The 144,179-nt window shown below is 40.1% G+C and overlaps 1 protein-coding gene across 1 annotated transcript; it reads right to left on the bottom strand.

Moving 5' to 3' along the window:
- Nucleotides 1–79,398: 79,398 nt before the first annotated feature.
- Nucleotides 79,399–79,788, bottom strand: LOC110942486. The gene has a single exon (XM_022184263.1). The coding sequence runs from the start codon at nt 79,786–79,788 to the stop codon at nt 79,399–79,401; it is 390 nt and encodes a 129-aa protein (XP_022039955.1).
- Nucleotides 79,789–144,179: the final 64,391 nt, after the last annotated feature.

Here is a 144,179-nt window from a genome sequence, read left to right as displayed (position 1 = left end):
CCAAAAATGGCTACAATTTAAGGAATGTGTTTAGTGACGGTATCGGATTCCTAATTGATGGAGAAAGGTCTGGTGGTAAGAAAAGCTGCTTCCAGGAGGTTGTCAAGTGTTTTCGCTCGGCGATTCCTTTCTTGGGTGGTTGGTTTGGCCCTTGTTCCTGTAACCTAGCCCGGTATATCCCATTTTAGTTTTACACCGTTGTGAACCTTACGCCTTTTTTACTCTCTAATCGAGGTTCTTGGCATTGAAAAATCTTCATAAACTAAATCACACCTGTATATGTTGACATTTAAGAGATATACAGTCAACAAAATCAAGAGCAATGGTGATATATACGCGGATTAGACACCAAAAAATAAACACTCAAAAAATGGCTACAGTTTAAGGAATGTGTTTAGTGACGACATCAGATTCCTAATTGATGGAGAAAGGTCTGGTGGCAAGAAAAGCTGCTTCCAGGAGGTTATCAAGTGGTTTCGCTCGACGATTCCACTCTTGGGTGGTTGGTTTGGCCCTTGTTCCTGAAACCTAGCCCGGTATATCCCATTTTAGTTTTACACCATTGTGAACCTTACGCCTTTTTTACTCTCTGATCGAGGTTCTTGGCATTGAAAAATCTTCGTAAACTAAATCACATGTGTATATGTTGACATTTAAGAGATATACAGTCAAGAAAATCAAGAGCAGTGGTGATATATATGCGGATTAGACACCAAAAAATAAACACTAAAAAAATGGCTACAATTTAAGGAATGTGTTTAGTGACGGCATCGGATTCCTAATTGATGGAGAAAGGTCTGGTGGCAAGAAAAGCTGCTTCCACGAGGTTGTCAAGTGGTTTCGCTCGACGATTCCACTCTTGGGTGGTTGGTTTGGCCCTTGTTCCTGTAACCTAGCCCGGTATATCCTATTTTAGTTTTACACCATTGTGAACCTTACGCCTTTTTTACTCTTTGATCGAGGTTCTTGGTATTGAAAAATCTTCATAAACTAAATCACACGTGTATATGTTTACATTTAAGAGATATACAGTCAAGAAAATCAAGAGCAATGGTGATATATATACAGATTAGACACCAAAAAATAAACACTCAAAAAATGGCTACAATTTAAGTAATGTGTTTAGTGACGACATCAGATTCCTTATTGATGGAGAAATGTCTTGTGGGAAAAAAAGCTGTTTCCAGGAGGTTGTCAAGTGTTTTCGCTCGACGATTTCATTCTTGGGTGGTTGGTTTGGCCCTTGTTCATGTAACTCGAATCCTAGCCCGGTATATCCCATTTTAGTTTTACACCGTTGTGAACTTTACGCCTCTTTTACTCTATGATCGAGGTTCTCGGCATTGAAAAATCTTGATAAACTAAATCACACGTGTATATGTTGACATTTAAGAGATATACAGTCAAGAAAATCAAGTGCAATGGTGATATATATGCGGATTAGACACCAAAAAATAAACACTAAAAAATTGGCTACAATTTAAGGAAAGTGTTTAGTGACGGCATCAGATTCCTAATTGATGGAGAAAGGTCTGGTGGCAAGAAAAACTGCTTCCAGGAGGTTGTCAAGGGTTTTCGCTCGACGATTCCATTCTTGGGTGGTTGGTTTGGCCCTTGTTCCTGTAACTCGAATCCTAGCCCGGTATATCCCATTTTACTTTTACACCATTGTGAACCTTACGCCTTTTTTACTCTCTGATCGAGGTTCCCGGCATTGAAAAATCTTCATAAACTAAATCACACGTGTATATGTTGACATTTAAGAGATATACAGTCAAGAAAATCAAGAGCAATGGTGATATATATCTTCGGATCAGACACCAAAAAATAAACACTAAAAAAATGGCTACAATTTAAGGAATGTGTTTATTGATGGCATCAGATTCCTAATTGATGGAGAAAGGTCTGGTGGCAAGAAAAGCTACTTCTAGGAGGTTGTCAAGTGTCTTCTCTCGACGATTCCATTCTTGGGTGGTTGCTTTGGCCCTTGTTCCTGTGACTCGAATCCTAGCCCAGTGTATCCCATTTTTGTTTTACACCATTGTGAACCTTACACCTTCTTTACTCCCAGATCGAGTTTCTCGACAATGAGTAAACTAAATGGCACGTGCATATGTTAACATTTAAGAGATATACAGTCAAGAAAATCAAGAGCAATGGTGATATATATGCGGATTCGACACCAAAAAATAAACACTCAAAAAATGGCTACAATTTAAGGAATGTGTTTAGTGACGGCATCAGATTCCTAATTGATGGAGAAAGGTCTGGTGGCAAGAAAAGCTGCTTCCAGGAGGTTGTCAAGTGTTTTCGCTTGACGATTCCATTCTTGGGTGGTTGGTTTGGCCCTTGTTCATGTAAACTAGCCCGTTATATCCCATTTTAGTTTTCCACCATTGTGAACCTTACTCCTTTTTTACTCTCTGATCGAGGTTCTTGGCATTGAAAAATCTTCGTAAACTAAATCACATGTGTATATGTTGACATTTAAGAGATTTACAGTCAAGAAAATCAAGAGCAATGGTGATATATATATATATATATATATATATATATATATATATATATATATATATAAGTAGGAGTTGGGTGGAAAGTGTGTTTTTCCTAGAAAGTCTAGGAAGCAATAAGAACGCGACATGTGGTATTGAAGGATTTTATCTAAAAGGGCATTTATGTAGTTTCACAATCTATTTTTATTTTAGGAAATTATCTTCAATAACTAACTATACATAAATTTCAGAATTTTTTGTTTTCGATTTCTGATCTCACGTAATATCAATTATTCCTTCGTTTTCTTGCTGGAATCTATCAGCATGTTCTTGGTACTGTGTTTTAACAGTTTGTTCTTGGTGATGTGTTTTTATAGCAAGCAGATTCATACAGCTGTGTTTTATTATTCAGATTGATACAGTTGTGTTTTAACAGCAAGCAGATTCATACAGTTGTGTTTTAGCATTCAGATTCATACAGCTGTGTTTTAACAGCAAGCAGATTCATATAGTTGTGTTTTAGCATTCAGATTCAAAGAGTTGTGTTTTAACAGCAAGCAGATGCATACAGTTGTGTTTTAGCATTCTGATTCATACAGTTGTGTTTTAACAGCAAGCAGATTATTACAGTTGTGTTTTAGCATTCAGATTCATACAGATGTGTTTTAACAGCAAGCATATTCATACAGTTGTGTTTTAACAGCAAGCAGATTCATACAGTTGTGTTTTAGCATTCAGATTCATACAACTGTGTTTTAACAGTAAGCAGATTCATACAAATGTGTTTTATCATTCAGATTCATACAGCTGTGTTTTAACAGCAAGCAGATTCATACAAATATGTTTTATCATTCAGATTCATACAGCTGTGTTTTAACAGCAATTCAGATTCATACAACTGTGTTTTAACAGCAAGCAGATTCATACAAATGTGTTTCACATCAGCAGATTTCGCCCCAGCTTTCGATCAGCATCCGGTAACTGTTCCACTGCTATCTATCCTTTCCAAAGTTTCCTGCTTTTTGAATCTCTTCCCTGCAACCAGCAAAATACCGTCAATTACAAACAAGAATCACCCGTAATCGCTTTGTAAAACAAGTAGTACAATGAAAGCTTGATCTTACGTATATGGAACAAAGAAAATCTCTTATCTTCATCCATGATTTTAGGTATTTTTGGTATGATTTTGGGGGTTTCCGAATATGGGTTTAGAGAGAGAAAGAGAGAGAGAGAGAGGGAAATTGGCGTGTATTAAGGAGATGTGATATCTCTGACGGTTATTTTTTATTGGTTTAAAACACACATAAGGACGAAATTGCCCATACTCATTTAAAACAATCTATTAAATATAGTTAATTATTACAAGATTGCCATTGATTTAATCTCAACCCTTAAACACACCAATCGGATGGACAAGATCGCTTCCTAGACTTTCTAGGAAAAACACACTTTCCGTAGGAACCCTACTCTATATATATATATATATATATATATATATATATATATATATATACAGATTAGACACCAAAAAATAAACACTCAAAAATGGCTACAATTTAAGGAATGTGTTTAGTGACGGCATCAGATTCCTAATTGATGGAGAAAGGTCTGGTGGCAAGAAAAGCTTCTTCCAGGAGGTTGTCAAGTGTTTTCGCTCGACGATTCCATTCTTGGGTGGATGGTTAGGCCCTTGTTCATGTAACTCGAATCCTAGCCCGGTATATTCCATTTTAGTTTTACACCATTGTGAACCTTACGCCTCTTTTACTCTATGATAGAGGTTCTCGGCATTGAAAAAATCTTGGTAAACTAAATCACACGTGTATATGTTGACATTTAAGAGATATACAGTCAAGAAAATCAAGAGCAATGGTGATATATATGCGGATTAGACACCAAAAAGTAAACACTCAAAAATTGGCTACAATTTAAGGAATGTGTTTAGTGACGGCATCAGATTCCTAATTGATGGAGAAAGGTCTGGTGGCAAGAAAAACTGCTTCCAGGAGGTTGTCAAGGGTTTTCGCTCGACGATTCCATTCTTGGGTGGTTGGTTTGGCCCTTGTTCCTGTAACTCGATTCCTAGCCCGGTATATCCCATTTTAGTTTTACACCATTGTGAACCTTACGCCTTTTTTACTCTCTGATCGAGGTTCCCGGCATTGAAAAATCTTCATAAACTAAATCACATGTGTATATGTTGACATTTAAGTGATATACAGTCAAGAAAATCTAGAGCAATGGTGATATATATATATATATATATATATATATATATATATATATATACATATACGGACCAGACACCAAAAAATAAACACTAAAAAAATGGCTACAATTTAAGGAATGTGTTTATTGATGGCATCAGATTCCTAATTGATGGAGAAAGGTCTGGTGGCTAGAAAAGCTCTTCTAGGAGGTTGTCAAGTGTCTTCTCTCGACGATTCCATTCTTGGGTGGTTGCTTTGGCCATTGTTCCTGTAACTCGAATCCTAGCCCAGTGTATCCCATTTTTGTTATACACCATTGTGAACCTTACACCCTCTTTACTCCCAGATCGGGGTTCTCGACAATGAAAAATCTTTGTAAACTAAATGGCACGTGCATATGTTAACATTTAAGAGATATACAGTCAAGAAAATCAAGAGCAATGGTGATATATATATATATGGAACAGACCCCAAAAAATAAACACTAAAAAAATGGCTACAAGTTAAGGAACGTGTTTATTGATGGTACCAGATTCCTAATAGATGGAGAAAGGTCTGGTGGTAAGAAAAGCTGCTTCCAGGAGGTTGTCAAGTGTTATCGCTCGGTGATTCCTTTCTTGGGTGGTTGGTTTGGCCTTTGTTCCTGTAACCTAGCCCAGTATATCCCATTTTAGTTTTACACCATTGTGAACCTTACGCCTTTTTTACTCTATGATCGAGGTTCTTGGCATTGAAAAATCTTCATAAACTAAATCACACGTGTATATGTTGACATTTAAGAGATATACAGTCAAGAAAATCAAGAGCAATGGTGATATATATGCGGATTAGACACCAAAAAATAAACACTAAAAAAATGGCTGCAATTTAAGGAATGTGTTTAGTGACGGCATCAGATTCCTAATTGATGGAGAAAGGTCTGGTGGCAAGAAAAGCTGCTTCCACGAGGTTGTCAAGTGGTTTCGGTCGACGATTCCACTCTTGGGTGGTTGGTTTGGCCCTTGTTCCTGTAACCTAGCCCGGTATATCCTATTTTAGTTTTACACCATTGTGAACCTTACGCCTTTTTTACTCTCTGATCGAGGTTCTTGGTATTGAAAAATCTTCATAAACTAAATCACACGTGTATATGTTTACATTTAAGAGATATACAGTCAAGAAAATCAAGAGCAATGGTGATATATATACAGATTAGACACCAAAAAATAAACACTCAAAAAATGGCTACAATTTAAGTAATGTGTTTAGTGACGGCATCAGATTCCTTATTGATGGAGAAATGTCTTGTGGCAAAAAAAGCTGTTTCCAGGAGGTTGTCAAGTGTTTTCGCTCGACGATTCCATTCTTGGGTGGTTGGTTTGGCCCTTGTTCATGTAACTCGAATGCTAGCCCGGTATATCCCATTTTAGTTTTACACCGTTGTGAACTTTACGCCTCTTTTACTCTATGATCAAGGTTCTCGGCATTGAAAAATCTTGATAAACTAAATCACACGTGTATATGTTGACATTTAAGAGATATACAGTCAAGAAAATCAAGTGCAATGGTCATATATATGCGGATTAGACACCAAAAAATAAACTCTCAAAAATTGGCTACAATTTAAGGAATGTGTTTAGTGACGGCATTAGATTCCTAATTGATGGAGAAAGGTCTGGTGGCAAGAAAAACTGCTTCCAGGAGGTTGTCAAGGGTTTTCGCTCGACGATTCCATTCTTGGGTGGTTGGTTTGGCCCTTGTTCCTGTAACTCGAATCCTAGCCCGGTATATCCCATTTTAGTTTTACACCATTGTGAACCTTACGCCTTTTTTACTCTCTGATCGAGGTTCCCGGCATTGAAAAATCTTCATAAACTAAATCACACGTGTATATGTTGACATTTAAGAGATATACAGTCAAGAAAATCAAGAGCAATGGAGATATATATCTACGGATCAGACACCAAAAAACAAACACTAAAAAAATGGCTACAATTTAAGGAATGTGTTTATTGATGGCATCAGATTCCTAATTGATGGAGAAATGTCTGGTGGCAAGAAAAGCTACTTCTAGGAGGTTGTCAAGTGTCTTCTCTCGACGATTCCATTCTTGGGTGGTTGCTTTGGCCCTTGTTCCTGTAACTCGAATCCTAGCCCAATGTATCCCATTTTTGTTCTACACCATTGTGAACCTTACACCTTCTTTACTCCCAGATCGAGTTTCTTGACAATGAAAAATCTTTGTAAACTAAATGGCACGTGCATATGTTAACATCTAAGAGATATACAGTCAAGAAAATCAAGAGCAATGGTGATATATATGCGGATTCGACACCAAAAAATAAACACTCAAAAATGGCTACAATTTAAGGAATGTGTTTAGTGACGGCATCAGATTCCTAATTGATGGAGAAAGGTCTGGTGGCAAGAAAAGCTGCTTCCAGGAGGTTGTCAAGTGTTTTCGCTTGACGATTCCATTCTTGGGTGGTTGGTTTGGCCCTTGTTCATGTAACCTAGCCCGTTATATCCCATTTTAGTTTTCCACCATTGTGAACCTTACTCCTTTTTTACTCTCTGATCGAGTTTCTTGGCATTGAAAAATCTTTGTAAAAATCACATGTGTATATGTTTACATTTAAGAGATATACAGTCAAGAAAATCAAGAGCAATGGTGATATATATGCGGATTAGACACCAAAAAATAAACACTCAAAAAATGGCTACAATTTAAGGAAGGTGTTTAGTGACAGCATTAGATTCCTAATTGATGGATAAATATCTGGTGGCAAGAAAAGCTGCTTCCATGAGATTGTCAAGTGTTTTCGCTCGACGATTCCATTCTTGGGTGGTTGGTTTGGCCATTGTTCATGTAACTCGAATCCTAGCCCGGTATATCCCATTTTAGTTTTTTATCCATTGTAGACCTTACGCCTCCTTTACTCTCTGATCGAGGTTCTCGGCATTGAAAAATCTTCGTAAATTAAATCAGACGTGTACATGTTGACAATTAAGAGATATATAGTATAGAAAATCAAGAGCAATGGTGATACATATGCGGATTAGACACCTAAAAAATAAACACTCAAAAAATGGCTACAATTTAAGGAATGTGTTTAGTGACGGCATCAGATTCCTAATTGATGGAGAAAGGTCCGGTGGCAAGAAAAGCTGCTTTCTGGAGGTTGTCATGCGTTTTCGCTCGACGTTTCCATTCTTGGGTGGTTGGTTTGTGTCACAACCCCCGATCCCTGATTCCCGGGAACGGGCGGCCGCGAGCCAGCTTCGGTGGTATCACGTTATTACTTATTTGGTAGCGGAAATTTCCATCAGGACCGTAGTTAGGAAATATTAAATCAGAGTAAACCACCATATTTTATAATATTAAACACATGGGGAAAACCCAAGTTTTTATTACAAACTGATTTACAGGGATAAATCCCACTTTATTAAAATAAACGCTTTCTTTTATTTAGGTAACTTTTATAGCCACTTTTCCAAGCCTTCAGTGCTGTCCAGCTGGCTTCTAATTGGCTTTCACATTGTGTTACCTGAAACGCGTTTTAAAAACATTTTGTCAGTGGAAAATACTGGTGAGTGAATCCCGGTTTGATCAAGAAAATATTAAATTAACTTAAACAGTATTGAGGGCGATTACAATGTTTATATCTACCAAATTACTCATTCAGTACTGTCAATCCTGACTTGTGGGTCATATTACACATTGGCTAACTCTTCGTCCAATGGTAACGTTACTCACATTTTGTATACAAAACCCCAACATACCGGCAGTAATTGTAGAATTACAAAGACTCAATCACTGCTAAATTGCATTGTAAAAAGGTTAAGGTTTTGTAAAAACTGTTTACAAAAAGGAGATTACTCACATTGCTGTTTTAGGTTATTCTTTAGGCTTTCCTGGTGAATATCTATAATTTACACAAATGCACGTGTGTTAGTATAATAACCCAGTTTAACATTAGTAATACCCTCCCCGAGACGGCATTCCAACGACTACGTCGGGCAGAACCACGACAGCCGTTACGGAACCCTAGATCAATCGGGCAGAGTATCTAATACGTCTCCAGGGGTTATAATACTTACATCGTAGCAGAACCTCGCTAATTAGGGGGTATAATGCCCGGGTATAATAACACCACTACAGAAAATTGAGATTGAAAGAAAGAAATGAACGATCGGACTAAAGGCCCGTTGCCTTCTATTTATAGGGCTGTAATCGCGTCTTCACGCGGCCCGCGTGAGGAATAGGCGAAGCTTACGTGGCCCGCGTCAACGCTGGGTCAACGCGTAGCTTGGCTGGGTCAGCGTATAGGTCCGCCACGATGATGACACATGTCATCACCGGGCTGCGCCACCAATTGGGACACTTGCGGCCCGCATTAACTTATACGAAATCATACGCGGCCCGCATGAACTAAAGATTTCAGCGGAGTCCGGTTACACCTTAATGCGGCCCGCGTCAAGTTGAGGTGAGGTCCTAAGCGGCCCGCCTCAGCTTAATTTTTAGGGTTTTTAATTTATTTTATATGTTATAATCTACTTTGGGCTCGGTTTTCACATACGGGGTGCATATAAAGACATATTGAGACATTTTAAGATATATTAGGGTGTCGAGAAAAAAAAAATTTATGAGGGTGTCGGTTTACATTTGGGTTGTTATATCCTTCCTACCTTGTTTTAGAGCTCGTCCTCGAGATCTAGTGGAACAAGTGTGGATATTTCCTTTGCATTTCTGATTCGAGCTCCCATGTGTATTCAGGTCCTCTTTTGGAGTCCCACTTCACTTTGACCAGAACTAATCTCTTATGCTTGAGATTTTTAATTTTCCTATCTTCAATTTGTAGAGGTCTCTCTACAAATTTGAGTTGTTCATTTACCTCTATATCTTTAAGAGGTACTATGAGTGATTCATTAGCTAGGCACTTTTTGAGATTAGATACATGAAATACATCATGTATTCCTGCCATTTCCTCTGGCAGCTGTAGCTGATAGGCTACAGGTCCTATTCTTTTAATAATCTTAAAAGGTCCAATATACCTGGGACTTAGCTTTCCTCTTTTGATGAATCTTACTACTCCTTTCCAAGGAGAGACTTTTAATAATACTTGATCTCCTACTTGAAATTTCAATGGTTTGCGTCTGTTGTCAGCGTAGCTCTTTTGCCGACCACGTGCTGCTTTTAGTCGTTCCTTGACTTGGATGATTTTGTCAATTGTTTCTTGTACTATCTCAGGTCCAGATAATTGTTTTTCCCTAATTTCTGCCCAACAGACTGGGGTTCTGCACTTTCGTCCATAAAGTGCTTCGAATGGTGCAGCATTGATACTTGTGTGATAGCTGTTATTATAAGAAAATTCTATTAAAGGTAAGTGTTCGTCCCAGTTACCTCCGAAATCAATTACACAAGCTCTAAGCATGTCTTCCATTGTCTGGATTGTCCTTTCACTTTGCTCGTCAGTTTGAGGATGATAAGCCGTGCTTAAATTCAACTTAGTTCCCATTGCCTTTTGGAAGCTTGACCAAAAATGAGAAGTAAAACGGCTATCCCTATCAGAAACAATTGATAGAGGAATTCCATGTAATGAAACAATTTCATTTACATATAATTTGGCTAATTGTTCCATACTAAAGGTTTCCTTCATTGGTAAGAAATGAGCTGACTTGGTTAGCCTATCTACAATCACCCAGATTGTATCATTACCTTTTCTTGTTTTGGGTAATTTGGTAACAAAATCCATTGTTATCAATTCCCATTTCCAAACTGGCATTTCTAATTGTTGTAACAAACCTGAGGGTTTCTGATGTTCAGCTTTAACTTGTGAGCAAGTTAAGCATTTAGAAACATAGGCTGCTATGTCCTTTTTCATTCCTATCCACCAGAAATTTTTCCTTAAATCCTGGTACATTTTATCACTTCCTGGATGCATCGTATATTTAGACTTATGAGCTTCTTCTAATATACGGTAACGTAAATTTTCTAATTTAGGTACCCACATTCTCTTTTTATGGAACTTCCAAATTCCATCTGTTCCTTGTTCTAGTTCCTTAATCATTCCTTTTAATTTTTTAGTATCCTTCTTGATTACTGATTCTTGTGCTTTTCTAATTTGATCATTTAAATCTACTTGTAGATTTAATTTAAGAGAACATACCCTTTTTGGCTTTTCGTGACACTTTCGGCTTAAAGCATCAGCCACTACATTTGCTTTTCCTGCGTGATACTGGATATCACAATCATAATCACTAAGTAATTCCATCCAGCGTCTTTGTCTCATATTCAACTCTTTTTGCCCGAAGACATACCTTAAACTTTTATGATCTGTAAAAACGGTAAACTTATTACCATAAAGATAATGTCTCCAAATCTTAAGGGCAAAAATTATAGCTCCTAATTCCAAATCATGGGTTGAATAATTCTTTTCATGACTTTTAAGCTGTCTAGAGGCGTAAGCTATAACCTTTTGACGTTGCATTAATACACATCCATAACCTAACTTCGAAGCGTCACAAAAGATTACAAAGTCTTCAGTTCCTTCTGGTAACGCTAGTATGGGTGTATGGGTTAATCTTTGCTTAAGGATTCTAAAGGCTTCTTCTTGTTTTGGTCCCCATTCAAACTTAACAGATTTACAGGTTAACTTATTAAAGGAATGGCTATTCTAGAAAAATCTTGGATAAATCTTCTATAACAACCGGCCAATCCTAAGAAACTTCTAACCTCAGTTGGTGACTCAGGGGTTTTCCAATTGGTTATTGCCTCGATCTTTGTTGGATCCACATGAATTCCTTCATGGTTAACTAAATGTCCAAGGAATTGTACCTGTTCTAACCAAAACTCACACTTTGAAAATTTAGCATAAAGCTTTTCCTTTCTCAATAAACTTAAAAGTAAGTGCAAGTGCTTTGCATGTTCCTCTTTACTTTTAGAGTAAATTAGAATATCATCTATGAAGACAATTATGAATTTATCCAAATATGGTTTACATATTCGATTCATCATGTCCATAAATGCGGCTGGGGCATTGGTTAAACCAAATGGCATGACAGTAAATTCATAATGACCATACCTTGTTCTGAATGCGGTTTTAGGAATATCCTCTTCCTGTACCTTTAATTGATGATATCCTGATCTTAAATCGATTTTAGAGAAAAATCGTGCTCCTTGAAGTTGATCAAACAAATTATCGATCCTCGGTAATGGATACCGATTCTTAATCGTGACTTTGTTTAATTTACGGTAGTCAATGCACATACGCATTGATCCGTCCTTTTTAACAAATAAAATCGGCGCTCCCCATGGCGATGAGCTTGGCTGTATGAATCCTTTCTCCAATAATTCGTCTAGTTGTTTCTTCAGTTCTTGCATTTCAGCGGGTCCCAAACGGTAAGGTGCTTTGGCAATCGGTGCTGTCCCTGGTAGCAGGTGAATTCTGAATTCAACTTCCCTGTCTGGCGGTAGTCCTGGCAATTCTTCTGGAAAGACATCTGAAAACTGAGACACTACCAGAATGTCTTTTAATTCTTTTCCTTTAGTGTTAGTGATTATAGAAATCAAATACACTATAGATCCTTTCCTTATATAACTTGCAGTTTTCATCACAGAGATGAATTTAGTGGATTTAGATGGTTTATCTCCTTTAATTGTGATCTTTTCACCTCTTGGTGATTTTATCTGAATTGACTTTTGATCATATAAGATATTGGCTTTATTGGCTATTAACCAATCAATTCCTAATACGACATCAAATCCTACTACATTCATTGGGTAAAGGTTTGCAATAAACTTTTGATTAAAAATTTCTATTCTTGCTCCTTGCAAGATTTCAGAAATCTTAATGGTTTCTCCATTTGCTGTCTCTACTAGACATTTTTGTGGTAGTTTAGTTAATGATTGATTTAAGAGTTTGCAGAATGAAGTATTAATAAAACTTTGGTTTGCACCAGAGTCAAATAATACTTTAGCAAAAATATCATTAACTAAAAACGTACCAGCAATGACGTCTGGAATCATCCTAGCTTCATCTGCAGTTAAAACGAATGCTCTGGCATTTTTAGGATTCTTGTTGTTTGCAGCTGGAGCCAATTTTGGGCAGTTTGGCTTGATGTGACCTTTTTCTCCACAATTGAAGCATATGCGGTTGCTGGCTTTCCTCATGCAGTCTTCTTCCTTGTGACCTGCCGTTTTGCAAAAATTGCAACATATGGAGCATTTTCCAGAATGCTTCCTTTTGCAATATTTGCAATAAGGTGCAGATGTAGAACCTACATTCCTACGGTTCCAGAACGGAATTCTTGAGTAAGCTTTTGGGATAGGTTTCTTCTCTGGTCTTCTTCTCTAGTACGGATTAACTCATCTGTCAAGGTATTAGCTAGTTCTACAGCTTCTTCTATGGTTTGGGGTCTAGCTGCCTTGACTACATGTCTAATTTCTCCAATTAATCCCCAGATATAACGGGAGATTAGCACTGGTTCAGGTGATGCAAGGGTTGGTACTATCCTTGCATATTCAAAGAATGTGGTAGTGTAACCCTTACTGTCTACCCCGGTCATTCTAAGATTCAGAAACTTATTTGCTATCTGTTCCTTTTTATTGGGAGGGCAGAATTTCCTTTCTACCATATTTTTGAACTCCTCCCATTCCATGCTATAAATCCTATCACTTCCTCTTGACTGGAGGATAGTGTTCCACCATTCTAAGGTTGCGTTTTTAAACAGATTTGAAGCAAACATTATCTTATCTTCTTCAGCACACTTGCTTATTTTCAGAACAGCCTCAGTTTTCTCTATCCAGCGTAGGGCTGCAATGGGTCCTTCATTGCCCGAGAATTCTATTGGTTTACATGACCAGAATTCTTTGTAAGAACAACCATATGGCATTGTTCTTCTTCTTTTGGGAACGGGCGCTTGAAGTATGGGTCCATTGTTCACGTTGTGTTCCGGTTCACTTGGTCGTTTACTGCTATGCTTACTTTTATTATTCGCTTCTTGAACCGTTTGAATAATAAATGGCATCGCATCTATAATTCCTTGTGCCACTATGTGTTGAACGACACTATTATCCATTTGGTTTCCATTGTTATTGTTGTCCAGATTCTCATTAACCACGTTATTGTTACTCTGGTTATCGTTATTCAGATTATCTTGATTTTCCTCGTCGGCCATCTGAATTTTAAACATTTACCAAATATTAATATCACAAATAATATTTGAATATAGCAAATCACATGACACGCACTTTTAGCCAAAAGCGTCGAGCACTGCGACTTTTACTCTATTTATATAGTATGCATCATTACACACCAGTACTGAAATTTAAATTACAATACCGACTGAAATGTAAAGCTACAATACTAATAGTAGGCATCCGTAGTGTTTTTTTTTCTAACACATACACACATATATTATTATAGTATATTATATTATATTATTATTATTACTACTACCGTTCCTGCCATCACATTTACTGATATGGATTCATCCAAAAATCCATATTACGCTCATCGTATTTCCATTCGAGGCGTTCTCCCACCTGTCGCATTCTTTCACTGCTTTCTAAAATTTCCTCACCGAAAGTCCTAAGTTCTTGGACATTTTCTGCACTCATTGGGGGTGCAGGTTCTAGGACTGGGTTTGGAATCTGAGGTACGTGTTCCTGGTATGGAGGGATAGGGACCTGGTACGGGTATGGATTCTCTAAAATCTCCCTAACATATGCATTACTAATGTTGTAGGGATCTTGAGGATCTAACCTTGGGTAAGCTCCTAAGTTGGGTATTGGCACATTTTCCTGTATTGGGTTTTGTTGCACGTAGTCCCTAATTTCATCCCACCAGGGGTCATAATTTGGGTCTAGGGGGTTTGGTGCAGGTACCCTAGGTATCTCCTCTAGGTTAAAATCATGCATTTCTACTTGATTTCCAGGGTGTTCTATTTCCATGGGTTGGTCAGGATTTTGTGGTTGTGGTTGGGGTGCTAGCATTTGTTCCAGGTTTGGGTCAGCAGCAGTGGTTGCTAAAATATGGATATTAGCTATACCCCTATTGAGCATATCCTGATTATAGGCATCAGTCTCTCTTTTTGCTGCGGCTAACACTCGCTGTTCCTGCAACTTTTTCATTCGTTTCCTACGCTCGTGCGCTCCCCTACTGAACCATCCCCTCTTTTTCTGAGGAAATGGCTCTTCAGATTGAGCCTTAAACACAAAGATTCCTTCTCCCGTATCAGTAGAATACCCTGAGAGGGCAGGCTGAGAAGAGGAGGTGCCTTCGCTTCTAGGCGAACCAGACAATTGACGATATGCGTCAGAGGGTCCTTGGTCGCTCATACTGTAAACTAACAAATAGTCAGATAACACCTAGCAAGAAAATACAATTATGCACGTATTTCCGTAATTTATTTCCTAACACTATGAATTTTGATGTCAGCGGAATACTTCTGTGGCTGAATCAGTGGCATAGCTCTGATACCACCTTCTATCACAACCCCCGATCACTGATTCCCGGGAATGGGCGACCGCGAGCCAGCTTCGGTGGTATCACGTTATTACTTATTTGGCAGCGGAAATTTCCATCAGGACCATAGTTAGGAAATATTAAATCAGAGTAAACCACCATATTTTATAATATTAAACACATGGGTAAAACCCAAGTTTTTATTACAAACTGATTTACAGGGATAAATCCCATTTTATTAAAATAAACGCTTTCTTTTATTTAGGTAACTTTTATAGACACTTTTCCAAGCCTTCAGTGCTGTCCAGCTGGCTTCTAATTGGCTTTCACATTGTGTTACCTGAAACGCGTTTTAAAAACATTTTGTCAGTGGAAAATACTGGTGAGTGAATCCCAGTTTGATCAAGAAAATATTAAATTAATTTAAACAGTATTGAGGGCGATTACAATGTTTATATCTACCAAATTACTCATTCAGTACTGTCAATCCTGACTTGTGGGTCATATTACACATTGGCTAACTCTTCGTCCAATGGTAACGTTACTCACATTTTGTATACAAAACCCCAACATACCGGCAGTAATTATAGAATTACAAAGACTCAATCACTGCTAAATTGCATTGTAAAAAGGTTAAGGTTTTGTAAAAACTGTTTACAAAAAGGAGATTACTTACATTGCTGTTTTAGGTTATTCTTTAGGGTTTCCTGGTGAATATCTATAATTTAAACAAATGCACGTGTGTTAGTATAATAACCCATTTTAACATTAGTAATACCCTCCCCGAGACGGCATTCCAATGACTACGTCGGGCAGAACCACGACAGCCGTTACGGAACCCTAGATCAATCGGGCAGAGTATCTAATACGTCTCCAGGGGTTATAATACTTACATCGTAGCAGAACCTCGCTAATTAGGGGGTATAATGCCCGGGTATAATAAAGCCACTACAGAAAATTGAGATTGAAAGAAAGAAATGAACGATCGGACTGAAGGCCCGTTGCCTTCTATTTATAGGGCTGTAATCGCGTCTTCACGCGGCCCGCGTGAGGAATACGCCAAGCTCCGCCACGATGATGACACGTGTCATCACCGGGCTGCGCCACCAATTGGGACACTCGCGGCCCGCATTAACTTATACGAAATCATACGCGGCCCGCATGAACTAAAGATTTCAGCGGAGTCCGGTTACACCTTAATGCGGCCCGCGTCAAGTTGAGGTGAGGTCCTAAGCGGCCCGCCTCAGCTTAATTTTTAGGGTTTTTAATTAATTTTATATGTTATAATCTACTTTGGGCTCGGTTTTCACATACGGGGTGCATATAAAGACATATTGAGACATTTTAAGATATATTAGGGTGTCGAGAAAAAAAAAATTATGAGGGTGTCGGTTTACATTTGGGTTGTTATAGTTTGGCCCTTGTTCCTGTAACTCGAATCCTAGCCTAGTATATCCCATTTTAGTTTTACACCATTTTGAACCTTACGCCTTTTTTACACTCTGATCGAGGTTCTCGGCATTGAAAAATCTTCGTAAACTAAATCATACATGTGTATGTTGACATTTAAGAGATATAAAGTCAAGAAAATCAAGAACAATGGTGATACATATGCGGATTAGACACCAAAAAATAAACACTTAAAAAATGGCTACAATTTAAGGAATGTGTTTAGTGACGGCAACAGATTCCTAATTGATGGAGAAAGGTTCGGTGGCATGAAAAGCTACTTCTAGGAGGTTGTCAAGTGTTTTCGCTTGACGGTTCCATTCTTGGGTGGTTGGTTTTGCCCTTGTTCAAGTAACTCGAATCCTAGCCCGGTATATCCCATTTTAGTTTTACACCATTGTGAACCTTACGCCTTTTTTACTCTCTAATCGAGGTTCTCGGCATTGAAAAAACTTCGTAAACTAAATCACACGTGTATATGTTGACATTTAAGAGATATACAATCAAGAAAATCAAGAGCAATGATGATACATATGCGGATTAGACACCAAAAAATAAACACTAAAAAAATGGCTACAATTTAAGGAATGTGTTTAGTGACGGCATCAGATTCCTAATTGATAGAGAAAGGTCTGGTGGCAAGAAAAGCTGCTTCCAGGAGGTTGTCATGTGCTTTCGCTCGATGATTCCATTCTTGGGTGGTTGGTTTGGCCCTTGTTCCTGTTACTCGAATCCGAGCCCGATATATCCCATTTTAGTTTTACACCATTGTGAACCTTACGCATTTGTTACTCTCTGATCGAGGTTCTCGGCATTGAAAAATGTTAGTAAACTAAATCACACGTGTATATGTTGACATTTAAGAGATATACAGTCAAGAAAATCAAGAGCAATGGTGATATATATGCAGATTAGACAACAAAAAATAAACACTCAAAAAATGGCTACAATTTAAGGAATGTGTTTAGTTATGGCATCAGATTTCTAATTGATGGAGAAAGGTCTGGTGGCCAGAAAAGCTGCTTCCAGGAGGTTATCAAGTATTTTCGCTCGACGATTCCATTCTTGGGTGGTTGGTTTGGCCCTTCTTCCTGTAACTCAAATCCTAGCCCGGTATATCCCATTTTAATTTTACACCATTGTGAACCTTACGTCTTTTTAACTCTCTGATCGAGGTTCTCGGCATTGAAAAATCTTCGTAAAAAAATTATACGTGTGTATGTTGACACTTAAGAGATATAAAGTCGAGAAAATCAAGAGCACTGGTGATATATATGTGGATTAGACATAAAAAACTAAACACTCAAAAATGGCAACAATTTAAGGAATGTGTTTTGTGACGGGATCAGATTCCTTATTGATGGAGAAAGGTCTGGTGGCATGAAAAGCTACTTCTAGGAGATTGTCAAGTGTTTTCGCTCGACGATTCCATTCTTGGGTGATTGGTTTGGCCCTTGTTCATGTATCTCGAATCCTATCCCGATATATCCCATTTTAGTTTTACACCATTGTGAACCTTATGCGTTTTTTACTCTCTGATCGAGGTTCTCGGCATTGAAAAATCTTTGTAAACTAAATCATACGTGTATATGTTGACATTTAAGAGATATACAGTCAAGAAAATCATGAGCAATGGCGATATATATGCGCATTAGACACCAAAAAATAAACACTCAAAAAATGGTTACAATTTAAGAAATGTGTTTAATGACGGCATTAGATTCCTAATTGATGGAGAAAGGTCTGGTGGCAAGAAAAGCTGCTTCCAGGGAGTTGTAAAGTGTTTTCGCTCGACGATTCCATTCTTGGGTGGTTGGTTTGGCCCTTGTTCCTGTAACTCGAATCTTAGCCCGCTATATCCCATTTTAGTTTTACACCATTGTGAACCTTACGCCTTTTTTACTCTCTGATCGAGGTTCTCGGTATTGAAAAATCTTTGTAAAAAAAATTATATGTGTATATGTTGACATTTAAGAGATATAAAGTCGTGAAAATCAAGAGCACCGGTGATATATTTGCGGATTAGACACCAAAAACTAAACACTCAAAAATGGCTACAATTTAAGGAATGTGTTTAGTGATGGCATCATATTCCTAATTGTTGGAGAAAGGTCTGGTGGCAAGAAAAGCTGCTTCCAGGGGGTTGTCAAGTGTTTTCGCTCGACGATTCCATTCTTGGGTCGTTGGTTTGGCCCTTTTTCCTGTAACTCGAATCTTAGCCCAGTATATCCCATTTTAGTTTTACACCATTGTGAACCTTACGCCTTTTTTACTCACTGATCGACGTTTTCGGCATTGAAAAATCTTCGTAAACTAAATCACACATGTATATGTTGACATTTAAGAGATATACAGTCAAGAAAATCAAGAGCAATGATGATATATATGTAGATTAGACATCAAAAAATAAACTCTAAAAAAATGGCTACAATTGAAGGTATGTGTTTCGTGATGGCATCAAATTCCTAATTGATGGAGAAAGGTCTGGTGGCCATAAAAGCTGCTTCCAGGAGGTTATCAAGTGTTTTCGCTCGACGATTCCATTCTTGGGTGGTTGGTTTGGCCCTTGTTCCTGTAACTCGAATCCTAGCCCGGTATATCCCATTTTAGTTTTACACCATTGTGAACCTTGCGCCTTTTTTACTCTCTGATCGAAGTTCTGGCATTGAAAAATCTTCGTAAACTAAATCACACGTGTATATGTTGACATTTAAGAGATATAGAGTCAAAAAAATCAAGAGCAATGGTGATATATATGTGGATTAGACACCAAAAAATAAACACTCAAAAAATGGCTACAATTTAAGGAATGTGTTTAGTGACGGCATCAGATTTCTAATTGAGGGAGAAAGGTCTGGTGGCAAGAAAAGCTGCATCCAGGAGGTTGTCAAGTGTTTTTCGCTTGAGGATTCCATTCTTGGGTGGTTGGTCTGGCCCATGTTCCTGTAACCTAGCCCGGTATATCCCATTTTAGTTTTACACCATTGTGAACCTTACGCTTTTTTTACTCTGTGATCGAGGTTCTCGGTATTGAAAAAATCTTCGTAAACTAAATCATACGTGTATATGTTGACATTTAAGAGATATATAGTCAAGAAAATCATGAGCAATGGCGATATATGTGCGTATTAGACACCAAAAAATAAACACTTAAAAAATGGCTACAATTTAAGAAATGTGTTTAATGACGGCATCAGATTCCTAATTGATGGAGAAAGATCTGGTGGCAAGAAAAGCTGCTTCCAGGGGGTTGTCAAGTGTTTTCGCTCGACGATTCCATTCTTGGGTGGTTGGTTTGGCCCTTGTTCCTGTAACTCGAATCTTAGCCCGGTATATCCCATTTTAGTTTTACACCATTGTGAACCTTACGCCACTTTTACTCTCTGATCGAGGTTCTCGGTATTGAAAAATCTTCGTAAAAAAATTATATGTGTATATGTTGACATTTAAGAGATATAAAGTAGCGAAAATCCAGAGCACTGGTGATATATTTGCGGATTAGACACCAAAAACTAAACATTCGAAAAATGGCTACAATTTATGGAATGTGTTTAGTGACGGCATCATATTCCTAATGGTTGGAGAAAGATCTGGTGGCAAGAAAAGGTACTTCCAGGGGGTTGTCAAGTGTTTTCGCTCGACGATTGCATTCTTAGGTGGTTGGTTTGGCCCTTGTTCCTGTAACTCGAATCTTAGCCCGGTATATCCCATTTTAGTTTTACACCATTGCGAACCTTACGCCTTTTTTACTCTCTGATCGAGGTTCTCGGCATTGAAAAATCTTCGTAAAAAAAATTATATGTGTATATGTTGACATTTAAGACATATAAAGTCGCGAAAATCAAGAGCACTGGTGATATATATGCGGATTAGACACCAAAAATTAAATACTCAAAAAATGGCTTCAATTTAAGGAATGTGTTTAGTAACGGCATCAGATTCCTAATTGTTGGAGAAAGGTCTGGTGGCATGAAAACCTACTTCTAGGTGGTTGTCAAGTGTTTTATCTCGACGATTCCATTCTTGGGTGGTTGGTTTGGCCCTTGTTCATGTAACTCGAATCCTATCCCGGTATATCCCATTTTAGTTTTACACCATTGTGAACCTTACGCCTTTTTTACTCTCTGATCGAGGTTCTCGGCTTTGAAAAATCTTTAGTAAACTAAATCACACGTGTATATGTTGACATTTTAGAGATATACAGTCAAGAAAATCAAGAGCAATGTATGCAGATTAGACACCAAAAAATAAACACTCAAAAAATGGCTACAATTTAAAAATCATGTATTTTCGCTCGACGATTCCATTCTTGGGTGGTTGGTTTGGCCCTTGTTCCTGTAACTCGAATCCTAGCCTGATATATCCCATTTTAGCTTTACACCATTGTGAACCTTGCGCCTTTTTTACTCTCTGATCGATGTTCTCGGCATTGAAAAATATTCGTAAACTAAATCACACATGTATATGTTGACATTTAAGAGATATACAGTCAAGAAAATCAAGAGTAATGATGATATATATGCAGATTAGACATCAAAAAATAAACACTCAAAAAATGACTACAATTGAAGGTATGTGTTTAGTGACGGCATCAGATTCCTAATTGATGGAGAATGGTCTGGTGGCCAGAAAAGCTGCTTCCAGGAGGTTATCAAGTATTTTCGCTCGACGATTCTATTCTTGGGTGGTTGGTTTGACCCTTGTTCCTGTAACTCGAATCCTAGCCCAGTATATCCCATTTTAGTTTTACACCATTGTGAACCTTGCGCCTTTTTTACTCTCTGATCGAGGTTTTTGGCATTGAAAAATCTTCGTAAACTAAATCACACATGTATATGTTGACATTTAAGAGATATACAGTCAAGAAAATCAAGAGCAATGATGATATATATGCAGATTAGACATCAAAAAATAAATACTCAAAAAATGGCTACAATTGAAGGTATGTGTTTAGTGACGGCATCAAATTCCAAATTTATGGAGAAAGGTCTGGTGGCCAGAAAAGCTGCTTCAGGAGGTTATCAAGTGTTTTCGCTCGACGATTCCATTCTTGGGTGGTTGCTTTGGCCCTTGTTCCTGTAACTCGAATCCTAGCCCGGTATATCCCATTTTTGTTTTACACCATTGTGAACCTTGCGCCTTTTTTTACTCCGTGATCGAGGTTCTCGTCATTGAAAAATCTTCGTAAACTAAATCACACGTGTATATGTTGATATTTAAGAGATATAGAGTCAAGAAAATCAAGAGCAATGGTGATATATATGTGGATTAGACACCAAAAAATAAACACTCATAAAATGGCTAAATTTAAGGAATGTGTTTAGTGACGGCATCAGATTCCTAATTGAGGGTGAAAGGTCTGGTGGCAAGAAAAGCTGCGTCCAGGAGGTTGTCAAGTGTTTTTCGCTCGACGATTCCATTCTTGGGTGGTTGGTTTGGCCCATGTTCCTGTAACCTAGCCCGGTATATCCCATTTTAGTTTTACACCATTGTGAACCTTACGCCTTTTTTACTCAGTGATCGAGGTTCTCGGTATTGAAAAATCTTCGTAAACTAAATCATACGTGTATATGTTGACATTTAAGAGATAAACAGCCAAGAAAATCAAGAGCAATGGTGTTATATATGCGGATTAGACACCAAAAACTAAACACTAAAAAAATGGCTACAATTTGAAGATTGTGTTTAGTGACGGCATCAGACTCCTAATTGATGGAGAAAGGTCTGGTGGCATGAATAACTGCTTCTAGGAGGTTGTCATGTGTTTTCGCTCGATGATTCCATTCTTGGGTGGTTGGTTTGGCCCTTGTTCATGTAACTCGAATCCTAGCCCGGTATATCCTATTTTAGTTTTTAGCCATTGTGAACCTTACGCCTTTTTTACTCTCTAATCGAGGTTCTCGGCATTGAAAAATCTTCATAAACTAAATCACACGTGTATATGTTGACATTTAAGAGATATACAATAAAGAAAATCAAGCGCAATGGTGATATATATGCGGATCAGACACCAAAATATAAACACTCAAAAAATGGCTACAATATAAGGATTGTGTTTAGTGATGGCATCAGACTACAAATTGATGGAGAAAGGTCTGGTGGCTAGAAACGCAGCTTCGAGTAGATTGTCAAGTGTTTTCGCTCGACGATTCCATTCTTGGGTGGTTAGTTTGGCCCTTGTTCCGGTAACTCGAATCCTAGCTTGATATATCCCATTTTAGCTTTACACCATTGTGAACCTTGCGCCTTTTTTACTCTCTGATCGATGTTCTCGCCATTGAAAAATCTTCGTAAACTAAATCACACATGTATATGTTGACATTTAAGAGATATACAGTCAAGAAAATCAAGAGAAATGATGATATATATGCAGATTAGACACCAAAAAATAAACACTCAAAAAATAACTACAATTGAAGGTGTGTGTTTAGTGACGGCATCAGATTCCTAACTGATCGAGAATGGTCTGGTGGCCAGAAAAGCTGCTTCCAGGAGGCTATCAAGTATTTTCGCTCGATGATTCTATTCTTGGGTGGTTGGTTTGACCCTTGTTCCTGTAACTCGAATCCTAGCCCAATATATCCCATTTAAGTTTTACAACATTGTGAACCTTGCGCCTTTTTTACTCTCTGATCGAGGTTCTCGGCATTGAAAAATCTTCGTAAACTAAATCACACATGTATATGTTGACATTTAAGAGATATACAGTCAAGAAAATCAAGAGCAATGATGTTATATATGCAGATTAGACATCAAAAAATAAACACTCAAAAAATGGCTACAATTGAAGGTATGTGTTTAGTGACGCCATCGGACTCCTAATTGATGGAGAAAGGTCTGGTGGCATGAAAAGCTGCTTCTAGGAGGTTGTCAAGTGTTTTCGCTCGATGATTCCACTCTTGGGTGGTTGGTTTGGCCCTTGTTCATGTAACTCGAATCCTAGCCCGGTATATCCTATTTTAGTTTTAAGCCATTGTGAACCTTACGTCTTTTTTACTCTCTGATCGAGGTTCTCGGCATAGAAAAATCTTCATAAACTAAATCACATGTGTATATGTTGACATTTAAGAGATATACAATCTAGAAAATCAAGAGCAATGGTGATATATATGCGGATCAGACACCAAAAAATAAACACTCAAAAAATGGCTACAATTTAAGGATTGTGTTTTGTGACGACATCAGACTCCTAATTGATGGAGAAAGGTCTGATGGCAAGCATAGTTTATTCCAGGAGGTTGTCAAGTGTTTTCGCTCTACGATTCCAATCTTGGGTGGTTGCTTTGGCCCTTGATCCTGTAACTCGAATCCTAGCCCGGTGTATCCCATTTTTGTTTTACACCATTGTGAACCTTACACCTTTTATTCTCTCTAATCGAGGTTCTCGGCAATGAAAAATCTTTGTAAACTAAATCACACGTGTATATGTTGACATTTAAGAGATATGCAGTCAAGAAAACCAAGAGCAATGGTGATATATATGCGGATTAGTCACCAAAAAATAAACACTAAAAAATTGGCTACAATTTAAGGAATGTGTTTCTTGACGGCATCAGATTCCTAATTGATGAAGAAAGGTCTAGTGACAAGAAAAGCTGCTTCCAGGAGGTTGTCAGGTGTTTTCGCTCGACGATTCCAATCTTGGGTGGTTGCTTTGGCCCATGTTCCTGTAACTCGAATCCTAGCCTGGTGTATCCCATTTTTATTTTACACCATTGTGAACCTTACACCTTTTTTTCTCTCTGATCGAGGTTCTCGGCAATGAAAAATCTTTGTAAACTAAATCACACGTGTATATGTTGACATTTAAGAGATATACAGTCAAGAAAACCAAGAGCAATGGTGATATATATGTGGATTAGACACCAAAAAATAAACACTCAAAAATTAGCTACAATTTAAGGAATGTGTTTAGTGACGGCATCAGATTCCTAATTGATGAAGAAAGGTCTGGTGACAAGAAAAGCTGATTCCAGGAGGTTGTTAAGTGTTTTCGCTCAACGATTCCAATCTTGGGTAGTTGCTTTAGCCCTTGTTCCTGTAACTAGAATCCTAGCCCGGTGTATCCCATTTTTGTTTTACACCATTGTGAACCTTACGCCTTCTTTACTCTCTGATCGAGGTTCTCGGCAATGAAAAATCTTTGTAAACTAAATCACACGTGTATATGTTGACATTTAAGAGATATACAGTCAAGAAAATCAATAGCAATGGTGATATACATGCGGACCAGACACCAAAAAATAAACACTCAAAAAATGGCTACAATTTATGGATTGTGTTTATTGACGGCATCAGACTCCTAATTGATGGAGGGAGAAAGGTCTGGTGGCAAGAAAAGTTGATTCTAGGAGGTTGTCAAGTGTTTTCGCTCGACGATTCCAATCTTGGGTGGTTGCTTTGGCCCTTGATCCTGTAACTCGAATCCTAGCCCGGTGTATCCCATTTTTGTTTTACACCATTGTGAACCTTACACCTTTTTTTCTCTCTGATCGAGGTTCTCGACAATGAAAAATCTTTGTAAACTAAATCACACGTGTATATGTTGACATTTAAGAGATATACAGTCAAGAAAACCAAGTGCAATGGTGATATATATGCGGATCAGACACCAAAAAATAAACACTCAAAAAATGGCTACAATTTAAGGATTGTGTTTAGTGACGGCATCAGACTCCTAATTGATGGAGAATGGTCTGGTGGCAAGAAAAGCTGATTCCAGGAGCTTGTCAAGTGTTTTCGCTCAACGATTCCAATCTTGGGTGGTTGCTTTGGCCCTTGATCCTGTAACTCGAATCCTAGCCCGGTGTATCCCATTTTTGTTTTACACCATTGTGAACCTTACACCTTTTTTTCTCTCTGATCGAGGTTCTCGGCAATGAAAAATATTTGTAAACTAAATCACACGTGTATATGTTGACATTTAAGAGATATACAATCAAGAAAACCAAGAGCAATGGTGATATATGCGGATTAGACACCAAAAAATAAACACTCAAAAATTGGCTACAATTTAAGGAATGTGTTTAGTGACGGCATCAGATTCTTAATTGATGAAGAAAGCTCTGGTGACAAGAAAAGCTGCTGCTTCCTGGAGGTTGTCAAGTGTTTTCACTCGACGATTCCATTCTTGGGTGGTTGGTTTAGCCCTTGTTCCTGTTACCTAGCCCGGTATATCCCATTTTAGTTTTCCACCATTGTGAACCTTACTCCTTTTTACTCTCTGGTCGAGGTTCTTGACATTGGAAAATCTTTGTAAACTAAATCACACGTGTATATGTTTACATTTAAGAGCCATACAGTCAAGAAAATCAATAGCAATGGTGATATATATGCGGATTAGACACCAAAAAATAAACACTCAAAAAATGGCGACAATTTAAGGAAGGTGTTTAGTGACGGCATCAGATTCCTAATTGATGGAGAAATGTCTGGTGGCAAGAAAAGCTACTTCCAGGAGGTTGTCAAGTGTTTTCGCTCGACGATTCCATTTTTGGGTGGTTAATTTGGCCATTGTTCATGTAACTCGAATCCTAGCCCGGTATATCCCATTTTCGTTTTACACCCTTGTGAACCTTACGCCTCTTTTACTCTCTGATCGAGGTTCTCGGCATTGAAAAATCTTCGTAAACTAATTCACACGTGTATATGTTGACATTTAAGAGATATTCAGTCAAGAAAATCAAGAACAATAGTGATACATATGCGGATTAGACACCAAAAAATAAACACTCAAAAAATGGCTACAATTTAAAAAATGTGTTTGGTGACGGCATCAGATTCCTAATTGATGGAGAAAGGTTTGGTGGCAAGAAAAGCTGCTTCCAGGAGGTTGTCAAGCGTTTTCGCTCGACGATTCCATTCTTGGGTGGCTGGTTTGGCCCTTGTTCCTGTAACTCGAATCTTAGCCCGGTATATCCCATTTTAGTTTTACACCTTTATGAACCCTACGCCTTTTTTACTCTCTGATCGAGGTTCCCGGCCTTTAAAAATCTTCGTAAACTAAATCATACATGTATATGTTGACATTTAAGAGATATAAAGTCATGAAAATCAAGAGCAATGGTGATATATATGCGGATTAGACACCAATAACTAAACACTCAAAAAATGGCTACAATTTAAGGAATGTGTTTTGTGACGACATCAAATTCGTAATTGATGGAGAAAGGTCTGGTGGCAAGAAAAGCTGCTACCATGAGGTTGTCAAGTGTTTTCACTCGACTTTGATGCCGTCACTAAACACATTCCTTTAATTGTAGCCATTTTTTGAGTGTTTATTTTTTGGTGTCTAATCCGCATTTATATATATCATGTACTACTCAAAGTATCTCCTTGGAAAGGAGTAATTCTTTTTGGGATAAAGGGAAAACTCGCTCCACGCTTTGTTGGTCCTTTCAAGATACTCGACAGGATTGGTAAAGTGGCATATCGACTCGATTTACCTCAAGAACTTAGCAACATTCATCCAGCGTTTCATGTCTCGAATCTTAAGAAGTGTTTAGCTGAAGAGGGACTTCAAGTTCCTATCAATGACTTGCAAATCAACGAGACTCTTCACTTTGTGGAAAAACCGGTCGAAATCATGGATCGAGGAACCAAACAACTTAGGCGCAATCGAATTCCCATAGTCAAGGTTCGATAGGAAGGAAAATGTGGCGCCGAATTCACTTGGGAACTCAAGAGCGAGTTGAAAACCAAGCATCCACATCTCTTCGTTCAATCTTCCTCTTAGATTTCGAGGATGAAATATCCTATGGTCGGGGAGACTGTAACGCTTCACATATTTGTACTTTCCTGACTTAGCAATTATTGTTGTACATTCTATTTTTAGACACATATACTCTTGTTGTATTCTATCTCGTTTCATTTTGTACTTCGAGATGATTGATCATAATGAAAACGCAAGTATTTTATTTATATTCATGTTATTCATGTTAAACTTGTGTGCATATTTATACTCTCAATCGACATTTTAAACACTATGTTATACATGATTCTTGATTTCACAATACACATTTATACTCGTTTCTTGAAAAAACCGGCTAAAACATGTAAATTAATCAAACTTGAACCTCAAAAGAAATAGGGAAGCCACATTCGTACGGATGTGCACATCTGTCCGAAACGCGCATTCACCTAAAACTGTCGAAAACCCTAATTTCAACCTAAGCCTATAAACAAGCACAATACTTCACACTTTCACTTGCCCATTTCTTCACCAACGCTCTCAACTTCCTCCTTGCGATCAGAAGCACTTTGTAAGGGTTTCCTTCATTTTTCTATTACATTTCATTACATCCCTTACACTTTCTTATGAAACTTTCTTGATTCAACATATCTTAAAGATGGTTTCCACTAGTTCGCTTGGGCAAACTGTTGTGGAGCATCACATATACGAGATTGAATCAAGATTTATAAACCTTAACATTTTACAATTTGTTCACAACAGTCCTCAACTCATCTCATATTTAAGGGTTTGCAGTAGGGTTAATTTCCACCAAGAAATGATCGGTCTTGAATGGATCAAACATACGTTTTTGACAAACTGTCACATTCGCACGAACGGGCATGTCCCATTCATGCGAACGGGGCAGTTTAGGCATATTCTGTCCTTGATTTCATTTCTGTTTTTACATCTGTTTGGCATGCTTTCTGACTGTTGACCATTTACCTTCTGTTTTCAATCTATTTAACAACTACTTTACTATTTACATGCAAATAAGTTTGTAACTAAGCTTTACGTATTTTAAACAGCCCAGTTCGTTCGAAGGGAAATACCCATTCGTACGAACGGAACTGTTATTCGTTTTATCTCGCACATTTCTCGTATTTTGCAATCCGATCCGAACCTCTTCTACAACAGAATGCTTACACTCCAACTTTCCCATTTCAGGGTGACCTCCGTGTTCCAAACTTTCATCACAACAACTCTAGGTTTTCGTGGAACCCTATGCAAATTTGTGAGTATACTCGATCCCTTTTTCATTTTATTCACTTTGGGTGCAACATGTACATTATACTAAAATACGCAACACTATGATACTTGTTTATTCAATTACACTCTATCCACATTTAAACATGAAAACATGTTATACTTGTTAAACTCTCATGCTTTGTATACATTGTGTCTATATGCTCATTAACTTTACAAGCCTACCTTAACAATTATAGCGCTATAGGATTAATGCCCCGCCGGTATTCTTGAGGTATTATTAAGTAAAATACATTACACCCTCTTCGTTTCGACGATGTTGGGTAATCACGATTGCGTTAAACTCTGGTTTGACATATAGCTTACACTCATTCAGTATATTAGTAACTTATGTACATTTATCATGTTGGATATGAGCATAGTTAAAACATTTTCATATTATGCTATGTATTCAAACTTGTATACTCGCCAACATATTTGTTGAACTTTATTTTAATACATGTTGCAGGTTGAAAGATGATGCAATTGAAGAAACAAGTTTAGGGTGGACTTAGAAACACACCTTAGTAATAAAAAATGTTTGAATTTTGTTTCGTGTTTGATACAATTTGATCATGTTGGTTTGGTTTGAACAACGTATGACATTTAGCAATTTATGAAATTTGGATTATTAACTATTGTCACGATTTAGCGTTATGAAGCTTTGAGCGATTTGTTTTCGTCTCCACTCCGATGTTTCCTCCATCGGTTGGGGTGTGACAATTTATACATTATAATATATTTTATAGTATATCATTAACAGTCCAACAATGTTAAAGAATCCATGGAAGTCAAGCATGGAGGTATATGCACCTCGTTGTATGATTCACCAAAGCTCAAAGTTTACTAACATAGTTAATAAACCTGGTTGGTCATGAATAATAAGTATAACAGAAACAAATAAATAAAATTATCCAAGCAGTCAAGTATGAACAACCCGGGCATGTCATATCCAACATGGTAAGTGTTGGAGGCGAGGCGGGGTTAACGTACTTTGATTCTAGGAAACCGCTTGGGTGTTCATTTACAAGGTACAAGTGAGGTAGTGGAACTAGTTTAGAAAGCCAGAGCTCCCACGTTTCACACTTTTACCTGAACACAGGTTCGTCCATATTGAAAATGGCGAACCCCGTGTAAGTCCCAAAACTACACAATCGGATATCAAACACCAAACAAGTAGCGGAATTACAAGCAAGATGTCGAAGATTGAAAAGCAAATGTATTGATTCAAGCAAACTAGAACACACGATCTCAAGGATACGTCTGGTATTCTAGTCGCACAAAAGCATAAATTGTTTAGAGAATCATCAACCACAAAAGACTTAGGAACCTCCTATTTATACTAACATAGGGGGCCCTATTACATTGGGCCAAGCCCATACCCCAAAGACTACAAAACAACCTATCGAGCCCGTATAACATATCAAACCCAACCCATACAAACTAATCTAAGACAGATGCAAACCTATACTAGATTATACCCTTACAATATCCCCCTAGGTTTGTGTTGTCTTGGCGTCTTCATCTTCACTTGCGCTTCTTGGAGGGCTTCTTCTGCTTCCTAACAATCTCCGGCAGAATCGGCAGCCTCCTCCCAACATAAGGACCAAAAAGTTGAGTTCTACTCAAGAACGTTGCCTTGACCATAATTTAAACGCAAGAATCTGAGCCGCACCACCCGTCTAAGTCTTAGCCATCACTTCATGCTGAGGATCACTCTGAATCTGGGTCTTTGCTAACAGATTTATATCCTTTTCACCAAAACACATTAAATCCTTAGTATCCATAAACCTGTACTCCGTATTTTCACAGATGATTACAGCTTGACCTGTTAATGGATCATACCTCCAAAACTTCAAATCCTTCAGGCTATTATCAGGAAGTTCTTTGAGCAGAGGAACAGTGTTGGTTTGTTTTGGAGCAGGCCACCTCAGAGTCTTATAAGGCTTACCAGTGGCAGGATCCAACACCTCTTCATCTTCTTCAATAGTAGACGGAGCTAATTTCATATCCTTAAAATTAACTCATGCTTGCTGTTGTAGTCTGTTAAAGAAATTAACTATAATCTTGCAATTTAGATTCTTGCATTGATCATGATATCCTGCATTGCTCAATTCCCTTAGATCAACTGGAGTCCAAGACTGGAATGCAGTAGAATTGTGTAGAACTCCACATCACCATTGTTTCTCCTTACGATAAACATTCCCTTCACATCATTGTAAGCCCAGTTGTGAATACCTAATCGATTTCCATGCTTAGCCTTCTCAGTAGTGATAACATACCTATCAGGTCTATCGCCAAACTCCAGATCCCTTTCAGCACCCACATTCCTCATAACCACCATTTTCTTTCTTGGTTTTTGATTTGCTGTACGAGGAGGGTTTTCAAAGTAGCAATTCATGGCGTCCTCATGCTCTTTCCGTTCCTTCTCTCTTTCCTTAGCGGTAGTCTCCTTGGGAGGATCAGCAAACTCTTTAGGGAACTTACCTTCAACTTTCTGCTTCATGTCCACAACCACTACACTAAGAGCTCCCAGATTAGTCTCAAGTTCATGAATTTTCTGATTCTTGACTACCAATTCTTCCATAAGACTTGCAATCTGAGCATCCTTAAATATCTTATCCTCTTCAAAAATAGTGATTCTTTGCATCAGAATGGTAGTTTCATTTTCTTCAAACAAATCAACACTGTCAGAACTATCAGCATTTGCATGAGTTTCATCTTGTTTCGACTTAGTTGCTGCCTCAATCTCCCTAGCAGCAGTCTGTAATAGCTCAGCGGCTCTAAGAACTTCAACATCAGAAGGACCACTGCTCGAACCTTCACCAGGCTTCGGAACAGGCATGTACATCACAGCTCTTTCATTTGCCATGAATTCAATGATTTTAGGGTTGAGCTCTGACAGTATGTAATTGAACTTCGGTTGTGTAGCATCAACGGGGGTAGCTATTTCAGTTGTGGTTTGAACTTCAACATTATCCTCACCACTAATCCTAGGATATCTTCTGCTTCGTTTCCTAGGAGGAAGATCAGCGGTAGAATCTTCTTGAATATCATCAGCATTAGCAGTATCTTTCGTAGTAACCGGTTCAACATGAGGAAGGCTCATATTAACTGGTTCCTCAATGTTTTCAGGTTCTGCTATGAGGCTTTCAGCATCTATCTCTGATTCTATTTCACTTTCATCAACATTCTCATTCCTTTCTTCATCATCAACCATTCTATTGTCTGCAACATCTTCTTCACTTTCAATACCAGTTAGATCCACGTTCTCAACTAGTTCTTTTGTTCTAACTAGAGCTTCAATTATCTCTACATCATGATGTTCAGCTACGATAGCATTTATCTGAGCAGGTGCCTCCTCTTGAATTTCAGCAAATGCTCTAAACTTCTCTAATTTCTTTTTGTTCTGATACTTTATCTCAACGTTATCTCTTGACGTCTGATTTAACATTGAAAATACCATATGATTCATGATCTTGACAGCATAAATCTTTACTGTAACTGGCAACTATGGATACTTTTTCTCTAGAATCAGCTAAATAAATCTAGGGAACTTATACCGGTACTTCTCGTTTATGGTTTTCACATTTGCTAGCATATCATCAAAAACGCTCTTGGAGTAATTGTACTTCCACCCTTCGACCAATGAAACCACCCCAGATGTTTGTTTTAGCGTCAGCTTGTCTAGGACATTCTTGTTCCCACTTATGCACACCAAGTATATGTGAGCTAAAAATCTCCAATACGGATGCAGCAACTTCTTAGTCATGGGAGGAGGACACGCTCCCTCATAGCTCATTTTTTCTAAGACTTCCATAACTTTTTCTCTTGAGTATTCGACCGGATCACTAGCCTCGTCTCCGAACAACAACACCTCACGAATATCTTGTTCGCTAACCGATACTTCCTTCCCTTGAACCTTGGATTTAATGACCACATCTCCCTTTTTAGCCGTAGCATTATCCCAAAAGTGCTTGATCCAATCTTCACGTATCACGGGATTCTCCCGAAGCGAGTGTGCTAGTCTGCATGTGTTCAGGCCAACTATCATTGACTTGTACATCTCGAACCCTTTTGGAGGATCCGACAAGTAACAAGCCACGTTCATCGCCTTTTCCTACGTCGGAACATGTGAGGCTGATGCTTTCTTTCTAGTTTCTGCACCAAACGCAACAAGTTAGAGCTGATAAAACATAAGTCGAAACCCAAAATTCCCGAGTTTGACCGTGAACTTGGTTAAACTAAATCAATTGTTTCAAAATAATTTTAGAATTTTCAAAAAACAAAACATATGATCATATTCTGTTAAAAGAAAAATCACAAATTATAATAAAACATATTAACAGATCATGAGTTTCAAAACCAGCCCAAACTAACTGGATCAGGCCCGAACATTTAGGAGTGTGTGATTCAAAAGTGAGTGTGCGATCAAACATTGAGTGTACGATGGCATTTCTGTAATTTTGCCAAGAGTTTTAGAATAAAATAACAATATTCCCAATCGCACACTTTGAGCGGTCAACGAAGGTCAACGAAAGTCAATCGCACACTTCTGGTTTGGTCAACAAAACATCATTGACTCGCACACTGTAATATTCCAGTGTGCGAGGAGCATCACGGTCATTTTACACATGGTCTAAGGGGCAAAATTGTCCAACTACATAGTTAGACACCTCTCACACTCTGCAAGGGTATATCGGTAAATTAGCAGGAGTGTGCGAGGGCATGTCGGTCCAAAAACCATTGTGCGATTGCATCACCGGCGTGTATAGTTCACACGCCTTCTCCGGTCATCTTCTCCGGTGAGTGCCTGCACTTTCCGAAAACAGTCTAGGGTTCCGAATAGAATTTTCCGGCCAATATTTCATGAATCTGGTTGTAACAACCCGCACGTTCGTGCGTTGTTACCACTCGCTATACTCGTTACTCCTAGCACCAGAGATTCGGATCATAATGTAGCGATATTGCATACATCGCTATTTCGCAGTATTTTCGCATATTACGCATACCTTATCGCTATAACCATCGAATCACACACACTAACACTCACGATGATGTTGAGTGAGGACCTATTCTACCCTCCTCAATAGCCGTGATGCGTCGCAGAGAACACATATTCGAAACGAAACCCGGCATTGTATCGCAACTTTGAAATATGGATATGTATACGACCCTATGTAACTAGTTATAGTAAATATATATAAGAAAATGAGGATGGAAAGTGTGTAACCAAACTATTTCAACGCCTAACGATCAAAACGAAACATCGAAACGCAATTCACCGGAGACCACCGATCGAATGACTAGTCGATCGGACAGCCACCTGATCGGTCTATTTCCTCTCGATTTCCCACGATTCTCGTAAGTTTTCACCCTGAATCTTGTACTTCTACGATCAACACGCACTCCTTCATCTTTTTCACCATCAAATCTCACTTTTTCACCGTTAAATCCTCGGATTAGAGCCGTTCCAAGGTGATGTCATCATGGAGTTCTTAGGAACAATGAAGTGTGACCTCATATCATCAAGAACAGTCCAGATCTGATAGATTCTACGGTGTATAAACACAAATCGCACCTAAATCTAAGCCAAATCTAAGTTTTCTAAGTTTTTCTCCAAACTTTCCCAACTTATCACTCGAAACCGGTAGCAACAGAGCTCGTACAGACCTTCTACTTTTCCTATAGTGAAGTGTTGGGTTGAGAACTGGTTCCTATCGATGAGATGATCGGCTTGTCGTGTTAAACACGAATAACCGTCGAGAAACAGTTAACTGATCGGACGGGGTGATTCCCATCTGATCCGGTGACTCGGACCTGGTGGAGTTCAATTGTTTAGCTCGTAGTGGTAACGTTTCGATCTAATCACAAAAACTTAACGAAATAGCCAAGATGTAAAACGATAAGATTGTGGGACGGGTTACCGACCGATCGGACTGCCACCCGATCGACCTGCAATCCGGTCGGGTTGCACTTGGGGTCAAGACTTAAACAAATTTTCAAACATTCAAGGATCTGAACAACGAACGGATTGCCGTCCTATCAGATTGCCATCCGATCGAACGACCATCCGATCGGCTGACTTTTGGATCCTCAACACTTAAACGTTTTACAAATTCTTATCACATATCAGTTCCAACGGATTGTCACCCGATCGGATTTCCACCCGATCGGGCGACCAATCTGCTACAATCTTATCAGCAACCAAAGTGTCTTACCATCAGATCACCGTCCGATCGAACAACCACCCGATCGAGTTGCCACCCGATCGACCGACCTGAAAGGTAGATATACTTCTCTGTTTTCAAAATGATACAACGAAAACTTGAAAAGGCAAACCATCATACCCAAACACATCTTTCCCAACGAGGTAGCAATCCAATCGAATGGTCACCCGATCGGATGACCATCCGAACAGATTATCACCCGCTCGACCGGCCACTCGATCGGATTGCCATCCGATCGGAGTACTGTCTGATCCATTGACACATTGCTCTGTTTCACGCAATATTCCAACGCTTACGCTATCGATCTGTAATCAGGATAATCTCACACGCGCTCCGTTCAATCCAACCAAGTTGTGTTTACTTGCTGAACCCCAATGTGAGTATACTCGAATCCCTTTTTATCGCATTTTGGGTGCAACATACGTTCCTATTAAATCGAATTTATGCAAACGAATTATTCAATCAAACTATTTATCACTTGCGAATAACTGTTATGCATATTTAAACGTGATGCTAGTTACATATGTGTTAGGACTTATACTCGCGAGGTCCCGCCTTAACTAGTATAGTACTATAGCACCCGACGGGGTCTAGTTAGGATGAATAGCAATCGCAGTCGCAGCTCGAGTGACTTAGCTGGTAGTATCTGTCTTTATGCATGTATGTTGAGGTATCCCGATTATGCATTTGGTAATTCGCAGGGCTTTTAACTATTTTACGCTACTCTATCAAAACGTGTATACTCGCTGATGTGCGTGAAGTGTGTTATATTTTAGGTATATATTTTAAGCCCTTTTTACACTTTTTAGCCAAGTTTTAAATTTATAAAACACGATAGTTACTAACACTAAACACACATATGGGCAAGTGCACCCATCGTGGACGTAGTATAGTGTTGGTAAGATACCGAGGTCGTCCAAGGACACAAGAGCTTTTAGTACCGGTTTATCCTCAACGTCTAATCAAATCAAAATGTTAACAAAAAGGCTTTAAACTAAGAAAATAAAACTAACTAAAATGCTAAAAAATAAAATAAAAATAAAAACAGATAGACAAGATGAATCACTTGGATCCGACTCGTGTGTAGTGTAACCTTTGATTATTTTCGCACTTTTGCACTTGTTTAAGAGATTATCTTAGTTATTGTAGTAGGCCCCTCTTTTGAAGGTGACGTTACCCTCAACCCAGTAGTTTGAGTCAGCAAGGATACAATCCTAAAGGGTCGGATTATTGAAAGATAATTAATTAAGTTATTAATGCATAATGTGGTAGGCCCCTCTTTTGAAGGTGACGTTACCCTCAGCTAAGTAGTCTGAGTTAGCAGGGATACAGTCCTAAGTAGCTGGGTTAAAGTTTTAATAGTAGTTTAACTTATGAGGGGATCAAAGAGTTTGGACCCCCGCCATCCAATACCTTTGGGTATTGAAGGAGGTCCTACTAAATTTGACCCAGGTCCTTTGTAGGATCTATAGACTGAACAATGGCAAGACTCTTACCAAACTGTTCCCTTAACCCCCGACCAGGTAGCCAACATACCTCCATATAGACCGTGGAGATATGAATGGTGAAAATCTTTTATTTTATATAGACAGTAAAATAATGCCAAGACACCACGGACAAACGATAAGGAAGAATCACCTTCAACATAAGAAACTAGTAATTAAAGTCATTAATACAAAACCAATTAAAAAGTGCAAAAGATTAAAAATAAAAAGTATTACACTAAACACTTATCTTCACTAAGTGATGTAAGAGACTTAGGCAAACATGTCCTTTGATTGTCAAGAACTCTTACGATCAATCTTGGATCCCGAGACTACTCACACAGTCTATGATGGACAATGGATGATGGTGGTGGATGATGGTGTTATGGTGGTGGTGGTTGGTGGGTGTAGTGTGAGAGAGGTGGTGTGCCAAGGGATGCGTTGCAAGAGCTCCAAACACTCCTATTTATAGGCTGAACAGAAGCTCGGGCACGACCCCGTGTCCATCTGACTCTCTCTTCATTAATTGTAATTCGTAATTACAATAAATGCGCCTGCAGGAAGTTGACCACGCCCCCTTTTCCGCTGGGCACGACCCCGTGGTGGGCAATAGAAGCTTCTATGAGTTTGTCTTTTCTGCTGGCACTTGGGCACGGCCCCGTGCTCACTGAGCATGGGGCATGTTCAGTCTTCTGTCCTCTTTGTTTTGCTTGGGAAGATGCTGTCGGGGGGTCGGGCATATCACTTTTGTTCCCTTTCCTGTATTTATGTTAGATTTTGCTGTCTTTTTTGCTTCTTTTGTTATTTTAAGCTCATTTAATCCTGAAAATACAAAAGGAAGACAAAAGCACACTTTTTCCAACATTAGTACTAAAAAAGGGTTAGTTTTAAGCCACAATTGATGTAATTTATATGTTGCATTTTGTGCACATCAAATACCCCCACACTTGAATCTTTGTTTGTCCTCAAGCAAAACTCTTTTTAATGTTGCTTTATTCACTCCCAAATGGAATGGGTAAAAGAGAAGGTTTTTGGGCTTGTCATAGAGTGTCAGGATTTCCAAGATTATTTAGGTTTTATTTTTATTTATTTACAATCCTATTCGTCATGATTTATTAAAAACATTTCATAAGATAAATTATTTGTTAGGGCATAACATACCTCTTTAAAATTTCATTTATATATAAGTTCACATACCTCACGGGGAATCACTCAACACTCGGCCGAAGGTGTATTTTTAGTGAATCACTTGAGAGCGGCATGAAACTTACTCCTACCATAAGCTTGCCAAGCAATCAATCCTCCTCCTTTTTAACTATATACCTTTGTAAATATCAAGAGGACTTTTTGGGTGAAGGGTTAGGCTTGGGCTAAAGGTGGGTGGTTGGGTTAGTGGTTAGTAAAAGGGCGAAAAGCGTAACAAACGTCGGTTTTTGAAAGACTTTTTAGTTTTAACATTTTTATTTTATTTTGATGAACCACTTGTTTCAAACAAAGTTATTTCTGATGAACTTGTTTGTTTGTTTGGTTTCATCAATATATATATGTATATATATATATATATATATATATATATTTAGGAAGAGTCAATAGAAAACCGAATGTTGTTACTAAAAGAAAGGGTTAAAAATAAAAGAGGTTTAGGTGGGTAAAAATGGTGATTGTTTTGGGTTAAGAAATGAAAAGGTTTAGGCTCAAAGGGGTTAACTAGGGGGATTTTGGGTAGGTGGTAAAAAAATGAAAAATAATGGTGTAGAAAGAAAAAGGGTTAGTCCTAATGCCTTCATCATTATTTACTCGGGTTTAAGTTGGTAAGGACCGGGAATGTATTGTTGTGGCAAGTTCTAGAGTCGTACAAACCAAGCGGCTATTCACACAAGAAACGAAAAATGAGCATTTAGTGTAAAGATATGTATTTGTATGCTCGATAAAGGCTCAAAACTCACTTTTGTGGGAAAGGGTTTTTTTATGTGATCAAGTATATGTAATCAAATCTTAACTATGTTTGTCATGCCTTTTCATAATTTTCTTATGTTGGTTCTTTTTATCACGACGCTATCGGTTGTAAATTTGTAAAAATATAACCTCGTTAGAACTTGAATTCCCAACTTAAACTTAGACAAGTAAAAGAAATGAAATTTTTTTTTGAAAAAAAAATTTGGGGTGATTAGCGGTTCCAATAGAGTTTTGTGTAAGACTTGTTATTAGGACTTGCAAGATTCAAGGTTTTAGCATCCCCCACCCCACACTTAAATTACACATTGTCTTTAATGTGTCCAAAAAATTAAGTTTTTAGGTTGATTGAATGTGTAAAATGGTGTTAAAAGCAAAATTTTATGTTACTGGCATCCTGGACACGGCCCCATGGTGACTAGGCACGGCCCCGTGTTCAGGTGCCAGCGACAAAAATTAAAGAAAAGAAACAGAAGCCTGGACACGGGGGCGTGTTTAGTGAACACGGCCCGTGTCCAGTTACCTGAACTGGGCAATTTTCTGCAGAGTGTGCAGCACGGGGCCGTGTTGGGCGAACACGGCCCGTGCTGAGCTTACTGTAATGAAGAAATTGTTGTCGGATGGCCCTGTTTTCGTGCATGGGGCGATGTTTCTCATTTCCCTTGTTATCCTTTACCATCACGAGTGTTTATTACAACATCATCCAAACCTTAAAACCATCATTTCATTAAAAACCGTCATAGAGAGAATTACATAGTCCTAAAATGCTAGTAAGTTAGATAAGTAAGCACAAGAAGCTTAAACCAAGGAGTTCTAGCCTACAAGTTATTCTAATTAGCAAAATTTCCGAGAAGATAGTAGTCTCGGTTGGATGCGGCTTCATAGAACTCCTTCCTCCGGGTATGGACTCCTCATATGTCGGCGAGCCACTCCTCTATCTCCCTCGGGAGGAGGAAGGAGGGCTCGTTGGCGTCGGTTTGAGGAGGTGCAACTTCCACTGGGACTTCTTGTAGATTTTCAAGAGGAGGCTCCGCTGGAATGTCACCCCATCCGGTAGGGTTGTTGACTCCAAGTGCTAGGTTCCAATCCTCTTGAGGGAGGACGGGTTCCATGGGAGGTGTTACAAGAATATTTAATCTCTGGTGCAAGAGGTTAATCTCTTGAAAACTATTTTCCAGCCCCACCGTAAGATAATTTATACGGTCTATTAGGACCTCTTCTACCGAAGTCATTTCATTGAGAGCTTCCCGTAGCGCCATGACGTAGTGTACAAGGGTAGCTTCAATGGAAGGCCTCCTTCCACTTCTACTGTTTCTTGATTGCACGGACGATGTTCCACTGTTTTCACTTGACATTCTACGAAAATAAACCGAAAACAACTTATTTTAATGAAACAGTACCTTGGACACGGCCCCGTGCTCAATGAGCACGACCCCGTGTTCACCTTTCTGCAGAATTTTGAAACAAAGAATCTTGAAGTTTTAAGTTATTTGTCTAACTTGTGAAGCCTTTTTGAACAATAGTAACTTAAAACAATGTTATACAACTTATTTTTAACAAGATTCTTTGAACAAAACTCAATAATCCTTGCCATAAAGCTTGAAATCTCAAGCTTTAATGGAGGTTTTTGGAGAAAGATGAAGAAGAAGGAAATGGATAAAAGAGGAAAGGACAAGATGGTTGTTGGAACCTTCTTTTAGAACATACCTAGGATGGTAGGAGAGAAGATCCCTTCAAATCTTTGTCCCTAGATGGTCCAAATGTGCAGGATTCTTGGCTGCATTTATAGAAAACGACAACATGCTGGACACGGCCGCGTGTCGGCTGGATACGGCCCCGTGTGCAGGCAGGATCCTGACACAGTTTGTCCGTATTCTGACGTAAGGTCAGAAAGGAATCTTTTGGTGGACAAGGGGGCGTGTTGGCTGGGCACGGCCCCGTGTCGAAAGGCTGATGATGAAGTTGTCTATTTTCAAGGAACTTATCCGGATCGGGTGGTTCCTTACTAGATGGAACAACCCCAAAGTGCCTAAGATACCTTAATTGATCTAGATTAAGACGAGAACACAAGAGGTTTTCGGTGAGGGTGATTCCTATGCTAAATGTTGGTGGACAGGTCCAACCCTTTTCCGGGCTCTTGTTAAAGAAGGTGTATGCCGAATCGCTCAGGTCTATGTATGCATCGAACGATGTCGATGGGGAGTCCTTCACGGCACAATCGGCACAGGGACGACTATCGTCCAAGTCTTCGCTAGAGTTGAAGGTATTATCGGGAGCAACGAGGTTGTTTGAATGTGACCCCAACACTTCTTCTTGGTAATCGTCTTGAGATGAATTAAGGAAATCCATCTTAAGTTCTTTTAACCAATTAAGAACTAGATCTTCTAGTTTAAATAGTTCATCAAGAAGCATTTCTCCTAGAATATCTGGTTGGGCGCCTTCGAGGGAGAGATAAGGATTATTTTTACTTTCGCCCCTCTTAAGGCTACAGGCAAACGATGGGTCTATATAATGGGGCTTATAATTTAGAAAATAACATTCTAATTCTTTATGATCGCCTCCACATAACTGACACCACGTACCATAAGAGTGTCAAAAGTAAAAAAGATCATTATCACTCATTTTTGTGTCAGAAATTACCAACCGTCGGGATCTTACGGTTCTGTTTTCAGTAACTGAATCTTGGGCACGGGGGCGTGTTGAGTGGGCATGGCCCCGTGTTCAGCTTACTGTCTGACTTAAAACAAGATTGCCAGTTCCAATGATTGGGCATGGGGGCGTGTTCAGCGGGCACGGCCCATGCTGAGTTCTGCAGAAGCTGAAAAACTAAGAAAATCCTAAAAAAATAAAAAGAAAATAAAAAAATGATTAGGCCGTTGATTCCTAACTTTCTTAAAATCCTTGTGTCTCCGGCAACGGCGCCAAAAACTTGATGTGCGTGAACTGTGTTATATTTTAGGTATATATTTTAAGCCCTTTTTACACTTTTTAGCCAAGTTTTAAATTTATAAAACACGATATTTACTAACACTAAACACACATATGGGCAAGTGCACCCATCATGGACGTAGTATAGTGTTGGTAAGATACCGAGGTCGTCCAAGGACACAAGAGCTTTTAGTACCGGTTTATCCTCAACGTCTAATCAAATCAAAATGTTAGAAAAAAGGTTTTAAACTAAGAAAATAAAACTAACTAAAATGCTGAAAAATAAAATAAAAACAATGTGACACTCTAGGTTTTCCCAAACAACTATCTTGTATTGAAATTATGTGTGCATATATTATTAAATGAAAGGTGTGAATTATCTTGATGAGCTATGTGTTGATGATGTGTACGTATAAAATATAGTTATGAATATGCTTGTAATGGTGAACCGAGACCAAAAGGGCCCGACTCAAGACCACTCGGTCTTGAGTGACCCACATCAGTTGGGCCGCACCCCATGTGAGTCCACTTGAAAGCCCATTAGGGTGTATCACCATGGTATGGGTATAAAACTCATACATCAGCCGACTTACCTCATTTGGACAACAATCATCACCCCAAATCCCCAAACATTCTCTCACACTCACTCCCACACTCTCCCACTTCCTCTCACTAAAACCCTAGTCACACCATCCTATTCTCTTGTCTCGAAGCAACGGCAGTAGCTCAAGCTCTTATTTCTAGCTCACATTCTTAGCTAGGAGGTTCCTTCGGTTGATTTCACACCACTCCCACACCCAAGCGCCATTCGGTTAGTATTCATGACTACTTGATGACAATGTGCAATAGCGATACTTAGATAACTACGTGCCTTGTTTAGATGTCTCCTTGCATGATCTTGTGTGATTTAGTGAGAAAATGGTTAAATGATGTAGATGCTTGTTTAAGGGTAAGAAGAACCGATAAGTTGTGTGTTGAATACAAATCTGTTTTGGTGCTAGTTATGGGTTGATTTCATGATAATGGGTTATGCTTTGGAAATATGGATGTAAATATGACATGATTTCTCAATGGAATAATTTAAATGATGATGTGATACTATGAATATAGGCTGAGATTGTTTGTATGAATGATGTCAAATGATTTTTAGGACAAAATAATGTTGACCATGTTCATACTAATTTAGAGGAATAAAACAGTAATACATGTTAGAGTTGTTATGTTAGGATGATGAAAACCCTGATGAAGAACAATTTGGATATATGATGAACTGTATGAATATGCTTAGAATATTTGAAATTTGATGATTTGATCCGTTTTGGTGTGTATGCGGAATCGGGAACATGTTTGTGCAATATGATTAGATAGTACAAAGTTAGGACAGGTTCTAGAAGGATTTCCTCGGTGGTCTCGGCTCAACAGCTGTTTCATTTTGGTTGCAACTCGAGACTACTATAGGGGACGACTCGAGATCAAGCAGCGGACTTCAAGGACTCGAAACCATCAAGATCTCGACTCGAGATTGATCTCGACTCGAGATTGGACTCGAGATCTCCAAGGTTGCGACGCAATATTCACTACTCGAGACCCTTCGGATGTTACTCGAGACCTCGAGTCAAGACCACCTGGTCTTGACTAGGCTGCTTGACTCCGTTATTGGGCCACAATGCATGACAACATGTTTTGGGCTGTGCGTGTTTGCCTGCTACTGTTTAACTGGATTCCGTGCTGCCATGATGTAACTGTTTAACTGTTAGAACAGGCCCAATAACGTGTAGGGTACTGGTATGATAAATATGCTATGTGTTAGTTAGGTGTAGAATCTACGTGACTTAACTATATCCGAGCCTGACCCATACTGGTAACCATAATAGGACGTGGTGACCAGCATACCTAACCAAGTAAACTAAACTGCCGAGCAACCCAAGGTGAGTTCACAACTATTAAAGCATACGTTCCCGGTGGTTTGGGAAAACGGAACTTAAAACAACGCTATCCCTTGTAAGGGATACAAACCTATTTTCTCCCCTTGTGTGGGACTCTTAGTTAATTACTGTTTATACGGAATGCAACGAGCAACACTAAACGAAACTCTATCACTCAAGTCCCTACTACTTAATACCGATTAGTCGCCGGGGCCAGGCGAACGGGTTATTAGTTGATAGCGCTATTTAGGTCTAACCAGCCTCACACCGACCCTTCTTACTGGGAACGGGAGTGAACTAATGTACTCAAGCAAACCGTCAATGATGATAAAACATTGACAAACGGGACACTACGGAAACGTACGGTTAAGTAAGTATTCGGTATTTGAAAAACAGTTTAGTCGCTTACTTATGGGGTAGCTCCCCATCGCATGTATAAACCGGTAAATTAACTGGTGAAACAAGTTTTTGGTAATTAAAAACTGGACAACTCGTGAACTCGCCAACATTTTTGTTGATACCCTACTGCGTGCTTTGCAGGTACCTAGTGACTCAGGAGCTTGCTACTTGGGGATGTGTAGTGGTTGTCTAACCCATGTGTTGGGTTCTAAATAAACTTGAACCACGAACTTTGCTTTGAACTGTTTTGTCTATGCTTCCGCTACTTATATTACTATTCGAACTTAAAAAACTTTTGAACTTCGATTATGATATTTGCTAACCCTGCGGTTGGTGAACATTACTTATGTTATTAATTAAATTGCTCAGTATAATTGGTGGCTGGATCCTGGTCAGTCACGCCCCCAAGCGGTGGTATTCCGCATGTGGATTTTGGGGGTGTGACAGATTGGTATCAGAGCCATTGGTTATAGTGAACTTAGTTTTAAAAAGGAAGTCTTTTTGAGAAAAACCAGACTATAACCCGTGACTCGTGACGACACTACACTCCAAGTGCAAGACTCAACGCATTAGACCTCATAGCTCGGACTAGTGTTTACTTGCTTACTTACTTTATGCTTTCTGTTCTGCTATACGTACTAGTGTGCCTAGTTAGATAGATACACCTCCCTCTTCTATCTCATTCTCGCTACATTACGACATCATACTCATGTTATGTTTTCTGGTTATGAAGACAATGAGTGGACGCAGAAGAGGAAACGTTAACATGACTCAGGCTCAGTTCACTAACCTGATCAACACGGTGGCTGCAACTTTCACAGCTCACCCTGGAGGTCAGCATGCGCCTGCGCAACCACGTGTTTGTACTTTTAAAACCTTCATGGATTGCAAGCCTCTCCCTTTCAATGGCACTGAGGGTGCCATAGGTCTTCTGCACTGGATTGAGAAGGCCGAAGCTGTTTTCGCTGTCTGCGAGTGTCCCCCTGCTAATTGGGTGAAGTTTGCTACTGGTACACTTGAAGGAAACGCGCTTTCATGGTGGAAAGCACAGATCCAGATGCTTGGGTTGGAAACTGCTAATGCTACCGCGTGGGAAGATTTCAAGGACATGATTAAGGAAGAGTATTGTCACAGGGATGACATTCACAAGCTCGAAAACGAGTACTTTGAGCTCAAGATGGTTGGATCAAAGATCGAGACATACACCAAACAGTCCAACAACTATGCTGCTCTCTGCCCAAACATGTCACGACCTATGTATCGAAGGATCGAATTGTACATCAAGGGTTTGGCCCTAGAAATCCGGAGCCTTGTGACTTCAGCCAACCTCAATACCATTCAGCCGGTCGTCCGTCTTGCTCACAAACTCACTGATCAGGCTGTGGAACAGGGCAAGCTGCCAAAAGGATCAGTGTTACTGCTGGAACTTCTAGTGGCAACAAGCGTAAGTGGGAAGGAAATCAAAGCAAGGATGCTAACCCCACTCAGACCCCAGTTCAACAAAGGAAAACTGAAAACAACAAAGGCCCTCAGCAACAGGGTGGCTATCGAGGGAACTACCCTAAGTGTAACAAGTGTAACAGACACCATAATGGGCCATGTGGCAAAAGTCAGTGCCAGCGATGCAACAAGATGGGGCATGAAGCCAAAGACTGTAGGAGCCAGTTTCCGGCTAGGCAAAATCAGCAACAACCGCAACAATAGCAGCAAGGAAACAACCGTGTATGCTATAAGTGCGGGGCAACAGGGCACATCCGGAGGGATTGCCCTGAACTGAACTAGAACCGCAACAACAACCAGGGGGCTGGAAACAACGATCAAAACAACAACAATGCTGGGAATGGAGCAAGAGGAAGGGCTTTTGTCATTGGGGCTGGAGAAGCAAGGAATGACCCCAACGTCGTGGCGGGTAAGTTCCTACTCGATGATCGTTATGTTTCTGTATTATTTGATTCTGGAGCCGATGCTAGTTATGTATCCCTACGTATTAGTAAGAAGCTTAAGCACCCGCCTACGTTATTAAGTTCTAAGCATATCGTCGAGTTAGCTAATGGTAGAAACATCGAGGCCTCACATGTTATCAGCAACTGCAAACTAGTATTGTCTGGTCAGACCTTTAGCATCGATCTTTTCCCTATCGATCTTGGAAGCTTCGACGTCGTCATCGGTATGGATTGGCTATCCAAACATCGCGCTGAAATCCTCTGTCAAGAGAAAATGGTTCGCATCCCCCGCCGTTCTGGCAGGCCCCTCATCGTTCAGGGTGACAAGGGCGGAGAAGTCACATGCATCATCTCGTTCTTAAAGGCCCAGAAGTGTTTACAAAAGGGGCACACCGCCATCTTAGCACTTGTCACCGACACGCAGGAAAAGGAAAAGAGGATTGAAGATTTTCCAGTGGTACGTGACTACCCCGAGGTATTTCCTGAAGAACTACCTGGACTCCCTCCTCATCGTCAGGTCGAATTCCAAATCAAGCTAACTCCCGGAGCAGCACCTATAGCTCGAGCGCCTTATCGACTAGCCCCCGCAGAACTGAAGGAACTTTCTACGCAACTACAAGAACTACTGGATAAAGGCTTTATCCATCCTAGTTCGTCACCCTAGGGAGCACCAGTGCTCTTTGTTAAGAAGAAGGATGGCACGTTCTGAATGTGCATCGACTATCGTGAGCTGAACAAGGTTACCCTCAAGAATCGTTACCCTCTCCCACGTATCGACGATCTATTTGATCAGTTGTAAGGATCGAGCTACTACTCTAAGATTGACCTGCGATCAGGTTATCATCAGCTGAGAGTCCGTAATGAAGACATCTCCAAAACTGCATCCAAGAACTCGTTATGGACATTACGAGTTCCTCGTCATGCCCTTTGGAATGACTAACGCGCTTGCGGTTTTCATGGACCTCATGAACCGGGTATGCAAGCCTTACCTCGACAAGTTCGTAATTGTGTTTATCGACGACATCCTGATCTACTCGAAAAGTCAAGAGGAGCATGAACAACACCTGCGTCTTATTCTTGAACTCCTTCGCAATGAACAACTGTACGCCAAGTTCTCGAAATGCGACTTCTGGCTTCGAGAAGTCCATTTCCTTGGGCACGTGGTCAATAAGGACGGAATTCACGTCGACCCAGCTAAGATCGACTCTATAGAGAATTGGCCTACACCTAAGACTCCGACCGAAGTTCGCCAATTCCTGGGATTGGCAGGATACTATCGTAGATTCATCAAGGGATTTTCGAAGATTGCACAACCCCTCACAACTCTCACTCAGAAGGGTATTGCTTACAAATGGAATGAAGCTCAGGAGTCCGCTTTTCAGAAGCTAAAGGATAACCTCTGTAGTGCTCCTATTCTCTCGTTACCTGAAGGTACCAACGACTTTGTGGTTTACTGTGATGCATCCATTCATGGGCTCGGTTGCGTGTTAATGCAATGCGAGAAAGTTATTACTTACGCTTCTCGACAACTTAAGACTCACGAAAGGAACTACACTACGCACGACTTGGAACTGGGAGCAGTGGTTTTTGCTCTTAAGATATGGAGACATTACCTGTACGGTACCAGGTGCACCATTTACACCGATCACAGGAGTCTCGAGCATATCTTCAAGCAAAAGGAATTAAACATGCGACAACGCCGATGGGTCGAACTCTTGAATGATTACGAATGCGTGATCAAGTACCATCCGGGCAAAGCCAATGTCGTGGCAAACGCCCTCAGCCGAAAGGACACTACACCTAAGCGAGTGCGAGCGTTACAACTTACCATCCAGTCTAGCCTCCCTGCTCAGATACGAGGTGCTCAGGTCGAAGCATTGAAACCAGAGAACATCAGGGCTGAGTCCCTACGAGGATCGAGGCATCGGTTAGAACAAAAAGAAGACGGTGCTTACTATGTAACCGGGTGCATATGGGTCCCCCTTTATGGAAAGTTACGCGAGCTCGTCATGGACGAAGCCCACAAGTCCCGTTACTCAGTACATCCTGGTTCGGATAAGATGTACCACGACTTAAAGACTACATATTGGTGGCCTGGCATGAAAGCCCACATAGCAGCATATGTCAGCAAATGTTTGACTTGCGCGAGAGTCAAGACTGAGTATCAGAAACCAGCGGGCCTACTCCAACAACTAGAGATCCCGAAATGGAAATGGGAGCAAATTTCCATGGATTTCGTTACTGGCCTGCCTAGATCTCAACGCGAAAATGACACTATTTGGGTGATAGTGGATCGATTAACCAAGTCTGCACACCTTTTGGCTATTAAAGAAACAGACAAGTTTTCCACGTTGGCAGACGTTTACTTAAAGGAAGTGGTTTCGAGACACAGAGTGCCAACCTCTATTATTTCCGATCGAGACGCACGTTTTACTTCTGAATTGTCGCAAGCTATGCACAAATCCTTTGGCTCACCTTTAGACATGAGCACCGCTTATCATCCACAAACGGATGGGCAGTCTGAACGCACCATCCAAACCCTGGAAGACATGCTTAGAGCATGTGTGATTGATTTTGGCAAGAGTTGGGAGAAGCATCGACCTCTAGTGGAATTCTCGTATAATAACAGCTACCACACCAGCATTCAGGCAGCACCCTTTGAGGCATTATACGGTCGTAGATGTTGATCACCTCTTTGCTGGGCGGAAGTCGGTGACAGCCAGATCACAGGCCCAGAACTGGTGGTAGACACAACGGAAAGGATTGCCCAGATCAGACAACGCATGGCGGCAGCTCGTGACCGTCAGAAAAGTTACACTAATAAGCGTAGGAAACCGCTAGAATTCTAGGTCGGTGACCGGGTTCTACTTAAAGTCTCACCCTGGAAGGGTGTGGTTCATTTTGGTAAACGGGGCAAGCTTAATCCACGATATGTCGGACCATTCGAAATTACCGAGAGGATTGGTAAGGTGGCTTATAGATTGAATCTGCCTGAAGAACTGAGTGCGGTACACAACGTCTTTCACGTGTCTAATCTGAAGAAGTGTCTGTCAGATGAGACACTCATAATTCCCTTCAAGGAACTCACTATTGACGAACAGCTACACTTTACTGAGGAACCGATTGAGATCACGTATTGAGAGATCAAAACCCCCAAACGTAGCCAAATACCTCTCGTGCGAGTTCGTTGGAACTCGCGACGTGGCCCAGAGTTTACCTGGGAGCGGGAAGACCAGATGAAGCGCAAGTATCCCCAGCTGTTCCCAGATGAAACCCCCAGCACTGAAGCTACAACCGAATTTCGGGATGAAATCCCAAACTAACGGGGGGATGATGTGACACCCCGTTGAAACGTTCTCACTCATACTAGCTTGAGAGTGACTGCCTTAACTTTCGGGACGAAAGTTCTTAAAACTTGGGGATAATGTGACACTCTAGGTTTTCCCGAACAACTATCTTGTATTGAAATTATGTGTGCATATATTATTAAATGAAAGGTGTGAATTATCTTGATGAGCCATGTGTTGATGATGTGTACATATAAAATATAGTTATGAATATGCTTGTAATGGTGAACCGAGACCAAAAGGGCCCGACTCGAGACCACTCGGTCTCTACTGACCCACATCAGTTGGGCCGCACCCCTTGTGAGTCCACTTGAAAGCCCATTAGGGAATATAACCATGGTATGGGTATAAAACTCATACATCAGCCGGCTTACCTCATTTGGACAACAATCATCACCCCAAATCCCCAAACATTCTCTCACACTCACTCCCACACTCTCCCACTTCCTCTCACTAAAACCCTAGTCACACCGTCCTATCCTCTTGTCTCAAAGCAACGGCAGCAGCTCAAGCTCTTATTTCTAGCTCACATTCTTAGCTAGGAGGTTCCTTCGGTTGATTTCACACCACTCCCACACCCAAGCGCCATTCGGTTAGTATTCATGACTACTTGATGACAATGTGCAATAGCGATACTTAGTTAACTACGTGCCTTGTTTAGATGTCTCCTTGCATGATCTTGTGTGGTTTAGTGAGAAAATGGTTAAATGATGTAGATGCTTGTTTAAGGGTAAGAAGAACCGATAAGTTGTGTGTTGAATACAAATCTGTTTTGGTGCTAGTTATGGGTTGATTTCATGATAATGGGTTATGTTTTGGAAATATGGATGTAAATATGACATGATTTCTCAATGGAATAATATAAATGATGATGTGATACTATGAATATAGGCTGAGATTGTTTGTATGAATGATGTCAAATGATTTTTAGGACAAAATAATGTTGACCATGTTCATACTAATTTAGAGGAATAAAACAGTAATACATGTTAGAGTTGTTTAGTTAGGATGATGAAAACCCTGATGAAGAAAAATTTGGATATATGATGAACTGTATGAATATGCTTAGAATATTTGAAATTTGATGATTTGATCCGTTTTGGTGTGTATGCGGAATCGGGAACATGTTTGTGCAATATGATTGGATAGTACAAAGTTAGGACAGGTTCTAGAAGGATTTCCTCGGTGGTCTCGGCTCAACAACTGTCTCATTTTGGTTGCGAATCGAGACTACTATAGGGGACGACTCGAGAACAAGCAGCGGACTTCAAGGACTCGAAACCATCAAGATCTCGACTCGAGATCTCCTAATCTCGACTCGAGATTGGACTCGAGATCTCCAAGGTTGCGACGCAATATTCACTACTCGAGACCCTTCGGATGTGACTCGAGATCTCGAGTCGAGACCACCTGGTATCGACTAGGCTGCTTGACTCCGTTATTGGGCCACAATGCGTGACAACATGTTTTGGGCTGTGCGTGTTTGCCTGCTACTGTTTAACTGGATTACGTGCTGCCATGATGTAACTATTTAACTATTAGAACAGGCCCAATAACGTGTAGGGTACTGGTATGATATATATGCTATGTGTTAGTTATGTGTAGAATCTACGTGACTTAACTATATCCGAGCCTGACCCATACTGGTAACCATAATAGGACGTGGTGACAAGCATACCTAACCAAGTAAACTAAACTGCCGAGCAACCCAAGGTGAGTTCACAACTATTAAAGCATGCGTTCCCGGTGGTTTGGGAAAACGGAACTTAAAACAACGCTATCCCTTGTAAGGGATACAAACCTATTTTCTCCCCTTGTGTGGGACTCTTAGTTAATTACTATTTATACGGAATGCAACGAGCAACACTAAACGAAACTCTATCACTCAAGTCCCTACTACTTAATACCGATTAGTCGCCGGGGCCAGACGAATGGGTTATTAGTTGATAGCGCTATTTAGGTCTAACCAGCCTCACACCGACCCTTGTTACTGGGAACGGGAGTGAACTAATGTACTCAGGCAAACCGTCAATGATGATAGAACATTGACAAACGGGGCACTGCGGAAACGTACGGTTAAGTAAGTATTCGGTATTGGAAAAACAGTTTAGTCGCTTACTTATGGGGTAGCTCCCCATGGCATGTATAAACGGATAAATTAACTGGTGAAACAAGTTTTTGGTAATTAAAAACTGGACAACTCGTGAACTCGCCAACATTTTTGTTGATACCCTACTGCATGCTTTGCAGGTACTGAGTGACTCAGGAGCTTGCTACTTGGGGATGTGTAGTGGTCGTCTAACCCATGTGTTGGGTTCTAAATAAACTTGAACCACGAACTTTGTTTTAAACTGTTTTGTCTATGCTTCCGCTACTTATATTACTATTCGAACTTAAAAAACTTTTGAACTTCGATTATGATATTTGCTAACCCTGCGGTTGGTGAACATTACTTATGTTATTAATTAAATTGCTCAGTATAATTGGTGGCTGGATCCTGGTCAGTCACGCCCAAGCGGTGGTATTCCGCATGTGGATTTTGGGGGTGTGACAAACAAAAACAGATAGATAAGATGAATCACTTGGATCCGACTCGTGTGTAGTGTAACCTTTGATTATTTTCGCACTTTTGCACTTGTTTAAGAGATTATCTTAGTTATTTTAGTAGGCCTTCTTTTGAAGGTGACGTTACCCTCAACCCAGTAGTTTGAGTCAACAAGGATACAATCCTAAAGGGTCAGATTACTGAAAGATAATTAATTAAGTTTTTAATGCATAATGTGGTAGGCCCCTCTTTTGAAGGTGACGTTACTCTCAGATAAGTAGTCTGAGTCAGCAGTGATACAGTCCTAAGTAGCTGGGTTAAAGTTTTAATAGTAGTTTAACTTATGAGGGGATCAAAGAGTTTGGACCCCCGCCATCCAATACCTTTGGGTATTGAAGGATGTCCTACTAAATTTGACCCAGGTCCTTTGCAGGATCTATACACTGAACAATGGCAAGCCTCTTACCAAACCGTTCCCATAAACCCCCGACCAGGTAGCCAACATACCTCCATATAGACCGTGGAGATATGAATGGTGAAAATCTTTTATTTTATATAGACAGTAAATAATGCCAAGACACCATGGACAAACGATAAGGAAGAATCACCTTCAACATAAGAAACTAGTAATTAAAGTCATTAATACAAAACCAATTAAAAAGTGCAAAAGATTAAAAATAAAAAGTATTACACTAAACACTTGTCTTCACCAAGTGATGTAAGAGACTTAGGCAAACATGGCCTTTGATTGTCAAGAACTCTTACGATCAATCTTGGATCCCGAGACGACTAACACACTCTATGATCGACAATGGATGATGGTGTTATGGTGGTGGTGGGTGGTGGGTGTAGTGTGAGAGAGGTGGTGTGCCAAGGGATGAGTTGCAAGAGCTCCAAACACTCCTATTTATAGGCTGAACAGAAGCTCGGGCACGGCCCTGTGTCCGCTGGGCACGGCCCCGTGTCCATCTGACTCTCTCTCTTCATTAATTGTAATTCGCAATTACAATAAATGCGCCTGCAGGAAGTTGACCACGCCCCCGTGTCCGCTGGGCACGGCCCCGTGGTGGGCAAAAGAAGCTTCTATGAGTTTGTCTTTTCTGCTGGCACTTGGGCACGGCCCCGTGCTCACTGAGCACGGGGCGTGTTCAGTCTTCTGTCTTCTTTGTTTTACTTGGGAAGATGCTGTCGGGGGGTCGGGTATATCACTTTTGTTCCCTTTCTTGTATTTATGTTAGATTTTGCTGTCTTTTTGCTTCTTTTGTTATTTTGAGCTCATTTAATCCTGAAAATACAAAAGGAAGACAAAAGCACACTTTTTCCAACATTAGTACTAAAAAAGGGTTAGTTTTAAGCCACAATTGATGTAATTTATATGTTGCATTTTGTGCACATCACTCGCCAATACTTTTGTATTGACGTTGTTTTAACATATGTTGTAGGTTTAGTCGCAGTCTACATCAAAATCAAGCTAGGAAGTCTAGAAACTCACCTAAAATCTATGTTGTCGGATTTGTATTGTTCGAGAGGACAAGAAAACTGTGATACCTTATTTGATTGTATTGTTTATTAGTATGGGATAATGAACGCATTAAATACTGTCGCAATATAGTTATGGATTCTCATGAGCAATCTGCTTCGCCCCGATGATTCCGCCATCGGTTGGGGTGTGACAGATTGGTATCAGAGCCATAACTATAGGGAATTAGGTAAAATTTTGTGACTCGACCTAGTCCGGGTTGACGTCTTAGAAATTGACCTAGTCTATAGTCTAAGTACCAACAGGCCGACTCGTACGAACCCAGTAGGGTTTGTATGGGCCTACTTGATACTCTCGATCAAAATTGCTAAAAAAACTACAACTTTGTGTGAACACCGCATACTACAATTTCACGCGAAGAGCCTTTCCTAAGGCTGGAATATTACTTAGCCTTTCTTAAGGCCAACACAATGCACACGTTTTCGAAAATACTTGCATAACACAACCGAGTGATCCAGTCGAGATCAGGCGTGAAAAACAAGAACTCTCGATGAGATTGCTCACCCAGCGCATTTTTCTAGCACGAGAACCTTTCATCGAGCTAGGAGTGACATCCACATCTCGACGAAAGTCTCCATTTCGAAATCTAGCGGAACTCATGAATTTATTTGAAGAGCACAACCACAACTAGGAATGAAGTTATTAAGTCAGGGGTGAAACCCGTATCTTAATAAACTGTTCCGCTCTCTAAAATGGTTTTCGAAAAGCTCTCACCAAGGACTCGACAATAACGATGACTCGAGCCCCGCGATGACTAGGAGGACGAATGCCATGAGCTGCATCCCAGTGGAAGCATAAGTCTTCTAGGTCAACGCGCGTGCACGAACTTGTTGGGTATAGTTGGGTTACCTTGGGTAGTCGACGCCTAAACACCCGAGGCACTCCGATTATTTTACTAAGCCTACGACTCGCCGGTTTTTACGCTTTAATGAACTTAATTACACTTTATGTGTTTATTATATGCCTTATCGATTTCTCGATTTATAAATTTTCGCTCCTTGTTTTACAAAACGCACAACTCGCACAGCCATCGCAATCCAAAATGAAAACCGAATAATCGCAACAAAACTAATGATTAATTATTCGCTCTCGCTTTCGCTCTCTCTCCCTCTTCAATGCGTCCTCGCGCATTCTATACCGACATGTATGTGTACAAGAATAAGCTACAACTAATTATATATAAGCAAATCAATTATGTGGAAACTTAGGAATCTCGTGTCTCCTTTGTGGCTCCTATGTGAAATCTAATATATAATACTCGCTACAAGTTTTGAATGCGCTCAATCGCATCGCAAGACTCAAAAATCATTATGATCAAATCTCACTCAAAATCTCTCTGTCTAGATGCCTTCCAACGACTCTACCTCGAGACAAACAGCTAGGAGAAGAGCCAAACGAAGCGCCGAGAAGAGGATTGCCTCGCTTGTGGCCAAGGAAGTGGCCAAGGTCATTCCTCAGATTGTCGCTCAAGTGCACTCTCTCAGCAACTCTCGAACCCCGGAAGACTCTAAGACGGAAGCGCCACAATCTGCTTTCCTCTACAAACACTTCAAAGCCTGTGATCCGATGGAATTCACGGGTGAAGGAGGTGTGTCCCAACTACTCCAGTGGTTCGATTCTATCGAACATACCCTTTGTCAGAGTGGGTGTCCCGATGGTTTTCGTGCCACTTGCGCTACCGGAGTATTCCAATCTCAAGCACTCGACTGGTGGACAGCCGAACGTAACAATTTTGGGATCTCCGCAGCTTACGCTCTCTCTTGGGATGAGCTGAAAAAGCTCATGAAGAAGGAGTACTGCCCTCCCCACGAAGTCCAGAAGCTAGAAGACGAATTTTGGAAAATCAAGTAAGTCGAAGGTGACAATAATGGCTACACCGCAAGGTTTAAACAGCTTAGCATAATCTGCCCAAGTCAAGTCAACACTTCAGAAAAAGCCATCGCGAAGTATATTCGCGGCTTGCCTGAATGTGTGGGCAATTTTGTCGAAGCTGCAAGACCTGCTACCATCGCAGAAACTTACCGCTTGGCTGCGGAAATCAACGACAAACGAGTCTTGGACGGATTCTTCTCCAAGAATCCTGTCAAACAAGCGCATCAAGCAATCGTTATCGATTCATCCGACGATTCTTCTGAAGATTCCTCCAACGATATCTCCAGCGACTCATCAGACAAATCCGCCAACGACACCGCATCATCTCAGGAAGCTCAGCCCAACTGTAAATGAAAGACCATGAGCCCAGACTCTTCAACAACTGGACTGTCGCAACCAGAACCTCTCCAAGCAATCCCAGTTCACTCAAAGCACGACTACAATGGAACTCATCCCCTGTGTCTCACGTGTACATATCATCACCCGCCAGAAGCTAGCTGTCGCTATTGCGCCAACTGCAACTGGTATGGTCATCTTACCCAGCACTGCCGCACGGGGCCAAAGACTTGAGGAATTTCAGTAGCAATCGTAGTCTCCGCAGTCCCCCACAGCAACGTTATTTTGTTTCTAATGTTGTTGTAATATTTCGACTTATTGCCGTCAATTTCTGTTATGTGTGGAACTTATTTTATTTCTCGACGCTATGTCGACCCTATTTCTCTCGCATTCTCTCGCACTCGCGCACAATCTATATGCTAGCACTATGTATTATATAATGTATTTTACCCCTACAATGCGTTCTTGAGATAAGGCACGATAAACGTGCAAGAATCAAATTAATCACGGGTCAACACGAGATTATTTTGGTTAGTGCACGGAGATCGTAGTGAGTTTCAGTGATGCCTCAACATTCTCTCGCACTCGCGCACAATCTATATGCTAGCACTATGTATTATATAATGTATTTTACCCCTACAATTATCGCTGGATTCTATCTCGCAATCTCAATCGCTTATTATGTGTATCGCGCTATCGCTTATTATGTGTATCGCGCTATAGCTTATTATGTGTATCGCGCTATCGCCTAGCGTGTGTATCGCTTATTCGCTTGTGTATCGCGCTATCGCTTATCGTGGGTATCGCTTTATCGCTTGTGTATTGCTCCATCGCTCATCGTGTATCGCTTAACGCTTATCGTCATCGCTATCATTGACCATTATATATGTTGTCTGTGTTGTGTTAGCACACATGACCTCGCTTCACGGAACGAAACTCATATGGTTAAAGCATGGTGGATACGCCGCTAGTACTTCCTATATATAAGTGTTTTAGCCATATCAGCAGACTTTGCTGGAAAAAGGCCATGTGGGGTCTAATTTTTGCTAATCAAATCGCATATTCCCATCAGTTGCAATGCATTGATCGTCGCCCATCGTGTCACACCCCGGCGGCGTCAAAACAAAAAAACCGCGACGGAAACGCCGGGGAGGTGAGTTGCGACAGAATTATTGTTTCAACAACCATGGCAATTAAAGTTATGTATTATTAAGATTTAAGTTTACATTGTCTTAGAGTTCAACAAATCAAACACAACTAATTGTCTTTTAAGTCACCAAGGCCCGAGTCCGCCTAAGTGAAGCAAAAACACCATCACGCATTAGCACCTGAAAACACATGTAAAAATAGGCACGTCAGCATAAAAATGCATGTGAGATACATAGGTTTTGTTTACGCAGATTCATGACTTGTATTTGAAAGAAGTGTTTAATAAAATGTAGTCATGAACCTTGTAAAATGTTTTCCTTTGTAAAATCATTTGAAAAATCGATATGAAAATCAAATAATAATAAAAGGATAATGCATGGTTAAATGAATAACCAGGTATAAATGAAATTTGTATAGCATGTACTTTTAGTGCGTGGCAGCTTGGTAATGAGATCCATAGCAATGTTTTCCCATTTCCAAACCGAAATGGCGGTAATAACCCGCTAGACCATGAACGAACCTCGGTAGGAGTAGTAGGTGTATCCCAATCCTTAATCACACTGATTTTGGCAGGATCTACATGAATACCTTGTTCATTGATGATGTGCCCCAAAAATTGAACTTCCTTAAGCCAGAATTCGCACTTGGAGAATTTGGCGAAAAGTTGTTCTTTCTTTAGGAGCTCCATTGTAAGACGAAGATGTTGCTCATGATCAGCTCGAGTCTTAGAATAAATCAAAATATCATCAATGAAGACGATGATGAACTTGTCCAGATAAGGCTTACAAACCCTATTCATCAAGTCCATGAAAACAGCAGGAGCATTTGTTAAACCGAAGGGCATAACAGTAAACTCATAATGACCGTAACGCATACGAAAAACTGTCTTGGGAATATCTTCTTCGAGAACTCGAAGTTGATGATACCCAGAACGCAGATCAATCTTTGAAAAGCAAGTAGCACCCTGTAGCTGATCAAAGAGATCGTCAATGCGAGGTAGGGGATATCGATTCTTGATGGTAAGCTTGTTAAGCTCACAGTAATCGATACACATTCTGAAAGATCCATCTCTCTTTTTCATGAATAGGACAGGAGCGCCCCAAGGTGAAAAGCTTGGACGGATGAATCCTTTGTCAGATAGATCCTGAAGCTACTTAGATAACTCTTGCATCTCAGACGGTGCAAGACGGTAAGGTGACTTAGCAATGGGATTTGCGCCAGGCACAAGATCAATGCGAAACTCAACTTGGCGCACAGGGGGTAAACCAGGTAATTCTTCAGGAAATACCTCTGGATAATCCTGAACGACAGGGATATCTTGGATAGTCTTACCCTTGCCTTTATCCTCTACGACATGTGCCAAGAAAGCAACATATTTCTTTCGCAGGTATTTGCGGGCTTGGGTACAAGACATGAGTTTAAGGCTACTAGCAGGTTTCTCCCCATGAATTTCTAAGATTTCACCAGTCGAAAGCGGTATACGGACCAACTTCTCAAAACATACCACCTCAGCATGGTACTTTGATAACCAATCCATTCCTACTATAATATCGAAGCTCCCGAGTTGCATGGGTGTGAGGTCGATAGGGAAAAGATGGTTATTGAGATTCAACTGGCAATTTCGAAGAACAGAGTCGAGTACAACAGGTTCACCACTAGCTACTTCTACTGTCAAGGGCTTTCCTAGTTTTGTTCTAGTCATCGCAAGCAAAGGCTCAAATGCTAAGGACATAAAACTCTTATCAATACCTGAATCAAATAAAACAGAAGCAGGATGGTTGTTAACAAGGAACGTACCGTTCACCACTTCGTTATCTGCACGAGCCTCATTTGCATTCAAGTTAAAAGCTCTACCACGAGCCGATGCCTGATTTGCATTTGCCAACCTTGGGCAATTGTTCCTGTAGTGGGTCAGATCCCCACTGTTGAAACACGAACCAGGCGGAAAGTGAGGTCGTGCAGGATTCTGGGCAGGGTTTTGTACAGCTGGGTTTTGAGCTGCCTGATTCTGATTTGGAGCAAAACGGCAGGTGTTCGCAAGATGACCAGACTTGCCATAATTTGTGCAGATGCGACATTGCAACTGTGGCTGGTGGTGGCTATTACATCTGTTGCACAGAGGTGCATTACCAGCATACTGCCTCTTGGCAGCCGGTTGTGCAGCCTGATTCTGTGCTGCCTGATTAGTAGCAGCCTGGTTTGTCTGAGCAGTAACAGCATAGTTCTTGGAAGCCTTACGCTTCCTCGATTTCTTAGAAGACTCGGCTGTCTTCTTGCCCTTACTCTCCTTGGTGTTATCAGTCTGTTTTTGCTTCTTGTCACCTTTCCTGTGGAGTTTACCCTTCTTGATTTGGGATTCAGTAAGGGTAGCAGCTAGCTCAATGGCCTGACGGACGGTAGTAGGGTAGCTGCCAGTGACAATATCCTGAACAGGATCTGGCAAACCGTCGATGTACCTCTCGATTGCCTTATCCAAAGGCGTGACCATTGTAGGACAGAGCAAGCTTAACTCCTCATATCTGTCTGTATAAGCCCGGTGCTCACCACTGACTTGCTTCAGATCATTGAACTCATCTTCCAGTTCCTTTTGCTCGTGACGAGGACAAAATTCTCTCATCATGAGAGCCCTGAGTTCCTCCCATGTCTGACCCAAAGCAACATCAGCACCTCGGTCTCTCATTACCCCATTCCACCAGGTAAGAGCCCTCTTTTGAAATACGCTCGAAGCAAACTCGACCTTATGATTGTTCGGACACTGAACATGGCGAAATGTGCTCTCAAGACTCTCAAACCACTGGAGAAGCCCTGTTGCTCTTTCAGTACCACTAAACTTGAGTGGTTTAGCCGAGTTAAACTGTTTTAAGTTGCACGGAGTAGGTTTGGTGGCTTGGTTTATTTGAGTTATGAGACCAGGTAGCATAGCAGCCATCCGCTGTGCTATAATAGCTGCCAGTTCGGCATCAGGTTGAGGAACGTTACGTCGAGGAGGCATTCTAAAAGAGGAAACATGAGAGAAAACGAGTGAGATGATGTGATGAAAATGAGATAACAATAAAATCGACAAAAAGCAAGGAAGGTGGTCATTTGGTTGTTACCACAAAGCAAACAAACAACACACGATGACAAATCAAAGTAAATGAGTCATAATAATGTATTACCGAAGACATGCTCGCCTATAAGTGAACACTCACCCCAAGAGTTCCCAGGTAAGAGTGACTGGTCCGATACTGCGGATTTGTACGAACACTCTAGCCTTAGACAGAAAACTCATGGTACAGGCTTTCACTCTTCCAGTTTGCACGTGTTCACATTATTTAGACCCAAAACTTTTGACGAGATTTTGAAAATTTGGAAGGTACAAGACCAAAAGAAATCATCTAAGGATAGATGATTGATTTTCAAAAATCATTTTGGAAAGTTGTGTTCAAGTTTTGGTAATCACCTAAGGATAGGTGACGGGTATTGTTTTAAGATCTAAACACAAGTAAACTTGTGTTAGGGTCCCAGAAAGTTATAGTCTAGGTCAAAGCATTACTAATAACCTAATTCCCTATAACCATTGGCTCTGATACCAAATCTTCTGTCACACCCCGGCCGCGTCAAAACAACAAAACCGCGGCGGAAACGCCGGGGAGGTGAGCTGCGACAGAATTATTGTTTCAACAACCATGGAAATTAAAGTTATGTATTATTAAGATTTAAGTTTACATTGTCTTAGAGTTCAACAAATCAAACACAACTAATTGTCTTTTAAGTCACTGAGGCCCGAGTCCGCCTAAGTGAAGCAAAAACACCATCATGCATTAGCACCTGAAAACACATGTAAAAATAGGTACGTCAGCATAAAAATGCCTGTGAGATACATAGGTTTTGTTTACGTAGATTCATGACTTGTATTTGAAAAAAGTGTTTAATAAAATGTAGTCATGAACCTTGTAAAATGTTTTCCTTTGTAAAATCATTTGAAAAATCGATATGAAAATCAAATAATAATAAAAGGATAATGCATGGTTAAATGAATAACCAAGTATAAATGAAATTTGTATAAAATGTGTAATTTGTAAAACAATGTCATGTGTTTGTATAAAATGTTTCATGTCTAGCCCCAAGTGATTTAGATAACGCAACAATGTATGATACGATGAAAGCACTTATATATAGGAAGTACCAGCGGCGTATCCACCATACTTTTATCATATAACACATAGCCCCGTTACATAAGTCACTTATCAATAACCAACCAAAATGCTATGTTAAATGTCAAAATGTTTATGTATAAACAATGTATAATGTCATGTGTATAACTGTATCATGTATAACTAATGAAATGCATAGCAAGTAGGAAATCATCTACTTAAACTATGTGATGATACCAATGTGAAACAATTGTCATGTATGGTGAATAACAAGAAGCTACTCAACCCCATATAAAATGTACAAAACAATGTTTTTGAATAAACCAAAGTTTAAATCAAATGTTATGTTTTGCAGAAAAACAATGCTTTATGATTACAAACATTTATGTAGTAATGTTAATCGCATACATTCAAGCCTTGCGACTGTGGCGACAAACCCTTAAACGAATTAAAGGTTTATCTAAATTATGTAGTCGGATTCTGTCATTCCCAACTTCCAAACAAACCTAGGAAGTCGGAAACGGGAGTTGTCAATTCCTATCGTACCATTACATAAGTCCGAGCGGCGTGATCAATGTTAATGAATGTATTATTGTCCCGATTTAACATACCAAATGTCATAACCAATGTAAGCATGCTATAACAACCATGTACTAGGAATGCTAAATAAACATGCCTAGTAGAAAATGTTCATGTAAAACAATGTGTTCCATATGCTAAGTAAACATATGCAACAAATGTGTAACAAATCAATGTGCTAGCATGCTTAACATACATAGCAAAACATAATTGAAAGCATGTACTATAAGTGTACTAGGTGAAACTAGCATGTCTATGTCATAAAAGCATGAAATGCACAAAAGTAATACGTACGTACATGTGTATCACCCCAAAACGTTTGAAAACAGTAAAAGAGGGGACTATGTACTCACTTGGGATTGCTAATTAGTCTTGAGAATAAGACCAATTTAAGCTCCAAGTATCACGGAATCAAACGGCACCTAGTATAGGTAATTATGTTAATAAATCTGCTCCTAAATCCGGAGATAGGATAGAATGAGGTTCTATGTTAGGATCCGAGGTTGACATGATTGTGCTTGTTTGTTTAGTTTTGACAAATCAATGATGATACAACAAGATTAAGTGCAGCGGAATTGAAAACAAACTTTGTAAACACAATCAATATAGAGAAAATAGTTTTGTAAACAATTGCTTCTCATTGAGTCGAATGATTAAAGTACAAAGCAAATGATTACAAGCATGCTTACAGCACTAAGCTCCCCCTCAGCCTGATACTCCAGAGTTGGTTACACAAGATGAAAGGATTGAATTGAGGAGGAGAACTCACTCAAAACGAACCAAATGTAACAGTACAGAGTACCGCTCTATTTATAGGCAAACCAAACTACTGATGTACCTCAGCTGACGTCACCATGATAGTGACATCTAACGACCTAACAAACTATAAACACTGTTCTATACAAACTACTGATATACAACATCTGATAATCAGCATAATACAAACTAGAGATAACTACTGCTTCACGTTCCTCTGTTGTAGCCTAAGCACTGATTACTTGAACATCAGTGCTTTCTTCAAAAGGTGACCAGTCTTTGAATGATCAGTGCTTGAGTCTTCAGCAGTACTTAGAACACAACAGTAGATAGAGCAACAGAGTTTATCTTCAGCAGTCTTTTGAGTATCATCAGTGTTTGAATCATCAGTTGTTGTAGTTGAGCAGCACTTAAGATCCATCAGCTGTTAGAATACCACTGTCAAGGGGAGAGCAAAGTGTAAACTGCTGCTTATTGGTAGTCCACTGATGTGATCCGGTTTTGGCTTTACATTATCTGTTCCTCTGGTAGGGTTCAATCCCAACAATCTCCCCCTGGAACAGATAATGCCAAAACCCTTCATTATTCAGGACCTTTATTACTCATCAAGAGTGCCTTAGCTTGTTCTTTGAATTCAGCTTCAAATTCCTTTGCACTCTGGTCATCCTCAACACTAAGGCCTAGTGCTTCTTTCCTTGATATGTACTTCACTTCGCCATTGGCTCTGACCAAGGTCAATACGTGGGTCTTTTGATCAGACATCAACTTTAGTATTTTAAAGCCAAGTGGGTTTCTTGGGAGAGACTTATTTGCAGATGAGTTGAGGGATGATGGCCTTGAGAACACATGCAAACTATCAGACATTCTTTTGAAGGCTTCTTCAATGACTTTGTTTGCTGCAGCTATGTCTTCTGCAGTTTCTTGTTCAATAAGCTCTTGCCTCTCAGTTTCTGATATGTCTGTTGCAGTGTTTGGTGATGCAGGTTTGTTTAACACCTTCTCAAAAAGGTTCTGAAGCTTTGTTGAGCTATCTTCTTTCAGACCCATTTTCATGATAGTGTCCTTGAAGTACTCTGCTTCTTTTTCTTTGACCTCTTCTTCAGTCATCTGTTTACCTTCTTCTTGGTTTGACACAAGAGTAGGTTTGTATGCTGATTTGAACATTGTTCTGAGGTTTTCTATTTTCTGTTCAAGCTTCATCATATGTTCTCTTTTCTTTGAAGTATCTGAAGCAGTTTTCTTCTTTTTCTTTAGCCTCTCATAGGCTTCATCAGTTTGCTGCCTAGACCATTTTGATATGGCTTCAGCAGTGTCCATCTTAGCATCCACCAGCTCCCGTTTCTTTCCTTTGTATTCAGCAGTGAGATCAGCAATGAGCTTTTTGTATTTGCTCCAGTTTGGAGCATTTTTCTTCTTTAAAGGATCATTCTTGATTCTTTGGATCCTTTCAGCCTCATGCTTTAAAGCTACTAATGGCCATTCTTTAAACTGTTGTTCTTCAGCAGGATAGAACTTTTCTTTCATGATGAAGGCTAGAAGTTGTTCTCTTAACTTCTTCTTTTGATCAGCCTTTTCTTTTTCTAGCTCTTGTGCAAATTCTTCTATCTGCTTTACCTTTGTAAGGTAGAACTCCAGTCTTTTAGCAATGCCTTCTTCGCTTAGACTTTCCTTTTCACTGTCAACCTTAGCTTTTACTTTAGCTTGCCTTTATTTTGAGATAATCATCCATATCCTCTGGTGGCATGTAGCCTATGAGTGAGGAGAATCTTCTTTTTGAAGGATCTTCTTCTGTAAAGAATTGCCTCATCTCATTTTTTTAGAGCTTCAATTTCCAATGGATATTTTACAGCATTAGGATCATGTGTTCCCTCATTGGCAGGTATTGGCTTTCTTTTTCTACTAAGAAGCTTTGGTTGTGATGTAAGAGAAGTGAGAGCAGAGGTGAGAGCAGAGGTGGATGATTGACTAACAGCTGCTGAAACAACTGGTGTCTCAACTGCTGTTGTCATTACAACTACTGATGTATCAACAGATGTCTTCTGCTTTTGAGCAGCGGTTATTGTGGCAGTTGTTTGGGTGGTGATCAGTGGTTGACTAGCAGTAGTTGAAACAACTTGTGTTTCAACCACGGTTGCCATTACAACAGATGTTATAACATCTGTTGTCTTCTGCTTTTTGGCAGGGGGTGATGATGATTTGGTAGTTTTTGGTTTTGATGGTGGTTTTTGTGTTGTGGACACAGGTGATGGTGGTGGAACAGTGGTTGTAGTGTGTGTTGAGGTGGTGTGTGTTGCAGGTGTGTGTGTTGATGATATGACAGCTGTTTGGCTACTGACAGTAGTTTTTGTAACTACTGGTGTATCAGCTGTTTGAGTTGAAGTTTTTGAGGTTTTGGGTTCCTCTGGTTCAATGTACAGCCCATCTTCTATACCTTTCTTTCTCAACTTGATTTTCTCCCCCTTTTTGGCATTATCTGCCAGGGGTGTATCCATGAAGAAGATGGTAGATGAAACTTTTTCACTCTGGGCAGTCTTTTGTATGCTAGCCTTTATTGCCTTGATATCTACTTGAGTGTCTTTGAACCTTGATTCCACCATGTTGGTCAGCATTTTTTACTTGAATGGCATGCTTTTGATCAGCCATATGTTGCTGTTTTTCAAGCATGGGTTGGAAGATATTCCATAGCTCATTTGCAGCAAATGCTTGTGGAGCAGATGCTTGAGCAGGAGGAACAGTTGATTGGGCTTTTTGAGCTTCTAACAGTTGCTGCACCATATCTTTTATCTCGGCAACAGAAGATTCCAAGTTTTCAACTCTGGCCGTCAATTCATTATATTTTGAATCATCACCTGAATTAACAGGATCATCTGAATCCCCACCAGTGGTGGTTGTATCAATGTGTGACTTAGGAACAGAGTCCCAAAAATCATCCATTGATGCCCCCTTTTCTTGGTACTGGGGACTTCTTTCTTCAGCACTTGATAAACCTTGGATGGTACCAGTGTTTAAAGTTAACTCACAGGTGGTTACCGAAGTTGCCATGGAAGAAATTGCCTTCAAGGGAGTCTTATTGATGCAACAACTGTCCAACTGAAGATCTGTTGATCCATCAGTTGTAGTTGCTGCTCCACTTGAACTACCTCCGAGAGTTACTTGTAACTCAGGGGGTGTAACCTCCTCAGCTGTTGCAGGGGTAGCCGAGGTATGAGCATCAGACCCAGTCACTTGTGGAGGTATACTCTCAGTAATGGGTGATATAGAGGAACTGGTTTGTGTCTGTGCCATATCAACTGCATGCAACAGGGGTATTATTGATTGTGACAATATGATTGGTGAGGGTATGGGTGTTGAAAGAGACATGTCCTTGGGATCAGGACTGTGGAAGATGGATCCGAGTGGGTCCAGAGCTTCATATTGTGGTGTCCCTGTGCTTACAACCTGATCCTTTTGAGAAGATGCAGGAGGAGGTTTAGGCTGGGGTTGAGATCTTTCTTCCAACTGCTATGAGGAAGTAGCAGCAGTGATTACTTGTGACTTTTGTGTTGTCACTGGCATTGACTCTGGGATCTCATCTTCCAGAGTTGCCTTTGATTTGGGTTTGGTGGGTTTTCTGGATGTTTTTCTTTTGGTCTTTTTGGTGGTGGCAGGTGTGGGTTTCAAAACAGTGGGTGTGCTGCTTTGATCACCTGGAGCAGTGGGCTCAGCAGAGGTTGCCTGAGGATCAGTGGCAGTTTCTGAAACCTGCTCAGGCATTTTTGTTTTTAATTTTATTGGTGCCATCATTCTTGAAAATGTTTCTATTGTTAAAACAGTTTATTTTGAAACAGACACCTTGTTTGGGCAAATCCGCATCTTTTTATACAAATTTTTGTTCAAAATAGTAGCTTAGAAATCTTGGAAAGAGCATAAATGCCTTATTATCAACGTTCTTTACCAAATCATCAAAAATTTCCTGGGAGTAATTATAGTTTTTATCGTTTAAAATTGCATACCCCAGGCATTGGATTTTTGTTGGTATCTCATTAAAAGACGTTGTTTTATTAGAAACACACATGAGTAGTGTGTGGAATAAAAATCTGGGTGCAGAAGGGAAGTAACCCCTTTGTAGGGTATCCCTATTTGGTTGTTCTGCATAGCCCCTGTTCGTTAAATCCTTTATCAACTCGTCTTTAGTAAATGAGGTTTTTCCTTTCAAATCATCGATTTTAAAGATTTCAGAGATGGATTTTGGAGAGATTTGTACCTTCTTACCCTGTATCGAGGAGTTGATGGCGGCGATGATGTCTCCTTGTTTTTCAAGGGTGGCATTTTTCCAGAACTCTCTCTGGGTATCAAGGTAAATGGGAGCGTCTGCTGTTATCAAAGTTTTGTACTTTGATGCAGAAAGGATGTCAAGGATGGAGTCGAAGGTGTGGTTATCGGTAGGTTTTGTGAGTATACCTACATAGTTGTGTGGAGCTTTGTAGCGAATCTCTGGTGTTTCAGCGGCCATTTGAGTGGCATCTGCTGTTGTGGAGGAAGATGATGGTTTTGATTTTGTTTTCGATTTTGGTTTCGTCATTTTTTATGAAGAAGATCGAAGAAGATTTTTGGAGTTATGAGAGGGAAACTGTTATGAGAAGAGAACTTTTGGAATTCAATTCGACAGTAAAACCCTGTTTTGGTGTTAGGGCAGAGCTTTATTTAGGAAGAAAAAGGTAAATGCTGATGTGAGAGCGGTTATAATGATCTGACGGCTAAAAGCTGACCACGTGCCAACCCCTGATGAAATGGTAAATAATGGAGGACAGTTGTTTTGACAACTACTGATGGAACAATCATCAGTAGTTACAACGGTAATGAAATGAAACAATGGATGTATCAGTGGATGAAACAAAGATTTTAAACATCAGTGTTTTGGAGAAGCAGAGGTTGACTCTCAGCAGTGGACAGGCTTTAGAGAACAGATGTTGAGGCACAACAGCATTTTAAGAACAACAGAGGATAAGGACAATTTGTATAACAACTGGTTGTGCAACAGTGTTTTGACTACTAACAGATAATTTTAGCATCTGTTTGTTCAGATGTAGGAATCTATCATCTGTTGAGTACCAGAAATGCTATTCTTAACAAAATACATTTTAGACGTAAAATATTAAGATTAAATTGTCATCAGTAAACTTCATAAATTTTGTTTAAGGTTTTGCCAACTGTCTAGTTTTTCAGACAGTGGTTTAGCATCTCAGATGATGAAGGCCTTTCTACTAAAACTACTCATTTTGTGTCTAATTACTTGAACTAGAAAATGAGTGTCTAGTAGTTCAAAATCAATTTGCAATCAATTTTTGATCAGTGATAACCAAACTTGAGCTTAACATGACCTTGATATAAGTGTCATTTCCTTTTGATCAGTTTTAAGGATAGTAATTTCACACAAAAAAATAGGAAATTACATCCTGACCAGAGATGAACTTTTACTATAAAAAATGAGTAAAAATACAAAATATATTTTATAAAAGGTAAAACATATCTGGTTTTATTTAGAGAAAAACACCTTAAGAAAAATTAAAGGAATTTTTGAAAAATAAAAGGATCTGACAACTTTTCAATTTGGTTCATGATCATATCATTCTCAAGTTATTTTGACCATAGTTTGGGGTCATTTTCTTGACAATTGATTGTAAATCCTACTTTTAAGAGCTATCGCTGGTGATGCCATTGTTACCTGAACAATTCTTGTATTGATGAATGTACACAGTTGCATGACTTCATTGTTTTACCCAACTGTAACCTCAAGAGTGTTTTATGCTTATACTCTTTTCCTTTTGGATACAAAAGTTTTGAGATAGCCACACTTTGAGATTTGTTCATTTTCTTCTTCCCTTTCTACCCTTTTTATTCATATGTTCAAAAATGCTCACTAGGAGATTTTATTTTGAACATGCTTAGTCCAGAATCACTTTGAAGTAATGTTTTGAAAGATCTAGTCATATTTGTACATGTTTTATTACCAGATCTCACATTACGCATGATTTGAACTATTTTGACACCTTATTTTCTTAATGTGTTTTGATAAAGTTGATTTGGTCCTTTTGAGGATACTCAACCTGCCTTTTAGCACATAAGAACTTTTGACTAAAGCTTTATTTCCCTCTTTTAGAATTGGCAAAACACTAATGGTTATATGAACTTAGATTTTGCTAATTCTGAGGTACATACTTTAGTGAATAATATGAAAAACATCACAAATAACCAAGCAACAAATGAAATCAATTTGAAAATATTGAACAATCCCATAATTTATCAGATACTTTACAGATCTGAAAACTATGAGAGACTTGTGCATGAAATCACTTGTTGCGTGAAATTTGTGTGTCATATGACATCTTGGTTGTTTTACGGAGTTTTCTGAATAACCAATTTGATCATGATTCACTCGTTACTCTGCTTTTCAACTGAATACAACCAACCTCAGTATCAATGAATTATGAGCTGAACGGTTATGTCAAATTGATTGTTAGATCGAATTTGATTGTCCGTGCTCTGATACCAATTGTTAGGATCCGAGGCTGACTTGATTGTGCTTGTTTGTTTAGTTTTGACAAATCAATGATGATACAACAAGATTAAGTGCAGCGGAATTGAAAACAAACTTTGTAAACACAATCAATATAGAGAAAATAGTTTTGTAAACAATTGCTTCTCATTGAGTCGAATGATTAAAGTACAAAGCAAATGATTACAAGCATGCTTACAACACTAAGCTCCCCCTCAGCCTGATACTCCAGAGTTGGTTGCACAAGATGAAAGGATTGAATGGAGGAGGAGAACTCACTCAAAACTAACCAAATGTAACAGTACAGAGTACCGCTCCATTTATAGGCAAACCAAACTACTGATGTACCTCAGCTGACGTCACCATGATAGTGACATCTAACGACCTAACAAACTATAAACACTGTTCTATACAAACTACTGATATACAACATCTGATAATCAGCATAATACAAACTAGAGATAACTACTGCTTCACGTTCCTCTGTTGTAGCCTAAGCACTGATTACTTGAACATTAGTGCTTTCTTCAAAAGGTGATCAGTCTTTGAATGAGCAGTGCTTAAGTCTTCAGCAGTACTTAGAACACAGCAGTAGATAGAGCAACAGAGTTTATCTTCAGCAGTCTTTTGAGTATCATCAGTGTTTGAATCATCAGTTGTTGTAGTTGAGCAGCACTTAAGATCCATCAGCTGTTAGAATACCACTGTCAAGGGGAGAGCAAAGTGTAAACTGCTGCTTATTGGTAGTCCACTGATGTGATCCGGTTTTGGCTTTACATTATCTGTTCCTCTGGTAGGGTTCAATCCTAACATTCTATAAATTAAATGAGTAATTGATCTCATATGGTATGATTTAATAGGCCCTACATTCTGATTGGAAAGTCTAACTAAGTGCTTTTGACCCGTTTCGACACATTAAGGTAACATAAGCTACTATAAGGCGTCGTTAGCGTAAAACTATGTTCGGATGGTTAACTATGTGCTATGCCAAGTCTTACATGCCCAATTATCCCTAAACATGTTACTAAATCAGATTACAGGTCAAAAATATGTTCACATAGTCAAAATACAGATTTATGCTTCAAAAGGGCATTTTGGTCATTTCCTATGGGCATACAAGCTAACAAGCATATGACTAACCAAATCCTATGTGATCATAAGGTATAACCTCTGAGGTTATTCCCTATGCAACTACAATCACTAACTAAGCTTGGTCGGATCCTAAAGATCGAACAAACGGGTCGGGTTCGGAAGTGTAAGCGGTTGTTTAGACCGCTTAACTTACGACCCTAAACAAGCACTAACTAATAGTGTCGAGTTAAACATGTCAAAACATGTTTAACCTACTGATTTGGTATCAAAACAAAGTGTTTTGATACCCTAAAGTAGTTCCGTTGCAAAATGCGTGCTAAAACGCATTTTGACCGAAACTTTGACTCGACACTGCAACTAGTTAACGTGGTAATCAGCAGGTATAGTCACTAAGGACTATAACCACCGTGATTACAATCACGTTGCAAAGTTCAACCGAACTTTGCGTTGACCATTGACTGGTCAAACTGAAAGTCAAACTATTTTTGACTTTCAGACTAGGAAAACAATAAAAAGAATGAAAGAATGCTCACAATGGGTCCTTGCTATCTTTTCTACAAGAAAACCAAGTTCCCAATCAGATTAGAAAGCTCCAAACACTTGAGGGAGCCTTCCAATTCAGATGGTAGAGAAGAGAAGAGTGAATGAGCAAAGAAACAAGTGAAATGGATGGCTATATATAGTTTTTTGCAAACTGTTAGGATCATTCCTTGGAGAGGAGGCAATGATCCAAGCCATACAAGTGTCAAGGAAGGATTGGGGGACTTGGAGAACACACAAACCAGCCCCTAGCATTGAAAACTAGAGATCAAAACCAGCAAAAACGAGCTAAATGATCAGATTCAATGCTTCTGTCTGACATGCCCTCGCGCCCCGCGTAAGACTTCACTTAGTCTTACGCGCCCCGCCTGACCATCTTTGGCAGATTGTCAGTTTTAGTCCCTGCAGCTTAGAAACTTGCATTTCGGCCCATTTTTGACACGTTTAAGCCCCGTTAACCTCATTTCAAGGCTCTAAAATGATGTTAAAGTATTGGGAACTCAAAACATGCTCAAAAATATTTCGGATGTCGGTTCGTTTGGTCGTACGACCGCGTTGTTCGGTTAATTAAGACGAAACTCAAACGAACGTGAAAACGAACCAAATTAAGCGACGAATGGAATTTTATCATGCCAATCACTAAAATAAAATATTTTGATGATTACATAAATTTTTGGGTGTCCGGATATATTCAGAACGTAAGATATGCGCGAAAATGCAAACTTACGTCGTTTTTGACACTTTTAGTCCCTGTAAGATCATATAAGCATGTTTTCGCACACCGAACCTATCTAAGCTTATTTCTAAGACATGTTTGGGTTATGGTATGTTTAACTTATGATCAAGTTCCGGACTGTACGGTTCCATACGAAACGGCAGACTTTTGCAAGTTGACGCAAATAGTCCCTGAGAGCGAATAAACTTGTTTTTGCCATACCAAAGCCTTCAAAACTTATTTCTAAGTTATGTAAAGGTTATTTAAGGTATTTTAGGTTTATGATGCTGTTCCGGAGTGTTTTTCGCGTTAAACTGATTACGTTTACGCACTTTGCGTATAACTTTCCAGAAAGCGATATAGAGTTCAAAATCGATCAAAAATCAACATGTGCATAAAATCAAACATAAATGACAAACATTGGGATCAAAACACACTGTTTTATTAATGTTGTATTGTTCAGAGTTTGTATAATGATATCACAAGCACAGATGTCACACATCGCTCGACGGTTGTCGCTATCGCTCGTCGCTTATTGCTTATCGCTTTTTGCTTATCGCCGTCGTCTTCGCTTACTACGTTTGTTTTGTGCTACCGATTATCGTGTACTACTTATCGCTTGACGCACTCGCTCGTGTCACCAAACTGAGTTCGAAAACGACTTCATCACTCAGTTCGCCTTTCAAGACTTGATCCAACCCTTTCTCGTTTGGACCGAGTCATCGCAAATCTGACTGTACTATGTCGATACGTATGACACTGCCTCATGAGACGGAAACCATATGGTTAAAGCATGGTGGATACGCCGCTGGTACTTCCTATATATAAGTGTTTTAACCATATTGTCAAACTTCCGTGGAAAAGTGCCATGCGGGGCCGACCTTAAATTTAAATTTTTGGTACTATTAAAAAGGCTTTGTTTACACAAATTTTAAACTGATCTTTTCTTACAAAACTTTTTCTAAAATTTGATCAAAACCTTGTACAAAATGAGATTTTCTTGTAACGATGGTGTGACAATCGACTCAAGTTACTGCCACGCGACGAGAAAATTTCGTAAAACGAGTTTTAAACACCCTAAAATCCTTTAGTAACCTGATCAAACCACTCATAGCGCTGGTGTGAACATCAAAATAGTTTAACGCCGTGCTGGGGGAAGATTTTTCATAAATAAGTTCTTCAAACCTTTTCAAATTAATCAACTTTTCGAGAATTCAAAATACTTTTTGGATCGCTTTCTTCATGTTGCCATCCTTTGTGTATGAATCGTCTTACTCGCTGCCATCGCCAGTCATCACAACACTCTCACTCGTCAAATTTCAACCGATCGCTCGCTTATTTTTTACATCGATCGCTCGCTATCTCGTTGCCTTATCGCTCACTCGCTCACATCAACTCTCGCAACCCTTCTTGTGGATTAATTTCGGGACGAAATTTCCTAAAGCAGGGGAGACTGTAACAACCCGCACGTTCGTGCGCTGTTACCACTCGCTATACTCGTTATTCCTAGAACCAGAGATTCGGAACATAATGTAGCTATATCGCATACATCGCTATTTCGCAGTATTTTCGCATATTACGCATATTTATCGCTATAACACGTCGCATCACACACACTAACGCTCACGATGATGTTGAGTGAGGACCTATTCTACCCTCCTCAATAGCCGTGATGCGTCGCAGAGAACGCATATTCAAAACGAAACGCGGTTATTATATCGCAACTTTGAAATATGGATATGTATACGACCCTATGTGACTAATTATAGTAAATATATATATACGAAAATAAGGACGGAAAGTGTGTAACCAAACTATTGCAACGCCTAACGATCAAAACGAAACATCGAAACGCAATTCACCGAAGACCACCGATCGAATGACTGGTCGATCGGATGGCCACCCGATCGGACAGCCACTCGATCGGACAGCCACCGGATCGGACAGCCATCCGATCCATGGCACTCCCTCACCTTTCACCTCTTCACCTATAAATAGCACATGTCACATCACTTAAATAGTGATGTGACAGCTCTCACTCGACCAGCATGCTTTGGGTCTATTTCCTCTCGATTTCCCATGATTCTCGTAAGTTTTCACCCTGAATCTTGTACTTCTACGATCAACACGCACTCCTTCATCTTTTTCACCATCAAATCTCACTTTTTCACCGTTAAATCCTCGGATTTGAGCCGTTCCAAGGTGATGTCATCATGGAGTTCTTAGGAACAATGAAGTGTGACCTCATCTCATCAAGAACAGTCTAGATCTGATAGATTCCACAATGTATAAACACAAATCGCACCTAAATCTAAGCCAAATCTAAGTTTTCTAAGTTTTTCTCCAAACTTTCCTAACTTATCACTCGCAACCGGTAGCAACAGAGCTCGTACAGACCTTCTACTTTTCCTATAGTGAAGTGTTGGGTTGAGAACTGGTTCCTATCGATGAGATGATCGGCTTGTCGTGTTAAACACGAATAACCGTCGAGAAACAGTTAACTGATCGGACGGGGTGATTCCCATCTGATCCGGTGACTCGGACCTGGTGGAGTTCCATTGTTTAGCTCGTAGTCGTAACGTCTCGATCTAATCGCAAAAACTTAACGAAATAGCCAAGATGTAAAACGATAAGATTGAGGGACGGGTTACCGACCGATCGGATTGCCATCCGATCGGACTGCCACCCGATCGACCTGCAATCCTGTCGGGTTGCACTTGGGGTCAAGACTTAAACAAATTTTCGTACATTCAAGGATCTGAACAACGAATGGATTACCGTCCGATCGGATTGTCGTCCGATCGAACGACCATCCGATCGGCTGACTTTTGGATCCTTAACAATTAAACGTTTTACAAATCCTCATCACACATCAGTTCCAACGGATTGTCACCCGATCGGATTTCCACCCGATCGGGCGACCAGTCTGCTACAAACTTATCAGCAACCAAAGTGTCTTGCCAATCGGATCACCGTCCGATCGAACAGCCACCCGATCGACTGGCCGTTCGATCGACCGACCTGAAAGGTAGAGATACTTCTCTGTTTTCAAAATGCTACAACGAAAACTTGAAAAGGCAAACCATCATACACAAACACATCTTTCCCAACGAGGTAGCAATCCAATCGAATGGTCACCCGATCGGATGACCATCCGAACGGATTGTCACCCGATCGACCAGCCACTCGATCGGATTGCCATCCGATCGGAGTACTGTCCGATCCATTGACACCTTGCTTCGTTTCACGCACTATTCAATCGCTTACGCTATCGATCTGTAATCAGGATAATCTCACACGCGCTCCCTTCAATCCAACCAAGTTGTGTTTACTTGCTGAACCCCAATGTGAGTATACTCGAACCCCTTTTTATCGCATTTTGGGTGTAACATACGTTCCTATTAAATCGAATTTATGCAAACGAATTATTCAATCAAACAATTTATCACTTGCGAATAACTGTTATGCATATTTACACGTGATGCTATTTACATATGTGTTAGGACTTATACTCGCGATGTCCCGCCTTAACTAGTATAGTACTATAGCACCCGACGGGGTCTAGTTAGGATGAATAGCAATCGCAATCGCAGCTCGAGTGACTTAGCTGGTAGTATCTGTCTTTATGCATGTATGTTGAGGTATCCCGATTATGCATTTGGTAATTTGCATCGCTTTTAACTATTTTACGCTACTTTATCAAAACTTGTATACTCGCCAATACTTTTGTATTGACGTTGTTTTAACGTATGTTGTAGGTTTAGTCGCAGTCTACATCAAAATCAAGCTAGGAAGTCTAGAAACTCACCTAAAATCTATGTTGTCGGATTTGTATTGTTCGAGAGGACAAGAAATCTGTGATACCATATGTGATTGTATTGTTTATTAGTATGGGATAATGAACGCATTAAATACTGTCGCAATATAGTTGTTATGGATTCTCTTGAGCAATCTGACTCGCCTAGTGCCACGCCCCGATGATTCCGCCATCGGTTGGGGGTGTGACACTAGCAACCTGATAAAACCGTATCCCTAGAATCCCTCTATTATAACAAAACCCCCTTTAATCAAGAACTATCGTATAGTGAATCAAACCCTAAGCATATCCATAACCAACTTAAAGAACCCACCAATTATATTTTCACCCATTCATCGGATTTACTTAAAGCTATTAATACACTAAACTTTAGCTTTGGACTTTGGATTCGACATTATCCACTGTAGGATTTAACAGATGCAAAGACGATGATGATGATTGAAGGGGTGTGCGACTGAGAGCTTTTCTTGAATTTTGAAAGATGTAAAAAGATGTGATGATGATGGTAAAACTTTCAAACGCCGTCGCACGCCTTATTTAAAGCGAAACCACAATTTTCAACCACAGGGCCCACCAAGTGTGCGGTGGGCCTTAGCATTTTCCCTTTTTCAAAACTGTTCAAGATTTTGTGGGGCCCACCAAGTTTACGGTGGGCCCGGCTCGAATCCCGAGGATAAATCTTTTAAAAACTTCGTGCAAGAATATTTTATGAAGTTTAGGTCTCTCTCGATTCATAAAAACACGGTCACAGTTTTATGAAGCACTACATAATATAATCTAAATATTTACACTAAAGATATGATAAATAATGTTCACAAAAAGCAATCAAGAACAATATATACTCAACTTTTGCATGCACTTTTCTTACGGGATCAAATCACAGAGTTTCGAGCTAGACTACATTTATCGACACTAATTTACTCTGGTAGATCCGAGGCCTTTCTTTTTCCAGTATATTTTTCCTCTTAAACTTATCTCCCTAGGCCTTTATCAAATAATGGACTGCAACTGATTTATCATGTTTTCATTTTAGTTTATATGAGCACTCAATTCAATCACTATCAAATCCCAGAATTTTAGATTTATCATATTTCACAAGCCCGCTCTAGATTCTGAAACCTTGACCGGGACTGGATTGAGAAGAGAACAGAATGGATCAACCGAGACGGATATAATATACAGATCAAATGAGATTTTCTCAGTTTGATATAGGTTTTATTTTTGGGTTTCTTTTGGGCACTAGAGGGCCTCTTTCGGGTGTATTTGATCCACAGAGCGACAACGTACAGCTAGGTCTTTGCTCACGCAAAATAGAAGCCGACGTTGCCTAGCACCTCCAGGTCTTTGCTCACGTAAAACAAAGGAGATACACGAGTTGGTCAGAAAAGATTTCAGAACTAGAACGAAATTGTGTGTATCGGGACGTCACACATGCATTCAAATAGCAATGTCCTAATTCCAAGTGACTTTCTTTCCTGAGGTCATAGAACAAATATTAGTGTTCTACGCAGAACCAGTTAAAGCATCCAGCCATCAGGATAAAGCCTACCAACATATCGCTCTAGAGTTAGACCATTTCAATATTGGTCTTACATGATTCAGCCTTAATCCACATAGTGAAATTATTTCATTTCCCGGGTTGTAGCAAAGGCATAGCAAAAGACTATTTTTGTATTTTTCTGATTTTTCAAATGTTTTTGTATTTTTCTGATTTTTTTTAATTGTTTTCATATTTTTCTAAGAGACTACATCCCCCTAAATTTTTGCTTAAAATTGAAAATAAAAAAATAAAAGAAAAACAATTTAAAGAAACAAATTTACTGAAACGAAGAAAAATATTTTTGTGTGACCGCGTTCAATCCTCGAGATTGACCATTTTTAGAAGTTCAAGAAGAGCAAGAAAGCTTGCTTTATCAACCGGTTTTGTAAAAATATCTGCGACATTGTCGTCAGTATGAATTTGATCCATTTTAATAAGACCCTGGTTGAAAGAATCACGAATGAAATGAATTTTTATGGCAATGTGCTTGGTTTTTGAAAAACATACCGGATTTTTCACTATTTGGATAGCTGCATCATTGTCACAATAAATGGGAGTTTGGGAAAAATTCAAACCATAATCCACCAGCTGGTGTTGAATCCAGATAACCTGAGAGCAGCAAGCTGAAGCAGCCACATACTCAGCTTCTACAGTCGACAGTGAAACAGTTTGCTGCTTCTTGCAATGCCAGGAGATGAGGCGATCCCCTAGAAACTAGCATCCAGCTGACGTAGACTTCATGTCCCTACCAGTGCCTCCAAAATTGCTGTCAGAAAAGGCACACAGATCAAATGGAGATTCTTTTTGATACAGAAGTCCAAGTCGAGGCCTGTCCTTAAGATATCGAAAGATTCTCTGAACAGTATTTAAATGAGAAAGTTTAGGAGCAGCCTGATAACGTGCACACTGAATTCAAATCCACACAAATAAAACCAAAATAAATGTCAGAACATTCATCGCTTTTTAAAACAGAGCCCACACTATCCAAAGCATCAGAAGAAATTGAAATATTGTTTGACTTTTCAGAAATTAAAGAATTGTTTTTCTAAATTTTATTTTTCAAAACAACTAAAGCAACGTCATCCTCATCTTCTTCTACCCAATCTTCAATAATTACATGGTCTGCATTTGAAGCAACAGGGTTAGTATCGTTCATTTGCTCACAAACGGTGTTACATGATACAACAGTATTGCTTTTAGCCTCTAGTGACACCATTGATTCAGAAGGATCAGAATTATTTTCGTTTAAAAATTCAGCAGGGGCTTCTGTGGTTTCATCACCATTAAACTCAGTAGAAGCTCCTGATGTTGCTTCTGATTTTTCTTTGATCAAATCTGATTCAACTGTTTCAGATGATTCGTTGGTGGATTCTACTGAATCAACTGACTCTGAGTTGTCATAGTCAGTCTTTTCAGAGGAATCACATGTTGAATCAGATGAAACTGATGATTCAGAAAGTTCATCAGACTCTATTTTATTCTGAGGTGACTCAGCTTCTTCAGGTGATCCGTTGTTGACCTCAACTGATTCAACCATTTCAGATTTCTCAGGAGTAGTTGTCTCAAAAGTATCACAAGTTATATCACATGAGGAAGCTGACTCACTCAATGTTGTCTACGTTCACTCTAGACTCTCTGACCTCAGACTCTTGTGTTTGAGATTTAATTTCAGGTGACTTTTGTGAAACACAAGATTCTGCGTTTTCCAACACTTGAAAATGTTTATCGACATTTACATTTTTCTCAAAATTCAAGGTTTTTGTGTGATTTGAAACATTTTCAGATTTAACAAATGTTTGTTGATAAAACTGCTTTTCCAAAATAATTTCAGTGTTATCAGGCCTGGTGATTTTTATCTTTCGAGACTTAGCAGGTTCAGGTTTCTTATCCTCTGGTTTCCCGTATTCCATTTTGGGTAAATTGTCAATCTCCTCTTCAGTCATTGGAATTGAGGAGTAATTGTGATTATATGGTGGAGGTATGCATACAAATCCCAATCCTTTATTTCTCATTTCCTTTTTGCTGTATTTTAACTGTTGATTGATCATCTTTTCGACTTTTTCACTAGAAACATCAAACTTTTTAAAATTGAATTCTGTATTTTCAAAAGTTGATTTTAAGTCATTTAGTTCAACGGTTAATTTTTTAGATAGCTCTTTGAAGTGGAGATAGCTACAGTTCACTTCACTCAAATCGTTATGCAACTTTCGAATATCACGCTTTTGCGCCTCCACCATATCCTTACACCCATCTAGTTTCTTTTTGATTTCATAACTACTGGATCTGGTATATTGAAGTTGCATAACAAGTGAGTCTGCCTGCTCTTTGAACCCCTTTACCTTCTCCCTACATTTAGAAGTACAACAAATATCATCTACACATACCTCAGCTTCAGAAGGAGTGTAGTCGTTCATTTGAGCCATGAGTGCTTGATAGATTGTTCCCTCAATATCTTCAGTTGCTGATTCAGTGTCTTCTTTCACTTCTACCACAAGAGCTTGATTTGACTGATACAAAGTGTTTGGAGTAATCTGCAAATCATTCATTCGTTGTGTCCAATCGAAGCCCCATCCTTCCTGAACCACCAAAGAACTTCCAGGATTTGCAGCTGATTCTAAAGTGATTGTTTGATTTCTGGCTGGTGTGTTTGAGGAAGAAACTTGAGCGGGATGAGAAACAGTGATGTTTGAGGTAGACACAACGTTTGGAGCTGGTTGCGCAGCCGAACTAACAGTAACAGTGACATTTGGGTCAGATCTCTCCCTTCGTGGTTACTTGCACTCTCAAGCATAATGTCCAGGCTCATGGCAGTTATAACATCTAAGCTTTGACTTGTTCCAACCAATTTCGTGGTCAGTTGTCTCCCATTTGTTTCTACCAGTTTTCTTCACAAAATTTTTGGCTCTAAAAACCGCCATGGCCATCTGCCAAGTAATATCCATTTCTTCAACATCAACAGGATGGATTTCCAGTAATTCAGTCGAATCAATGTTATTTGCCATCCTCCCAGCGATGAACGCATGATAACAATTCATGACCCCTGTCATGAAAGCCATAACCTGCTCAAATTCCTTCGAAGTAGCCATGGAAGAATTTGTTGCTGCGAAAGCAGTAGAGATGTTCGAAAGAAGTTGAGCGGGTGTAGATGCAGACTAAGTTGCAGGCTGTGGTACAGATTGAGCTGGGTTCACTTGTTGAACTGGAGCAGGAAAGTAACCAGACTGATTAGCGTAGGTTCCAAGATTTGCGGGAAACAGAACAGTAGAAGGTGTTTGAAGCGAGCCCACTCCTTGTTGAGATACCAATGCAGCGTTTGTCAACACACCTGCATTGTTGTAGCTTGTAGTGTGGTTGTAGAGCCTTTGCTTATCGTCCATCTCATAGGATTTCAGCAATGATATCAGCTCAGAAAGAGTCATTCTGGCCAAATCCCTGGTTCTCTTGATAAGGGTCACGTTTGTATCCTAGTTTCTTGGAAGAGCATTGAGTAGCTTCTTGTTGATAACAGAGTTTTCCAACTTGATATCATGAGTTTTTATGTCACTGATCAAGGCGACAAATCTTTGAATCTGATTTTCCAGAGTTTCTCCTGGGAAGTGATTGAACAGATTAAACTTTTGTGTGAGCATCTCCCGTCTGCTTTCTTTTATTTCTTCGTTTCCTTCATACATAGCCAAAAGTGCTTCCCACATTTCTTTTGCATTTTTACAATCTCGAACTCCAATGTCAATTTCTCGTGCCAGTGCAGAGTGTAGCATAGCAAGAGCTTTGCCATCAACGTCGAGTTTCTCACGATCTTCTTCAGTAAATTGAGACTCAGGCTTAGGTGCAGTAGTTCCCTCAGCATCGTTCATGACAAAAGTGATCACAGTTGGTCCGTTGCAGATGGACCTCCAAGCCTTTGGATCTTTGATTCTTATATATTGGATAAACCTGAATTTCCATTCCGAAAAGGATCCCCCTAAAATCAGCCTGGGAATCCTGTTGTTAGTTCCAATTATGTTATCTAGATCCTGATTAATAGCAGCTTTTTTAGTCAATCCCTATTGGTTAATTTGATCCATTTCTTTTCTTGTCAAAATCGATCCTGATCAGCAGCAAGCAAACTTCAATCTTCAAGATATTCGATCCGAACCGAGCCTTCACAAGACTACTTAGGCTCTGATACCAATTGTACGTCCTAAAACTACACAATTGGATATCAAACACCAAACAAGTAGCGGAATTATAAGCAAGATGTCGAAGCTTGAAAAGCAAATGTATTGATTCAAGCAAACTAGAACACACAATCTCAAGGATACGTCTGGTATTCTAGTCGCACAAAAGCACAAATTGTTTAGAGAATCAACAACCACAAAAGACTTAGGAACCTCCTATTTATACTAACATAGGAGGCCCTATTACATTGGGCCAAGCCCATACCCCAAAGGCTACAAAACAACCTATCGAGCCCATATAACATATCGAACCCAACCCATACAAACTAATCCAAGACAGACGCAAACCTATACTAGATTATACCCTTACATCCCGGATGGTTTCAACACTTGAAATTATGTAAGAACAAAAGGAAAATAACAGTTTGTCAATTCGTGCGAATGAACTCAGTCGCACGAATGGAGTCAGTCCGTGCGAAGGGACTGCTTCATGCGACATAGTCTGGTTCGTTACGAAAATCTCTGTTTCGAGCTCGTTTCTTGGAGAATATCAACCTCAACACAAACCCACAGCTATGGACTTAGCTGTGAGCTCGGTGTGTTCCAGATTTCATCAAGTTTCAAAATCAGAATGTATTGTTCTAGGATTTTTTTAATAAAACAGAACTTATAATCTTCGTTTGGGCCTCATAAGTGGTGAGGTTTCACTTTAGACTGCCAAGGCAAGTCTATTAAAACCATTCCAAAGGTTATCCAAGTTATGGATATTTGAAGAAAAGTAGAAAAAGAAGAGGAAAAGGAAGAAAATGACTAAGGAAGTGAGTTAGAACTCACTTAGAAGTTGCTGGAAGTAATCTGCTCAAAAAGTGCAAGTTCAGAGCGTTTGGAGTGTTAGAAAATGTCAAGTGAGGGAGTGGTTACGTATTTATAGATGCAGAGTGGTGTTGGTGCGGACGAGATTGGTCTCTTCGCACGAATGGGAGGTTCATTCGCACGAAGGGAGTCCAGTCACATGAAAGGGTTAAGTTTGGCCGGTTTCGCGTATTTTAGCTGGTATTAGGTATTTCAAGCATACAAGTGTGATGTATAAGTATAATGCATGATGTTGCAAGTATTTCAAGTATGAGTTTTCAAGTATAAGCATGTATTTAAGATTCAACAAATAACATAAGTATGTAACATGTATAAGTATGAAATAACAGAGTTTCGTTATGATCAAAGCCTCAGGTTACAATGTTTGGAAAAGAAATACGAATGTGATACGATTACAAGTTTCCAAAAAGTAAAAATAAGATTATACTTTCTAAATAAAGAAAGTACAAAATGGCGAAACGTTACATGAAGGCTCATTTAATCATACAACATGTTGGCCATAAACTTTCATGGCATTTGACACATCATATTGCATTTGGTCATGTTTTCGTTTCGTCATATTCAGTAAGTGCGTAAACCATACCCTTGCATTAACATCATAAAATGTACATTATATACCATATTAAATTAGCATCCCATTACATATCCAAAGGACATCCCAAAACACAAATCTATAACTATATCAATCCTTTCAGTGATAAACAAAATATGAGATGAAAATAACCCAGCTGAAAATTAACATCATCTTTATTCTTGTATACTTCACTGCCATCATTACAACTTGTTCTTGATGGTGCTTAATTTCATTTGCCAGCATTAAACATTGTTCTTCATGTTCCCTAACTTGATTTGCCAGCGTTACAGGTTGTTGTTCATGCACAAAATGTCCAAACACTTCAATTGTCCTTTGACACGATGGACCCTCTGCCCAATCCACAAACCCACAACCCCTACATGGTCGACTGATGCAGCAAAAAAACCTTCCTCTAGGGTTTGTAGAGGTCTATGATTGCTTCATAATTGTTTTAGAACCAGAACTAGTGCATGGTGACATTGTTTCAAGACGAGGAGCTCTTCAATTTTTGGATTTTGGGGTGCTTCAATTATGGGGATCGATCGAATTAAGGTTAAAGTTTCTAATATGACTTGCATGTGACTGGGTTTTAAAGGGGTTGTGTTTTATTAGATTTAAAAAAAAGTGAAAATAAAACACATAATGAAATGACAAATTTGCCCTTCATTTGGGTTTTAATTTTTGTACCGAAATGGCATGTTTCTGTTATGTCAGGGAGAAAACTGATACAATTTTAAATATTGACTCGAAATGGCATAAGTGGACAAACCACAAGGTCGAAAATGGCACTTAACTCTATATAATAGGTATGGGATCAGACACAAACTGATGTGTGTAAAATGCAACATATAAAACACATCAATTAAGGCATAAAACTAACCCTTTTTAAGTACTAATGTTGGAAAAAGAGTGTTTTTGTCTTCCTTTTGTATTTTCAGGATGAAATGAGCTCAAAATCACAAAAGAAGCAAAAAGACCACTAATTCTACCATAAATACAAGAAAAGGAACAAAAGTGGACTGCCCGAACCCTCAACGGCACCTCCCAAGACAAAGAGAAGAAAACAGAGTCTGAACACGCCCCGTGTCCAGCGAACACGGGGGCGTGCCCAGGAAGCAGCAGAAAAGACAAACCAGTAGAAGCTTCCACTGCTCACCACGGGGCCGTGTCCAGCGGGCACGGGGGCGTGGTGAAAGTACAGCAGGCGCATTAATTGTAATTCGCAATTACAATTAATGAAGAGAGAGAGTGTCAGACGGGCACGGGGCCGTGTCCAGCGGACACGGGGCCGTGTCCAGCGTTCTGTCCAGCCTATAAATAGAGGAGCTTGGTTTCATTCTCTCTCATCCCTTGGCACACCACCTCTCTCACACCTCATCCACCACCCACCACCACCATAACACCATCATCCACCACCATCATCCATTGTCCATCGTAGAGTGTGTGAGTCGTCTCGGGATCCAAGATTGATCGTAAGAGTTCTTGACAATCAAGGCCATGTTTGCCTAAGTCTCTTACATCACTTGGTGAAGACAAGTGTTTAGTATAATACTTTTTATTTTTAATCTTTTGCACTTTTTATTTGGTTTTGTATTAATGACTTTAATAACTAGTTACTTATGTTGAAGGTGATCTTTCCTTATCGTTTGTCCGTGGTGTCTTGGCATTATTTTACTGTCTATATAAAATAAAAGATTTTCACCATTCATATCTCCACGGTCTATATGGAGGTATGTTGGCTACCTGGTCGGGGGTTAAGGGAACGGTTTGGTAAGGGTCTTGCCCTTGTTCAGCGTTTAGAGGTCCTGCTTGGGACCTGGGTCAAATTTAGTAGGATCTCCTTCAATGCCCATAGGTATTGGATGGCGGGGATCCAAACTCTTTGACCCCCTCATAAGTTAACTACTATTAATACTATAACCCGGCTATTTAGGACTGTATCCCTGCTGACTCAGACTACTTAGTCGAGGGTAACGTCACCGCCAAAAGCGGGGCCTACCATAATTTACATTAATAACTTAATTCATTATCTTTCAATAATCTGACCCTTTAGAATTGTATCCTTGCTGACTCAAACTACTGGGTTGAGGGTAACGTCGCCTTCAAAAGAGGGGCCTACTACAATAACTAAGATAATCTCTTAAACAAGTGCAAAAGTGCGAAAATAATCAAAGGTTATACTAATACACGTGTCGGATCCAAGTGATTCATCTTGTCTATCTGTTTTTATTTTATTTTATTTTTTCAGCATTTAGTTAGTTTTTATTTTTCTTAGTTTAAAACATTTTTCTAACTTTTTGATTTGGTTAGACGTTGAGGATAAACCGGTATTAAAAGCTCTTGTGTCCTTGGACGACCTCGGTATCTTACCAACACTATACTACGTCCACGATGGGTGCACTTGCCCATATGTGTGTTTAGTGTTAGTGAATATCGTGTTTTATAAATTTAAAACTTGGCTAAAAGTGTAAAAAGGGCTTAAATATATATTAAAAACATATTACACCTAACGCACATCAAGTTTTTGGCGCCGTTGCCGGGGACACAAGGATTTTAAGAAAGTTAGGAATCAACGGCCTAATCATCTTTTTATTTTTCTTTAATTTTTAGGATTTTTTTTTAGATTTTTCAGCTTCTGCAGAGCTCAGCACGGGGCCGTGCCCGCTGAACACGCCCCGTGCCCAATCATTGGAACTGGCAATCCTGTTTTATATCAGACAGTAGGCTGAACACGGGGCCGTGTCCACTCAACACGCCCCCGTGCCCAAGATTCAGTTGCTGAAAACAGAACCGTTCGATCCCGGCGGTTGGTAATTTCTGATACAAACATGAGTGATAGTGATTCTTTTTACTTTCGGCACTCTTATGGTTTGTGGTGTCGAATATGTGGAGGCGAACACGAGGAATTAAAATGTTTCTTCCTCACTTATAGGCCACACTATATAGACCCACCAATTCCTTGTAACCTTAAGAGGGGCGAAAGTAAAAATAAACACTATTTCTCCCTCGAATGCGCCCAGCCAGATATTCTAGGAGATATGCTCCTTGACGAGCTATTTCAACTAGAAGAACTACTTCTAAATTGGTCAAAAGAACTTAGGAAGGATTTCTTAGATCCATCCCAAGATGATGACCATGAGGAAATGTTGGAACCGCATTCTGACAACCTCGTTGCTCCCAAAAATACCTTTCTTCCTAAACAAGACATGGACGATAGTCGTCCCTGTGCCGATTGTGCCGTGAAGGACTCCCCATCGACCTCGTTCGGTGCATACATAGACCTGAGCGATTCGGCATACACCTTTTTTAACGAGAGCCCGGGAAAGGGTTGGACTTGTCCACCTAGAATGAAAATAGGAATTACCCTCACCGACAACCTCTTGCGTTCTCGCCTTAGTATAGGACAATTAAGGTATCTTAGGCACTTTGGGGTTGTTCCAACAAGTCAGGAGCCACCCGATACAAATTGGCTCCTTGATAAAGACAAAACTTCATAAGGCAGCTTTCCGACACGGGGCCGTGCCCGGCCAACACGCCCCCGTGTCCGCCAAAAGATTCCCCTCTGATCAGAACGTCAGAATACGGACAAACTGTGTCAGAATTTCATCTGCACACGGGGCCGTGTCCAGCGGACACGGGGCCGTGTGCAGTAGGCTGTCATTTTCTATAAATGCAGCCAAAAATCCTGCACATTTGGACCAACTTGGGGACAGAGATTTGAAGGAATCTTCTCTCAAACAATCCTAGGTAAGTCTAAAAGAAGTTTCCAACAACCCGTCTTGTCCTTTCCTCTTCTAGACATTTCCCTCTTCTTCATCTTTCTTCAAAAGCCACCATGAAAAGTTTGAATTTTCAATCTTTATGGTAGGAAACAAGGAGTTTTGATCATGGAATCTTGGTAGAAACATGTTATGTAACATTGTTTAGAGTTATTTGCTGTCAAAAAGCTTGCATAAACTCAGAAAATAACTTAAAAAACCAAGGTTCCTTGCTCCAAAATTCTGCAGAAAGATGAACACGGGGCCGTGCTCATTGAGCACGGGCCGTGCTCATTGAGCACGGGGCCGTGTCCAGAAGCTGTTTCGTCTTATAAACTATTTTTTGGTTTATTTTTTGTAGAATGGCGAGTGAAAACAGCGAAACATCATCCGTTCATTCCTCAAACAGCCGAAGGGGAAGGAGGCCCTCCGTTGAAGCTACACTTGTGCACTACGTGATAGCGCTAAGGGAGGCTCTCGACGAAATGACGTCCGTGGAGGAGGTCCTCATTGACCGTATTAACGATCTTACAATGGGATTGGAAAGCAGCTTCCAAGAGATTAACCTTTTGCACCAAAGGTTAAACATTTTGGTAGCACCCCCCATGGAACCAGTTCTTCCACAACAAGACTGGAACTTGGCGCTCGGTATTAACAACCCTACCGGGTGGGGAGACCTCCCCGCGGAACCTCCTATGGAAATCCCACAAGAAGTTCCGGCGGAAGTTGAAACTCCTCAAACAAATGCAAACGAGCCCTCCTTCCTCCTTCCAAGGGAGGTAGAGGAGTGGCTTGCCGACATATGAGGAGAACCGCACCCAAAAGGTGGAGCTCTACAAAGCCTTATCTAACCAAGATCAGTAGATTCTTGGAAATTTTGCTAAATTAAAATAAAACATAGGGCTAGAACTCCATAAGCTTAATATCTATGTAATTTTTATCTTTATGTAATGTCTCTCTATTAGCAATGTTATGATGGTTTTTATGATTTATGGACTCATGGTGGTAATGGATGAAAAAGGGAACGAGAAAAAATGGAACCATGCAGAAGAACAGAACAAACCGACAAAAATCTCCATAACAGAAGGCTCAACACGGGCCGTGCCCAACCAACACGGCCCCGTGCTGAGCCCCCTGCAGGAAATCACCCAGTTCAGGTAACTGGACACGGGCCGTGTTCAGCGGACACGCCCCCGTGTCCAGGCTTCTGTTTCAATTCTATAATTTTTGTTACTGGCACTTGACCACGGGGCCGTGCCCGGTCAACACGGGGCCGTGTCCAGAGCGCCAGTAACACAAATCTTTGTTTTTAAACACACTTTTACATATTCTAATCAACCAAAAACTTTATTTTTGGACACATTGAGGACAATGTGTAATTTAAGTGTGGGGGGGATGCTAAAACCTTGAAATTTTGCAAAATCCTAAAACAAGCCTTACACAAAACTCTATTGGAACCGCTAAACACCCCAAATTTTTTCAAAAACTTTTTCATTTTTTTTATTTACTTGTCTTAGTTTAAGTTGGGAATAACAATTTATAAAAGGGTTATATTTTTTAAAAATTTACAACCGATAGCGTCGTGATAAAAAGAACTAACATAAGAAAATTATGAAACGGTATAACAAGTCTAGTTAAAAATTCGATTATATATGCTTGGTCACATTAAAAACCCATTCCCACAAAAGTGAGTTTTGAGCCTTTATTGAGCATAAAAATATACATATTTAGATTAAATGCTCATTTTTCGTTTCTTGTGTGAATAGCCGCTCGGTCTTTACAAATCTAGAACTTGCCACGACGATACATTCCCGGTCCTTACCAACTTAAACCCAAGTAAGTAAATGATGGAGGCATTAGGACTAACTATTTTTCTTTCAAAACCATTATTTTTCATTTTTTTTTACCTACCCAAAATCCCCCTAGAAAACCCCTTTGAGCCTAAACCTTTCATTTCATTACCCCCAAAACAATTTTTTTTTACCCACCAAAAACCTTTTTCATTTTTTCACCTTTATTTTAGTAACAAACTCGGTTTTTCATAAACATACCCTTTACGTGACAGAAAAAATATATATATATATATATATATATATATGAAGTCAAAAACAAACAAAAGCTACAAAAGCTTGTTTGGAGAAATACTTCAAAGATAAATGTCACTAAAAAAATAAGGTATTTTACGAAAACCGACACTTGTTACGATTTTCGCCCTTTTTACTAACCACTAACCAACCACCCACCTTTAAACCCAAAGCCTTCACCCCAAAAGTCCTCTTGATATTTACAAAGGTAAAAAGTTAAAAAGGAGGAGGATTGATCGCTTGGCAAGCCTATGGAAAACGTAAGTCTGTGCCGCTCTCGAGCGATTCACTTAAATATACACCTTCGGCCGAGTGATTGAGTGATCTCCCGTGAGGTATGTGAACTTGTATATAAATGGAATTTTGATAAGGCATGTTATGCCCAAATAAGTAGTTTATCTTATGAAAAGTTCAAAATAAATCATGACGAATAGGATTGTAAATAAAATAAAAATAAAACCTATACAAACCTTGGATTCCCGACACTCTAGGACAAGCTAAAAAAAAAAAAAAAAAAAAAAAAAAAAAAAAAAAAAAAAACTTCTCTTCTACCTATTCCATTTGGGAGTGTAAGCCACATTAAAAGAGTTTTGCTTGAGGACAAGCAAAAGTTCAAGTGTGGGGGTATTTGATGTGTGTAAAATGCAACATATAAAACACATCAATTAAGGCATAAAACTAACCCTTTTTAAGTACTAATGTTGGAAAAAGAGTGTTTTTGTCTTCCTTTTGTATTTTCAGGATGAAATGAGCTCAAAATCACAAAAGAAGCAAAAAGACCACTAATTCTACCATAAATACAAGAAAAGGAACAAAAGTGGACTGCCCGAACCCTCAACGGCACCTCCCAAGACAAAGAGAAGAAAACAGAGTCTGAACACGCCCCGTGTCCAGCGAACACGGGGGCGTGCCCAGGAAGCAGCAGAAAAGACAAACCAGTAGAAGCTTCCACTGCTCACCACGGGGCCGTGTCCAGCGGGCACGGGGGCGTGGTGAAAGTACAGCAGGCGCATTAATTGTAATTCGCAATTACAATTAATGAAGAGAGAGAGTGTCAGACGGGCACGGGGCCGTGTCCAGCGGACACGGGGCCGTGTCCAGCGTTCTGTCCAGCCTATAAATAGAGGAGCTTGGTTTCATTCTCTCTCATCCCTTGGCACACCACCTCTCTCACACCTCATCCACCACCCACCACCACCATAACACCATCATCCACCACCATCATCCATTGTCCATCGTAGAGTGTGTGAGTCGTCTCGGGATCCAAGATTGATCGTAAGAGTTCTTGACAATCAAGGCCATGTTTGCCTAAGTCTCTTACATCACTTGGTGAAGACAAGTGTTTAGTATAATACTTTTTATTTTTAATCTTTTGCACTTTTTATTTGGTTTTGTATTAATGACTTTAATAACTAGTTACTTATGTTGAAGGTGATCTTTCCTTATCGTTTGTCCGTGGTGTCTTGGCATTATTTTACTGTCTATATAAAATAAAAGATTTTCACCATTCATATCTCCACGGTCTATATGGAGGTATGTTGGCTACCTGGTCGGGGGTTAAGGGAACGGTTTGGTAAGGGTCTTGCCCTTGTTCAGCGTTTAGAGGTCCTGCTTGGGACCTGGGTCAAATTTAGTAGGATCTCCTTCAATGCCCATAGGTATTGGATGGCGGGGATCCAAACTCTTTGACCCCCTCATAAGTTAACTACTATTAATACTATAACCCGGCTATTTAGGACTGTATCCCTGCTGACTCAGACTACTTAGTCGAGGGTAACGTCACCGCCAAAAGCGGGGCCTACCATAATTTGCATTAATAACTTAATTCATTATCTTTTAATAATCCGACCCTTTAGGATTGTATCCTTGCTGACTCAAACTACTGGGTTGAGGGTAACGTCGCCTTCAAAAGAGGGGCCTACTACAATAACTAAGATAATCTCTTAAACAAGTGCAAAAGTGCGAAAATAATCAAAGGTTATACTAATACACGTGTCGGATCCAAGTGATTCATCTTGTCTATCTGTTTTTATTTTATTTTATTTTTTCAGCATTTAGTTAGTTTTTATTTTTCTTAGTTTAAAACATTTTTCTAACTTTTTGATTTGGTTAGACGTTGAGGATAAACCGGTATTAAAAGCTCTTGTGTCCTTGGACGACCTCGGTATCTTACCAACACTATACTACGTCCACGATGGGTGCACTTGCCCATATGTGTGTTTAGTGTTAGTGAATATCGTGTTTTATAAATTTAAAACTTGGCTAAAAGTGTAAAAAGGGCTTAAATATATATTAAAAACATATTACACCTAACGCACATCACAAACACTTATGTTTGTAAGAACCATAAGAACCAATAAATAAATAATAAGTGTCCTTTGATTAAAAAATAACTTAGGGGTAATTTAGACATTTTCACCCTATTTATTTATTAACTAATTAAAATTAATTATTGAATTATCCCTAAATCCATAGAGGTTTTATTCAAATCAAAATTTGAATACTTTTCATGATCAAACAAACTGCTGGAATCATCAACAAAAAAAAAAGATCGTAACTGTCAATTTGCAACTTACTGGAGTTTTTTTATCATTTCATTTTGATTGCTACCTATCATGGATTCAAATCAAAGAACGTCAGTGGAAAGATTTAATCTGACAGAAGTTACAGCAGGTAAATTTTATACCATAAAAATTGTTTTGATTCAACATCATTTCAAATGAAGTTAAGTAATTTTGATAAAATATATTCGACGGTTTTTTTTTTTTTTTTTTTTTGTGTGAAGAGTGCTAACTATGCAAAAGATATGTGAACTTTTATATACACCGGTGGTTTTTTTTATTCGTGGTATACGTATTTCAATGTGTTGAGAAGATTGGTAAATATATTCATTTCGAGCTTGTTTTTGTATGCTGTTTGTTTCCAAAAAAAAATTCGAAAAACAGGAACGTGCTGGTTTCATAACCAGTGTGCTGATTAGATCAGAGATAATAAATTTTTTTTCAATGCTGAATATATCTGAATATTTCTGAATGGTTTTGACATAGCACAACATGATTTTCTATTTTCATAACCAAAGTGCTAATTATCTCTATCGTTTAATCCAATTCAATTTTTTGTTATCAACACAGTACATTTTTCATATTATAAAACACATTTTTGTAACTCTTTTAAAAGTCAGTTTTATAAATATAAAAAAATATAGCAATATGATACTCATATTAAAGATAAAAAAATAATTGATTTTATGGTATATTTTTTTTTCAAAAATAATGAAGTATATAAAAGTTATTTTAGTTTAAAAAACTTGGTGGAATTAGTATTTAATGGAAAATTGAAAAATGACTAAAATACCCCTAACTTGATAGTATTAATTATTAATTATAGGGATTTTATTTATAATCAATACCAACCCTTGATTAAAACTATCAATGGCTCAGATATGTTCTTACGATTCTTACAGTTAGCATTGTTTGTATAGGATCTCAACTTCTATATAATAATAATAATAATAATAATAATAATAATAATAATAATAATAATAATAATAATAACAACAACAACAACACTAATAATAATAGTACTGAAAAGACAATAATACCCTTCGATTTTGATGCTAAAAGACATATATGCCCTAGTGAACTAACAGTTGACTAACCAGATCTGTTAGTAGGGACTTGCTTTATCCAAATCGATAATCAGAGGGACTTGATTGTTCAGTTTTGCCAAATAGGAACTCAGCGTGTCATTGGTTGTTAACCACAGGGACTCAAATTGTAGTTTACTCTAAAAGAAAATAGGAAAAGACAAGTTTGCCTTTCATTAAACAACAGTCAAAGTCAAAGTCAAAGTCAAAGTCAAAGTCAAAGACAGTGTCGTCTTTGAGAATTCATGTACCCTATTCGAACTTGAGAAAATGTGCAATTCGGTGAAGTTTTATTATTATTGTTGTTGTTGTTGTTGTTGTTGTTATTATTATTATTATTATTAATATAAAATCAAATGGGTATTAAGCTCAGTAAACCTAATACCAATGGACTAACTTCTAAACCATAAAAATTGTTTTGTAAATGGGCCTATCTTGGAGCTGTTATGGGTACACTATTTAAAAAAAAAATTAACATATGTATATATCGGATTTAAAAAAAAACACATGCCCCTCGAAATCACGGGCCCTATGTGGTGATCCCCGCACACCCCATCACCACCTCTAGTCAAAGGGGTTAGTTTATTGCGGTCGACGGACCCTTCAACTACCCTAGCTTTGTCCTTGTCGAGACTTATTGTTCTTCTAGTCCTACCATATCATCAACTCATAAAAAGTCTCAAACCATTTGTTGCTAGTTAATTTCTAGCCGAAATCGCGGATGTAACTTATCACATTAAAAAAACACCTAAAGTAATAGTAATCACGCTCACCAACTCCTTGACATTGAATGCAATATGGTTGTACTGTTAATGTTGCATTATGAAGTTGATTTTTGTGAAAGTGCACATTTTAAAGACAACCCAACGCCAATCCATATCATTTACGAACAAATAAATTAAACAAAGGACTTCCCCACTTCACTCGTGGTTGTGATGCTTTCTTTGAATGTTTAGTTGGGGACCGGCTAAATTCATTTCAATTTCAAATTTAAGAGAAAATGTGGCGTGCCCAAATCACATTTCACTTGGTTTCAAAGTTAAAATTTGCAAGATCATTAATGCAGAAAAATAATTGAGTTTATAGAAAGAGACCCATAATATTATGCATATATATTTTTTTCCATCAAAAGAAACATCATCGGCTAGTAAAACATTTAGCTAGGGACAAACAACTTACAAGAATAAGAGGAGGTATTCAACCATCCATTCACTATAAGGGCATGTTTGGCTAAGCTTTTTGACTTCTCCTTCTCAGAAGGACTTCTCCTTCTCAAGAAGTCACAATTTGTGACTTCTCATTTTCTCCTTTTTGAAGACAAAAATTGAAAAGTCCTTTTCCTGCTTGTGTTTGGCTAAGCTTTTCTCATCTTCCTGACTTCTCAATAATGTTTGGCTAAGCTTCTCCTTCTCAAAAGGACTTTTAGCTCTATATAAGTCAATAAGTCATTTTGAGAAGGAATCCCAAACACCCCCTAAGTCCATCTTTCGATTCTTATTCACATGCCACTAATAATCGTAACTTAAAAATCAATTCCTTCACCTTATGTGGGATTAACTTCCTTTTTATAAAGAGATGTCGGAGTTACTTATAATGCGATTTTGTGAAACTTTTCAAGGAATTTTATTGGAAGTGGTCGTTTAGCAATGGGTGTACGTCGTCGTTTATTGCTTTAATTCCTAAGAAAAATGATCCTGGGGTGGCGGGCTATAGGCCAATAAGCTTGATTGGGTGTACTAAATTGGTATCAAAAGTGTTGGTGAATAGACTTAAAACGGTGATTCATGGCTTAGTATCGGAGGAGCAAACGGGTTTCTTGTCTTCTAGAAGTATTTTGGACGGCCCGTTGATTCTAAACGAGATTATTCCATGGATGAAGTGGGGTAACAAGAAGGGGTTAACTTTTAAGGTGGATATTGGAAAAGCATACGATATGTTAAATTGGGGTTTTCTTGATTCTGTGCTCTCACAAATGAATTTTCCTTTGAAATGGAGAAGTTGGGTCATGGCTATCGTATCTACCGCAAGAGCTTCGGTTCTAGTAAATGGGTCCCCGACTCAAGAATTCCGTGAGAGGGGTTTGAGGCAAGGGGATCCTTTGTCTCCTTTTCTATTTATTTTGGCTATGGAGGCAATGACGGGTATTATGAAAAAGGCATGTTCGATCGGGCTACTCTATGGTATTTCTGTTCCGTTGCATGGTCCAGTTTTGTCTCATTTCTATATGCGGATGACGTTATTTTTGTAGGTGAGTGGTCGATACAAAATGCAATCAACTTAAACCAGATTCTTATGTGTTTTTACCTTAGTTCGGGTTTAAAAGTGAACCTTGCAAAGAGTAGTTTATTTGGGATTTGGGTAGAACAAGCTTACGTGCAAATCATGGCGAGTATTTTAAGATGCAATTCCTTTTAAACATTTGGGGCTTCAAGTTGGAGCAAATATGAATTTGATAAAGCATTGGGATCCGGTTATTGACACTTTTAAAAAAGGCTTGAGGTTTGAAAAACTTCCACTCTTTCATTTGGGGGCCGGATGATAGTTGTGAGATCCGTGTTAAACTCCCTTCCCACTTATTACTTTTCTCTATGCAAGGCGCAAATCCAAGTAATAAAGAGGTTAGAGAGATTACACAGAGAATTTTTGTGGGGAGCCTCCTCGAAGCAAGCTAAGATGAATTGGATAGCCTGGAAAAACATAATGGCGCCAAAGGAATATGGGGGTTTGGGTTTCGGTTCGCTTCGGAAAGCAAACTTGGCAATGTTGGCAAAATGTTGGTGGCGAGTGGACCGAAAATGTTTATGGAGAAAAGTCATTTGGAGCTTGCATCATAACTCACGAAATTTGAATTTTATTCCGGTAAAATTGTCCGCTTCGGGTCTGTGGAAGCAAATTGCAAGCATCTCTAGCGACCTTACAGGTTTGGGTTAGGGATGGCAATCAAACTCGAACCCGTTGGGTAAACCCGAAACCCGACACATTTGGGACGGGTTTGGGGTCGGTTAATCGGGTTTGGGACGGGTTTGGGAATAGTTTTTATTTTTTTCGCGGGTTTGGGACGGGTTTGGGATTTAGTGATATACCCGTTTACCCGACCCAATTACCCGATAAAGTGTACCCGTTTACCCGATTGTATACCCGATATAATTTCTTTTATATTATTAAATATGTATATATATGATACATCTATTGTTTTTACACATATAGGTATTCTATTACGTATACATTGTAGTTATTTGATATATATTTTTATAATGACAATACATAATGTAACCGGTTAGTAGTTACCCGATAAATACCCAATGGGTTTTGAGATGAGTATACCTAACGAGTAATCTTTTTAAATTAACGGGTTTACCCGAAACCCACGGGTATACCCGATACCCGATGGGTATTTACCCGCTAGAAACCCGACAGGTTTTGGGACGGGTTTGGGACAAGCTTATCTAACCGGGTTTGGGTTTGGGATTACCTAAACCCGTCCCAAACCCGACCCATTGCCATCCCTAGTTTGGGTGAGTTGTTTTCGTGCTTTTCCGTGTCATAAAAAACAAATCACGTTCTTGAAGGGGAGTTGGATATGTGATCAGCTATTGCGTAATTATAAATTCCCGAATATATATATATACATATATATATATATATGCTAGAAAGATACAAAATAGTAGGCGTTAATGATCGTGTTGTGATGTCAAATGGCCTAGTTGGGCTGCACTTTAACTGGTCGAGACAGCCGAGCAGTCAAATAGAATTGGATGAACTGGTTGAATTAAATGCAACAGTAGCTGCTGTATCGTTTGGCATTGGTCACGACAGGTGGACATGGTTACTGGAGAAACATTCATACAGTAATAATGGGTGTGAGTTTGTTTGGAATGGGTAGGTGCCGCTAAAGGTGAATTTTTTGTCTTGGTGTTTCGTCATAGATAGACTCCCAACAGCGGCGAACTTGAGGCGGAGAATATCCAGATTCCATGGGTCCCATGCAAGACTTGTGGTGAAGACGATGAAACGGCCAGTCATTTATTCATGACGTGCAGTCTTGCACAATGGGTGTGGGATTACATAGCTGAGTGGGCCAGAACTGGGCCATTAAACGTGCTCGGACTTAGTGACAATGCATAATAGGTGTCGAGGATCTCAGAGGTGGAGAAAGGTTGTGTTAACCATCATTCAGATTGCTATATGGGTCATATGGAAAAATAGAAATGAAGTTGATTTCAATCACAAGCAAATGCATGTACAGAGGCTAAAAGAGGATATAAAAACTCTTGGGTATCTTTGAGTAAAACATAGGGCAAAGTGTCGGGATTTAACATGAGATGAGTGGTGTAGATTTGATTTAATTCGGTAAGGCGTTTGATGTAATGTTTGTTTATTTTGGTGAACTTGTATGTATGTCGGTACAACTGTTGTTGTCCGGTTTAGTTTAATAAAGTTTCGTTGGCCTTTCAAAAAAAAATTCTTGAAGACAACATCCATAGTAAAACGCCACAGAATCTACCAAACGCATAAAATGACAACTTGTAATATCTCCTTCTTAGTCTACACGGTGTGGAGGGGCTTGAAGATAGGACATTATGCGATACATGGACCATGCATCAGAACAGGGTGTGGTGTTAAAAAGGACGGTGTTGCCCGGGGTGTGGAAACATGGTTTTTTTCGACACGTGTGACACACTTTTTGTATTATTTTATAATTAAAAGTATATAAAATGTATTAAAAACTTATAAATATATTACTAGTAAAATAAATTTAAAATAAAAAATATTACATAAATTCTAAAAACATTACATAAAATAAAAATACGAAACTAGAAAACACATAATTTAAATAAAAAATCTAATGATTTCCCACGCCGAACGGAGCCTGAATTCACGGTTGTGCACCTACCTAAAGTTTATGAGAGCCACTTAAATGATGTCGTCCTCCCCAAGATCACCACCCTCGAGCTCCACGGCGGTGTGGATCGTCTCTAATCTTTCGCAGTCAAGACAAATCGTCCTAAAATGAGACGAAAGGGAGTCGACGATTTGGTGTTCTCACCGATATAGGATTGAAAGTGTTGTCAGATTGTCATCCAAAAAGGACCGCTCGTGCGCCTACCCGGTGTGTGGTGGCTCAAAGCTTCGACCCACAGCTCGCAAAGTGCAATATCCTCTTCTTCGGTCCACGCCACGGCTGCCATCCTCTGTTTTTTTTTTTTTGTTTTTTTTTTTTTTGTGAACTTTAACGGCGTTGAAGTGGTGAGGGTTTTATAAAAATGAAGAAGTGGTGGAGTTTGTATAAATTTGGGTGAAGAAGTGGGTTGTATTTATAGTGTGAAATTATAGAATTTAAAAAAAAGTATTTTTTTTTAATTTAAAAATTAACCGGTGGGGTTAAACGGCTAACATTCACGTCCATCAACTGCGTGCCACGTCAACTGCAAAATCTCTTCCACACCGGTGGAGATTCCCCTGCACAATCAATAACGCCGTGATAAACACCGTGGACGGGACGAGTGTGAACGGCGTTGAGCAGCAACAACGCCATTTTTGAACACCCACACCGTGTGGTCTTAACCTTGTTATGTACTCACAAATTTGAATAGATTTTTGTGTTAATGAGAAGGGTTGTCCAAATTACTTGATGCTTGATCAAAATATGCTCGAAAATACCTTCGTTCTATCAGGGTCTTCCCTGAAAATTCTCTTTTAGCCTTTGGCCAGGCCCTATAATATAGTGTCGATAAGTCAATTTTAAAAAGAAAAAATAAATATATTTGAATGAGTAAAAATTTATATACTAAAAAGCATAAAAAATAAGCGAAGAAAACTAGCTGCTAATGTATAACTATTTTAGAATTTATAATTTTTAAAAATATATATATATATATATATATACTAGTGTGTTCGTTTCAATGCACTTGCTATAGAAAACGAAAGAGAAAACCTAAAAAATATAGTCGTAATATACCCAAAACGTGTCTGCGTCATTAGTTTTTTATATAATAAAAGCAAAATGCCATTCGGAAATTGTTTAGTTAATAATAATAATAAAACAAAGAAAAGTAAATAACAGAAGATTTTAGTTTAAATCGAAATATGAATAAAACGTGAAAACAACAACAAAAACAAAACAATAACGAAAAACAAAAAGATAAAAGGAAACATAAAGTGGGAAAACAAAAAGGTAAAAAAGGGAACAAAACACCCTAAAATGAATTTTTGGAGGAATCGGACATGCGACCAAACTCAACCATCATCTTTTAATGGAGAATGGAGACCGCCAGACCAAACATCTTTTGTCTTAACAAAATTAAAACAATATACACACACTTAATATATATAATATTAAATAAATATTGGTGCCTATTGGAGACCGGGCCTTGGGTCGTCGGCCCTACGTTTGATTTCGGCTTGGTTGTAAATAGCTAATCGGTTTAGTTCGGTTTGTAAACGAGCCAACCACGAGCTCGCACATTGCTCGCTCGGTTGACTCATGTTATTTTTTAATTTCTTTATGTGTGTATGTGTGTATATATATAGTGGAGAGCACAAATGAAAAGAAAATATTTCTAAGAGTATTAGAGGCACCCATCACTATATCACACCCATCAAATAATGAGTTAATTTATTCAAGGACCTCAATAGATGTAATTTCGTAATATACATCTATCTACATAGTCATATGACTAAAACCAAGGTCGTCTCCAAAAATCACAAACAAAATTTTGGCCCTATGCGAGATAAAAAATTTGAGCCCTATTCGAAAATCTCCATTTAATATAAACTCATTAATCACTAAAAATTTATGTGGATGTAATTTAAATAATTATTTTTAGCTAACTTTAGGAATTAATTTATTAATTAAAGGTACAGATCTAGTTGACAAAATTAAGCATTAAATGTCACTAACAAAAAAAAAACAAAAAATAAGCTAAAGTAAAGAATTTGGAGATGCTAGGATTAGAACCAAGGTCTCATTGTTATTTAAGCAAAACAGTAACCACTACTCCAAATGCTCATTTATGTTTTCTCTTAATTCAGTAACATAAATTCTATACAAAATTAAAAAGATTTGGGCTCTTGGAAGGTTTGGGCCTTGTGCTGTCGCACACCTCACACCCCCTACGGGTTGGCCCCGACTAAAACAACTATATACATATATGTAGATTCGTGTAAAATTACAAAAGAATCTAAAATGAATCAAGTTACATATATGTAGATTCGTAATATACATATATATGTACGCATAATCATATAATTAAAACAACTATATTCAATTTCTTCAGTACTGTTACATATATGTATGGTAGTGCGGCATTCAAATAATGTTCCGAACAATCCTACTACATATATGTTTATTAGGATTGTTACATATATGTAGCTTGTTCTTGGTCTTCATCTTCTTCAACTGTAACCACCACCATCATTTTCATCTATGACTCCCTTACATATATTTATATTAGGATTGTTTGTAACACCCCGTGTGTTCGAATGTCAAAGTCAAAGTCAAAGTCCAAGTCAACTTTGATTTTCTTTGACTAAAGATAGTCTATTTTATGTTTTAGTTGTATTATGTGGAGTAAATGTTGTAATCAACAAGAATCGAAGTAATCGAATGTTTTAACGCGAACCAATCTACGACTGTGAATGATAGGAAGTAACAATGCGATAAAGTTAACTAATCAGTAATCAAACCGATCCAACAATCGTCGAACTCGAGACTCGAATTATGCGAATTTTAGTATTGTTATACGTGTGTGTGTGCCTTATGTGTTACTTGTGCGTGCTTACTTTATGTTTGGTGTGGTATTCAAGCGAATCAATCGAAAATCGAATCGAAACTCGAAAAGCAATCGAACTCAATCGAAACCAACATCGAAACGTGGCCTATAGAAGATTGTATGTTAGATATAGTGGTTGGGATTAAAAGTAATTTGACTAGGAACCCTATCGTATTCGTATCATCGTCCATCGAAATCGAAACGTCGAAAATCGTCGCGAAATACTCAAAGTGTGTCGCGGATCGAACAGGAGGCATCCTGATCGAACAGGCCAGCCGATCGGCTAGCATCTTGCCAGCCGATCGAGCAGCCCACTCGATCGGAGCTCCTGGCCGATCGGCTGCCACTTTCCTCTTTTGGAAGCCTATAAATAGGGCTGTCCTTGTCTTCATTTCCACTTTTGGAAATTTCTGACCGGCCAGCTCCTATTCTTCATCTTTTCTCAGATTTCTCTCAATCCCGGTAAGTTTTAACTCTAGTTCTTGTACGTTCTTGATCATTACTTGATTCTACACCTTTTTATCATTCAAAACTTGGATTCTAACCGTGAAATCACCAAGATCTAAGTGTTCTTGGGTGATGTCATCATGGTGTTCTTGAAGAACATCATGTTTTGGCCTCATTCAACTATGAATGGCTTAGATCTAACCGATTTCCACATAAACAAGTTAAGATCTATCAAAGATCTAAACATCCACAAGTTGTGAAGGATTGAAAGAAGGAATCCCAACTTTCTTTCAACTCTTTTACACTCGATGCCTTCAACCGATAGAAACGGAGCTTGAACCGGCTAACTAATCATTCTAACAGTTAAAGAGGTTCAAGATTCGGATTCTATCTATGAGGTTCACCGACGATGGGTTAAACTCTAAGCCGACGTTCCGAACCGCCCAACGGACGGACCTGGGTGATTCCTGTCCGAGCCGGAGAGACGGGTAAGAACGAAGGTATAATAGTTCAACTCGTTATCAAACTACCTCGATAAAATGACAATTAACCAAACGACCAAGTGTTAGACGAAAGGCCGACCAGGTCAGACTTGCTGGCCGAACGGATAGGCTGATCGAACAGTCCAGCCGATCGGATACACCAGCCGATGGACCGGGCCAGCCGATCGGCTAGCACATGGCGTCTCACTTTTCCAAACTTTTGAGGTATAGTATTGACGAAGTAGTGTTCGATCGAATATGTCACTCGGTTGGTGAACATTACTGTTCGGATCATGAGATACTATGCTTCAACACTTAATCGTTTTCACAACTCGTTCGTAGTAGGGAATGCCAGCCGATCGAACAGACTGTTCGATCGAGTGACATTCAGTTGAGGACTAATTCTGAGGTTCCTAGCCGATCGAGTGAGCTAGCCGATCGAACGAACCGTTCGATCGATCGACTTGAAAGGTAGGAACACTTCAGTGTTCTCAAATGCTGCAACGAAAACTTCAAAAGTTCAAATCTTCAAACACAAACACCCCAGAGGAAGAAACAATCCACTCGAATGGCCCAGCCGATCGAGCCTACCGGCCGATCGAACATGACTGTCCAACTGGACATACCAGCCGACCGAACAGCCCGTTCGATCGACCAGCCCATTCGATCCATTCGCACTTGTTTACTTTTCCGCATTACTTATTGTTATGCTATCGAACTATTCAGGCTAACCCTACTCTCAGCGCTCCCTTCAATCCGCAATCAATCATTGTGAGTATACTCGATCCCTTTTTTGCTTTTAGCACTTTTGGGTGTTACATACGTTACCTAACAAATCACAAACAAACACAAACTATTTGAACGCTAACCATTTTGCATGTGCTACTTGACTAAATGAATGCTGTTTATTATGTTTACACGTGGAGTGCTATCTACCTGCCTTAGCAACATAGTACTATAGTTTGGACTCAGCACCCGTTCACACGGGGGTTGTTAAGGACAATTACTTGCATGGATTACGGTGGTAATCATGTATTGCGAACCGTCTCGGACGGTCAACCCGCAGTCGTTGGTACCGATGGTCCCATGTCGATAATTAACATGCATCGTTTTCCTCTGTGTACGTGCCTGGTTATGCGTAAACTATTCGAACTCTATATATATGCTATTATCAAACTTGTGTGCTCACCTTTACATTTTATGTATTGACTTTATTTTAACGTATGTGACAGGTAATTAGGATGCTTACTTGCTAGGAAAACGAGGCTTGAATAAGTTTCTAGAAGCCCCCAACAAATAGTTGTCTGCCAAGAACAAGCGTCTAAGGCATAGTTGTCTGTAGATCTTGTCCTCTGGCATTACAGCCAGAAAGTCAACAGAATAGGGGTCTAGAAGCAGATAAAGAATTGCTGTGGTAATATTTGAATCTGAGTTGTCGGACCAGAATTATTTGCCTAGTTGCTTTCTATGATAACTTGTTTATTTATTTGGGATACGGTATGGGACGTATCATTTAACTGAATTTGTAATAATAGTTGTTGTGGAAACTTCTGGACAATCTGTTTCGCTCAGTGCCGCGCCCCGATGATTCCGCCATCGGTTGGGGTGTGACAGATTGGTATCAGAGCCATAACTATAGGGAATTAGGTTAGACACGACCTAGTCCGGGTCGCTGTCTTAGAGACCTAGACTATAGTTAGGAACCAACAGACCCAGTTTAAGTGCCTTATTCTGCAACTCTTCACTATCACTGCACTCGGATTTCCAATTAAAGTCCAGTGATTTGGTTGGGAATAGGTGTGAAAGCCGCAAACTCCTGACCAAATTGCCTGACTTATGCTGATTCTATTCGTTTATTCATGCTTATCTCATTATTTACACCAACAAACAAGGGAGATTATGCCAAATCAGGAGTGAAATCCATATTTTGATGAGTAATCTCCTTTATTTTATTAAAAACAAGGAAGCAATTGCTAAGCCAAAGGGTGAAACCCTGACCTTGGCAATTTGTTCTGGATTTTATTCATCTCACCAAGGCTTCGACGAACTCCAACGACCTGAACTCACGAGTATGACCTAGGGAACGTGTGTGGAATGCCCAAGAATCGAGGCAGAAACACGACCTCTAGAGTCGAAAGTGATGACAAGTCTACTGTGAATAGTCGAGTTGCCTAGGGTAGTCGATGTCTAGTAGCCACAGACAATCTATCACTCGGTCTTTATATATTTCGATTTTGAGAACCGCAGCCGCTTACTTTGATGACTCATTGATTTTATGTGTTTTTGTGTGCTTTATCTGTTTACGTGTTTATATTTTTGGACAATATTCGATTTTACTACCACTTCGATCAACACACACGACTCACATTTGCTGTTCTATCTTAAATCGACACCCAGTTATCGCAAATCTAGACGGTATCATACTATGCTATGCTATACGACTAAGTTAGACTATACTATACGATGCTATTCGATACGATATTCGAACGACACACGAACTTTGAAGGATAGGTTTCTATTTTCTGACTATTTCAGTGATTAAGTGCCTAGGTATTTACGTGTTTCTGTGTTTGCGCTCTAGGTACTTATGTGCCTATGTGCTTCTCTGCTTCTGTGATTCTGTGCTCTGTGTACTTCTGTGTTCTATGAATATGTGTATCTGTGATTATGTGCCTATATGTTGTGAAATATGTGTTTCGACGTGATTCTAAGCTTTAGATAATAGTAGGCGTGTGAGGTGAGATTCGATTCTGTTGTGTTGAGTCTCGTGACGATGTCTGTTGCAGACCATGTCGTCATCCGGACACCGAACCCCACTTACCCGCCAGGAAAAGAGGGACAGACGTCTCGCTGCTATCATCTCCAAGCAAGTGGCGAAAGCCGTGAGTGAGGTGTATGAAAATGCCAGCAAAACATCTGAAGAATCCCGAGCTGAAAACCCTAAGGATTCAAGCAAGGCTGCTTTCAGCTTCAAGCAGTTCAAAGCATGCGGACCAAAAGAGTTCACTGGCGAAGATGGTCCTACAGCCATGTTTCACTGGTTCGACTCAGTCGAAGTCACTCTGCGCCAGAGCAGATGTCCTAAGCATCTCCGCACTCTCAATGCTACAGGCGTCTTCCAGTCCCGTGCTCTAGACTGGTGGACGGCCGAACGAAACAAGCGCGGAAATGATGTAGCTTACGAGCTAACATGGGAGGAGTTGAAGGCAATCATGATCGACGAATTCTGCCCTCCTCATGAACGCCAAAAGCTAGAGGACGAATTCTGGGGAATTAAGCAGAAGGATGGAGACAACGCTGCTCTCACTGCTCGCTTCAAGCAGCTTAGCATCATATGTCCTGATCAAGTCAAGACCTCAGATCAAGCCATCAAGAAGTACATTCGAGCCCTGCCCGACTGTGTAGCCGACTTTGTTCACGCCGCCAAGCCAGCAACGATCGAAGAAACCTACCTGCTAGCCGCTGAGATTAATGACAAGCGGGTAAAGTCTGGTTTCTGGGATAAGCAAACCAAGTCTCTGCACCAAGCCACTACAGCACCCACCGACTCATCTGCTCAATCCTCCAAGTCATCAAGAAGGAAGAAGAAGAACAACAACAGCTCCAGCAACAAGAACTGTGCTGTGACAACTACTGCTGCTCCTCTCCAAGCTGTGCCAGCTCAGCAGTAGCAGCACCCTCACTCAGCTCCAGTGATCAATGCACCGCCAGCAAAGCGTGCATACACAGGCCCTCACCCACTCTGCCCGACATGCTCTTATCATCATACAGTGGGTCTAGCTTGTCGTTTTTGCGCTCACTGCAACCTGTACGGTCATTTCACTGCAAACTGTCGCTATGGTCCCCGTCAAGCCCCAGTTCAAGCTACTGTCAACCAAGCTCTACTCCCCGCCCCTCAAGGCTAACAAGCAGCTCCAGCACCTGCAGTCAATGCTCGAGTCTGCTTTGCATGTGGTGACCCTAACCACTTTGCAAACAGGTGCCCAAACAGGGTGGTTAAGCAAGAGCCCCAGCAGCAACAACCACAACAGCAGCCTCAGCAACAGCAGCAAGCAGCCCATGCCCGAACCTTCAACATCAATGCCCGCCAGGCTCAGGCGGATAACAACGTGGTTAATGGTACGTTCCTTGTGAATGGTATTTATGCATCATGTTTGTTTGATACTGGAGCCGATAACTGCTTTGTGTCGTTTGAATTCGAGAAGCTCCTTAGTCGTAAGCGCTCATATCTGTCCTCGTCATTCGAAGTCGAAGTCGCTACGGGAAGAACTATTGCCGTTAACTCTGTACTCCGTGATTGTACTCTCGAGCTTAACAATCACATTTTCCCAATCGACCTTATTCCAATGCAACTCGGAAGCTTTGATGTCATAATAGGCATGGACTTTCTTCGCGAAAACCATGCCGAAGTTGTATGCTTCGAGAAGATGATCCGATTCTCACTCGCGAATGGTGATTTATTGTGTGTGTACGGCGAAACAGAGTCAAAGGGTCTCAAGCTTATGTCGTGTATTCAAGCCAGCAAGTATCTCCGCAAGGAATACCGAGCCTTCTTGGCCAACATCGTAGTAGCGGAGAAGGGAAAGAAAAAGAAAGTTGAAGTCAAAGACGTTCCAGTGGTTCGTGAATTTCCTCAGGTGTTCCCTGACGATCTTCCCGGACTACCACCAAGTCGTGATATCGACTTCCGCATCGACCTCATTCCTGGGGCTAACCCCGTTGCCAAAGCCCCTTATCGACCCGCTCCATCCGAAATGCGGGAACTCTCGAACCAACTCCAGGAATTACTCGAAAAAGGCTTTATTCGCCCGAGCACCTCTCCTTGGGGCGCGCCAGTCCTTTTTGTCAAAAAGAAGGATGGGTCGTTCCGAATGTGCATCGATTATCGGGAATTGAATAAGCTAACCATCAAGAACCGATACCCCTTGCCCCGAATTGACGATTTGTTTGATCAGCTACAAGGTGCAGCATGCTTCTCTAAGATCGATCTACGTTCAGGATATCATCAGCTACGGATTCAAGAGGAAGACATTCCTAAAACCGCTTTTCGAACCCATATGGCCATTACGAATTCATTGTTATGCCCTTTGGTCTAACCAACGCACCCACGGTCTTTATGGACCTGATGAATCGCGTGTGTAAGCCTTACCTTGACCGTTTCGTCATCGTGTTCATCGACGATGTCTTGATTTATTCCAAAACGAAAGCCGAACACGCGCAGCATCTACGTTTGGTTCTCGAGTTACTCCAGGGGAACCAACTCTATGCCAAGTTCTCCAAGTGCGAATTCTGGTTGGAGGAGGTTCAATTTCTGGGTCACATAGTGAATAGTCGGGGTATCCATGTCGATCCTGCGAAGATTGAAGCTGTCAAAAGCTGGATTACGCCTAAGAACCCGTCTGAAGTTCGTTCTTTTCTCGGACTAGCGGGCTATTATCGACGGTTCATTGAAGGATTCTCCAAGATCGCTATACCACTTACCGCTCTTACTCATAAGGACAAGCCTTTTGTGTGGGGAAACGCACAAGAGACTGCCTTCCAAACCCTAAAGCATATGCTGTGCAACACTCCAATTCTCACGCTGCCCGACGGAAGCGACAACTTCATTGTCTACTGTGATGCTTCTAACCTTGGTCTCGGTTGTGTCCTCATGCAGCGAGACAAGGTTATAGCCTACGCATCTCGTCAGCTCAAGATCCACGAGAAGAACTATACAACCCATGACCTCGAGCTAGGCGCGGTTGTCTTTGCATTGAAGATTTGGCGACACTACCTGTATGGCACTAGCTGTACAATCTACACTGATCACAGGAGTTTACAACACATCTTTAATCAGAGAGAGCTTAATATGCGTCAATGCCGATGGGTGGAACTTCTCGACGATTACGACTGTGAGATACGTTATCACCCAGGCAACGCGAATGTGGTTGCTGACGCGCTCAGCAGAAAGAGTTACGTGCTCAGTATCCGAAACATCCAAGCCCAGCACAACCTCGAAACCCTTATTCGTGAAGCTTAACATGCTTGTTTAACGAGCGTACATTGAAGAAAGAAAGAATCTATCACGATGGAGCTTAGTTAGTAAGCAAATCAGATGGGATATTCTATTATCTAGACCGAATTTGGATCCCTAAGCGGACCGATTTGCGAAAGATTATCATGAACGAAGCCCACAAATCCCGGTATTCTATTCATCCCGGAGCAGACAAGATGTACCAGGATCTTCGTTATAAGTACTGGTGGCCGGGCATGAAAAGGGATATCGCTCTGTACGTTGGAAGTTGTTTAACCTGCGCGAGAGTCAAGGCTGAACATCAAAGACCTTCTGGCTTACTCGAACAACCGCCGATACCTATATGGAAGTGGGAGAGTATAGCTATGGATTTCATGACAAAGCTCCCGCCCACGACATCAGGTCACGACAGTATTTGGGTTATAGTTGATCGTCTAACGAAATCAGCCCACTTTTTGCCAATACGAGAAGACTACAAGGTGGAACGACTAGCCCAAATCTACACCGACGAGATCATTCGTAATCATGGTACGCCCCGTGACATCATTTCAGACCGTGACGCTCGGTTCACTCCGCGATTGTGGGAAACGTTTCAAGCGGCCCTTGGTACGTCGCTTAATCTAAGTACTGCATTCCATCCTCAAACTGATGGACAGACTGAAAGAACGATCCGTACTCTTGAAGACATGCTCCGAGCGTGTGTTATAGATTTTAGTGGTAGTTGGAACAAGCACCTGCCATTGGTAGAATTCTCGTACAATAACAGCTATCATGCCAGCATTCAAATGGCACCTTTCGAGGCTTTGTATGGTAGAAGATGTCGATCGCCTATTGTGTGGCACGAGATCGATCACTCGCAACTAACCGGTCCCGAGATTCTACAAGAAACGACTGACAAAATCCACCAGATTCGAGACAATTTGGTAAAAGCTCGGAACAGACCGAAAAGTTAAGCCGATAAAAGACGCAAGCCCCTAGAATTTGAAGTTGGTGACTACGTACTCCTAAAGGTATCACCTTGGAAAGGTGTAATCCGATTCGGCAAGAAAGGAAACTAGCGCCTCGATATGTTGGACCTTTTAGGATTCTGGAAAGAATTGGAAAAGTCGCCTACAGACTCGAATTACCGGAGGAACTCAGTAACGTCCACCCGACTTTCCACGTCTCTAACCTCCGAAAATGCCTTGCTGATCACGATCTAATCGTACCACTCGACGAACTTCAGGTCAACGAAACATTACACTTCGTGGAAAAGCCCGTCGAAATCATGGATCGCCAAACCAAGCAACTCAGGCGCTCTCGCATCCCGATCGTGAAGGTCCGATGGGAAGGCAAACGAGGCGCTGAGTTCACTTGGGAACTCGAAAGCGACATGAAGGCCAAGTACCCGCAGTTGTTTAAATAAATAGATCTGAAGCATCAAGTTGGTAAATCACGGCATTGTGTAGCCTTCGAGCCTAATTTCGGGACGAAATTCCCTAAACAAGGGGAGGCTGTAACACCCCGTGTTTTCGAATGTCAAAGTCAAAGTCAAAGTCCAAGTCAACTTTGATTTTCTTTGACTAAAGATAGTCTATTGTTGGTGCACTACATCTTTTGATTTCGTCTAGGTTGTCTAGGATCGAGTCTTACATTGTATTGTATAGCTTAGGGCACGAAATACGAGAAAATACGAGATTGTATGTGTTTAATATGGTAGGTTCGTTCGAAGGAACATAGGAGATCCGCTTATGTGAACATATGAGGTCCGCTCATATGTTCATGTGTTACATAAGCGGACCATGATCCCTATATATATGTGTCTATATGAGCGGATCAGTAACGATTGTGTTGTTTTCCGCACCGAAGCTCTGCCGGTGTGACGATTGAACTGTAAAAGTTGTCCAATCAATAAAACAAGCAGTTAGAGTGAAGGACAAGCTATTTCTACCTTTGTTTCTTATAATTCCGCATCTGAAACACAGGAGATTACCTCTGAACGACTCGTTCGGGTCGGAATCACGATCCTACAATTGGCATCAGAGCTTAGGAGGAGGTTCTCTGCAGAATATAGCTGAATTGCAACTTTTCTTCTTATTTCTACATCTTCTCTTCACATTTCGGAGAGATTTCACGGTCAGATTTGGGTCAAAATTGCACAGCAGGTGTATTACTGTACAAAGACAAACCCTTGAAAGTTTCATGCAAAAATACGGACTAAAAATGGGTCAAAACATGTTCGTTTTGAGATCCGCTTTTACGGACATTTGAGAGGTCCGCTCTTGTGTCACATTTATTGATAGATCTGCTCCAAGTTTCTGTTGGTCCGCTCCAAAATCACTGTTAGATCCGCTCCAAAGTACATTTGAGATCCGCTCCATTGATCATCTGGTTCGCGTTTGTAAACATTACTGGTCCGCTTTTCAAAACATCTTGTGGTTCGCTTATTTGATCAGTCTGGTTCGCTTATAAGTCATCTGTCTTGAAAAAATGTGTTAAGTCATTATGGATTCCGAGTTTTACAACGCTTTCGCAACATCATCAACTCCAGCCGCGATTGCTCAGGCAATGAACTTAGAAAATGAAACGGGAACAACCCAAAAGCCCCCGAGATTGATGAGTATCGAAGAATATTATGGGTGGAAAGATCGTTTTGAGAACTGGGTTCAGGCAAATCACCTCAGATCGTGGGATTGTATATTAAAGAAATATGTGTTGCCTGAAACTGAATTACATGTTACAAAAGAGTTATCAGAATTCACAGATCAAGAACGTGCTATGTACAAAGCAGAAAAGATGATGATCAGTCTGCTTCAACAAGCTATCAAGGAAGACATCTTTATTCTACTTCAGCATGACAAAACCGCAAAATCAATCTGGGATGCACTTAAAGTCAAGTTTGAAGGTAGTGAGAATATGGTTAAAAGCAAGAAGGCGTTGCTAAAGAAAGAATTTGATCTGTTTAGTAGCTTACCGGGAGAGGATACAAAGAAGCTAATTGATAGATATTGTCACCTAGTACGGTCGATGTCAATGTTGAGCATTAAGAAAGATCGTGAGGAGTGGGTGGATAAGTTAGCTGACGCGTTACCTCAAAAGGAGTGGGGAACGTATTTGATGATATTGAAGAATACTGGTGTGTATGAGGGGCTAACCATCTCACAGTTTATTGAGAAAATTGAAAGTCAGGATCTTGAACAGCAAAAGATCGCAAGGATGAATAGTCCGAGTGGTAAACAAGATGTGAAGATGTATTACCGGGGTAGTATTCCAGTCACTGAGTCTGAGAGAAGTCCGAAAATTCAGACTGCTTTCAGTGCTGGTGATTCATCTGATAAAGCTGATCAGGGATCAAACAAGAGCAGCAGTGGGTTTTCATCATTTCTGAGTATCAATCCAAAAGAGACAAACACAAGCTTTCAGTCTCAGAGTACAAAAACCGGAAATGGATAGGTGATTCAATGCAACATAGCTCTCAATCTTCCAGAAGGTCAAAGCTTCTCTGAAGACACTGCGAAAGACCACATGGCACTTCTGGGTTCTGTACTGTTATCCTATGAAGGTCTTGTTGCTGGTCGAATTGGGAATCCTATGCTCATTAAAGAGGATTACGATCAAATAGACGCCGAAGAGATGGAACTCATGGATATCAAATGGTGTCTTGCAAGTGTTCTTAGACGTGCTGAGAAATTTAAAACCATTACCGGGAGAAATGACTTTCTTGATGCTCATGTATCTACTTTAGGTTTTGATAAATCTAAAGTTACTTGTTTTCGATGGAGGGAGAAAGGCCATTTCAAGCGGGAGTGCAAGGGAAGAGAAGCTAGCGGGGCACAGAATCCATTCGGGAAAGATGACTACTACCGCAAAGCTATCTATCAACAAGTTGGTCAATCTCAAGAACCACAGACGGCTCATGGGAGGAAGATTGAAGATCCCAAAAGAGCATGTTTGGTAGATTTCAGCTGGAGTGATTATATATCATCTGAAGGCAAAGCATCACGTATTATCAATCAAGATGATGAGAAACTACCAGAAGGTTTTAGTTGGGATATGTTTGTGGATGAGAAGGGAGAGTTTAAAGCTTTTATTGCCAAGATCGTCCGAGAGCCAGATCTATTTGCTACTTGGATGAAATCGATTGGGGTGAATGTGTCTAGTGAGGATGAAAAGTCTGTTGCTCTGATGAAAATTCAGAAAGTACCGATGAACTTTCAGAAAGATCTGGAGAAATTTTAGAGGATTCAGATGAGAGTTTATCGAGTTCTGATGAGAGTGTACAGAATGAGGTTGTTTCAGAAAAAGCAGTTGTATTTGATAAAACACCGTCTGATTCTGGTGTTACAGATGCTGATTCTGAAAAATCGGTTCAATTTGATCAATCACCAGATCACAGTAGCAGTGATGATGAGGAAGAGAAACATATTAATGTTGCAAAATCTCATCTTTCTCCTGAAAGTTTTCATTTCTATTTTGCAGAACGGATGGAGAAACTAAAGGAGAAAAGAGCTGCTAGAGAACAACAGAAGGAATCTGAAGGAGATGTTCAAAATGTTGAAAGTGTTGCTGAAAAGATTATCGAGGTTGAGAAAGAAGAAGAAAAGGTGATCGAAGTAGAAAAGGTGATTGAAGTTGTGAAAACAATTGAGGTTGAGAAGATTGTTGAAGTCGTCAAGCCTTGCAAGAAGTGTTTGGAAGCTTGCAAGAAATGTGCTGAAAAAGACGACACTATTGCTGAGTACGAGAAGAAGAAAGAGCAGTTACTGTTTAATCTCAACTATGTGAAAGAATCATATGATGTCTTGAACAAAACAGTAACTGGTCTTCAAAAGACAAACTTAGAAAGAGAAATGAAGTTGATTTCAATCACAAGCAAATGCATGTACAGAGGCTAAAAGAGGATATAAAAACTCTTGGGTATCTTTGAGTAAAACATAGGGCAAAGTGTCGGGATTTAACATGAGATGAGTGGTGTAGATTTGATTTAATTCGGTAAGGCGTTTGATGTAATGTTTGTTTATTTTGGTGAACTTGTATGTATGTCGGTACAACTGTTGTTGTCCGGTTTAGTTTAATAAAGTTTCGTTGGCCTTTCAAAAAAAAATTCTTGAAGACAACATCCATAGTAAAACGCCACAGAATCTACCAAACGCATAAAATGACAACTTGTAATATCTCCTTCTTAGTCTACACGGTGTGGAGGGGCTTGAAGATAGGACATTATGCGATACATGGACCATGCATCAGAACAGGGTGTGGTGTTAAAAAGGACGGTGTTGCCCGGGGTGTGGAAACATGGTTTTTTTCGACACGTGTGACACACTTTTTGTATTATTTTATAATTAAAAGTATATAAAATGTATTAAAAACTTATAAATATATTACTAGTAAAATAAATTTAAAATAAAAAATATTACATAAATTCTAAAAACATTACATAAAATAAAAATACGAAACTAGAAAACACATAATTTAAATAAAAAATCTAATGATTTCCCACGCCGAACGGAGCCTGAATTCACGGTTGTGCACCTACCTAAAGTTTATGAGAGCCACTTAAATGATGTCGTCCTCCCCAAGATCACCACCCTCGAGCTCCACGGCGGTGTGGATCGTCTCTAATCTTTCGCAGTCAAGACAAATCGTCCTAAAATGAGACGAAAGGGAGTCGACGATTTGGTGTTCTCACCGATATAGGATTGAAAGTGTTGTCAGATTGTCATCCAAAAAGGACCGCTCGTGCGCCTACCCGGTGTGTGGTGGCTCAAAGCTTCGACCCACAGCTCGCAAAGTGCAATATCCTCTTCTTCGGTCCACGCCACGGCTGCCATCCTCTGTTTTTTTTTTTTTGTTTTTTTTTTTTTTGTGAACTTTAACGGCGTTGAAGTGGTGAGGGTTTTATAAAAATGAAGAAGTGGTGGAGTTTGTATAAATTTGGGTGAAGAAGTGGGTTGTATTTATAGTGTGAAATTATAGAATTTAAAAAAAAGTATTTTTTTTTAATTTAAAAATTAACCGGTGGGGTTAAACGGCTAACATTCACGTCCATCAACTGCGTGCCACGTCAACTGCAAAATCTCTTCCACACCGGTGGAGATTCCCCTGCACAATCAATAACGCCGTGATAAACACCGTGGACGGGACGAGTGTGAACGGCGTTGAGCAGCAACAACGCCATTTTTGAACACCCACACCGTGTGGTCTTAACCTTGTTATGTACTCACAAATTTGAATAGATTTTTGTGTTAATGAGAAGGGTTGTCCAAATTACTTGATGCTTGATCAAAATATGCTCGAAAATACCTTCGTTCTATCAGGGTCTTCCCTGAAAATTCTCTTTTAGCCTTTGGCCAGGCCCTATAATATAGTGTCGATAAGTCAATTTTAAAAAGAAAAAATAAATATATTTGAATGAGTAAAAATTTATATACTAAAAAGCATAAAAAATAAGCGAAGAAAACTAGCTGCTAATGTATAACTATTTTAGAATTTATAATTTTTAAAAATATATATATATATATATATATACTAGTGTGTTCGTTTCAATGCACTTGCTATAGAAAACGAAAGAGAAAACCTAAAAAATATAGTCGTAATATACCCAAAACGTGTCTGCGTCATTAGTTTTTTATATAATAAAAGCAAAATGCCATTCGGAAATTGTTTAGTTAATAATAATAATAAAACAAAGAAAAGTAAATAACAGAAGATTTTAGTTTAAATCGAAATATGAATAAAACGTGAAAACAACAACAAAAACAAAACAATAACGAAAAACAAAAAGATAAAAGGAAACATAAAGTGGGAAAACAAAAAGGTAAAAAAGGGAACAAAACACCCTAAAATGAATTTTTGGAGGAATCGGACATGCGACCAAACTCAACCATCATCTTTTAATGGAGAATGGAGACCGCCAGACCAAACATCTTTTGTCTTAACAAAATTAAAACAATATACACACACTTAATATATATAATATTAAATAAATATTGGTGCCTATTGGAGACCGGGCCTTGGGTCGTCGGCCCTACGTTTGATTTCGGCTTGGTTGTAAATAGCTAATCGGTTTAGTTCGGTTTGTAAACGAGCCAACCACGAGCTCGCACATTGCTCGCTCGGTTGACTCATGTTATTTTTTAATTTCTTTATGTGTGTATGTGTGTATATATATAGTGGAGAGCACAAATGAAAAGAAAATATTTCTAAGAGTATTAGAGGCACCCATCACTATATCACACCCATCAAATAATGAGTTAATTTATTCAAGGACCTCAATAGATGTAATTTCGTAATATACATCTATCTACATAGTCATATGACTAAAACCAAGGTCGTCTCCAAAAATCACAAACAAAATTTTGGCCCTATGCGAGATAAAAAATTTGAGCCCTATTCGAAAATCTCCATTTAATATAAACTCATTAATCACTAAAAATTTATGTGGATGTAATTTAAATAATTATTTTTAGCTAACTTTAGGAATTAATTTATTAATTAAAGGTACAGATCTAGTTGACAAAATTAAGCATTAAATGTCACTAACAAAAAAAAAACAAAAAATAAGCTAAAGTAAAGAATTTGGAGATGCTAGGATTAGAACCAAGGTCTCATTGTTATTTAAGCAAAACAGTAACCACTACTCCAAATGCTCATTTATGTTTTCTCTTAATTCAGTAACATAAATTCTATACAAAATTAAAAAGATTTGGGCTCTTGGAAGGTTTGGGCCTTGTGCTGTCGCACACCTCACACCCCCTACGGGTTGGCCCCGACTAAAACAACTATATACATATATGTAGATTCGTGTAAAATTACAAAAGAATCTAAAATGAATCAAGTTACATATATGTAGATTCGTAATATACATATATATGTACGCATAATCATATAATTAAAACAACTATATTCAATTTCTTCAGTACTGTTACATATATGTATGGTAGTGCGGCATTCAAATAATGTTCCGAACAATCCTACTACATATATGTTTATTAGGATTGTTACATATATGTAGCTTGTTCTTGGTCTTCATCTTCTTCAACTGTAACCACCACCATCATTTTCATCTATGACTCCCTTACATATATTTATATTAGGATTGTTTGTAACACCCCGTGTGTTCGAATGTCAAAGTCAAAGTCAAAGTCCAAGTCAACTTTGATTTTCTTTGACTAAAGATAGTCTATTTTATGTTTTAGTTGTATTATGTGGAGTAAATGTTGTAATCAACAAGAATCGAAGTAATCGAATGTTTTAACGCGAACCAATCTACGACTGTGAATGATAGGAAGTAACAATGCGATAAAGTTAACTAATCAGTAATCAAACCGATCCAACAATCGTCGAACTCGAGACTCGAATTATGCGAATTTTAGTATTGTTATACGTGTGTGTGTGCCTTATGTGTTACTTGTGCGTGTTTACTTTATGTTTGGTGTGGTATTCAAGCGAATCAATCGAAAATCGAATCGAAACTCGAAAAGCAATCGAACTCAATCGAAACCAACATCGAAACGTGGCCTATAGAAGATTGTATGTTAGATATAGTGGTTGGGATTAAAAGTAATTTGACTAGGAACCCTATCGTATTCGTATCATCGTCCATCGAAATCGAAACGTCGAAAATCGTCGCGAAATACTCAAAGTGTGTCGCGGATCGAACAGGAGGCATCCTGATCGAACAGGCCAGCCGATCGGCTAGCATCTTGCCAGCCGATCGAGCAGCCCACTCGATCGGAGCTCCTGGCCGATCGGCTGCCACTTTCCTCTTTTGGAAGCCTATAAATAGGGCTGTCCTTGTCTTCATTTCCACTTTTGGAAATTTCTGACCGGCCAGCTCCTATTCTTCATCTTTTCTCAGATTTCTCTCAATCCCGGTAAGTTTTAACTCTAGTTCTTGTACGTTCTTGATCATTACTTGATTCTACACCTTTTTATCATTCAAAACTTGGATTCTAACCGTGAAATCACCAAGATCTAAGTGTTCTTGGGTGATGTCATCATGGTGTTCTTGAAGAACATCATGTTTTGGCCTCATTCAACTATGAATGGCTTAGATCTAACCGATTTCCACATAAACAAGTTAAGATCTATCAAAGATCTAAACATCCACAAGTTGTGAAGGATTGAAAGAAGGAATCCCAACTTTCTTTCAACTCTTTTACACTCGATGCCTTCAACCGATAGAAACGGAGCTTGAACCGGCTAACTAATCATTCTAACAGTTAAAGAGGTTCAAGATTCGGATTCTATCTATGAGGTTCACCGACGATGGGTTAAACTCTAAGCCGACGTTCCGAACCGCCCAACGGACGGACCTGGGTGATTCCTGTCCGAGCCGGAGAGACGGGTAAGAACGAAGGTATAATAGTTCAACTCGTTATCAAACTACCTCGATAAAATGACAATTAACCAAACGACCAAGTGTTAGACGAAAGGCCGACCAGGTCAGACTTGCTGGCCGAACGGATAGGCTGATCGAACAGTCCAGCCGATCGGATACACCAGCCGATCGACCGGGCCAGCCGATCGGCTAGCACATGGCGTCTCACTTTTCCAAACTTTTGAGGTATAGTATTGACGAAGTAGTGTTCGATCGAATATGTCACTCGGTTGGTGAACATTACTGTTCGGATCATGAGATACTATGCTTCAACACTTAATCGTTTTCACAACTCGTTCGTAGTAGGGAATGCCAGCCGATCGAACAGACTGTTCGATCGAGTGACATTCAGTTGAGGACTAATTCTGAGGTTCCTAGCCGATCGAGTGAGCTAGCCGATCGAGTGAGCTAGCCGATCGAACGAACCGTTCGATCGATCGACTTGAAAGGTAGGAACACTTCAGTGTTCTCAAATGCTGCAACGAAAACTTCAAAAGTTCAAATCTTCAAACACAAACACCCCAGAGGAAGAAACAATCCACTCGAATGGCCCAGCCGATCGAGCCTACCGGCCGATCGAACATGACTGTCCAACTGGACATACCAGCCGACCGAACAGCCCGTTCGATCGAACCTACCGTTCGATCGACCAGCCCATTCGATCCATTCGCACTTGTTTACTTTTCCGCATTACTTATTGTTATGCTATCGAACTATTCAGGCTAACCCTACTCTCAGCGCTCCCTTCAATCCGCAATCAATCATTGTGAGTATACTCGATCCCTTTTTTGCTTTTAGCACTTTTGGGTGTTACATACGTTACCTAACAAATCACAAACAAACACAAACTATTTGAACGCTAACCATTTTGCATGTGCTACTTGACTAAATGAATGCTGTTTATTATGTTTACACGTGGAGTGCTATCTACCTGCCTTAGCAACATAGTACTATAGTTTGGACTCAGCACCCGTTCACACGGGGGTTGTTAAGGACAATTACTTGCATGGATTACGGTGGTAATCATGTATTGCGAACCGTCTCGGACGGTCAACCCGCAGTCGTTGGTACCGATGGTCCCATGTCGATAATTAACATGCATCGTTTTCCTCTGTGTACGTGCCTGGTTATGCGTAAACTATTCGAACTCTATATATATGCTATTATCAAACTTGTGTGCTCACCTTTACATTTTATGTATTGACTTTATTTTAACGTATGTGACAGGTAATTAGGATGCTTACTTGCTAGGAAAACGAGGCTTGAATAAGTTTCTAGAAGCCCCCAACAAATAGTTGTCTGCCAAGAACAAGCGTCTAAGGCATAGTTGTCTGTAGATCTTGTCCTCTGGCATTACAGCCAGAAAGTCAACAGAATAGGGGTCTAGAAGCAGATAAAGAATTGCTGTGGTAATATTTGAATCTGAGTTGTCGGACCAGAATTATTTGCCTAGTTGCTTTCTATGATAACTTGTTTATTTATTTGGGATACGGTATGGGACGTATCATTTAACTGAATTTGTAATAATAGTTGTTGTGGAAACTTCTGGACAATCTGTTTCGCTCAGTGCCGCGCCCCGATGATTCCGCCATCGGTTGGGGTGTGACAGATTGGTATCAGAGCCATAACTATAGGGAATTAGGTTAGACACGACCTAGTCCGGGTCGCTGTCTTAGAGACCTAGACTATAGTTAGGAACCAACAGACCCAGTTTAAGTGCCTTATTCTGCAACTCTTCACTATCACTGCACTCGGATTTCCAATTAAAGTCCAGTGATTTGGTTGGGAATAGGTGTGAAAGCCGCAAACTCCTGACCAAATTGCCTGACTTATGCTGATTCTATTCGTTTATTCATGCTTATCTCATTATTTACACCAACAAACAAGGGAGATTATGCCAAATCAGGAGTGAAATCCATATTTTGATGAGTAATCTCCTTTATTTTATTAAAAACAAGGAAGCAATTGCTAAGCCAAAGGGTGAAACCCTGACCTTGGCAATTTGTTCTGGATTTTATTCATCTCACCAAGGCTTCGACGAACTCCAACGACCTGAACTCACGAGTATGACCTAGGGAACGTGTGTGGAATGCCCAAGAATCGAGGCAGAAACACGACCTCTAGAGTCGAAAGTGATGACAAGTCTACTGTGAATAGTCGAGTTGCCTAGGGTAGTCGATGTCTAGTAGCCACAGACAATCTATCACTCGGTCTTTATATATTTCGATTTTGAGAACCGCAGCCGCTTACTTTGATGACTCATTGATTTTATGTGTTTTTGTGTGCTTTATCTGTTTACGTGTTTATATTTTTGGACAATATTCGATTTTACTACCACTTCGATCAACACACACGACTCACATTTGCTGTTCTATCTTAAATCGACACCCAGTTATCGCAAATCTAGACGGTATCATACTATGCTATGCTATACGACTAAGTTAGACTATACTATACGATGCTATTCGATACGATATTCGAACGACACACGAACTTTGAAGGATAGTTTCTATTTTCTGACTATTTCAGTGATTAAGTGCCTAGGTATTTACGTGTTTCTGTGTTTGCGCTCTAGGTACTTATGTGCTTATGTGCTTCTCTGCTTCTGTGATTCTGTGCTCTGTGTACTTCTGTGTTCTATGAATATGTGTATCTGTGATTATGTGCCTATATGTTGTGAAATATGTGTTTCGACGTGATTCTAAGCTTTAGATAATAGTAGGCGTGTGAGGTGAGATTCGATTCTGTTGTGTTGAGTCTCGTGACGATGTCTGTTGCAGACCATGTCGTCATCCGGACACCGAACCCCACTTACCCGCCAGGAAAAGAGGGACAGACGTCTCGCTGCTATCATCTCCAAGCAAGTGGCGAAAGCCGTGAGTGAGGTGTATGAAAATGCCAGCAAAACATCTGAAGAATCCCGAGCTGAAAACCCTAAGGATTCAAGCAAGGCTGCTTTCAGCTTCAAGCAGTTCAAAGCATGCGGACCAAAAGAGTTCACTGGCGAAGATGGTCCTACAGCCATGTTTCACTGGTTCGACTCAGTCGAAGTCACTCTGCGCCAGAGCAGATGTCCTAAGCATCTCCGCACTCTCAATGCTACAGGCGTCTTCCAGTCCCGTGCTCTAGACTGGTGGACGGCCGAACGAAACAAGCGCGGAAATGATGTAGCTTACGAGCTAACATGGGAGGAGTTGAAGGCAATCATGATCGACGAATTTTGCCCTCCTCATGAACGCCAAAAGCTAGAGGACGAATTCTGGGGAATTAAGCAGAAGGATGGAGACAACGCTGCTCTCACTGCTCGCTTCAAGCAGCTTAGCATCATATGTCCTGATCAAGTCAAGACCTCAGATCAAGCCATCAAGAAGTACATTCGAGCCCTGCCCGACTGTGTAGCCGACTTTGTTCACGCCGCCAAGCCAGCAACGATCGAAGAAACCTACCTGCTAGCCGCTGAGATTAATGACAAGCGGGTAAAGTCTGGTTTCTGGGATAAGCAAACCAAGTCTCTGCACCAAGCCACTACAGCACCCACCGACTCATCTGCTCAATCCTCCAAGTCATCAAGAAGGAAGAAGAAGAACAACAACAGCTCCAGCAACAAGAACTGTGCTGTGACAACTACTGCTGCTCCTCTCCAAGCTGTGCCAGCTCAGCAGTAGCAGCACCCTCACTCAGCTCCAGTGATCAATGCACCGCCAGCAAAGCGTGCATACACAGGCCCTCACCCACTCTGCCCGACATGCTCTTATCATCATACAGTGGGTCTAGCTTGTCGTTTTTACGCTCACTGCAACCTGTACGGTCATTTCACTGCAAACTGTCGCTATGGTCCCCGTCAAGCCCCAGTTCAAGCTACTGTCAACCAAGCTCTACTCCCCGCCCCTCAAGGCTAACAAGCAGCTCCAGCACCTGCAGTCAATGCTCGAGTCTGCTTTGCATGTGGTGACCCTAACCACTTTGCAAACAGGTGCCCAAACAGGGTGGTTAAGCAAGAGCCCCAGCAGCAACAACCACAACAGCAGCCTCAGCAACAGCAGCAAGCAGCCCATGCCCGAACCTTCAACATCAATGCCCGCCAGGCTCAGGCGGATAACAACGTGGTTAATGGTACGTTCCTTGTGAATGGTATTTATGCATCATGTTTGTTTGATACTGGAGCCGATAACTGCTTTGTGTCGTTTGAATTCGAGAAGCTCCTTAGTCGTAAGCGCTCATATCTGTCCTCGTCATTCGAAGTCGAAGTCGCTACGGGAAGAACTATTGTCGTTAACTCTGTACTCCGTGATTGTACTCTCGAGCTTAACAATCACATTTTCCCAATCGACCTTATTCCAATGCAACTCGGAAGCTTTGATGTCATAATAGGCATGGACTTTCTTCGCGAAAACCATGCCGAAGTTGTATGCTTCGAGAAGATGATCCGATTCTCACTCGCGAATGGTGATTTATTGTGTGTGTACGGCGAAACAGAGTCAAAGGGTCTCAAGCTTATGTCGTGTATTCAAGCCAGCAAGTATCTCCGCAAGGAATACCGAGCCTTCTTGGCCAACATCGTAGTAGCGGAGAAGGGAAAGAAAAAGAAAGTTGAAGTCAAAGACGTTCCAGTGGTTCGTGAATTTCCTCAGGTGTTCCCTGACGATCTTCCCGGACTACCACCAAGTCGTGATATCGACTTCCGCATCGACCTCATTCCTGGGGCTAACCCCGTTGCCAAAGCCCCTTATCGACCCGCTCCATCCGAAATGCGGGAACTCTCGAACCAACTCCAGGAATTACTCGAAAAAGGCTTTATTCGCCCGAGCACCTCTCCTTGGGGCGCGCCAGTCCTTTTTGTCAAAAAGAAGGATGGGTCGTTCCGAATGTGCATCGATTATCGGGAATTGAATAAGCTAACCATCAAGAACCGATACCCCTTGCCCCGAATTGACGATTTGTTTGATCAGCTACAAGGTGCAGCATGCTTCTCTAAGATCGATCTACGTTCAGGATATCATCAGCTACGGATTCAAGAGGAAGACATTCCTAAAACCGCTTTTCGAACCCATATGGCCATTACGAATTCATTGTTATGCCCTTTGGTCTAACCAACGCACCCACGGTCTTTATGGACCTGATGAATCGCGTGTGTAAGCCTTACCTTGACCGTTTCGTCATCGTGTTCATCGACGATGTCTTGATTTATTCCAAAACGAAAGCCGAACACGCGCAGCATCTACGTTTGGTTCTCGAGTTACTCCAGGGGAACCAACTCTATGCCAAGTTCTCCAAGTGCGAATTCTGGTTGGAGGAGGTTCAATTTCTGGGTCACATAGTGAATAGTCGGGGTATCCATGTCGATCCTGCGAAGATTGAAGCTGTCAAAAGCTGGATTACGCCTAAGAACCCGTCTGAAGTTCGTTCTTTTCTCGGACTAGCGGGCTATTATCGACGGTTCATTGAAGGATTCTCCAAGATCGCTATACCACTTACTGCTCTTACTCATAAGGACAAGCCTTTTGTGTGGGGAAACGCACAAGAGACTGCCTTCCAAACCCTAAAGCATATGCTGTGCAACACTCCAATTCTCACGCTGCCCGACGGAAGCGACAACTTCATTGTCTACTGTGATGCTTCTAACCTTGGTCTCGGTTGTGTCCTCATGCAGCGAGACAAGGTTATAGCCTACGCATCTCGTCAGCTCAAGATCCACGAGAAGAACTATACAACCCATGACCTCGAGCTAGGCGCGGTTGTCTTTGCATTGAAGATTTGGCGACACTACCTGTATGGCACTAGCTGTACAATCTACACTGATCACAGGAGTTTACAACACATCTTTAATCAGAGAGAGCTTAATATGCGTCAATGCCGATGGGTGGAACTTCTCGACGATTACGACTGTGAGATACGTTATCACCCAGGCAACGCGAATGTGGTTGCTGACGCGCTCAGCAGAAAGAGTTACGTGCTCAGTATCCGAAACATCCAAGCCCAGCACAACCTCGAAACCCTTATTCGTGAAGCTTAACATGCTTGTTTAACGAGCGTACATTGAAGAAAGAAAGAATCTATCACGATGGAGCTTAGTTAGTAAGCAAATCAGATGGGATATTCTATTATCTAGACCGAATTTGGATCCCTAAGCGGACCGATTTGCGAAAGATTATCATGAACGAAGCCCACAAATCCCGGTATTCTATTCATCCCGGAGCAGACAAGATGTACCAGGATCTTCGTTATAAGTACTGGTGGCCGGGCATGAAAAGGGATATCGCTCTGTACGTTGGAAGTTGTTTAACCTGCGCGAGAGTCAAGGCTGAACATCAAAGACCTTCTGGCTTACTCGAACAACCGCCGATACCTATATGGAAGTGGGAGAGTATAGCTATGGATTTCATAACAAAGCTCCCGCCCACGACATCAGGTCACGACAGTATTTGGGTTATAGTTGATCGTCTAACGAAATCAGCCCACTTTTTGCCAATACGAGAAGACTACAAGGTGGAACGACTAGCCCAAATCTACACCGACGAGATCATTCGTAATCATGGTACGCCTCGTGACATCATTTCAGACCGTGACGCTCGGTTCACTCCGCGATTGTGGGAAACGTTTCAAGCGGCCCTTGGTACGTCGCTTAATCTAAGTACTGCATTCCATCCTCAAACTGATGGACAGACTGAAAGAACGATCCGTACTCTTGAAGACATGCTCCGAGCGTGTGTTATAGATTTTAGTGGTAGTTGGAACAAGCACCTGCCATTGGTAGAATTCTCGTACAATAACAGCTATCATGCCAGCATTCAAATGGCACCTTTCGAGGCTTTGTATGGTAGAAGATGTCGATCGCCTATTGTGTGGCACGAGATCGATCACTCGCAACTAACCGGTCCCGAGATTCTACAAGAAACGACTGACAAAATCCACCAGATTCGAGACAATTTGGTAAAAGCTCGGAACAGACCGAAAAGTTAAGCCGATAAAAGACGCAAGCCCCTAGAATTTGAAGTTGGTGACTACGTACTCCTAAAGGTATCACCTTGGAAAGGTGTAATCCGATTCGGCAAGAAAGGAAACTAGCGCCTCGATATGTTGGACCTTTTAGGATTCTGGAAAGAATTGGAAAAGTCGCCTACAGACTCGAATTACCGGAGGAACTCAGTAACGTCCACCCGACTTTCCACGTCTCTAACCTCCGAAAATGCCTTGCTGATCACGATCTAATCGTACCACTCGACGAACTTCAGGTCAACGAAACATTACACTTCGTGGAAAAGCCCGTCGAAATCATGGATCGCCAAACCAAGCAACTCAGGCGCTCTCGCATCCCGATCGTGAAGGTCCGATGGGAAGGCAAACGAGGCGCTGAGTTCACTTGGGAACTCGAAAGCGACATGAAGGCCAAGTACCCGCAGTTGTTTAAATAAATAGATCTGAAGCATCAAGTTGGTAAATCACGGCATTGTGTAGCCTTCGAGCCTAATTTCGGGACGAAATTCCCTAAACAAGGGGAGGCTGTAACACCCCGTGTTTTCGAATGTCAAAGTCAAAGTCAAAGTCCAAGTCAACTTTGATTTTCTTTGACTAAAGATAGTCTATTGTTGGTGCACTACATCTTTTGATTTCGTCTAGGTTGTCTAGGATCGAGTCTTACATTGTATTGTATAGCTTAGGGCACGAAATACGAGAAAATACGAGATTGTATGTGTTTAATATGGTAGGTTCGTTCGAAGGAACATAGGAGATCCGCTTATGTGAACATATGAGGTCCGCTCATATGTTCATGTGTTACATAAGCGGACCATGATCCCTATATATATGTGTCTATATGAGCGGATCAGTAACGATTGTGTTGTTTTCCGCACCGAAGCTCTGCCGGTGTGACGATTGAACTGTAAAAGTTGTCCAATCAATAAAACAAGCAGTTAGAGTGAAGGACAAGCTATTTCTACCTTTGTTTCTTATAATTCCGCATCTGAAACACAGGAGATTACCTCTGAACGACTCGTTCGGGTCGGAATCACGATCCTACAATTGGCATCAGAGCTTAGGAGGAGGTTCTCTGCAGAATATAGCTGAATTGCAACTTTTCTTCTTATTTCTACATCTTCTCTTCACATTTCGGAGAGATTTCACGGTCAGATTTGGGTCAAAATTGCACAGCAGGTGTATTACTGTACAAAGACAAACCCTTGAAAGTTTCATGCAAAAATACGGACTAAAAATGGGTCAAAACATGTTCGTTTTGAGATCCGCTTTTACGGACATTTGAGAGGTCCGCTCTTGTGTCACATTTATTGATAGATCTGCTCCAAGTTTCTGTTGGTCCGCTCCAAAATCACTGTTAGATCCGCTCCAAAGTACATTTGAGATCCGCTCCATTGATCATCTGGTTCGCGTTTGTAAACATTACTGGTCCGCTTTTCAAAACATCTTGTGGTTCGCTTATTTGATCAGTCTGGTTCGCTTATAAGTCATCTGTCTTGAAAAAATGTGTTAAGTCATTATGGATTCCGAGTTTTACAACGCTTTCGCAACATCATCAACTCCAGCCGCGATTGCTCAGGCAATGAACTTAGAAAATGAAACGGGAACAACCCAAAAGCCCCCGAGATTGATGAGTATCGAAGAATATTATGGGTGGAAAGATCGTTTTGAGAACTGGGTTCAGGCAAATCACCTCAGATCGTGGGATTGTATATTAAAGAAATATGTGTTGCCTGAAACTGAATTACATGTTACAAAAGAGTTATCAGAATTCACAGATCAAGAACGTGCTATGTACAAAGCAGAAAAGATGATGATCAGTCTGCTTCAACAAGCTATCAAGGAAGACATCTTTATTCTACTTCAGCATGACAAAACCGCAAAATCAATCTGGGATGCACTTAAAGTCAAGTTTGAAGGTAGTGAGAATATGGTTAAAAGCAAGAAGGCGTTGCTAAAGAAAGAATTTGATCTGTTTAGTAGCTTACCGGGAGAGGATACAAAGAAGCTAATTGATAGATATTGTCACCTAGTACGGTCGATGTCAATGTTGAGCATTAAGAAAGATCGTGAGGAGTGGGTGGATAAGTTAGCTGACGCGTTACCTCAAAAGGAGTGGGGAACGTATTTGATGATATTGAAGAATACTGGTGTGTATGAGGGGCTAACCATCTCACAGTTTATTGAGAAAATTGAAAGTCAGGATCTTGAACAGCAAAAGATCGCAAGGATGAATAGTCCGAGTGGTAAACAAGATGTGAAGATGTATTACCGGGGTAGTATTCCAGTCACTGAGTCTGAGAGAAGTCCGAAAATTCAGACTGCTTTCAGTGCTGGTGATTCATCTGATAAAGCTGATCAGGGATCAAACAAGAGCAGCAGTGGGTTTTCATCATTTCTGAGTATCAATCCAAAAGAGACAAACACAAGCTTTCAGTCTCAGAGTACAAAAACCGGAAATGGATAGGTGATTCAATGCAACATAGCTCTCAATCTTCCAGAAGGTCAAAGCTTCTCTGAAGACACTGCGAAAGACCACATGGCACTTCTGGGTTCTGTACTGTTATCCTATGAAGGTCTTGTTGCTGGTCGAATTGGGAATCCTATGCTCATTAAAGAGGATTACGATCAAATAGACGCCGAAGAGATGGAACTCATGGATATCAAATGGTGTCTTGCAAGTGTTCTTAGACGTGCTGAGAAATTTAAAACCATTACCGGGAGAAATGACTTTCTTGATGCTCATGTATCTACTTTAGGTTTTGATAAATCTAAAGTTACTTGTTTTCGATGGAGGGAGAAAGGCCATTTCAAGCGGGAGTGCAAGGGAAGAGAAGCTAGCGGGGCACAGAATCCATTCGGGAAAGATGACTACTACCGCAAAGCTATCTATCAACAAGTTGGTCAATCTCAAGAACCACAGACGGCTCATGGGAGGAAGATTGAAGATCCCAAAAGAGCATGTTTGGTAGATTTCAGCTGGAGTGATTATATATCATCTGAAGGCAAAGCAGCACGTATTATCAATCAAGATGATGAGAAACTACCAGAAGGTTTTAGTTGGGATATGTTTGTGGATGAGAAGGGAGAGTTTAAAGCTTTTATTGCCAAGATCGTCCGAGAGCCAGATCTATTTGCTACTTGGATGAAATCGATTGGGGTGAATGTGTCTAGTGAGGATGAAAAGTCTGTTGCTCTGATGAAAATTCAGAAAGTACCGATGAACTTTCAGAAAGATCTGGAGAAATTTTAGAGGATTCAGATGAGAGTTTATCGAGTTCTGATGAGAGTGTACAGAATGAGGTTGTTTCAGAAAAAGCAGTTGTATTTGATAAAACACCGTCTGATTCTGGTGTTACAGATGCTGATTCTGAAAAATCGGTTCAATTTGATCAATCACCAGATCACAGTAGCAGTGATGATGAGGAAGAGAAACATATTAATGTTGCAAAATCTCATCTTTCTCCTGAAAGTTTTCATTTCTATTTTGCAGAACGGATGGAGAAACTAAAGGAGAAAAGAGCTGCTAGAGAACAACAGAAGGAATCTGAAGGAGATGTTCAAAATGTTGAAAGTGTTGCTGAAAAGATTATCGAGGTTGAGAAAGAAGAAGAAAAGGTGATCGAAGTAGAAAAGGTGATTGAAGTTGTGAAAACAATTGAGGTTGAGAAGATTGTTGAAGTCGTCAAGCCTTGCAAGAAGTGTTTGGAAGCTTGCAAGAAATGTGCTGAAAAAGACGACACTATTGCTGAGTACGAGAAGAAGAAAGAGCAGTTACTGTTTAATCTCAACTATGTGAAAGAATCATATGATGTCTTGAACAAAACAGTAACTGGTCTTCAAAAGACAAACTTAGAAAGAGAACAAGCACTGACGATGATGAATACTGTTATGATGTCAAAGCAGAAAGCTATAAACTTTTACATCGAAGAGATTGCTAAGTGGAAGCAAGAGTTGGAGATAGAGAAAATCGAGAATGAGAGAATTAGACGTTTACTGCTACGCTATACTAGTTCTGATTATCTCATTGATCGTATTTACCCAACTGTTGCAGGTATGGAAGCTTTTCAAGATGAGAAGCCGAAGGAAAAGAAAGACTGTGGTAAGAAAACGACTGTTAGCTATAACAAGTGTCCGCCTCCGATTTGGGATGGGTATTCTCCTAGGAAACCAAACGAGGAGCAACTTGAGAAAGCAGTCAATATAAAGCTTAAAACCGACACAAGTGGTGTTTTACCAGATAACATTGATGTCACGTTTACCTCGTCCGATATTGATCATGAGTCTGAGTTAATCAAAAAGGTGGTCGATCAGGTGTTGGATACTGATGAGGAGTCTGAGTCGAAATCTAAGTCTGGAAAGTCAAACTCGTCAGTCAACAGGGAAAATTCATCGGTCAAACGGTCTTATAGTAAAGAATTTTTGTTATCAAAGGCAGATTTGAATGATGAAACATTCGAAGTTGTTTATACTTTGAATGGTTCTGACAAATTATATTACAACAAAGAGTTTGCAATAATGAGCATTAAAACAGAATTAGTTAACAAAACTTTCAAACTAATAGAAATTAATATTCCTGAATTAAAAGTTTTGAAAAACCTAAAAAATATACTTCTAGAGTTCAGCAACGACTAAACAAGAAAAAGGGTTACAATTCTGGTTCTGGTTTTCAAAAGAAATCTAACCAAAATCGTAGCTACAAAAAGAAAGGTTTAGGTTTTGTTCCACCAGAAAACCATAAAAATGATAAAAATTCTAAAACAAAAACAGAATTTGTGTCAGGTGGATGCTCTGAAGATAAACAGAAGAAACCATTCTGGAGACAATCGAATCAAGAGTTTCTTGCTGATAGAAGAAGGAATGGTACTGGAGTATTTCATCCGAGAGAAACTCGAACCTGTTTCAAATGCAATGAAGCTGGTCACATTGCATGGAATTGCTCAAAAAACGCCAAAACAAAACAGGGAGTTTCTCTGAAATTGAAAGAAAAAGTTATTGATGTTGAACCACCAACAGAAAAACTTAAAGTTTTTGAAAATTCAACTTTTGAGGTTGATGAGTGTTCGACAAAGATGAGATATGAAAAGAAAGGAAAAGAGAACCAAATGTGGGTTGCTAAGAAGGGTGATGTGAACGTCGGTGATGAATCTGGTTCCACAAAGCCAGATGAGCCACATGTTGAGGAGAAAATTTCAGTAAATGATGATGATTTTCCATCGCTGAAATTTGAGGAAATTAAAAAGAAAGTTGGTAAAACAGAAATTTCAAATGAGTTTTACAATGAAGAAAAAGATTTTGATGTCGAGAAAACATTCAACGGGAATGTTAAAAAGATTTTTGGGAAAATGTTGAGTGGGAGAACTAAGGGGGTAAAAGATTTTTACGCAACTAAAAAGGCAACATACAACCCCACTGCTCAAGAGCTGAAAGCCATCAAGTCTGAGAAGACTTGGATGGAAGTCTGCTTCCCATGATAGTCGAAGGACTATGCCGGAGATCCCAAGTTTATATCGTGGATCAGGAATCGGCATCATTCTAGTGTTTGAAAAGTTTGTTTAAAAGATTTTGAATAGTGTTTGAATGTTTACAGGTGAAAGGACTACGCCGGAGCTTTCAGGTTGGTAAGTGCGAAGCAGGAATCGGCATCCTGATTGGTAAAATGGTGATGTAGACGTAACATTCCTACAAGTGGTATTGTGTGTTTTTACAAGTGGTTATTTTTACAATTGGTTTAGAGGTTGCTTGATTGCAAATGGTAAATCAGGGACATTAAGTTGTACTTGATTTACTACATATGGGTAAAAGATAGACAAGATTAGGGCTGTAAACGAACCGAACGAACACGAACAAGGCCTTGTTCGTGTTCGTTCGTTAAGGAAATAAATGCGTTCACGAACGGTTCATGAACACTTACCGAACGAGATTTTATGTTCGTGTTCGTTCATTAAAGAAATGAACGTGTTCGTGAACGGTTCACGAACACAAACGAACACAAATAAATTTGGCGAACGCGACGAATGATAAAGATAGATGGCCCAGAGAGTAGCACTCGAACTTGAATCCCTTATTGTGGAACGGAGGTCGATCGTATTCGTGGATGTAAATAATGAGAAATGAAAGGGAAATGATGCATAAACAAGGTGAAAGCAGGTTTCCTATTTTAATTGTTAGGGAAATAAAATAAATAAAAGTTTAATAATATAAAAAGTACAAATAAACTATAAGAAAGCACAAAGATCTTCAATTAAAACACAAACATACGAACATAAACGAACGCAAATCAACGAATGTTCACGAACACGTTCACGAACACCTTACCGAACGTTCACGAACACAATCGAACGAACGAGACCTCTGTTCATGTTCGTTCATTTAACTAATCAAACGAAATTTCTTGTTCATGTTCGTTCGTTTATTAAACGAACGAACATAAACGAACTTCCCGCCGAACGGTTCACGAACTGTTCGCTGAACGTTTGGTTCGTTTACAGCCCTAGACAAGATGATGAACCACATCCCCGTACTTAAAAATGATAAACTTACAAGTGGTTTTTATCAACACAAGCTCATTTTCCGGAAAAGTCATTTCGATTAAAACAAACTTAAGTGTTTTGAAATCTAAATGAGAAAATGGTTTGTGATAGGGGGAGTTCTGATTGTTTATGCCAAGTGTATGGCGATTTGATGTGATCAATGTCAGTTGTCAAGTTTCTGTGCAGTTTGTTTTACTTTTCATGTTTCTAGTGAGTCAAGAGTCTAGAAGTTTTCAAATTTTCTTTGAAATGTGTTTGCATTTTAGGGGGAGTAAGAGTTAATTAAGAAAATCCAAAAACATTTGAAAATTTGAAAAAGCCAAAAACATGATAAAATTCAAAAATGAGTTTTGTTGCGAAAAAGAGGAAATGATAGTACATCAGTGGACTATCACAACATGCTAAAGAAATGTAAAGTCAAAATGTGATAAATAATCTTACTGCGGATGTGTCAGTAGGTTTTCGCACATTTAGTAAATTGAAACGAGATATAAACATAAATTCAAACTTGCTTGATTTGTGGGTAACTATTCTTGGATATATAGGTAACCCCTGAAATCTTGTTTGAAAGGTCCCGTATTCTGAGATACTAGGTCTTTATACTCAGTGATATCTGGGGTATTATCCCGGGACTTCTGCTGTATGGAAGTACTGACCTAGTCCCCGGATAATACTTTCTGCAAATGCTTGAAAAAGCGCCGCCCTCAGCAAATTGATGAAACAATAAAATTGATAGTCATTGCTGTTGTAAAAAAGATCCTCTAAAGGGGACCCACCAAAAGTCGAATCCGTCATCTCTCTGCTGAACGGAAGTTCTGACCTGAGCTCTCACGGTTTCGCACCTAACCACTATACAGATATCAGATGTGGTATACTCACCTGTAAGACTGAATATTTGGGATCTGGATACAGGAGTATATTCAAGTGGAGTGATACACAATTAAGTTTAAGTCTCTAAAACATTAATATCGTATCTCGAATTGATTGAACTTTGTGTGAAAATTTCAGTGGACCGATATACTGACAATCTAGGTGAATTGTTTAGCACTTAAAATGTAATCAAGCTTAACAGTGTTAGTGACATGTCTCATAAACTGATATGATCCTCTTACACGAACTCACAAAAATATTGTCTGTAAATATTTTCTTTACTGCATTACAGGTTTCTTTATTTCAAAATCCAAAAAGATTTTCAGTGTCTTTAGCATAAATTTTGGAAAAGTCAAAAAGATTTTCGACAACTGATGTTGGAAAAGCTGATTTTCAAAATTCCAAGTGCTAAACATGATGAGCAACATTTGAAGGGGAGTGTTTGTATGAATTTGAATGTTTTCATAATCTAACCTTCAAGTGGTTCATCACAGAGATAGAGAATTAAGGGAGAGTGTTAGTTGGTGCACATGAGAGGGAGTCAAGTGTTGGTGCACGTAAAATTGATAAAATTTGAAAATTTATTTCTGGGTTAAGAATGTGCAGGAAAGCCAGGTTTCAATCTTGGATCTGAAGATAGAGTGTCAGGTTTCAATTTCTGAAGATCTCTGTTGGAGACAGGTTGATCAATCCTGAAATCCTGAATTTGTGAAGGCAGACAACGATCCTAAAGATGTTACTGAAAAACAAAAGAATGCCAGTAAATCGAGAGAGGGAGTCTGAAGATAGAGAGAAAGAAAAGCCCAGAGACTGATCTAGACTGAAGATGTGAAGACACAGTTTTGTAGTCGACTCCATCAACATCTGAGGGGGAGTCTGTTGGTGCACTACATCTGTTGATTTCGTCTAGGTTGTCTAGGATCGAGTCTTACATTGTATTGTATAGCTTAGGGCATGAAATACGAGAAAATACGAGATTGTATGTGTTTAATATGGTAGGTTCGTTCGAAGGAACATAGGAGATCCGCTTATGTGAACATATGAGGTCCGCTCATATGTTCATGTGTCACATAAGCGGACCATGATCCCTATATATATGTGTCTGTCTGAGCGGATCAGTAACGATTGTGTTGTTTTCCGCACCGAAGCTCTGCCGGTGTGACGATTGAACTGTAAAAGTTGTCAAATCAATAAAACAAGCAGTTAGAGTGAAGGACAAGCTATTTCTACCTTTGTTTTCCGCACCGAAGCTCTCCGGTGTGACGATTGAACTGTAAAAGTTGTCAAATCAATAAAACAAGCAGTTAGAGTGAAGGACAAGCTATTTCTACCTTTCTTTCTTATAATTCTGCATCTGAAACACAGGAGATTACCTCTGAACGACTCGTTCGGGTCGGAATCACGATCCTACATCTATTTTATGTTTTAGTTGTATTATGTGGAGTAAGTGTTGTAATCAGCAAGAATCGAAGTAATCGAATGTTTTAACGCGAACCGATCTACGACTGTGAATGATAGGAAGTAACAATGCGATAAAGTTAACTAATCAGTAATCAAACCGATCCAACAATCGTCGAACTCGAGACTCGAATTATGCGAATTTTAGTATTGTTATACGTGTGTGTGTGCCTTATGTGTTACTTGTGCATGTTTACTTTATGTTTGGTGTGGTATTCAAGCGAATCAATCGAAAATTGAATCGAAACTCGATAAGCAATCGAACTCAATCGAAACCAACATCGAAACGTGGCCTATAGAAGATTGTATGTTAGATATAGTGGTTGGGATTAAAAGTAATTTGACTAGGAACCCTATCGTATTCGTATCATCGTCCATCGAAATCGAAACGTCGAAAATCGTCGCGAAATACTCAAAGTGTGTCGCGGATCGAACAGGAGGTATCCTGATCGAACAGGCCAGCCGATCGAACAGCCCACTCGATCGGAGCTCCTGGCCGATCGGCTGCCACTTTCCTCTTTTGGAAGCCTATAAATAGGGTTGTCCTTGTCTTCATTTCCACTTTTGGAAAGTTCTGACTGGCCAGCTCCTATTCTTCATCTTTTCTCAGATTTCTCTCAATACCGGTAAGTTTTAACTCTAATTCTTGTACGTTCTTGATCATTACTTGATTCTACACCTTTCTATCTTTCAAAACTTGGATTCTAACCATAAAATCACCAAGATCTAAGTGTTCTTGGGTGATGTCATCATGGTGTTCTTGAAGAACATCATGTTTTGGCCTCATTCAACTATGAATGGCTTAGATATAACCGATTTCCACATAAACAAGTTAAGATCTATCAAAGATCTAAACATCCACAAGTTGTGAAGGATTGAAAGAAGGAATCCCAACTTTCTTTCAACTCTTTTACACTCGATGCCTTCAACCGATAGAAACGGAGCTTGAACCGGCTAACTAATCATTCTAACAATTAAAGAGGTTCAAGATTCGGATTCTATCTATGAGGTTCACCGACGATGGGTTAAACTCTAAGCCGACGTTCCGAATCGCCCAACGGACGGACCTGGGTGATTCCTGTCCGAGCCGGAGAGACGGGTAAGAACGAAGGTATCATAGTTCAACTCGTTATCAAACTACCTCGATAAAATGACAATTAACCAAACGACCAAGTGTTAGACGAAAGGCCGACCAGGTCAGACTTGCTGGCCGAACGGCTAGGCTGATCGAACAGCCTAGCCGATCCGACACACCAGCCGATCGACTGGGCCAGCCGATCGGCTAGCACATGGTGTCTCACTTTTCCAAACTTTTGAGGTATAGTATTGACGAAGTAGTGTTCGATCGAATATGTCACTCGGTTGGTGAACATTACTGTTCGGATCATGAGATACTATGCTTCAACACTTAATCGTTTTCACAACTCGTTCGTAGTAGGGAATGCCAGCCGATCGAACAAACTGTTCGATCGAGTGACATTCAGTTGAGGACTAATTCTGAGGTTCCTAGCCGATCGAGTGAGTTAGCCGATCGAACGAACCGTTCGATCGATCGACTTGAAAGGTAGGAACACTTCAGTGTTCTCAAATGCTGCAACAAAAACTTCAAAAGTTCAAATCCTCAAACACAAACACCCTAGAGGAAGAAACAATCCACTCGAATGGCCCAGCCGATCGAGCCTACCGGCCGATCGAACAGGACTGTCCAACCGGACATACCAGCCGACCGACCAGCCCGTTCGATCGAACCTACCGTTCGATCGACCAGCCCATTCGATCCATTCGCACTTGTTTACTTTTCCGCAGTCATTGGTACCGATGGTCCCATGTCGATAATTAACATGCATCGTTTTCCTCTGTGTACGTGCCTGGTTATGCGTAAATTATTCAAACTCTATATATATGCTATTATCAAACTTGTGTGCTCACCTTTACATTTTATGTTTTGACTTTATTTAACGTATGTGACAGGTAATTAGGATGCTTACTTGCTAGGAAAGCGAGGCTTGAATAAGTTTCTAGAAGCCCCCAACAAATAGTTGTCTACCAAGAACAAGCGTCTAAGGCATAGTTGTCTGTAGATCTTGTCCTCTGGCATTACAGCCAAAAAGTCAACAGAATAGGGGTCTAGAAGCAGATAAACAATTGCTGTAATAATATTTGAATCTGAGTTGTCGGAACGGAATTATTTGCCTAGTTGCTTTCTATGATAACTTGTTTATTTATTTGGGATACGTTATGGGACGTATCATTTAACTGAATTTGTAATAATAGTTGTTGTGGAAACTTCTGGACAATCTGTTTCGCTCAGTGCCGCGCCTTGATGATTCTGCCATCGGTTGGGGTGTGACAGATTGGTATCAGAGCCATAACTATAGGGAATTAGGTTAGACACGACCTAGTCCGGGTCGCTGTCTTAGAGACCTAGACTATAGTTAGGAACCAACAGACCCAGTTTAAGTGCCTTATTCTGCAACTCTTCACTATCACTGCACTCGAATTTCCAATTAAAGTCCAGTGATTTGGTTGGGAATAGGTGTGAAAGCCGCAAACTCCTGACCAAACTGCCTGACTTATGCTGATTCTGTTCGTTTATTCATGCTTATCTCATTATTTACACCAACAAACAAGGGAGATTATGCCAAATCAGGAGTGAAATCCATATTTTGATGAGTAATCTCCTTTATTTTTTTAAAAACAAGGAAGCAATTGCTAAGCCAAGGGGTGAAACCCTGACCTTGGCAGTTTGTTCTGGATTTTATTCATCTCACCAAGGCTTCGACGGACTCCAACGACCTGAACTCACGAGTATGACCTAGGGAACGCGTGTGGAATGCCCAAGAATCGAGGCAGAAACACGACCTCTAGAGTCGAAAGTGATGACAAGTCTACTGTGAATAGTCGAGTTGCCTAGGGTAGTCGATGTCTAGTAGCCACAGACAATCTATCACTCGGTCTTTATATATTTCGATTTTGAGAACCGCAGCCGCTTACTTTGATGACTCATTGATTTTATGTGTTTTTGTGTGCTTTATCTGTTTACGTGTTTATATTTTTGGACAATATTCGATTTTACTACCACTTCGATCAACACACACGACTCGCATTTGCTGTTCTATCTTAAAACGAACAAGAGATGAGCAACAACTATGCTTTCGGTCACAATAGTGGTTCTTTTAACGAGAAAGCAAAGAAATCTTGTTAATATCGTTCTAATTGATAACTTGTCATATGCACTAAATGCAACATATAAATTTTATCAAATAAGGTATAAAATCAACCCCTTTAGTACTAATATTGGAAAAAAAATGTGCTTCTTTGTTTACTTTTGATTTTCAGGATTAAAAAAGCTTAAACATACAAAAGGAACAAATTAACGGCAAAAACCAGCATACATACAAAAGAAGGGAAGTTGATACATCATACCGACCCTCCGAGCTTCGCCCCAAGACCAAAAACAACATATCAGAAGACAAGCACGGGGCGGTGCCATCAAGGCATCGGGCCGTGCCCCACTTAGGATTCTAGAAAGAAAAAAGACAAACAGAAGCAAACAAGAGACACGGGACTGTGTCCTATGGACATGGGCCGTGGTCAACTCCCAGATATGCAAATCATGGATAGTACAACAAGTACAATGGCCACGGGGCCGTGCCGTTGACACACATGGTCGTGCAAGCATCCGAAATGACACAGCTCATTAAATGAAGATAAAGAAGAAGGATGCATGGGGCCATGCGCACCAGGCACGGGGCCATGTAAACTATCTGTTTCCAATTATAAATAGGGGCGCTTGGTTCAATTGCAATCCATCCCTTGGCAAACGACTTCTCTCACACCTGCCACCACTGCACCACCACAATACCACCATCATCCACCACATTCATGCATCATCCATCATTAGAGTGCGTAGTAGTCTCGGGATCCAAGATTGATCATAAGAGTTCTAGTCAAACAAAGGTCATGATTGGCTAATCTCTTATATCACTTGGTGAAGACAAGTCATTTATGTATTATTTTTTATTTCCAAGCCTTGGTTAACTTTTTAATTGGGTTTGTATTAATGACTTTAATATCTAGTTTTTTATATTGAAAGTGAACTTTATTCTATCATTCTTCATGTTTTGTTGATTCACTCATTCGTGTCTTTACGGTTTATATATAGCACGTTAACTACCTAGAAGGGGGTTAGAAGGGTGGTTTGGGTAAAGTTCTTGCCTCGTTCAGTGTATAGATCTTGCGAGGAATTGGTTCAAGCTTATTAGGACTTCCTTTGAGGCAGATAACATCAAATTGGGGGAAGTAAGAACGACTTAAATCCCTTATAAATAAGCTACTATTTAAACTTTAAACCGGCCTTGCGGGACTGTATCCCTGTTGACTCAGACCAATGTGGCTGAGGGTAGCGTTGCCTCCAAAAGAGGGACATGACACATTTTGCATTAATAACTTAATTATTTTTCAATATTCCGTCCTTGTGGGACTGTATCCCTGCTGGCTCAGACCAATATGGTTGAGGGTAGCGTTTCCTCTAAAAGAGGGACATGCCACTATAACCTAGATAATCTCTTAAAAAACCCAAAGTGCGGAAATCATCAAAGGATACATAAAAAATGAGTCAGAACCAAGTGATTCTATCTTGTCTATTAGTTTCTTTTATTACTTTAGTTTCTTTCCTTATTTTACTTATTAAAAACGTTTTCTCAAAATTTGGTTAGATTAGACGTCGACGATAATCCGACATTTAAAGCTCATGTGTCCATGGACGACCTCAGTATCTTACCATCACAATACTAAGCCAACGATGGGTGCACTTTCCCTAAGCGTGTTGTAGAGAGTGATAGTGTTATATCGTGTTTTATGAATTTCAATCTTGATAAACGAGTAAAAGTACTTAAAATATACTAAAAATATACACACCCTCGCTCACGTCAACTTGCATTAAAACAATATTGGATATTTTTTTTACCAAAACAGAGCCATATCTACCATTTGATTTTGATAACAATCACAAGCATTAACCTAAACCCTAAATTCTAAATCGCTAACTGTTATATATTCTTAAATTCTTTTACACGAAACCGATGGGTCTAGCCCCTGTCGGTTGATAAAAAAAGGGACCTAGACACACCGGCACTCTTGGAATTTCATGTGTTGGTGTCCTAGGTTCCGACGGGATTTACGCCCGTCGGTGGATTCATCAACACCACACCGAGTAAATGATACATTAACCACCACAACCCACTACCACCTGAACAATCACCACAACCGACCCCCTCAACCACCACCACAGCCGACCACCCACCACCACCACAACCGACCACCTTCAACCACCTCAACCACCACAACCGACCACCCATCACCAACCCCCACCCTAGCCCACAACCACCTCAACAACTGCCACAACAGACCACCACCAACCACCACCACCACAACCCACCACCCACCTCCACCACAACCCACCACCACCTCAACAACCACCACCCTCAACCACCGGAGCGTATAGTGTTATACGAGAGAGAGAGAGAGAGAGAGAGAGAATGAGAGAGAGAGAGAGTATACATGAGGGAGAGTATGTGTATATATATATATTTTTGGTGTTTAGTGTGTATGTTTGAACGAGGTTTAATCTGTTTCCCCTTTATGTGATGATGAAAAGCAGTTTTTAACCTATACAACATGTATAGGGCATTACACGTAGTATAGGTGTATTTAAAAAAAAAATCGAATTTTCACCCAGAGCATACAAGTGGTTTGTGCCGTCTGGTGCTGTGGAAAGTGCAAAGATGGTCCACTATACGTTTCATATAGTGTTATACGTTTGGTATAGCTCATGTTATACACCGTGTATTGCTCTATATGATCTGTATGGTATGTTTTTTTAAGTTTGATGTAAAAAAGGGTTTGTGTATTTTAAAACAATCTAATTAATTATTTATATGAGATGTGTACATTGTCCCCCATTCTATAGTTGCTTTAGTTCGGTACACACTCCAAAGTCCATTTGGTACTGGCAACGGACAATCTTCGGTTAACTTACCCATGATGAAATGGCCATTTTCCACATAAGCAATCGATAAGATACCATAGTTTGGGTAAACCTCCGGACCATCGAACAAGGGAAAGAAAGTTTGACCTATATGGAAGCCAATGCTTAAAACGATCGATCATGTATTTGTACTTGTCAATGCCAAATACATTGTGGAAAATCTTTATCGGGGAAAATGTATGTATGTATGTATGTATGTATGTATGTACGTATGTATGATTGTTTACATACCTCTCCCCTGCAAATAGCGGAAAATATTCATTCGAAACTGTCTTTTTAGCTTTAGTTTTCTTTAAACGACTTCGTTGCACAACTGCCTTTTGAGTGTCCCCATTCCTTTGTGATTGGGTATATGTATGTCTCGCAGCCTCCTCATCCCTTTTTTGTAGTGCTTTCGTAGTTTGGCACTCGCGAGTATCTTGTTATACCTCAGGCGGTTGATGGTTAGTCATACTTGAATTCATCACTGCCTTTATCTTCGACAACAAACTTTTTTGACACTAGCATGGGTTGCGCCTTTAGTTGTTGTGGGACTTTATCCATTTCCTCATGAAGATTACTATCTTCATTCTTAAGTGTTTCTGCTGATAAATTAAGTCTTGTCTAGAATTTGTCTATCGCGGCAAGGGGAATTTTGCAATCTGTATTTCAAAACTCATAGTTAAAAGAGTGGGGTTATTCATATGAAGTATAATAAACGGCTAAAGCCTGTATTTTTTACTTGTACTTTGCCACCACTCCATCAGACATGCACCTGGCAATGCACAACCCATAAAATGTTGGTGGCCACAAGTCTCCCTGCTACCCGCAACACATCAAACTTTTCTTCTCGACAAGCAACAACTCTAAAGCTTTATGGGAAACATTACCGCGTAGGTTATCAAAGAATGGTATTTTTGTGGTCCTCCATTTGCACGAACCGGCTATCTTGAAAACGGGGGTTTATTGCTATGAATTGTGACTCTACAACTTTATTAACAAGTAACACAAGTCTATGGAGCGAGCTGTTTTACCCCTTAAGGTATCTCTTAATGTGAGCATGTTGTCTTCCAACTCTGTGGTTGTATGTTGACAAAGTTAGGGCTTGTGTTAGCTCATGCTGAAACAAACCTTTCATTATACTCATTCAGCTAGACCTCTTACATATAGTCCACAACTTCTAAAAAATAGAATATAGCGATCTATAATGTGTGTATGTACATATGTACTCATGTACATATGTAAATTAATATAATACGTACCTGATCGATCGTCGTCAATCAATCACATATAGAGCAGCACAAATTTATAATTGTGTAGCGTTGGAGTGGGAGAACTACACAGTCTAGACCAAGAAAGCTTAAATATTTTCCAGTCTTCATCTGTAAATTTTGCCTTACAGTGTTTTAGAATATTCTATGAGATATGTCACCTACATAGCAATTTGGAAGCTTTTACGAACACTTTATCACAAGCATTCATCAAAACTTGATCCTTATCTGTTACTATCACACGCGACTCTATAAGTTAGCCTTTGTAGGGCCCATAAGAAGTTATTGGGCTTTTCTTTAGAGACAAATGCATTTCTTTAGAGACAAATGCATGAGCGACACAAAACGAATTGTGTAACGATGTCACACCCATAACTTGAACAAATGAAAGTTTATACTCATTCGTTTTGCAGGTAGTGTCAATCGTCAGCACATGTGGGAATGCATGCCAGAATTTGTACGAGTACCAATGAACAAAGGAAACCTCCTCGACCGCATTTTGTGGAGGGATTCACCCGAGTGTAGTAAACGCACTTGTCACACCCCCAAATTACCACATGCAGAAACCCCGCGAAGCGTGTGACGTACCAGGATCCAGCCACTAACCACATTGAACTAATAGCAACAAATTAAATAAAAGTTTCCATTCATTAAGATATTGTATTTCCAAAACATAACTTAAAACCCAACATGTTTAGTGGAAGCATAATGTAAACCATTGTTCAAGTGTTTCAAAATCCAAGTGCATGAAAACAAATAGGCTTGTCACGTGTTTCCAAGTATCTCGACCTATGACACTCCAGCAACCTCAGATAGCAAGTTCCATATCCAAGAATCTAACGACCTGCAAGCATGCAGACAAGTGTATCAGCATAACGCTGGCGAGTTCACAGTTTGTCAAAACCTTTAGTTACCAAGTATTAGTTTAAAAGCATGTTGATAATAACTTGATACCGCAAGATGGCGTCAGTTTTTTTGCCCTTCCCCAATGCTCTATCAAACATTGGTCATGTGGTTAAGGTCATTAGTTCACGCTCGTCCTCCCCGGTACGGTGTGAGGGTGCCAAACCTAATAGCGCTATCAACTAATAACCCCATTGCCTCCCCGACAATTAGTTCGGTAGTAGATGGGACTTAAGGTGATAGATGTGAGTGTATTCTCCAACATCAAATTTAAACCCAGTAAAACCCGTAATCCTCCCAGGAATATTTACTAGTTGTCCCTCCCCGGGGCGCATGCTTGAAAAGAGTAGTGAACTCACCTTAGATTTGCTCGGTAAGTTAAATTACTTTGCTCAAAGTTGGTCAACCAAGTCCTAGTACGATTACCATCAATAATCAGTTTTGCACACACTTAAGTCACGTATTTAACATACTGCATACTATACACATCATCGCGTAACACGAAATAAACATTCAGCACACACACAATTTCATAACACAAATTATGTTCCAACCATCCATTTAACAGCGTGTAGCCCAAAAGCAACTGGCCCAGTCGTGAAGTGTGCGACGGAGTTCCAAGTGTGCGTGCTACTAGGATTGTGCGGCCCAGGTATTAATGTTAGTCTTTAAAGGACTGAGCGGCCCAACCCAGCGGACAGCCCATGCGTGATTGTACGACCAGGGGTCTGACCCGTGGCCAAGATAAGTTTCATCCCATATGAGTGTGCGACCGGGTTTGTGCGATTCAAACATGTACGAGGCCCAGTGTTCATAAAGCCCACATGGTTGTTCGGCTTAACCCAAGTGTGCGATTACAACTTAAGTGTGCGACCTGCTTTCTTTGTACGACCCAAAACATAACCGGCCCAAGAAATGTGTAACATATAACAAGTGTGGGGCCCTTAAGCCGGTGTGCGACTCAAGTGTGTGGTTGACCAGGTCAACCCTCTCTTTATTTTATGTAAACATATCATTCCATATAATCTAAACAGTTACAAGATCCAATCGGTTACAAGTTTCACGTTTTCTAGAACCCTAATCATCATCAACGGTTACAACATGATCATCAACCAATTATCAAGTTCCTAATTACCATTTAACTCGCAACAAAGGCATTAACAATCCAATTATTCATATCATCATCACTAACATAACGATCATCCAATTAATACATGATTATAATTCTACATCTGAGTTTCCATGTAATCAGATCCTGGCTTACACACCATTGTAATTAAAAATAAGTTTCTGTATACATAGAACCCTAAATCGTCTATTAGCACATGACCACTTGTTTTCAGTTTTGCATTCATATGATTAACACAACCATAACCATAACCATTGAATCCTGCATGATCAATTATCAATTACTTCACATCATTCACCACACCAATTCCCTAACCAGCCATCGTGTGCATGATTATATAACATCACCTATTACTCGATTCATGAGCACATAATCTAGCATGACAATCAAATGTAAATCATCTTAGTGATGGGTATACTAACCGTATATGAGAGAGGTGATGAACAGAAGAAGAGAGCTTCGCCAAGAATGAAGCTGTCGTCGAGCCAAAAGAGGGAAAGTGAGGGTGCTAGGGTTTGTAATTGTTTGCAAGGGAATGATACGAAACCATAACTTCCTATGCGCATACAAGGGGAGTTATTTGGGCTCAGTTAGGGGTTTTGGCTGAGAATCCAGTTAACCGAACAAGGGAGAGGGGTGTGCGACTCGAAGACTTGTGCGACTAGATATATAACACATACATACATGTCTATAACATTTGCCTAATGTATAAACTCGTAACCATTCACTTAAAATCAAATATATGTAATATTCAGGTAACGTACACGTGGTTCGCATCGAACACAAAGCAAGACAAAGAATCAGTATAATGAAAGGATTCTAGAAATTACGGGTTGTCACATCATCCCCAACTTGAAAGAAATTTCGTCCCGAAATTTGATAAGCAGTCAGAGAGGTGATAGATCAAGATGACTGTGGGTTTCCCTCGAGTGCCAAATCATCCCCAACTTGAAAGGGAATTTCGTCCCGAAATCACCAGTTGCATCAGGATTTGACTCAGTAGTTTTGAAGAATTGGGGATACTAGAGCTTCATCTGATAACGTGAACTCCGGTCCACGTCTTGAGTTCCAACTAACTCTTGCGATCGGGATCTGACTGTGTTTACAGACCTTAACTTCCCGATCCATAATTTCAATAGGTTCCTAACAAACTGCAAGTTATCGTTGATCTTCAGCTCTTGTAAAGGTACTACAAGTGTTTCATCGGACAAGCACTTCTTCAGGACTCGAGCTTGTATGCCACCTTACAAATTCGCTCCAGAATTTTGAATGGCCCAACATAACGTGGATTAAGTTTCCCGCGCTTCCTGAAGCGTACCACACCTTTCCAGGGTGAGATTTTCAACAAAACACGATCGCCTACCGCAAATTCAAAGGGTTTCCTATGCTTGTCAGCGTAGCTTTTCTGGCGATCACGCGTTGCCGCCATACGATTTCGGATCTGAACAATCTTTTCAGAGGTTTGAAGTACAAGTTTTGGACCTGTGATTTGGCTGTCACCCACTTTAGCCCAACAAAGAGGAGATCGGCATTTCCGTCCATACAGTGCCTCGAACGGAGCTGCCTAAATACCGGAATGGTAACTGTTGTTGTAAGAGAATTCCACCAAAGGCAAGTGTCTTTCCCAACCTTTACCAAAATCAATCACAAATGCTCACAGCATGTCTTCAAGTGTCTAGATGGTTTGCTCACTTTGACCATCCGTCTGAGGGTGATAAGCAGTGCTCATGTCAAGACGCGAGCCAAATGATTTGTGCATCGCCTGCCACCAATCGGATATAAAACACAGATCATGATCAGAGATGATAGAGGTGGGCACTTCATGCCTAGAAACCACTTCCTTCAAATAAATACCAGCAAATTGTGAGAACTTGTCAGTTTCCTTGATCGCTAGGAAGTGTGCAGATTTCGTTAGACGATCGACAATCACCAAGATGGTATCGTTTCCGGTCTGAGTTCTGGGTAGACCAGTGACAAAGTCCATAGCAATCTGTTCCCATTTCCACATGGGTATTTCTGGTTGCTGAAGCAGTTCAGATGGTTTTTGGTATTCCACCTTGACTTTCGCACAAGTCAGGCATTTACTCACACACGTCGCTATGTGGGCTTTTATCTCAGGCCACCAGTATAAGACTTTTAGATCCTGATACATCTTATCAGAACCCGGATGAACAGAGTATCGATACTTGTGTGCTTCGTCCATCACAAGCTCTCTAAGGTTACCGTATAAAGGGGCCCATATTCGCTCCATGAAATAGCGAATGCCGTCAAATTTTTCCGTGAGCTGTTTTTCCAAGCCCCGTAAGGATTCAGCTTTAACGTTTTCTTCCTTTAACACTTCGGTTTGGGCACAACGGGTCTGGTCAGGAAGGTTTAAGCGGATGGTGAGCTGCAAGGCGCGAACACGTTTAGGTTTTGTTTCCTTTCGACTAAGGGTATCAGCTACAATGTTAGCTTTGCCTGGGTGATACTTAATTGCACAGTCGTAATCATTTAAGAGTTCCACCCAGCGACGTTGTCGCATGTTCAACTCTTTCTGATCAAATATATGCTGAAGGCTCTTGTGGTCGGTATAAATGGTGCATTTAGTACCGTACAAGTAATGCCTCCAGATTTTGAGTGCAAAGACCACGGCTCCTAACTCCAGGTCGTGAGTCGTGTAAGTCTTCTCATGAATTTTCAACTATCGAGAAGCGTAAGCTATCACTTTCTCGCGTTGCATCAGCACGCAACCAAGACCCTGAGTAGAAGCATCACAGTGCACCACGAAATCATCGGTACCCTCGGGTAAAGACAAGATTGGTGCACTGCAGAGTTTTTGTTTCAAAAGTTGGAAGGCGTCTTCTTGATTTGTTCCCCAAGAATATACTACACCTTTCTGCGTCAACGTAGTGAGAGGTTGGGCGATCCTTGAGAAGTCCTTAATAAATCTGCGATAGTACCCGACGAGCCCAAGAAATTGTCGCACCTCCGAAGGATTCTTCAATGCCACCCAGTTCTTGAAGGAATTGATTTTAGATGAGTCTACATGTATTCCCAATTCGTTGACTATGTGTCCAAGGAAGTGTACTTCTCGAATCCAGAAGTCACACTTAGAGAATATCGCGTAGGGTTGCTCCTTCCTCAGGAGCTCCAAGATAAGGTGCAAGTGCCGCTCGTGGTCCTTCTTGCTCTGAGAGTAGATCAGGATGTCATTGATAAACACGATGACGAAATCGTCGAGATACGGTTTGCACACACGGTTCATGAGATCCATGAAGACCGCTGGTGCATTAGTTAACCCGAATGGCATAACCAGAAACTCGTAATGGTCGTACCGTGTCCGAAAAGCTGTTATAGGGACATCCTCCTCTCGGACTCTCATATAATGATAGTCTGATCTTAAGTCGATTTTTGAATAGAAGCTTGACCCTTGCAACTGGTCAAACAGATCATCGATGTGCGGTAGTGGATAGCGGTTCTTGACTGTCACCTTGTTGAGTTCACAATAATCAATACACATACGAAAGGACCCGTCTTTCTTCTTTACGAATAGAACTGGGGCTCCCCAAGGCGAAGTACTAGGTCGGATAAAGTCCATATCCAACAGTTCTTGAAGTTGATTAGACATTTCTTACAACTCCCCTGGTGCAAGGCGATAAAGAGCACGAGCGATCGGGGCTGCTCCTGGCGTAAGATCAATCTGAAATTCCACCTGACGGTGTGGAGGTAAACCTAGAAGTTCTTCGGGAAATACATCAGGAAACTCACGGACAACTGGTAAATCTTCGATCCTCCATTCCTCAGGCTGAGTGTTGGTGACAAGTGCTAGAATAGCAAGATAGCCCTTCTGTAAACATTTTTGGGCTTTCACAGCCGAAATGATGCCAACCATTGCACCACTTCGATGACCTTGAACAGACAGAGATTCTCCA

The sequence above is a fragment of the Helianthus annuus genome, chromosome 14 (genome assembly GCF_002127325.2).
Source record: "Helianthus annuus cultivar XRQ/B chromosome 14, HanXRQr2.0-SUNRISE, whole genome shotgun sequence".
In the NCBI taxonomy this organism is placed as follows: domain Eukaryota; kingdom Viridiplantae; phylum Streptophyta; class Magnoliopsida; order Asterales; family Asteraceae; genus Helianthus; species Helianthus annuus.
The sequence above is the reverse complement of the archived record's forward strand: the minus strand, read 5'-3'. Positions and strand labels throughout refer to the sequence as shown.

Coding starts and splice junctions, on each gene's coding strand:
- LOC110942486 (XM_022184263.1), bottom strand. CDS start 79,788: ATGAACGATGCTGAGGGAACTACTGCACCTAAGCCTGAGTCTCAATTT.